At 39.1% G+C, this 144,179-nt stretch overlaps 1 pseudogene; it reads left to right on the plus strand.

The window, feature by feature from the left end:
- The first annotated feature begins 124,049 nt into the window (after positions 1-124,049).
- On the plus strand, positions 124,050-125,760 carry LOC137758837 (ADP-ribosylation factor-like protein 16; annotated as a pseudogene).
- Positions 125,761-144,179: the final 18,419 nt, after the last annotated feature.

The following is a 144,179-nucleotide window of genomic DNA, read 5'->3' on the forward strand; positions in this document are numbered from 1 at the left end:
AATGTAACCACAATACTGTCATCACACTACATTTTTACTTAACCTTAATCTTATTTTTTATTACCTTTCTCCCAGACCTAAATTCTGGTTTTCAATAACACCCACCTAATCACTCAATTTATTTACTTATTATATATATGACATACCTAACAGGCTTAATACTACCATCAACAGTATGGTCGCTGAAAAACAGGTTAAGATTTTTTTCCACACTTTTCTTTGTGCTAAGAGATGTATTTTCAAAATACTGTGTTTTATTTGGAATAGTTCCTATGTCACTTCCACCAACTGGAAAGACAGATTCATTTAGTACATTTTACTTTTGATGTTTAAGGTTTGTTTTTTAAATTTAAATTTTGTTTTTTAATTGTGTAAAATATCTACGTGGTGCTGAAATCAAACCCAGAAAACAGCTGATATCCATGGAAGTTTAACTTCTATTTCTCTCTCTTTCATATTATTCCCTCATAGCTCCATTATTATGATGATTATTGTTTTGTGTTTTAATTAAATAAGCATATCCTGACATAGTTAAATAGTAGCATAGACTTCACACTTTTTTTTCACTTTGCTATTTTTACTTAACAATATATTCTAGAGAATATTCCATAGTAGTATATAGCTATATTAATCATTCTTATTTATTTATTTATTTATTTTTGGCTGTGTTGGGTCTTCGTTCCTGTGCAAGGGCTTTCTCTAGTTGTGGCAAGCAGGGGCCACTCTTCATCATGGTGCGCGGGCCTGTCACTATCGCGGCCTCTCTTGTTCCGGAGCACAGGCTCCAGACGCGCAGGCTCAGTAGGTGTGGCTCACGGGCCCAGTTGCTCCGTGGCATGTGGGATCTTCCCAGACCAGGGCTCGAACCCTTGTCCCCTGCATTGGCAGGCAGATTCTCAACCACTGCGCCACCAGGGAAGCCCTGTAAATACTTTTATTAAGGATACAAACCAATATAGATGACTTTTTAGACAGTTTAATTTTTTAACCTTATTGTATATTATTGGTTCCATTCTTAAAGTTAATTTTGAGGAAGCCTGATACAATTTTAAGTTGCATGGCCTATGGCAGTCATGTTAGGTAAGTAAAGGGATCTTTGCTTGAATTAAAACTTTCTCATCAGATAGATGTGTGTGTGTGGATAGAAAGTGTCAGATTACTTATTAGTAAGGAATGAATCAGCAGTTAAACATTTAAAAAATGCATTCAGTTTTAAAAATGCATTCATTTGACATTTAAACATACCATATATATATATATATATATATATATATATATATATATATGTATATGTATATATATGGTATAACAATTCAACTTTTATCAAACACTAAAAATTTATTAAGTCTGGGACACATAAACATATATCTCCTTTCCAGTGAATTTGTCATCTAAAACTGATCTATTTTATCCAGACTCTGCAAGTAATTATCTCTATAACTTTGAGCAAATGTGCTTCAGTTCCTATCTGTGTAAGATGAGGTGACTGGAATAAAATATTTCTAAAGCCCATTCCAACTCTAATGGGTATTAATCTGCTTCTGTGATAAAGATCTGAGGTGTTTCTTAGAAAACCCTTGAACCAATTTTACCTGATTATTAGTACTTTTAATTTGTGCAAAAATCCATTTCAGCACCTCTTACTTGATAGATAAAAAACTAAATTTCACATTGTTCTATGCCCCTCCTGTGAATGGCCCAAGTGAACATTTATAATAGAGTGGTGTTTACGAGTGCAAGTGAGGGGTGAGGACACGAGGTGAACTCATTTCAGGGGTCTTGATGTCCATATATATAAGTATCCCTGGCAGAAGTTCTTCAGGATGAGCTATGGGGTGCTTCTTTCCTCCCTAGGTGATAAGGAAGAGAGGGAAGAGTGGGAGAGCAGAATCTCCAGATGTTTCCTGCATTGACATTCTTATTGGTAACTTCCTGTGCCCAGTTTGGAGGCAAAAGTTCAGTTAATGCTGACCACCCAGGGTAAAAGGGCCCCCTGAGTTATACTCCCTCATGCCTTTTCCTACATACAAATTATATATTTTTGGTTTGTTTATAAATTTGCTGTTTACCTTTGGGACTAGATTGCAAGCTCCCTAAGGACAGGGATCAGATTTAATAATTTAAACAAATGGATATTTGATAAAATTTTTCTTTTTTTTTTGCTTATCGTAGGTTTATTTATTAATTACTATTTTCCACATACTTTATGAGAATCTACACTCTGTCTCCAATTCTTTTAAATTTATTTTTATGGTATTTTTATTTGAATTTATTAATTATTTACTTTAATAATTATAGTAAATGTAATACATAGTTTAATTGCATTTGATCCTCATTATTTGTGGATTCCATATTTGCGAACTCACCCACGTGCTATGGTTTATTTATAACCCTCAAATCAATACTTAGTGCTTCAGTGGGTCATTCATGGAGGTGCACATGTGCAGAATGGTAGAAAAGTTGTCACTTGATACACACGTTCCCAGCTGAGGTCAAACAAGGTGATGCCTTATTTTTCAGCACTCATGCTATAAACAAGTATCCTTTTTAGGATCTATTTAGGGTCACAGTTTTTGAATTTTTGTTTTTGTGTTTTTTGTTGCTGTTGTTGATAGTTTTGCTGTTTAAAATGGTCCCTGGGTGTGGGACTGAGGTGCTGTCTAGGGCCCCTAAGAAAGGAAGGCTGTGTTGTGCCTTGCACAACAGATACATGCACTAGAAAAGCTTCATTCAGGTAAGAGTATCATGCTTTTGGCTGAGTTCAATGGTAATGAATCAATTTATATTAAATAAGGTGTCTTTAAATAGAAACAAACATAAAATAAGGTTATGTATTGATCTATTGATGAAAATGTGAGTAGCGGGCTTGCAGGAAACCTAACCCTGTATTTCCCCTGTGGGGCAATGATTCCGTATTTGCTAATTCAGTGTTTGTAGAGATTTTATAGAACATAACTCCAGTGAATAAGGAGACTCAACTGTGTTTAAGTTTAGTTTATATTTTAAAACATGAAAGCTAAACTAATGAATATCTATACTTAGCATTACAGTTGATCCTTGAACAACATGGGTTTGAACTGCATGGATATACTTATATGTGGATTGTTTTCAGTAGTAAATACTATAATACTACACAATCCACAGTTGGTTGAATCTATGGATGCAGAGGGTTCGGAGGGCCAACTATAAATTATATGCAAATTTTTGACTGCAGGGAGGGTCAGTGCCCCTTACCCCTGCGTTGTTCAAGGGTGGACTCTAGTTGGTCAATAATAAGTGCCAAATAAACGATTGAATGATGACGATTGTAATCAGAATCATGATCTTGAAAAAAGGACTTTTTCAGGTAGATTAGTGTTTATGGTCAATAGTCACTAATTGGGATGGACTGTGCCACATGGAAAGAACACGTCATAGCTTATCTCTACCATTTACTGACTGAGTTGCCTCCAGTAGATTCTTTAATATCCATGCCTCTGTTTCCCCATCCATAAAATAATGATTATGAGACTTATTTTGCAAGTTCACTATGGAGTTCTAGCCCAAAGCTTTTTGTAAATTAATATGAGAGCACTGCCGAGGCTAGTTATGATTACTGAAGACAAGATCACAGTTCTGGAAGCTGGACCTGCAAACCAGCCTGGGGTCAAGGAGAACTCATTGTGAGATGCTGACTTAATGTCTCTTACCCATCAATATCTATCTTAGAGTTCTACTTTTATAAAATGGTGTTAGACTGGATGAATTCCAAGGTCTTTTCTGGCAATAGCCTTCTAAGGACCTACGATATAATAATAGGCTTGAGCTCTGAAGGGGTTTCAAAGAAGTTGTGAATGGATCATAGATTAATCATACCCAGGACAAGGTCAATGCCATGATCATGGTCCTGGTCCTTGGAATGATCTTGATTTTGCTCAAGCCCTTGTGAAGTGATTGTCTCCGTGGGAAGCACTCTGTTAAACCCCTGTTACCATGACATTCTCTCCTCCAGGAGTTAAAGGTTAATAGCACTGAAACTTGAGGTCTTCCCTGGAAGTATAAAATGATGATCCTAAGAATTAAGGGGTATTTGAGAGCTCTTGATACTGGTTCCCAAGAGGATGACCAAATTAGGAAGTTAAAAATAAAGATAGATTGCAGCTCTTGATTTGTTTGTATAAATAGAGCTCTAGAGATATAGGTCAAAATATTCACATATATCAATGAACTGTCTAAATTGTATAAGGCTTAATTCTAAAGAGAGATGAACTAGTTATGGCATATAGATCAGATCACATGACTCCTGAACTTTCCTTTCTTTAGCAGTGAAATGGAGGTGACAAGAGCCTGCCTTAGCTAACTCATAGTGTTGATCAACAAATAAGACATCTTATAAGTATCCTTTGCTGTAACCTAGTGGAAACTTTGTAAGTATTACATAATGACAATGGCAAATGACTCTATCACGTACAAATCAAGTGCCAACAAAAGACTTTTAAAGTTTCATTTTGGTCCATTGTTTAAGAAATTGACCAAGAAGAACTTGAGAAGCAGCAGTTTTAGAAATTTTAATCGATTGTTTGATAAAAATAAAACCATTCTCCTTTGTTCTAGTAAAGCATCCAGTTCTTTTCAATGACCCAGAAATGATGACTGCAACAGTGAAAATCTGATGTGTATGGATTCTAGTATTGAATATTCACAAACTAAATAACAAAATAAATTATCCAGAGACATATTTAATAACAAAATAAACTATTACCCATGTATACCTATTGTCTGAAATGGACTTTTAGTCCTGAATAATAAACTCACTTCCAAAGCCAAGTGATACAGGGATTTGAGTCTAAATTTGACATCTGCCTCATTAGGGATGGTACTGGCCAAACAGCCAAGATTCTGGGTAGCTATGGGCATATTCATATTAATTAAGATTATTCTGGCAAATCTCTTTACCAGGAAGTAAATAAATAATAACATTACAAAACTATATAGTTAAGAGAAATATTTTGTTTGGTTGCTGAAATGTTCTGGTGCATGCTATTCCTTTCTTTGGATTCAAGGCTGTTCTTTCCACTTGCATAACTGTCATAGTGAGACACAAGGCTCTTTCAGATCTCTGTATGGCTTATTCCTAAAGTCATTTTCTAGTAGCACTGTGATGACTTATCCATATACAATGACCTCGTAAAAGTTATCTAAAGGGAGCTGTAGAACTTTTATTTAAATTGATAAAAACATCAAGAAGTCCAGGTATAACTCAAAGCAACCTTGGTTTTCTGAATGCTGCCAAAACTAACTTTGCTTTCAGGGGTTTTTAAAAAAATAGTGACACTGGCTAAAACTAAAAACAATAAGATGAACAGAAAAATATCTTCAAATACAATTAAAGGAAAATGATCACATTCTGTGACCAATCAGAACTCCCAAATAGTCTGAAATATATTTCTGTATTTAATTTTTAGTGAAAGGGTTGTTTATACGAAGGTATTAATATCAGAGATTTAGTGAAGAAAAATAATGACCTAGAGGATATTTTTGGGCTCTTCTTATACCAAGCCTTATATTTCAAAATCTGGTTCTGCCACGAACTGCATGAGTTTGATAAGTCACTTAGTCCAGTGTCATAATTTCTAAGGTTCTTTCTAGCCCTAAATCTATGATTTTTCAATGAAAATAACATCCATAATTATGATCGATTTCAGTTAGTAGTGAGGTTGGGGGAGAGAAGGAAAGCATTTCTGATAAACTGTAAATAAAAGCTTAAAGCATCCTATTTCCTAACTAGCTAAGTTAATTATGAGATTTTATTAAAGAAGCTAGTTAAAAATAATAAACCTACAATATTTCAATATTTTAGTGACCCTATATAATGGTCCATTGGGTTCAATTTTATGCTGTGTAGCAAAAATGGGCATCTGTTGTAGATAAATAAATACTTTTTCCAGAAAATGCAGGTAATCTCGGCAATGTGGCCAGTGATCCAGAACAGCTGGGTAGACGTGTTTCTTGTGGTTATCTTAGCAGAGGATGTAGATTCTTGCCTAAAGTTTCAGTTTGAATATCAGTCCTGAAGATAGGCAAAGTGAAACAAATGCATGCAAACACAGCCTTGGAATACAACTGCGTGGCGTTATAAATTACAGAAGGATTAAATTCTTGCATAAAGTTGGGAATGGTAGTGTTAAGAAGCAATTCTCTATGGGATCCATTCTATGACAGTCCCTAGATTTTCTTCATTCCATTTGCTCTTAAAACTTAGTGGCTGGCTCAGTGGAGTATCTGTCTGCTGGCACCATTGTCTTGTGTCTTGACAACTGTGATCATCTCAGACTCACCTGGGGCTCTGCAACCCAAACCCAGCTCTACCAGACTCCAAACTGGGGCCATTTTTGCCACTTTGAGATGCACATGAACTCCAACACTCCACTCCAGGTGTGGGTTTTGGCTTCCCCGTCAGAGGAGTTGGATCAGTTAGAGATTGGGTATGAGAAACTTCTGCCAGAAAAATGCTACTCCTTTTCTCTCCCTGTTGGACTCTTGGAAGATACAAGTGCTTCCAGTTGCTATGATACCATTTTACTATCCAAATTCTACGAAGTTCTTGGGACAGGAATAGTATCTAGTCAATTTTCACATTCCTCATCATTTAGTCAGTGCTTTACACGGAGAAGATCCCCAAGAAACGCTTGCTAAATGAACACAACGTAACCTTTTTCTTCTTTCACATTTGGACTCCGACGATGTGACCAGATTAAAACTATTGCGTGTAAAGTGATCGCATATTGCTAATGATTCCGATGGTATCTCAACCTGGTGACATGTGATTCAACAGAATACAATACGGAGAAAAGCAAGTTAGGCTGACAAAGCTAACGTGAGGTATCCATAGTTTCCTGACTCCCAACTAGTACTGTGACAGACCTAATCTTTGAGGGAATTAATGAGACATTTAAAATGACTTTTTAAAGACTTTCTTTTTCTTCCCTTTCCACTTCTCATTCCTTGATAAAGAACATTTACTCTTCCTCCCCCCACCTCTGACTCCAGGATTCCCTGAAATTCCTTTCACTTTTCCGTCTGAAGGGGATTTCTGTCCCGCTCTGTACATGTGCCAGTGTTAGGGTGATGGTTCCCCTCTGCACAAGCCAGCCAGCTCCTTTGAAACGTACAACCACTGCTCCTCCTGGTTATTATGACCCATGCTAGATTTTAATTCTCCTCTCTTCGTTCCTCCAATACTGCTGTCACTGCTTTAGGGGAGCTTCATGGAAGTGCATTCCTCAGCTCCCTGGGCTCTGTGTCGGGACCTCTTCACCTGTGATTCATTTCTCTCTTCCAGCCCAGCAATGTATTCACGTCCCAGATCTTGTGATGACCAATAGCTGTGCCTCCTCTAACGTCTTGATTTCAATTTTCTACCCTCCACCCCCCCCCCCACCCTTAACCAGCATTTCTTGTCTTCCCACCTGACTTATTCAAGCTTGCCACCTGAAGCCTTTCCTCAAGCCCATCAGGCCCTCAATCCACATGCCCACTCTTGACTCCTCCCATGAGCTCATCACTTTCTTTCTCATCCAACTTAGATTTCATAGTCTCTCACATGCTCCTAGCTGCTCTCTGTTATATTTGCCTATAAACTTTCAACCCTGTTCAGATTTAAGGTTTCAACTGCTTCCCTCTTGTAACTGTGTGAATGAGTATGACTAGAGAAAAATCACCCAAACATAATGACCAATTTATGATCACAAATCCCAAAGGAGCCCTGACCTGGCCAGGCAGCCCTACTCTACTGCCCTAATCGGTTCCCAGTGCCCTTCACTCCCACCCCCCCACCCAAAATCTTTGAGATGATTACATCTCTTCTCAGAATTCCCAAACCACTTCCTCTTACTTTTTTTCTTTTTAAGGTAAACCCATCCACAATAGCAGCAGAAAAAACACAAGTTCAGAGTTAAAATTATTCATAATTTCTGGACTGCAACAGCAGAGCATTGTGCCACAGGTGGGCCCCTTCTAGAAGCTCGACCTGTATGACTACAGTGGTTGCCGGCCCATTAGCCACCTGATTGAGAGAGAGGTGCGGGAAGCCTAGCTCCACTGCAGGGGTTGGCGGTACAGATCCCATCTGTTCTTTTGTCTTCCACATGTTGGAACATAGTACAATTTCCTTGGGCCCAGCTAAACATGTTTCTAGGTAGTAGTATCTGGTTGTAACAAAATGAATCACTACAAACAGACAACTGGGAACTTAAGATAATACTGATAATGCAGGCCTGTGAAGGGGGAGGGGCAGAAAATGGCAGAGCTGATACCAAAAACATTTATCAATTAATGAAATTTCATAAGCAGATAATCAAAATTTCGAAAATAATAAAAAGACTATTTAAAATAGAGGTTTATATCTACAATTAAATTATGTTGTTAGCCATGAACTTTAAATGTATTTTGTGCCTTTACAAATGAGATGATACTATACTATGTATATGCCTATATTCGAATTGAATGCTTATTTTCTTATTAATAAGGATATGTGAGCTCTTAATTTCGTTAATATCTGTAACTAGGTACAATTATAAATGAGACAGAGACAGGGTCAGAGCATACCTTAGAGAATTGGAATTCTTACATGTCAACTAATTTAGTCAGCGTCCTCCATAATATAACCTTGTACTTAATACATATTAAGGACTAAAAAGTACTGTGGACACATGTGTGAATGAATTATTCACTTGCTAATAAATTTCCCTTTGAAGCATCTTTACTAAGTAACCAACTCATTTACACTTGAACACCTTAATTAATGGGAAAACTTACCACCTCTGGAGACAGCCTCATTATTAAAATGTTACCACACCGCGCCCTCCCCCTCCCCCCATGTATACACACACACACACACACACACACACACACAGAGAAAGGGAGGAAAAGAATACTCTGAGTGTGCATATAGTGTAAAATACGCACACCCAATTTTTCCCCAAAAGATACTGAAAGATTAGTTCAAATAAATCAGTGTCCTGCCTCTACGGTCTCATTTAATGGAAGCATCATGCTTAAAGCCATGAAAACAGGCAAGAAGGCAAAAATCATAAGCAGAGGGAAAAGATAGAGTTGCACTCTACAAAGATAGATGGATAGGTAGGTAGACAGACCGTGAACAATATGATTATGTGTGGTTTTATTAATTTGCGAATTTTAACGTACGGAGATCTACGTCTTTATGCACTAAGCTATCCTGGTCACCACAGCCGCGCTCCCTAATGATCCTGGCATGTCTTGCCTAGAGCAGATGCTCCTGATGCATCATTTCCAAAGTTCCTGGCATAGGACTGTGAAAGGTCTTCTGGAAGCTGCCTAGCAGGAAGCCCTGGAGCAGCCCACAAGCGTGTTTCCAAGGGGTAGTCAACACACAGAGAGCCCCAGGAACCCACGTGAGAGCCATCTCAGGGCCCAGCGAACATGGTGAGGCCAGCTCCAGCCAGGTGGGCTGGAGAGAGAGCTCCTTCTGAGAATGTTGCTCTAGATCTCAGAATGTCGAGCTTAACAAAAGCAGGTCCTTTCAAAAACCAACCACCGTTCTTTTCAGTCATTAAAGCATTATTTGAAAGCCCATCTTTTTCATGCTGGGATTTATCCTAATTATAAAATAATCCCTGTTCTTGAGATGCCTTCCTCTCCGAATGTCAGTGTCCATGGTGGAGACAATCTAATTATGCTTCTCCGCAGCCCTGGGCTGGGGCATCGTTGCATCACATAGAAGAGGAAACTAACTGAATGGGGCTCCTGTCTCCAAGCGAGGAAGTGGACTTTTGTGTTAGCAGATTCGCTGCTCACCCCATGCAATCCTCCTAAGTACTGGAGCTACTAGTAAACGAATGTCCTTAGGTACCATGCCTTCGTCTCAGGGCACGCTTGTCTATTTAATTTTCACCCACACATAGGTGCCATTGATTTATACTTCTAAAGCTATAGTTTCTCTTCAGGCTAAAATATATATCCCGTGAAATAACTGAGGCCATTTTTTCCTTTGGGAAAAGGCAGTTATTTTTTAATATCAGGAAGGTGTCACTTTAATCATCATGTTTATTTTTGTTTCTTGCTTTTCCCTTATGACAGCAGGCAGAGGATTAAGTTCAGTTATCATAGGGATGCAAATTGAAGCAGCGATTATCCCCAAATTCTTCCATGTCTTTCTATCTTTTCCGGAAGGTGAAATTATTTTCCCACATTGTACACGTTTCCTCCACATTCTTTTTAAAAGAGTTAACATACATGTCCTTGTCGCATCTTCTTTTTTTGGCAGGGGGAGGGGATAATCCAGAAAAACAAACCAATGGGTGACACAGATGCTTAGATTTCCTAACTGGAGGTGGCGCAGAGCTCCTGCTGTGGCCCTGCCTAAAGGAAGTGACGGTCTTCCTTGTAATAAACACGCTTTGTTCATCTTCATCTCCCTCCCCCACCACTGAGAACTGAAATAGCTGGAATTCACTGAGAGGCAACCAGGAAGTTCGCACAAGGCACCTGGCAACCCATCTGAGAGATGTGCTTTTCAAATCTAGAGGTGGCCGAATATAAGAAAAGTAGAATTTGATTCCAGGTGGCAGTTAATTTCAATCATAAGATTCTACCTGGCTACTGTGCAAACTGACTTACATCGAGTAAACAAGTAGCCAATAAGAGAACAAAAATTGCATTTCTAAGCAAAATATATATTCATACCTGAAGAAATGGTTGAGTTGTTTGAATGGTATTTCAGGTCTCACACAAGGCAATATGTGAGACTCAGCCCTGCCCCAAATCTCTATAGGTTGACAGCCAATTTGCCTATCATGTAACCAAGAACCCTGAGCCCTGTTAGCCTGCACTGCCTAGCCTGCACTTGCTGTGGAGGCAGGAGTCGGGAGAGTAACTCAGCAGACAGGGAATCACAATATTTTAAAACCGCCTTACAGCCCATTTCCTAAGGACACTCATCTGGGGCAGCTGGTCTCTGGAAGAGGACATAGACTTTGAAGCAATTTCTGAGTTTCTACCTCAGCTTTACCATTTATTAGCACTGTGACTTTAGGCCAGTTAACTTTGGTCTCAGTTTCTTCATCTATAAAATGGGAGTCATAAAGCTTACCTTAGAGAATTTCAACAATTACATTTTTCTTATGCTGCATATAACATGTCTCCTCTACATTCCTATTTAGTGGAAACAAGTTTAAAGCCACGAGAACAGAGGCAAGAAGGCAAAAAGCACAAGAAGTGGGAAATGATAGAGTTGTGTTCTACCAAAATAAATCCCTATTCAAGGTATCACCCATTTGGGATGTTTAAAAGAGCTGGATTCTGTACAGATAATCTGGCAAGTGAATCTAACCAACCACAAAAAACTGCAGTGTAATTATTTGTTGTGGTTTGATCTCTTGAAGTTGCTAAAACTTAGAGCCAGAATATTTCTTAAAGAACATCTAATTCAAACTCTTTATTTGACAAGTGGAAAAACAAACAAACAAACAAAACAATTATCAGGCAGGAAGGTGTCTTTCACAGGACTTAACAACTCCTAAGTGGTAGCTCCAACCTCAGATCCCAGGTTTCCTGACTTTACATTCACTCGTTCTCCCACCACACCCTGCCTATGACAACACAGAAAGAAAAATGAGTCTACACTCATTAAATATTGTTTTTAGAATTACGGCCTTTTATGTTGCTGGCAGCCAATTTAAGAAAAACATTAAATTTTTTCTAGTCTTTGGCTACATGTATTTATGTAACAATCCCCACGGGTTAGACTGTCTAACTTTCTGCTACTAGATTTTCAAATTCCTGCTAGAGTGTATTTATTGGTTTGTCTATTTGAGGGACTAATCCTTTTTCAGAAGTTTATTTCCCTAAGCCTAAATCATAACCCTCCTCCCCCGAAAATATAAAGAAGAAGGTATAGGGTTTCCTTTTTAAATGTGGTATCTTTGGCAACAGGACTCACGATGTCAGAGAATTCCTTGATAGCTGTTGTGAGCTTCTTAGAGACTGATGGATCAACTTGGGTCTGGGGTAATTCATTCTGAGTAACTATCTTTTATTCCCACTTCAACCTTTTCCTCTTCCTTTTGTCTAGCCCTCCAGCCTCAAAACCAATGGACTTGCCTTTACAACTTGAGTCACATAGCTGTCCTTTACTTTTTATGTGTTTAATTTTTTGACTCAAATGACGAGGTAAAAGCCTTTTAAACAATCATCAAAAAGCTCCAGCCCAGCTTCCTGTGAGCTTCTTTTAATCACACATCTGGACTCGTTACATCTTATCTGCGACAAAAGACGCTGCTCAACATTTCCTCTCCAGCTGAGACTTTGGCCCGAGACCCTCCAAAGAACTAACACTTTGAGTCTGGGCCAAGCTGCAGACTCGGCAGCAGTCAGAGCCCCGGTGAGGAGAGAGAGCTGATGAATGCTGGGGTCACCAGGGCTTTCTCCAGCAGGAAGCCAGAGCTCCTGTGATGACACGCACACAGGATTTATAAAGTGGGAAGGCTGAACCAGAGCTGAGTGAAGGACACAGATTGTGTCACAAGTACTTAAGGGGCTGGGCTCTGCCTCTGGTAGCCTTGGCTGAGGTACAAGTGTGCTTGGAAGTTGTACGCACTTGAGACATGGTAAACTCAAGCCGATGGATGTTTACCAGTTTTACTCCCATGCCTCTCTCTTCATTCATGTTGCCATGCTTTCTTCTCAGGGGGATTTTGACACATGTTGGAAACAAGTGGATAGAGAAAAGGACTCTCAGATTTATTGAATATCCATTGTCTGGACTGCAGAGGTTTGGTATTTCCTTGACCTTGTGCCCAGCCTGTACATTTATCCCTCTGGGACTGGTACCACAGCATGCAGTGTGTGACTGTCATCTAGCGCTGGAGGCCACTTTCTGCATTAAAGGGTCTGGTTCTCTGTGTGCATTGCGTGAACCTAAGGTGGTGATCAGCAATATTTTGCTCTAGTGATAGAAGTATGGCTTGTGTGGTCGCTAAAGCTCATCTGATTTAGTCTGAAATGACTCTAGCAAGATGTACGTGTTTGGTTTGAGAATATGAGACCTATACGGGCGTGAGTCAAAACTTCTCTCTTGCTAGTGTTCCCTCTCTCTCTCTATCTTTGTAAACTATTTTACATAAAGATAGTACAACTACAGAGTGAATGCTCCTGGATATTATTTTTAGAGTATTCTATGCTCCAGAAAATTATACACCTCCAATTAGGAAGTACAAGCTATTACCTGATTTGAAGTATCATTTTTTTTCAATATTTATTAGTAAGCGTACCCAAGGTTATAACAATAAAGCTCTTTTCTCTAAATCAAAGAAACATTCTAAACAACACAAAGATGCCATCTTACAGTCCTTAAATCACAGACAGTAACTTTAATGCACATATATTTACCCATAAAGACTCTTTGACCAGAAGAATGCCTCCCAGACACTGATAAAGCGTATACATTTAAAGGCATCTCCTGCCATTTCTGATGTGACTCCTTTTTTCTGGAGAAGTAGGTAGAGAGAGCAGCCAGAGAGAAAAAGCATTGACTGAAAAGACTATAGTCATGCTGGTAACTTTTTCAGAGAAATCACGAAGAGTTCTGCCTGGTTGAGGTAAAATATCAGAAATGAAAAGGAGGTGAATTGTGAGATCTCAGAGTTGCTAAGAGATTGACAAGTATATTTGGGCAGAGTGGCCATTTTGCTGCTTCTGCCAACACCAGATTTTTTCCTGCCCAGCATCTCTTGATTCTTGCAATTTGCATCTATGTTGTTCCAGGGAAGTTGACTGTACTTCTGCTACAAGGGGGCATCGTCTGATGGACTAAACCTATCAGAGCATTCTGTCCGCCAGCTTGGAGTGATTGAGCCAGTACTGGGCAGGTGACCTTAACTGCCCCAGAACTTTTCCTTGGAGTGCTGAGTCAAGGATGATCTTTTTCCACTGCAGATACAAATGGTAAAGATTTAGCTCAGGGAGCTGTTGGCAGCCATCTCAGGACCATAACGTGAGGTCCTGCCCAAATAAAATAATACAGAAGAACTGCAGCTAAAAAGAGGGGGGAAAAAAACACCCCTGAGTATTTGTTAGGTATTTTAAGCCAAGAAAGTAAGTATCACTTGAAAGTAGCTCTTCCGGGGACTTTTTTGAGACCACAAATCAATGGCTACCCTTCTTGCTTATGCCACTTTTAGCTAGGTTTTCTGATTCCTGCAATCGAAGGCATCCTAATAAACTCTTGAGTAAGTCCGTACGAGAACCCTGAATTCTGTCCCCCATCCCCAGCTCTGACTTCTTCCCTGGTTACTATCTCGACCTCACAGAGACAGCCAGCTACCAGAACCCAGCTGGTTAAGATCCTTTCCAGAGGTCGGTGCTCCGTGGAGGACAGAGTGCCTGGCGGAGACCATCATGGATCTGCTGCCGCAGAAACAGCAGAGATATCAACGTGCTCACGTCCCTGAGGCTGGACAGACTGCTGGGCCCATCTGCAAGGCAGGGACAGCCAGGAGAGAAAATTGAGTGAAACGCTAATGAAGAGCTACAGGAGAACCAGAACACAGAGGACTTGGAAATAACGTGAATTTCAAAAGAGAACAGCGAGTCCCGTTACTCGGCAGGGGGGCGGGGAACCTGCTGGAGACTTTGTGGAGAATAATCAAACTTCCAAGCAAAGAGTGTGTTCGGGCCTTAAGAAAATCACACTTTGCTGCCATGTCTGTTCCCACCGGGGCCTCCATCCTGCCCGCCTCTCACAGGGGTCTAAGGAATGTACAGGAAGTCGATGGAGGGTCACTTGTGCTTCTTCAGTGTCCCTGCGCATGAGAGGGGGAGGAAGAGCCAACCTAACGCACGTGGAGAGCAACCTTAGTCTTCAGGGAGCCCCCTAAGTAGACTTGTGGAAACTTAAGCCCCTAGTGCTTTCCTTCCTGCACTTGGAAGGTCCCCAAGGTGTCTATCTCCCTGTCTCTTTTTCCACCACCATCAAATGAAGGCACACAATTGACTCGATTCTAAGGTACTATTGTCTACATCAGTATATTGTGACTTTCACTTATCAGAATATTCAACAACTTGCCCCAGGGAGATACTTGGCTTTCTTTCTAAAAAATCTTTGTCAGTCTTAGGACATAAGAAAGATAGCAATTTTTAAACTTTCTGAAATGAAGTATTTAGTAACCAGCAAAGAATAGGAATGGGATGTATAATTAAAAGCTAGTGGAGGAGAAAAAAAGAATGACATAGAAAACTTGATCAATTTAGTAAAAGATAGGAAAGGAGAAAAAGGCAAAGAAAATCCACAAAGAAAAAGGCACAAAATAAGATGAAAATAATTAAATCCATTCATATCATAAGCACGAATGAACTAAACTCATCAGTTAAAAGATAATGGTTATAAAAATTAGGTTTTAATAAATTCAGCCATATACCACTTATAAAACACACACTTAAAATATAATGACCAAGAAAGAACAAAAGTAGAGAAATAAAAAACACCCCCAAACATCAGACAATTCTAAGAAATACTAATAATGCTTAGACAGACCTTAAGGAAAAAACATTATCAGGGATAGAAAGGTTTGTTACACGATCATGAAACAAGTTGCCAAGAAAGCATAATATTCTTGAATGTATGTACTTTGAACAACCTATACTTCAGATATATAAAACAAAATTTGTAAAGAAAAATGGACAAATCTCTGTAATAATGGGAGGTTTCAAACATATCTCTTTGAAATGAGAGATTTAACAGGCCAAGAATTATTAAGGTTACCAAAACTTTAAGAAATTCGGCTAACAAACATCGTTTTATGGACATAATGCACCTAACAATTAGAGAATATACAATATTTTCAACATACATTGTATAGCTATGTTCTGAGTGAAGCCTTCCCTATCTTTCTAATAGTTTCCCAATTGTTGATATTCCTCTAAGTTGGTTTACTCTGAAGTAAAAGTGTAGCATGGATGATCATGGAAGCTTCAGAATTTCAATATATCAACTGCTGAGACATGGGGCTCCTTAAAGGGCTGGGATGGAGGAGCCAGTGGTCAGGAAACTAGTCCTGTGAGGTTCTTTTGCACAAGAAGAACATACTTTTACTTAGACTGTGTGTTTCTTTGGCTTAGTGGAGATTATCAGGGTCTAAGTCAACTCCCCTCTGTGACAAAACCATTACTTGGTGTTTCTACTGTTCATTGAGACTCTTGGGACCAACCTATTTATGTTTCTTGCTAAATTCTGAAGATCCCTGATCTGTAGCTGACATCTACAATGCAGTGTCTTCTACTGCAAGGTTACATGAATGGAACCAACAGGTTTCTGCCTACTGGTTCCAAATCTAGCTGCACATTAGAATCATCTGGAAAACTTCTAAAATGTAGATTTCCAGGCCCCACAAATGATGTTCTGAAGCAAAATCTCTTGGTGGTTAGCTATAGAAATCTGATTCTTAAAATCTCCCAAGTTATTCTGATGCAGGTGGTCAGCTGGACAGCATTTGAGAACTGCTTTAGCCAAAAGACCCAGGCTTGAGAATAAAGAAACATTAGTTTTCATCTTAATTCTGTAGCTACTTGATGCCATACAATTTCCTTAACCTCCCAGTGTGTTTCTCAACCTGTGGTGCATTTTCTAAATTTGGAAGTTGTTGTGCAGTTATACTGTGGCTCACCTACCAACCCCATTAAATTTTTTGAAGGATGAATTAAAGTTAGAACAGCCAACCTAAAATCACAAAAATATCAAATATTTTATAAGAAAAATTTCTTTCTCCTAAATCAATTTATTTGTTTTTCATTGATAGAATGATAAAAAGAAGTAAATAAGTGGTCCGTGACTGGTTTTAGGTCAAGGCTTAACCCCAACTTGCCCATGCTAAAGCAGAAATGATATGACTTGTAGAGTAAGATGTTTGCCAAGGAATGGTAAAGAACCTACATAATGACTACATATTTGTATAGTCTGATATCTGAGGTGTATCTCTCTCTATATATAGATAGAGAGAGAGAGAGAGAGTCTGAGATCTGATTTATATATGTGTATATACTATATGAAATACACATACTGTATGAAATGTACATAATTTGAAGAAACTTGGATGGAAGGGGCTGGTTATAATGCGTCTATTCTTCAGTGGAAAAATTCACAGATTTAATCATCTGCATAAAAATTTGGCAACATGATAAAATTAGATGTGTCTTTTATATAAGATGTCACTTGGAATGATTGGTTTTCCTAATCTTAACCTTTCAGGTTGCAACCTCTCATAATTCCTATGAGAGATGATGGCATGATTTCTCACCTGTCAGTATTACCTCACATCCACTTTGCTCCAATTTATGCTCAGGGAAGGACAAGGGAATGCAAGAATGCAATACAGTAAGATGAAGAAAAGCATGGCTACCTGGTGCTAAGGAAGGGAACAAATCAGGAGCTATCAAGGAAGAGGTGGGTCATTCTGAGCTATGACCTTATGCAGGAGAGAGACTAGCATTACAAAGATTGCAATTACTAGAGGGTGAGTTGTCCCGGACAACAAAGGATTACAGGGTTCTGGCTGAGGGTTTATTCACATGCTAGCATGCAGTGACACATTTCAGAATGACACCTTTCAAATAGCAGATCTAGGTAGAAAGTTCCTCACCCCTTTTAGGGTGCAGCATGAGCACAGATGTCAGGCCCAGGCGGAGTTCCGTGCACAAGCTTACAGCTTTGCCGTTTATAAAACTGAGCCATCAGATGCAAATAAGATCTGAATGTTGTTTTTCTTCCAAGTCAAACTCAAGACTTGAGAAATTAATCTGTCGTTTTTGCTTTGAAGCTGAAATCTGTAGATTGCAAAAGTTGAGACGTAGCCTCTCTTCATTTCTTTCTTTATATCCTTATATAACATAGCAAGCTTTCCCGGAAATAGGTGGTGAAATTTTCACATCAAAGGTACAGAGTAAAACTCTTGCAGATTAAAGAAGTTTCTTCCTTTGCAGAGGAATAATGTTGTCAGTTTTCTGTTCTCCAAACAATGATATTTCTGCTGGAGTCCTTGGTGATAAGAAGGGATACAATGAGTAAAGGAAAGTATTCAAATGCAGTACAATGTTCAAGGGAAACATAAGTTCATATTCTACTTTTTCTTTCAATAGTATTCTACAGTTCTTTAGAAAAATTAAGGAAGAAAATGAATATTTATTCAGTCATCGATTTGTTTGACAAACATTCTTAAATAAAAACTGTGTGTTTGGCACAATGTTAAAACCTGAGGATGCAAAAACATGATCAAGTCTCTCCTTTCAAAGAATTCCATTCTAGAGAGAGCTTGACATAATAATAACACTGGTTATTATTAATATTATTATTATTCTCAAATATAATAAATGCTCTAATCTATGTGTTCAGGATTTTAGGGAAAGCAGAAAGGAGAAAGCACTTGCTTGCACTCAATAGATGGGGGTAGGATAAATAGGGACAATTGGAGAAGACATTAGAACAGGAGAAATTACACTGGGTAGAACAGAGGGGCACAAGTTTCTCATGTCAATTAATACACCTGTTATTTTCATTTGGGGAAATTTTTGCTGTCTTCTCTATGGACCTTAAGACAGTAGAGCTAAAAATGATGAACTAAATTTTATCTTCATGGTTGTTATAGGTTAATGATCTGTAGTAGTAGATATCTCATCACAAATCTGAAGGGTAGAATCTTTCATTGGAAAAACACCCTAAAATAGATGACCATGTTTGAAACTTACCCTGTTGGGTGTACTCTAAAGATCAAAGCCTTGGTGGTATGGAACAAAGATATTCTGATAAAATCAATTAATGTTTAAGTCAACTAATCTGGTCGTTATTTTAAACAGTCAATTCCAATTCAATGGAGAGGATCCTTTGACAGGACCAGCCTGGTTTCTTGTCTCTGAATTTGACAGTTTTCCGGCTTTCCCTGTCTCTGACCTATAGCTAGAGGTATTTACAGAGTTCCAGCTTGGAGCTCAGAGACCTAGCTTTGACCGTTAAGCCTGGTTCTGCAAGCTGGGATTCTGACATACTCCTATGACTTTGACACCACCTTGTTTCAGTTCTTATAACAATAGTCTTTTCTTGTTCTTATGTTTAAGTATTAGTTTTGAAACTGTATCCACTGCAGAAATCCCCTCAATACCTGAAGTGTGTTCCTGAAAATTCACTCTTGTCTGGGGTCTTACTCTCTGAAGAAAGGCATCCTCAATAGTGATAGCCTACAACCCTGATTACCACTGGATCCTGGAGTCCTTGTCAACAATCCCTAACTGCATTATGGAAAATTCCTCTGCTCTTGTTTACAAATCTTTGATACAGATGGTGGTTCTGGACCACGACCTGTCAAGAGTAGTGTTTTAGATATTGTGGCTCTAGATGTCATGCTTTGCCTACCAGACTGCTATTCCTTGTAGCAGTAGAATCAAGATTTTTTTTTGGTAAACTTCTACCCTTCATTGGTTTGTTTTGCTATTTTTAAGAACATGAGCTTAGCCTAGCAAAGGAGAGCAAACATGCATTATTAACATCTTCCATACCAAGATTCTGAAACAGCTATACTTTACCTCCTTGCATTGGCCATTCCTCAACTTCTGCCCTTCCAGCTGGATGAACTTCTGGATTGATTCTCTCAGCTCTCCACCCAGGTGATAATTGGACTTCAGCTATTATTCCATTTATTTTTAAGATGGGATATCTATGGGATATGTTGGATCTCCAGCAACTGGAAATTGCCCTTTTTCCTAGTCCTGTCCGGATACAACCAGACCACCTGGCTCTGAAGGCTTTCTGGCTCAGTGGCAATGCAGGTGATGGGATGACTAGTTTTAGGCCCTGGACGTCCTGTCTCATCACAACTGACCTTGTATACCTTGTTACCGTTTTATCACCAATCCACAATCTCGTTTCTGGCAAACAGTAAGGATTTAATAAAGATTTGTAAATAAATTAATAAATCAACAAAGTCCATTGCAAGTAAAAATAACAGGTCTGCTTAGGTCTTAAGATACATCTTCTCCCTCTACAGCCACCTTTTAAATTTTCCTTTTAATTCATGTCCTGGCTGGATTTTATAGAATTTATTTAAATATTAGTGTGGTACTCCTTCAAAGAGAGCCTGGAAAGACTCACAGTTAAACAATTTGAAGAGATTAAATAATTATTTATCAGTTTTGCCATGCTTAGACCAGTCATCTCCATGATTTTCTAAATTCTCCTTTATTTGAATGCTTGCTAAAATGTGAATTCACGCAACCTGTCTGAATGTTGTCCACTGATGAAATATGATACGCATCTGCTCCCGTGAACAAGCATTATGTTCTAAGACATTTGGGTGTTCTAAAAGCACAAGGACACAGTGTTTGCTTGATGTATGACGTTTTATAAAATTGAGTATAACACTTAGCACAGTTGAATCTCCTGACTCCTATCTTACTCTATAAACTTTTTCTTAAAGACTACTTTTTCAGAGCAGTTTTAGGTTCACAGCAAAATTGAGAGGACGGTACAGATGTTTCTCATATACGTCCTCGCCCCACACATGCATAACCTCCCCCGTTATCAGCATCCCCCAACAGAGTGGTACATTTGTTGCAAGTGATGAAACTACATTGACACATCATAATCACCCAAAGTCCATAATTTACCTTAGGGTTCACTCTTGGTGTTGTGCATTCTGTGGGTGTAGACAAATATATAATGACATGTATCCATCATTATAGTATGATACAGAGTATTTTCACTGCCCTAAAAATCCTCTGTGCTGTACCCTAAAAATCCTCTCCTGACCCCCAAACCCTGTTAGCCAGTGATCTTTTTACTGTCTCCACAGTTTGCCTCTTCAGAATGTCATATAGTTGGAATCACAGAGTACGTAGCTTTTTAGATTGGCTTCTTTCACTTAGTAACATACATTTCAGGTTTCTCTGTGTCTTTTCACGGCTTGACAGTTCATTTATTTTTAGTACTGAATAACATTCCATTATCTGGATGTACCACAGTTTATCCATTTATTTACTGACGGTCATCTTGGTTGCTTCCGAGTTTTGGGAATTATAAATAAAACTTCTATAAACATCTGTGTACTAGTTTTTGTGTGGGCAGAAGTTTTCAGCTCCTTTGGGTAAATACCAAAGAGCACAATTGCTGGATCATATGATATGTTTAGTTTTATAAAAGTTGTTAAATTTCCAAAGCGGCTAGACCGTTTTTTCCAAGGTGGCTATGCTATTTTTTCATTCCCACGAGAAATAAATGAGCCCCTGTTGCTCCACAGCCTCACCAGCATTTAGTGTAGTCAGTGTTTCAGAGTTTGGCCATTCTGGTAGGTGTATAATGGTATTTCATTGCAGTTGGTTTCAACTGGCATTTTTCTAGTGACAAGATGGATGTGAAGCATCTTTCCAAATGCATTTTTGTCATCTATATATCTTCTTGGGTGAGGTGTCTGTTAAAATCTTTGGCCCATTTTTTTAATTGGGTTGTTTTCTTAGTGTGGAGTTTTAAGAGTTCTCTGTATAGTTTGACTAACAGTCCTTTATCACTTGTGTCTTTTCTCTCTGTGTGTGGCTTGTCTTATTCTCTTGACATTGCCTTTGGCAGAGCAGTTTTAATTTTAATGAGGTCCAGCTTATCAATTATTTATATCATGTATTGTGCCTTTGGTGTTCTACGTAAAAAGTCAGTGTCATACCCAAGGTCATCTAGGTTTTCTCCTATGTTATCTTCTAAAATTTTATAGTTTTGTGTTTACATTTAGTTCTGTGGTTCATTTCGAGTTAATTTTTGTAAAAAAAAATAATGTCTGTGTCTAGATTCATTCTTTTGCTTGTGGCTGTCCAGTTGTTTGGACACTATTTGTTGAAATGCTGTAAACTTTTAGGGACATGACATTACCCAGAGCTGCTAACACAATCTTTTATGCAGCATAAAGAGTTGTTATTCATTATTTTCCTAATTCATTCTTTTGATAACCATTTCTAAGAAGACCTATAATACTGAATAATCTCCAAACTTTCAGCAATTTGATTGCATTTGTGCTATGTTGGGATAGTTGTAGTAGAAGCTCCTATCTTCAAACCAATTAGGACTTCTTAGTAAATTGAAAATGTCAGATAAGGTAGAAAGTTTTTAAATGATGAATTCATTTTATTCATCTTATTTTTAATTCAAATATATAAAACAGAACACCACTAAGCATACTTTATGCTTCATACTTTATGCTTCAAAGTAGGTATTAGAGCATTATCAATATACAAACGTATAGAGCTACTTACATGACTTTCGAGTTCTGCTTCTGGGCACTACAGAATAACTGGTATAGGACTTGCCCTCCCACTATAAACAACTATATAACTGGGTTCAATATATGAGCTAACTGTTTTTAGGCATTGGACAATATATGGGACATGTCTGTGATCCCTGAGAAAGGGAAAACAAACATGGTGATTCCTACGTTTATTCCAGTTGTCTGCCTTTCCAACCATAGGGCTGGGAGATGAAGACCAAGCAGACACAGAGGCCACACTGACCAGAGGCAGGTACTGGAGAGAGCGGTGGCCGAAGTGGCAGGAAATTGAGGGACAGGGTGCCTGAGACGGGGAGGCTGTGCAGAGGGGAACCGGACATGAGGAGGTTGTATGGAACGAGCACCCTGAAGTCTGCCTGGGTGGTCCCAACAGGTCTGTGACGGCTACATTTTCTGTCAACTTGTCTAGGCTATTCTGCCCGGTTGTTTGGTCAAACAGTAGTCTAGATTTTGCCATGAAGACATTTTGTAGTTGTGATTAACATCTACAATCAATTGACTTAAGACTGTACTCCATAGTCTCTGCATTTCATATGTGCAGCGAAAGAATAGAACACCAGATGTTGATGGATGTTGAATCTACTAAATTTGTTTGCCGTCAGGTGACTGAGGTGAGATTACAGATTGTCATCTTCACTACCATTGTAACAATGATTCTGTGGGTAGGAAGTACCTCCGAGACATTCTGGTTCAGGATTGTTGTTAAGTGTGTAAGATGTTGCCCACTTGACATCAGAGAAAAGTGAGATCCATGGAAGATTTGAGTTATGGGTGCCAGGCCTAAAGCTTTTAGTGATACTTAATGGAACTCTGCTTTCCTTTCAGTTTGCTGTGCTCTATACTGTATATCGATTTTAAAGTTGCAGCTCGGGGTAGGCAGGGATGAGTCTTTACTCATCACTACTTGCCATGCTAGTCAGTGTCATTTGAGATCCACCAGATGGCAGAGAGCACAGGGAAACGTGATGTGAAGCTGTCAGTCTATTTCCCATTTTAATTAGCTTCTTATATGACTACAGTCTCACTTCTGGCTGTCACATTGTGTTGAAAAGATTTTAAAAGAAAAACTTCTCACTCGTGGACCTCAGACTTGAGGAGGTGAAGGAATATGGAGCTAGAAACTATCCCAACTCATTAAGTTTAACCCCTGGCTAATACTTAAAATACTGCATTTCATTTTGGAGTTGGAAAGGCATAAAAAATGTTCTCATCACAACTGTTTATATAGGAAGAAGGAAAAGAAGGCAAATGTCTGGGTTACTGAATAATTAGGATAATAAACAACCTTGGTAAAATGCCAGTGAGGTTATTAGACATGCCTCCTTAAAATACACTGGCAACTCCGCTTGGATCATATTCTTCTCTCTCCATACACCTCAAACTATCATTGAGCTGTGGCACCAGGCATCGCTGAAAGGTGATATCATATTAACCCACAGGTACCTGAGTTATGGTTTCCCTGAAATAGCTCGGAAATAAACAGTACTCTGCAAGTGCCTGTCATTTATTATTATTTAATAAAATCTGTCAGGACAAATGCATTTAATGGGGAGCTATTTCACAGGCTAAGTCAGAAAGGTATGACTGATTTTGTCAATGCAAGTTTCACTATTTGTGTGTGTGTGTTCTTTCCACTCTGCGGTTGCACATACCTTCTATTATGAATTGTTGGGATTCACAATTGGTGGAAATTTTTCTCAAGAGCACAATGTTATTTCAGCATTATTCTCTCTTTGCAAGCAAAGCCCACCACAAAGAATTCTTCATTCTACTCCTGAGGCTAGGCTGCTTCTATTTGGGAAAATGCTGGCCATTTCTGTTCTTGCAGCTGCAGGAAACGAGCATCCCTGCTTTTACCTTACTTTGCCTTCTCTTTCCAAGTTGGTGGCTCACATGGCACAAACAGCAAATCTCCTATGCAGCCTCCCTCAGGAAAACAAACAAACAAACAAACAAACAGAAAGCAAAAAAAAACTTTGGAAAAATTTCCAGAGAAATTTTGTTATCGATGGTTTTTGCCTGAGCAAAACACTCACCTTGCCCACTGACTCAAAACTTACTGCAAAATTTCTTAAACTCTTCTAAATTCACCAGAAGCAATGGGGCAGAGCAAGTCATTCCTGAGTGTTCCATCGCTGGGAAAGGAAACTGTGGAGAAAGCAGAAGGAAAAGAGAAGCAGAATTGTGCTGTAAAATTTGACTTGATGGTCCATTCTTTCCATTCCACCGTTCATCTGGAGCCAGTTCCAAGTCCAGCTCCTGCAGGAAATCCTTTTTTTACTGCCTCTGCCCCTCTGAGCTTACCCTCTCTCCTTCCTGGGATTCAGCCCTCACTGCCTGCTCCAGCCCCCTGCTTTTAGGCATCTCTGCCTGCTGCCTATTTGGTAGTAGTTCTACATGTATAAGAACCCCAAGCCCAGAGCCCCTGACACAGCAAGGGGGCTCAGTACAATGAGGGTTGTGCCCTTCCCCTTCCCCTTCCCCTCTGCCCTGTCTCTTCTCCTAGAAATAAACTCCACGACAAGAAGGAGCTTATCATACTCCAGTGGCTCCACTGGCCTGGCCCAATTCCTTCAGTATCTTGGTCACAGCCAGTACTCAGTGCAGACTCATACTTTGGGGGAAAGAATCATAAGCAGCATTTATTAAAGATGCAGATTCTTGGGTCCCACCCCAGACTTATGAGTAGGAATTTCTGGGAGTGAGACCAGAATAGACTTGTGAACAAACATCTCCTGGTGATGCTTAGTTATATATATTTTGAGAAGCACAATTTTGGAGAATCACATTCCCTTCTAGGGGTGGCATTCAGGGCTGGACTTCAGATTTAGAGCTAAGCCAGAATCAGAGAGTTGACAAGGGAGATGATTTTTTCCCTCTTATTCTCAACTCCTGCCTTCCAAAGTATGCAGTCAGTCTCTACAAATTCTTAACAAGTCCTTCATTTCCACAAAGAGAGATTCTTCTGGTGTATGATCTGACCCAAGCAGTTATTAGAGGAATCTGGGTAACAGAGCAGTAATACATAGCATACTTGGATTATCAGTTTTCAAGGAAAATAAATTCAAATATGCTTGACACTGAATTAACAAGAATCTTCCTCTGATGCCCAGTTTCTTAGCAGAAAGTCAACCAAGCAAAGTGCCTGACTCTTAGGAGATATTTAATGTGTTGAGTGAATGAATATACACATGAAAGAATCCTTTATTCTCTCAAGAACAATATTATGATTTTGAATTGTCATCGCTCTCTAAATATATAGGATTATTAGTGAATTAAAGTGTTATTTGACAACATAGAGAATAAACTAGGTTTTACTGTAATGGCTTACTATTCAATAGGAACTGTTTTCAGTTCTTTCACTTATTTTCTGTGACAGCAATTTATGTAAACTACTCTCTTATGCTTCATATAGTCACCTGTAAGAACTTAAGAGTCTATGGTAATGAAACGTCTATGGTAATAAAATGAATTAGGCTTATCGGTGATACATACACATAATACATGCATATTTATATATACATATATTCATACATATATAAATATACATAGGAGGGAATGTTTGTGTTAATATTTATTATAGAATATTATCTTTATGACTTTTCTGAAAATGAAGAAAAAATGTAAGTTTCTTGAAAGACTGTTTTGAAAGTCCTGTGTAATCTGCTATACATCAGCTTTCCTTTGAGTGTTTTCTCCATCCTCATTCTCTCTTGTTTTGGCAATGATCATCTCCACGTGTTCTCTTCTGGCATTATAGGTCGAAAGAGTATAGCTGATTAAGATCACTCATAAAAAAGTCTTTGATTCCTGGAACTACATGCGTTTTTGACTAGCGGACAACTAGTGCAGGTTGCCCCTTTCTTTCTAAAGTAACTCCATATTTAGTCCTTAGACATTTGGAGTTACATAAAATTAATTTGCATTGCTAATTAATTGTAATAATAAATTGCTGATTATCAAAATTCAAAGAATAATGTTTCCTGCTAATGAAAATCTGAGAAGGCTTTATGTAAAAACTGACAAGCTGATTCTAAAGTATATATGAAAATGCAGAAGACATAGGCCAGCTAAGGCAAACTTGAAGAAGAATGAAATTGGAGGAGTTACGCTACCTGATTTTAAGATTTACTGTAATCTGAAGTAGTTAAGAATGATCTTATATTGCCATAAGGAGAGATAAATTGATCAAAGGCACAAGATAGAGGATACAGCATGTACAATGACTTGATTTTCAGGAAAGGAGCCAATGTAATTCAATGAGGATAGGAAAGTCTTTTCAATAAATGGTGTTGGAGCAACTATCTGTATTAAAAAGTGAATTTTGGCACCTCTTTCACAGCATATACAAAACTTATTTTAAGGTGGATCATAGGCCTTAATTTAAAAGCTAAAACAAGCAAGCTTCTAATTATGCTATCTAATACTGCAGCCACTGATCACATGTAGTTACTGAACACTGCAAATGTGGCTAGTCCAAATTAAGATGTATTATAAGTATAAAATATACATAGATTTCAAAGACTTACTACAAACCAAGAATATAAACTAGCTCATTAAGAATGTTTATATTGATTAGATTCTTAAATAATATTTTGAAATGTTGGTTTAAACAAAATAAGTATTCAAATTAATTCATCTGTTTCTTTTTACTTTGGTTTAATGTGACTACTAGGAAATTTAAAATCAAATAGTGGCTCATGTTTGTGATTCACTTTATAGTTCTATTGAACAGTACTGCTCTAGAGGAAAACATAGGAAAATATCTTCAAGTCCTTAAGGAAGGCAAAGATTCCTTAAACAGGACATACACACACACCTACACAAAATACTAACCACATAGGAAAAAAAAAAATATCTTGGGGGGAATTCCCTGGCGGTCCAGTGGTTAGGACTCCACGCTTTCACTGCCGAGGGCCCGGGTTCAGTCCCTGGTCGGGGAAATGAGATCCCTAAGGCCGCAGGGCGTGGCCAAAAAAAAAATCCAAACAAACAAAAAAACTTCAACTTCATCAAAATTAAAACTTCTGCTCATTAGATGACATCATTAAAAAAGTAAAAGGTCAAGCCACAGACTGGAAGAAAGTATTTCAATATGAATACCTAATGAGGAACTTGTATACAGAATCAATTGAAAACTCCTATAAATCAGTAAGGAAAAGACAAGCAACCATAAGGGAAAAAAGAATGAGAAAAAGACTTGAACAGGTATTTCACAAAAGAAGATATCTGAATGGTCAATAAGCATATGAAAAAGTGCTTTTATATTGCTGTTTATCAGGAAAATGTAAATTAAAATCCTAGTACGTTCCTGCAAATACAGTCAACTGTTTTTGACTCAGAGGCACAAAAGCAATTCAATAAAGGAAAGATAGTATTCAGCAAATGGTGCTGAAACCATTAGATGTTGTGGTAGGTTGAGTTTGTTGATCTTCAGAAAGGTCCATATTTTAATTCCCAGAACCTGTGAATAGGTTAGGCTACATTACAAAGGGCAATTAAGGTTACAGATGGAATTAAGTTTGTTAATCAGCTGGCATGGTTAGCAAAGGGGAGGATCCTGGATTCTCCAGGTGGGCCCCATGTAATCACAAGGGTCCTTAAAAGTAGAAGAGGGAGGCAAGAGCAGGAGAACCAGAGAGAAGCAGCCTGAGGAGCACTCAGTTTGACTAGTATTTTGTTTTGTTTTTTTAAATTTTCTTTCCTTATTTATTTTTTATATCTTTATTGGAGTATAATTGCTTTACAACGTTGTGTTAGTTTCTCTTGTACAACAAAGTGAGTCAGCTATACGTATACATATATCCCCATATCCCCTCCTTCTTGAGCCTCCCTCCCACCCTCCCTAGCCCACCCCTCTAGGTGGGTCACAAAGCACCAAGCTGATCTCCCTGTGCTATGCGGTTGCTTCCCACTAGCTATCTATTTTACATTTGGTAGTGTATATATGTCCATGCCACTCTCTCACTTCATCCCAGCTTACCCTTCCCCCTCCCTGTGTCCTCAAGTCCATTCTTTATGTCTGCGTCTTTATTCCTGTCCTGCCCCTAGGTTCTTCAGAACCTTTTTTTTTCTGATTCCATATATATGTGTTAGCATGTGGTATTTGTTTTTCACTTTCTGACTTACTTCACTCTGTATGACAGTCTCTAGGTCCATCCACCTCACTACAAATAACTCAATTTCATTTCCTTTTATGGCTGAGTAATATTCCATTGTATATATGTGCCACATCTTCTTTATCCATTCATCTGTTGATGGACATTTAGGTTGCTTCCATGTCCTGGCTATTGTAAATACTGCTGCAAAGAACGTTTTGGTATATGTATCTTTTTGAATTATGGTTTTCTCAGGGTATATGCCCAGTAGTGGGATTGCTGGGTCATATGGTAGTTCTATTTTTAGTTTGTTAAGGCACTTCCAACTGCTCTCCATAGTGGCTGTATCAATTTACACTCCCATCAACAGTGCAAGAGGGTTTCCTTTTCTCCACACCGACTCCAGAATTTATTGTTTGTAGATTTTTTGGTGATGGCCATTCTGACTGGTGTGAGGTGATACCTCATTGTAGTTTTGATTTGCATTTCTCTAATGATTAGTGATGTTGAGCATCTTTTCATGTGTTTGTTGGCAATCGGTATGTCTTCTTTAGAGAAATGTCTATTTAGGTCTTCCATCCATTTTTGGATTGGGTTGTTTGTTTTTTTGATACTGAGCTGCATGAGCTGCTTGTATATTTTGGAGATTAATCCTTTGTCAATTGCTTTGTTTGAAAATATTTTGTCCCATTCTGAGGGTTGTCTTTTCGTCTTGTTTATGGTTTCCTTTGCTGTACAGAAGCTTTTAAGTTTCATTAGGTCCCATTTGTTTATTTTTTATTTTATTTCCATTACTCTAGGAGGTGGGTCAAAAAGGATCTTGCTGTGATTTATGTCAAAGAGTGTTCTGCCTATGTTTTCCTCTAAGAGTTTTATACTGTCTGGCCTTATAGTCAGGTCTTTAATCCATTTTGAGTTTATTTTTGTGTATGGTGTTAGGAAGTGTTCTGATTTCATACTTTTACATGTAACTGTCCAGTTTTCCCCACTCCACTTATTGAAGAGGGTGTCTCTTCTCCATTGTATATTCCTGCCTCCTTTGTCAAAGATAAGGTGACCATATGTGTGTGGGTTTACCTCTGGACTTTCTGTCCTGTTCCATTGATCTATATTTCTGTTTTTATGCCAGTACCATACTGTCTTGATTACTGTAGCTTTGTAGTATAGTCTGAAGTCAGGGAGTCTGATTCCTCCAGCTCTGTTTTTCTTTCTCAAGATTGCTTTGGCTATTCAGGGTCTTTTGTGTTTCCATACAAATTGTAAAATTTTGGGTTCTAGTCCTGTGAAAAATGCCATTGGTAATTTGATGGGGATTGCATTGAATCTGTAGATTGCTTTGGGTAGTATAGTCATTTTCACAATGTTGATTCTTCTAATCCAAGAACATGGTATATCTTTCCATCTGTTTGTATCACCTTTAATTTCTTTCATCAGTGTCTTATAGTTTTCTGCATACAGGTCTTTTGTCTCCTTAGGTAGGTTTATGCCTAAGTATTTTATTCTTTTTGTTGCAATGGTAAATGGGAGTGTTTCCTTGATTTCTCTTTCTGATTTTTCATTTTTAGTGTATAGGAATGCAAGAGATTTCTATGCATTAATTTTGTATGCTGCTACTTTACCAAATTCATTGATGAGCTCTAGCAGTTTTCTAGTGGCATCTTCAGGATTTCCTATGTGCAGTGTCACGTCATCTGCAAAGAGTGACAGTTCTACTTCTTTCCCGATTTGTATTGCTTTTATTTCTTTTTCTTCTCATTGCTGTGGCTAAAACTTCCAAAACTATGTTGAATAATAGTGGTGAGAGTGAGCAACCTTGTCTTCTTCCTGATTTTAGAGGAAGTGCTTTCAGTTTTTCACCATCGAGAATGACATTGGCTGTGGTTTGTCATATATGGCTTTTATTATGTTGAGGTAGGTTCCCTCTATGCCCACTCTCTGGAGAGTTTTTATCATAAATTGGTGTTGAATTTTGTCAAAAGCTTTTTCTGCATCTATTGAGATTACCATATGGTTTTTATCCTTCAGTTTGTTAATATGGTGTCTCACATTGGTTGATTTGCATATATTGAAGAATCCTGGCATTCCTGGGATAAACCCCACTTGATCATGGTGTATGATACTTTTAATTTGCTGTTGGATTCTGTTTGCTAGTATTTTGTTGAGGATTTTTGCATCTATGTTCATCAGTGATATTGACCTGTAATTTTCTTTTTTTGTGACATCTTTGTCTGGTTTTAGTATCAGGGTGATGGTGGCCTCATAGAGTGAGTTTGGGAGTGTTCCTCCCTCTGCAATATTTTGGAAGAGTTTGAGAAGGATAGGTGTTAGTTCCTCTCTAAATGTTTGATAGAATTCGCCTGTGAAGCCATCTGGCCCTGGGCTTTTGTTTGTTGGAAGGTTTTTAATCCCAGTTCCAGTTTCAGTGCTTGTGATTGGTCTGTTCATGTTTTCTATTTCTTCCTGGTTCAGTCTTGCAAGGTTGTGCTTTTCTACGATATACAATGGAGATTTTGTCCTTTTTTTCCAGGTTTTCCATTTTATTGGCATATAGTTGCTTGTAGTACTCTCTCATGATCTTTCGTATTTCTGCAGTGTCAGTTGTTACTTCTCCTTTTTCATTTCTAATTCTGTTGAGTTGAGTCTTCTCCCTTTTTTTCCTGATGAGTCTGGCTAATAGTTTATCAATTTTGTTTATCTTCTCAAAGAACCAGCTTTTAGTTTTACTGATCTTTGCTACTGTTTCCTTCATTTCTTTTTCATTTATTTCTGATCTGATCTTTATGGTTTCTTTCCTTCTGCTAACTTTGGGGGTGTTTTGTTCTTCTTTCTTTAATTGCTTTAGGTGTAAGGTTGGGTTGTTTATTTGAGATTTTTCTTGTTTCTTGAGGTAGGATTGTATTGCTATAAACTTTACTCTTAGAACTGCTTTTGCAGCATCCCATAGGTTTTGGGGCATCGTGTTTTCATTGTCATTTGTTTCTAGGTACTTTTTGATTTCCTCTGATTTCTTCAGTGATCTCTTGGTTGTTTAGTAGTGTATTGTTGAGCCTCCATGTGTTTGTATTTGTTACAGTTTTTTTCTTGTAATTGATATCTAGTCTCATAGCATTGTGGTCAGAAATGATGCCTGATATGATTTTAATTTTCTTAAATTTACTGAGGCTTGATTTGTGACCCAAGATGTGATCTATCCTGGAGAATGTTCCATGTGCACTTGAGAAGAAAGTGTATTCTGCCACTTTCCGGTGGAATGTTCTATAAATATCAATTAAATCTATCCAGTCTATTTTGTCATTTAAAGCTTGTGTTTCCTTATTTATTTTCTCTTTGGGTGATCTGTCCATTGGTGTATGTGGGGTGTTAAAATCCCCTACTCTTATTGTGTTGCTGTTGATTTCCCCTTTTATGGCTGTTAGCATTTGCCTTATGTATTGAGGTGCTCCTATGTTCCATGCATAGCTATTTACAATTGTTATACCTTATTCTTGGATTGATCCCTTGATCATTATATAGTGGCCTTCTTTGTCTCTTATAATAGTCTTTATTTTAAAGTCTGACTGGCTTTGAAGATGAAAGAATGAGATCACAACCACAGGAATGTGGGCAGCCTCTAGTAGCCAGAAAAGGTAAGAAAATAGATTCTACCCAAGGCCTCCAGAAGAAACACAGCCCTGCTGACACTTGATTTTTCATCCAGTAAAACCCAACTCAGACTTCTGACCTCCAGGACTATACGTTTGTGTTGTTTTAAGCCACTAAGTTCATGGTATTGTTACAAGAGCAATAGGAAACTAATGTAGATGTCCACGTGCAAAATATTTAACCTAGGCTGAAATCCTAGTCCTCAAGAAAATAAGGACATACATTCTCACAAAGACACAATTTTCATAGCAGTTTTATTCACAAAACTGAAATAACACAAATGTCTATCACAGGAAAATGGAGAAACAAATTGTGGTAGAATTCTACAATGAATTATAAGACAGCAATAAAAGAATGAAATTCAGATGCATGAAACAACATGGATTAATCTTAAAAATGAGATTGAGCAAAAGAAGCAGACCTAAAAAAGCTTGCATACTATAGGGTTTTATTTATGCACATTTTGGGAACAGGCAAAACCAATCTAGGCTAATAGAAGTTAGTATAGTAGTTAATGCAGAAATAGGGAGATATTAATGGGAATAGCAAAAGGACAACTTTGGTGATGGTAGAAATACTTTATATCTTGATCTGGATACTGGCCATAGATGTGTACACATATATAAAAGAGACTTACACTTTAGATGTGTACATTTTACTATGTGTAAATTTCACCTTATCATAAAAAGCTCATTGAATTTCAAAAATGCAGTATTTTTATTTTTTTAATTGAAGTATAGTTGATTTACAATGTGTTAGTTTCAGGTATACAGCAAAGTGATTCAGTTATACATATATATATACACACACACATATATGTATATAAAAGAATCTGAAAAGGAATATATATACTTCTTCAGATTCTTTTCCCTTCTAGGTTATTAAAAAATATTGAGTAGAGTTCCCTGTGCTCTACAGTAGGTCCTTGTTGGTTATCTATTTTATATACAGTAGTGTGTATATGTTAGACCCAAACTCCTGATTTATCCCTCCTCCACCCCTTATTTTTTAGATGGAACTTTTTTCATCTTGTCTGGTGGAGGCAGGGAGGAAGATTACAGATTCCCTGGGGAAAGTTCAGTCAGTTAGATGTTGATGTGGCCAAAGGAAGGAAAAACTAAAGTGGTGAAAGTGGTTTCGGGGAAGGTCTAAAGGAGGGCCCAGCAAGACCTGCCAACCCAACCCTGCTTTTCCTCACCTGCTCCCCAAGTCAGGATGAGAACTTGGACTATAGTCCAAAGACTCTCATTTCCATTACCAGCTGGGTCTTTTGGACCCATGCCCTTCAAACTGCTGCTCACAAACTTTCTCAGTTGCAAGATTACATTTTTACTGTCTATTGATATCAAAGCATACTCAAGGCTGCAAACCCATCAAAAAAGTCTCTAAAGGATGACTTTGGATTTTAATAAACATTTATTTTTCAGTCCTTGCTCAAGCATATCCGTGACTCATGATAGAAAACTGGCTCCTTTAGGTACTAACTAATCTCCACCCCCATATGAATAGTAAAGCAAAGAATAGATAATTACATCTTTAGAATCTTCCTTCAATTGCCAGAAATCAGAAAATGCATAGCAGCAGCTGTATATAATGGAAACACCTGAGGCACAATCTCCTTGCCTTTGTTATTATTGTCTTTTTTTTTTTTTTAAATTCAACATAGCTTAATTCTGTTCAGCAAAATTGAAAACGATTTTTTGAGATTAAAAAAAATCCTGTTTATATATTCTAACAAATGAAGGCAGCTTGAGCTCTTAATGTTGAAAATTGCTTAACTATTTGAAAATAGATTACTATTTTCCCAGTATTTACACTTCTGTGTGGTTAGTAATATTCCTTAGACTGGTGGGTGCTCTTAGCTCCTACTCAGCCTAGTTAAACCCAAGCAGGTAAACTGAGCATGACCACCATCCCAGGTGACCACATCAAAAACCCAAGAATCACTTTGGTTCCTTCTTTCCTTTATCCCTCACATCCAACTAAACATCAAGTCTAATCATGCCAATTTGTTTTCACTCTAGTTTCATTTTGTTTTAGAACATGGATATCTTAAGACCTATTGATTTTTAACACTGCACTCTGAGGGTAATCCTGTTTTCTTGATTTCTAATTTTTACCCCCTCTACCTACCTGAACTGTTGATTTTTAATAATGCACTTTCTTATCAAGATCAGGCAAGAACATGTCTGGCATATTTGAGGAGCAATAAGCCAGCTCATGGTACTGAATCTCAGTGGGTGAGGAGGACATGGGCAGCTCATGAGCTCAGGGAGGAAGCCAGGGTTTTGATAAGGTAGAGCATTGCAGGCTGTGGTAAAAAAAAGTCTTTTGTTTTCCCTAGGAGTGATGGGAAAGTACAAGAGTTTAGTTTTAAGCAGATAAGTGAAATGATTTGAGTTGAATTTTAAAGAATCACTTTGCTATGTGAAAAATAAACCATGGTGAGAAAGAGGAAGCCCTGGCAGATAAGATTGTTCTGTTCCAGGGAGAGATGATGGTGGCCCAGCCTCTGTTGACCGTGGTGAGGGTGTAAGACATTGTTAGTTTCAGGATGTTTGGGGTGGTGGTGTGGATAGGTAGAGTCGATTAGAGGTGCTCAAGGCCACCAGATTTTTTTTTATCTGAGCTGTTGACTAAATATACCATTTCTGAGATAGAGATCACTGAGAGAGATACAGGTCAAGGTTTCTGTTTTGGATATTTAACTCTGATGTGCCCAATAAGTATCCTAGTGGAGATGTCAAATAAACAGTTATATAGAGGTCTTGAGTTTAAGGAAGAGATTGGTGCTGAAGGCATACATTTGAAAGTTATCAATATATAGTTGTTGATGGGACTGGATGATACCATCAGCAAGTGAGTATAGGCAGAGGAGAGAGGAAGTCCAAGACTAAGCTTGGGGAACTCCAAGTTTTGGAGCTCAGGAAGCAGAAGGGGAGTCAGGAAAAGAGACTGAGGGGTTGCAGGTAAGTCAGGAGAGTGTGGTGTGCTGGAACCAAGTTGCAGAAAATGCTTACCGAAGGAGGGAGTGATCAACTAGTTAGTTCCACTGCTGCTGAAAATTCTATTAAGATGGAGATGGAGATTGATCATTGGATTGAGCAATATGAAGACCATTGGTGGCCTTGAAAAGAGCAGTGGGTAACTGGATTGTGTGCTATCATTTGTGGAATGCTCGCCACCACTTTCAGCATGCCTGACTCTATGTTCAGAAGCCGCAGAATCAAATTATGCCAGTAATTTGGTCAGGTTGGCATACATAGAGGAAGCTGCAGCAAAGTACTGGATTGGCAATCAGGATACCTGAGTTCTAGTTCAACCTCTTCCCATTGATAAGCCGTGGGGCAGAGGCAAGGCATTCTGCCTCTCAAGGCCTCTGTTTCCTCACAAGTAAAATGAGGGGGCTGGAAAAGAGAGCATTTAAATGTGCTGTGCTAAGTCAAAAAGCAGGTGTGCTTTACATTTTAAAAAAGAAGCTTAGTAACAAAAAACAAGTGTCCACTTGATTTATATTCAGTGGGGAGATGCATTTGAGAAGGGACCTCCAGTGTCCTCTCACCTGCGGTGATGACCCCCCCCCCCCCACTCATCTGCTCGAGTTTGTGATGCTCAGAGAATCCACTCCCCAGCTCCCCTCCCTCTCTCCTTCCTCACACATACACACACATCATCCTTGTCACCGCTATACACAGGTCTCACCCGAAGAACTGAAAACTGAAAACATGGTTGAAGTAGAAATGTCACAGTGAAGGTTAGAAACCAGAAAGATCTCCAGTGTTATTGGGTTTTTAAAAAATTTTTATTGGAGTATAGCTGATTTACAATGTTGTGTTAGTTTCAGGTGTACAGCAAAGTGAAACAGTTATACATGTACATACATCCACTCTTTTTTAGATTCTTCTCCCATATAGGTTATTATAGACTACTGAGTTAGAGCTCCCTGTGCTCTACAGGCGCTTATTAGTTATCTATTTTATATATATAGTAGTCTGTATATATTTAACAGCACACACGAAAGCTGTGCACGTAACTCCTTTCCCTGCATGCAAACACCATCAGAAGATATGAACATGAAATGATTGCTCAATTATTTTTGGTCTGCCATGAGGGGGGAATTAAAAGAATCCAGAAATCTCATTTATAAGTTACATCAAATAAGCATAATGTTCTTTTCTGGAACTTCAAGGAGACCCAATTTGATGACTTAGCTATTAATTTCCATTAAATTAAATGGAAAGTGGATAAATGAGTTGGTTGTGGTTAAACCACAGAAGGAGCCTGCTTTTTTGGTGAACTGATCACTCCTGACTCCAACTGTGGATGAGCTGCTGGAGAGCATCTTCCCCTCCTTGCTGGGGAAGGAAAAGTGTGGTGTGAAGGTCATTCATTTGACTGGCTACCTTCTGTGTGCCAATTCTGTGTTAGGTGGCTTAAGCCGGTGAACTCATTTGATCCTGACTGCTTTCTGAGGTCTTATTCCCATTTTTATAGATGAAGAACAGAGTGAGAGAGATACCTTAGCTATAGTTTTTCGGAGATTTTGTTGCTAAGGGTAGTTTTACTTGATCGTACCTCAACCCATCTACTTCACAACTAACTCAAGGATTTCTCTTTTAGGAAAGTTGTACCTGTCCTCTCTCAGGCTCTTACAACAGTGTGCTGAAAAACCCTTCATTTATTCATCTTTGCATCTATTCATTTATCCATTTCCTCATTCACTCATTCAGTAAGTACTTGCTATGGGCCACAATGCTCTATTTTCTCTCCCATTAAAATTTCTTTTTTTTTTAATTCCACTACAATCTCAAGGAAAAGAATATTAACTTTTCCAACTATTCTTGTCAAAAGGTAGTTTAATTCTGCAAATGGGATTGAGGCCTGAATGCCTTTTTAAAAAGGGAAGCAAGCATTAACATATAGAAGGATAAGGTGTGGCTTCTGTCCTTGGGGAAAAAAAAAAGCATCCTTCTATACATACTACTGTCTTCGCTGTCCTTAAGTCTTGTTTGGGGTGATTATTATTTATTTTAGAATAATATACCTTTTCATAGAATTGTATAAAACATCATACTAAATATTCTAATATATACCAGATGCCTCCTTGGATGAGTGACCTTAAAAACAATACATATTGCATCCATGCTATTAGAATGTGTTTGATGAATTTGGGTTTATACCTTTCAAGCTGGGAGCAATGGCACAGTTGGTCCGTGCTACGTCACCAGGAGTTTGCTAGTTTCTTGAGCATTGGATTATAAGAATCAAGCCCACTTCAATGGATGTTGTCTTAATTACATTCAGCAATTTAGGGCATGATCCAGGTAGGTTTGTAGTCATTGTTTCAAAAGTGTCAGTGAACTGATGCTTTTTCACCCTTGAAATTAATAGCATACTTTTGCTTCAGGAAAGTGTGAGCCAGAGGAAAGTTAAGTGATTACCTCTGAAAGTGTTCACTTGGGGAAGTGGGTGGGTGCAGTGGTATGGGCTGCTGACTGCAGACAGGAAATAGTGGTGGGGATTGTTTGGATTCCAAGGTGCCAAATCATTTGCCACAGGATTACCAAATGTCTCCACTGGGTCCTGCATCTTTACTGAGAGGCCTATGCTGGGACATTCCTTTAAAGCAAACATATTCTGTGTTTTCATTGAACCAAAAAATAAAACCAAGCATGAGCAGAATATTTCTAGAAATGCTCTAAGACAAGCTTAATTTAGATGAGGCAAGAAATAGTGATTCAAAGTATGGCTTAGTTGCCTCTGAGTCCATCATTTCACAAGGATAGAGGGAGGGAGACAGAGCACAGATAGATGCCATTCTGTCCCTGGAAGAGGAGTTACCTTCTATCCTCAAGATGCAATCTACATCCAGACCATCTTGGGAGTTCCTATGACATTTCCCCAGAATTCAGATTGCTCTTTACTGCACTAAAGTAGCAGCCCCATCAAAAACAAAAGTCAGCTCCCCTATTTCCTACAATACACAAACATCGTTTCAATGACTTCGTTTCTCATGCAGTTGTGTTGACTGTAATCACTGTTCTCACAAGCATCTGTTTGTGAGTTTTTCTTTTATGGCACTTTCATCATAAAGCTTTCTTTATCATCCTGTTGCTACTACTTGGGAATAATGAATTCTTTTGGTTGTAAAACCGACTTTGTGTTTCTTAAGCTTTTTGGAATACTTATACGACATCTAACATTGGGAAATCAACTTTTATGTAATTTTTGACAGGCTGAATAAACTCTATCCCTCTGTTTGTCCATTTATAAAAGAGAATTTTTGGTGAAAGAGCACATGAAAGAAAGGGATCACAGGAAACTTCCTTTGCCTTTTTTTCCCCCAGGCATTTGGAGAACTGAATTCTCTATATTAGACAAATCTAACTTCTCCTTCCTTAAATATCTCTCCTGTAGCAAATGAGAGGTAGCATGGTGCAGAGGATAAGTGCAGAGCCTTGACCCAGATTGCTGGGATTTAACTCCAGTCCCACTTTTTGCTGGCTGCATGACCTTGGACATGTCAATTAACCTCTCCATGCTTCAGTTTATTCATCAGAAATAGAGGATAATAATAGTAACTTCATAGGATTGTTGCAAAGATTATATAAATTAATACATGTAAAGCACTTAGAACAGTGCCTGGCACAGAACAAGCACTCTTAAGCATATTAGCCGTTATGTCCATCATAACTTCCCAACCTCCATTCCGACCAGGTCATCTCTCCAAGCCTTCCACCTGCTGAGTCATTAGCACCATTGCTCAAATCATCTCTCCATCATTTGACTTCATTACAACTTTGTTATTATCACTCTGTCTTCTCTTCAACTTCAAAGCTCTTCAGAATCTAGGTGGACTCTACATAAGAGATGTATTCCTTTGAAAAGAGGCAAAGCATGTTCATGAATCACTACATTATTTTAATGAAATAACCATAGAAGACTGAACCAAGAAGAGATTTGAGTAGAGATATAAGTGCAGTGTGGCATATTCTACCTTTGAATTCACATCCACTTACTTTCAAAAGATTAATATTCACTTGCCTATTCATTCTTCAAACTTCTTATGGGCATCTGATGTGTAAGTAGTGGGCTAATTTTAAATATTATTAAGAAATATGAGACAGTGTCCTATAAGTCATCTATCAATTGGTGGCCGAGGGGGCAAAAGACCAGAAGATGATGAATCAGTTTAAGAAATGAGTAAAATGTTGGATAACATTTGCCTTTGGCTCTCCAATCCTAGGACTTACTCTGCTTTGCCTAAATTAAAAACAAAAAATACACTCTGGTTTTTTGTTGTTTTGTTTTGTTGGTTACATTAGAGTTGCTAAATCCATTTTACATTGATTAATGCACTGAGAATAAGTAGCGCTTAGACTTTTTGCAAAGTTAAAGTTAATTTATCTCCAGACTGGTTCAAGAAGTCACTTTCTAAAACTTAGCTCTGAGGTCTATTTGAGTTTTCAGACTTAATTTTAGAAAGATTGCCACAGTTCAACAAAATCACGGGGTTCATTAAAACATAATTTTCATATTAAAAACAAATACCACAATGTAACGATGGGCTGGAAAATAGGACCTCTTGAGGTCCTCAAATGGAATGCTGGAAGGATGCACTGTGGCAACTCTCAAAATCCACTTGAAGTTTTTGACTTTGAACTTCAAATTAAACTAGAATCTTTGGAGATTTGAATTGTTTTTATTCTTGGTAAAATTCTCCACCCTTATTCAAAGGAAAAAAGAAACCTTAATGTCCTCCATAAAAGCTTAAAAGAATCTGGAACTTCTAATAGCTCATATTAAACATCGCAACAAATAAAATGTAAGTGAATAAGAAACAGATGTGTTACCCTCCTCTTGAAATATTAATATTTATGAATTTTAAAATTAGGAAAGTTGGGAGAGAAAAGAGCTGGTGAGAGATAAATTGATCATGACTGGGCTATATTATCTTGATATCAAAATATTCTTCTCCAGTTGAACATAAAAGAACAATTTCTAATGAATTCTGAAGTTTGAATTTGCTCCAGGATCCCTAGTGTTACAACACTTAACTTAGTTATAAAAGCTTTTGTAATGTTTTCTAAGGATGTATTCCTAGAACAATAATTTTCTTGTTTTTTTCTAATTAACTGCACATTCAGCATTGTTTGCCTTTAATCAACCTAATTGTTGATACAGAATTACCTGACTATACATGGGGACACAGCTCCACGGGACTATGCATGCATAATTTTCAGCCACTGGATCCATAAGATGAAGGAAAGATATTATGATATTTTTATTTTTCCCCTGCTTTGCCAATTTTTTTTTTTTAATGCTGTGAGTATTTTATGAAAAGTTGAGCTCAGAATCTAGTTTTGTATTTCCAAGGCCACAGATGAAAAGAAGGAGCACTCAGTGTCTATCCCATTGCTCACTGAGAGGTTACGTAGAGAACAGGGAGAGTTGATCTACTTTTCAGGTCTATTGTGCTTGCTCAGATTCAGATGAGTATAGAAAACAAATTACACTATTATGTTTGTGGTTTCTATGCTCTTATGCTGGATGAGATTAATTGCTACTTTGTCGTGAAGTTGTAGATCAACCATAAATATACAAGAAGTCAGAAGTATAGACACCCTGGTGGTGTAGACACTAAGCAAGGTCAACAGGCCCAAGAAGAACTTAGTTCTCATCAGGGTCTTCAACTCAGTTTCCCTGGCCTTTACCCTCATGCAGTCTCCCCTTCTCAGAAATTCAGGTTTGAATTAGAGCCTTTGTGTGATAACACACACGGTCTGAATCAGTCTGGACTAAAGGAGAATGTGAAGGGTAGCAGAATATGCACCCCCAAAATATGATTGTAGAAGTTCAAGATATGCCCTCCCTAAAATATGCCACTTTGGTATGTTGATCATTTTGAGCCATGAGAAAAACACCAAATGCAGGAACAGGCTTTCTCTGAACTCCCTTAACTGCCTAAAGACAGATCCTCCAAAAAAACCTGAACTGTCATAAATCTCCTCCCTGGGAGTTTCGTCAACCAGGGAAGATTGACTCTTGTCCCAGGAGAGGAGGCTAGAAGTGGACATCTACCCTGGTAAACTTTGTCACAAACTATCGCATCTCCCATCTTCTCTTCTAAGGGCCCATTCATCTTTTCTGAAAATCATTTACTCCCCTCTAAGAGGCCTACATCCTCCCTCCCTTTGCCCTATTAAGATGGTATTTATGTCTGAATTCTGAGCCACCTTGGGGAGTTACTCATTTTCCCCTGGGCATCTCCCATGTATACATGAGGTATATGTGTTAATATACTTCTGTTTTTCTCTTGTTAATCTGTCTTTTATTACAGGGCTCTCAGCTAAGAATTCAGAATGGTAGAGGGACAATTATTTTTCCTCCCTTATTAATGTATGGGTAATCATGCCTGGAGGAGTGTGGACCACACGGCTTAACATTCCATTACTGAGGCGCCAACCTAGAGAATAACTCTCCATGTTCTCACTGCAGGCCTGTCCTCTCCCTTTTAAATTCATTTTAAGGCCCATTATGTTTATGGACATGTGGTCTCTGAGCCTCCTCTCACTGCAAATAATTACCTCTGTGAGGACTCCTCTACTGTCTGGTTCTTCCATTCTTTCCAAACCTTATATCCTTATGCCCCAAGTATCTGGATTTTGAAGTCTTCCCCTGAATTCATTGTCCCATGATACCACCCAAACTTCATTATCCCATTGTCCAATCATAAAGTTATCCACTGGAATAAAACTATTTACAGTATCAACTGAAGCATTCCCGTCTTTTTTGCCCACCTTTCACTTAGCTTTGTTTTGATATATACTTTGCCTGCTACTGAAAAAGTAAAATATAGATATCTTACCTTCTAGATTGTTTTGTAAATTCAATCTATTATACTTAATCAAATTCTTCTGACTTAATATGTCTGTCACTTATAATCCTTCTCTTCATCTCTGCCATATTTCACCTGGCCTTAACTTTTTAATCTTATCAGTAGATAGGGACTCTGTGGGGTTCTGAGTAACATTATTCAGTGATACTTGGGCTACAAAATTTTATACTGGCCAAAGTGCCGGGGAAAAGGGAGGAATCTTTTTGTCCTTTTGAGATGTTGGCCCCTTCCTTTTACATGGTGTGCGGTTAGGCATATGTGTGTATTCACTGGGCATGTACTACGGACTGGTTAGGCATATGTGTGTATTCACTAGGCATGTACTATGGACTGTCACGTAGCCCTCCAAGCACTTCCAATCCAATTAGATTCTCAACCATTTCTTCCCCTGCCCTTTCCTTTTGGAAGATGGCACATTCTTCCTAGGCTTCTCAATTCCTGCTTGTTAATGCATGTTTGTATGTGTAGCAAAATTCTTTGAGATTTGTTTTTATTATACTATTTATCCGGTAGCAAGATTATGACAAGAAGACCTGTAAACAGCTCAGCGTCCAACCACTGGAGCCTTCTCATACCTGCCAAGAGGAACCAGATTGACTTAGATCCATTGGCAACATTGCCATCCCTTTCTACCATCTTTATCTCTACATCAACTAATTGTGCAACACATTTATATAGATTTTTAGGTCCTTTAAAAATGTGATAAAGCTCCCAAGACCCTATCCTTAGAAAATTTACAGGTGCACAAATAGATATCACTTTGCATATAATTTCTAGGGGATTGCTAGCCTGAGAGGGTGGGGGTAATGGATGCCTGGTGAATAATTTTTCCTATATAAAGTAAGCACATTTTGAGAGGCATGGATTCTACCGTCATCACCTCTAGCAACACAGGGACCTAGCAGAAGGAGTGATGATGTGTGGTAAGGGTGGAGAGGTGTAAGAAGGGAACTTCAGATAGAAATTCTCAACCTGTTCTTCTGCCTTCCCCCCACCACCAGCAGGGTCAGATGTTAAATTCACAGCCAAAGCTCCTGCTGGCATTTGGTTTCCTGGTAAAGCTCAAAGGATGCACTTGGCATTTGCTGAGCATGAACAGCATACCAGCCTCTGCTGGCCAGATCAATAGATCCATAACCGTGTGAGAAATGTGAATGCATTTCTGTAGAGGGTGCAGCTGTGGGCCTGGAAAATGTCCAGGGTCAACAATAAGAAAGGAAAAGAAAAAGTGGTTAAAGAAGGAGGAGTCTGGCTTGATCTTCATCCATGTTTATCAAATACATTCCTTTCACTTTCAGGGAAAATTCTGGCCTGCAATTCTTTATTGATGAATCATTCTGACTGTAGGAGTTGATGTAATAGATAATGACTCTTTCCTAGGAAGTCCCCCAGAGATGTATTCTGAGTATATTCTTTAATTCTCTTAAAGAAATGCCAGTCTCTGCAATGGAAGCGGCCTTCCTTTTGGTTTAATTTCTGGAGAGATCAGTTATTGTAGGGCAAAAACATTTGTTTTTTATTGATATATTCAACAAACATATTGACTATTTACTATAAATCAGGCCCTGAAGAATGCAACACAGCCCCTGCTCTATGGGAACTTGCAGTCTTGTGGGAGAGACACATATCACCTCTTGTCCTAGTAACTCTGAAATAAACTACCCATTCCACCAAGATAGTGTGTCTGAAACCCAAGAGCCTAATCATCTCTCTCGTCACAACTACTAATAAATTCTTACTAAAGCCACCATAACATATGCTTCTGCTTCCAGTATTTTTATATGCTATTTGAAACAACTTTTCCTTTAACTCAGAAAATTCCAAGGGTTTTAACAGTGTAAAGAGTGTTTGCAATCTAAACTGTAAGATCTAGGTTACCCTGAGTGTATTGTATAAATAATGATCCCAGAGATATCTATGCATTTGAGTCACATCTCAAAGAATTGCCTACCTTCTACGCAAACAGTCTCCCATGCTGAACAGCCTGGGCCTTCTTTACTAACTCCTGTCTGGACAGGAGGCAGCATGGAAGGTCTTTTGTGGACCTGGATCTTAAATGTCATTAGTCATTAGAGAAATGCAAATTGAAACCGCCATGAGATATCACCACATACCTTTCAGAAGGCTAAAACATAACATAGTGACAAAATTAATGCTGACAATGGTGTGGAGAAACTGGATCACTCATACATTTTCAGTGGGAATGTTAAGCCACTCTGGAAAAAAGAATGGTAGTTTCTTAAAAATCCAAACAGGCACTTACTATAGGACCTAGCATTCCTGAGCATTTATCTCAGAGAAATGATGATATATGCTCACACAACAACCTATACACAAATGCTCTTAGCAGCAAATGTCTATTTGTAATAGCCGAAACCTGGTAACAGCCCATAGGCCCTTCAGTGGGTGAATGGTCAATCTGAGGTCTGTCCATACCCTGGAATACTACTCAGCAATAAAAAGAAACAAACTATTGATCAGTGCAACAACCTTGATCAAATTCCATGATCAATCTCTTTATGCTAAGTTAAACAAAACCAAAAAACAATCCCGAAATACCTATATTGTATGATTCCATTTATAGAATAATCTTGAAAGATGAAATTATAGAAATGGAGAACAATTAGTGGTTGCTAGAGTTTAAGGAGGGGTGAGGGTGTAGGTATTAAATGGCACCTTGTGGTGATGGAAATGCTCTGTATCTTGACTCTAATAGTGTCAGCATCCAGATGGTGATATTGTAGTATAGTTTTATAAGGTTTACCACTGGGGGAAACTGGGTAAAGGATACACGCAGTCTCTCTGAATGATTTCTTACAAGTGTATGTGAATCTATAGTTATCTCAAAATTAAAAGATTAATTTAAAAACTTGTGGCTTCCAGTTCTACATATGGAAATGGTATAGGGCGTTTCGTCTATGAATTTGGATCTAACTTATGAAAAGTCAAGAGTTTAAAATATAACTATTGATTAAAAAATAACTTCTATATGTGGTAATTTATACTAATTAGTCCCTATTTACAAATACCTATCATAGAATTATTCATTCCACACCAAAGACGGATCAGGACTGACCTCATCCTTCCTCCTCCTATAAAGTGAAAATTCCTTTTTCCTTGTGGGATGGGGACAGTCCCAAGCACCAGTGACAATCAGCCTTTCTCCCACAAGTCTTCTTTAAACACTTGGCTGTGCTGTCATTTTGTCCTTGAAAAGAATGTCCTCTCCAGGCAGAGAAATTGCCAAAAGTTATCTTTCTGGGCAAACCATTTTGACAAAAGACTTCCCTTCCTTCAGACTGACCGCAGTCCTGAGCTAAGATATTGGTTCTGGCAAGCAGATTTCAGCACCCATTTGTCTCCCTTGGCAGTCGTCCTAGTATGGGTCAATCTGCACAATCCTACGTGGCAGCGCTGAATCCTACCCCCAGGCCCAAAACCTTTATCCTGCTACCGTCAGAGGGAGGAAGACCACCTGGACCCTCCTGGGGAAACAGGCCTCTTAGGCTCTCTTTCCTGTGGCAGTGTTTCCCACCTGAGTGTCAGCTTCCTCCGTTTCCTGGGTTTCCATGGTGAAGGTTAGGAAAAAGGTGAGAGAGGAAAACTAGCATTTATTGAACCCCTTCTATCTATGTACCTGTAGTTTTTCACGACTTGACAAACATTATGTTGCGTTTTATGACTTTTCTTAACAGATGAGACCACTGAGGCTCAGAGAAGTGAAGTTCATTTGTTAAGGCCACCAACTAAAGAGAGCTTAGCCTTGACCTTGATGGGGTGAGGGCCAAAGAGTGTAAGACTACAATAATCAACTGGAAGGCCCTGCTGGAGGGAGGAAACTTGGGGTCGGCAGGAAATAGGGTGATTCAATCCCTGACTCCTTGGTTACAGTATGGTCTCAAGCCTAAGCCAACAGATTCTGAGAACTTGAAAAAGGAACCTTGAAAGTCAAAGAAAGAAATGATAGGGTAGACCTGAAGAAAACACCTAATATAGTTGATGGACAAGAGATTAATGTTTGTGGTTGAGACATTTTTATCAGAGAAAGAATACTTCTGAGTTGGAGGCAAAATCAGGTACAATAAGGACATAAAACCTCAGCCTCTAGAGTCCTTGGAAGTGGCCAGTGTCCCAAACAGAATCTTTCCCATACTCTAAAACATTAACTCAACCATTGTGTCACCGATTTTATTTTTTAAAAATTTAGATTACCAGTGTTTCAGAGATTTTAGATTCTGGAGACGTTTAAGTATTTATTATATTTAAAAGAAATATTTATTCTCCAGCATTACTATCCTTCATTCATAATTACTTACATCATGAGTTAAATGGGCTTTGGTGGATGCCTGGGAATCTAGCCAGCATTTGTGAGATTGCTTCTAAGATAACATGCATTCCCAGTTCCCAATACCCTAGTTACAATAAAACTCTGTGAACACAATAAGTATTGTCAACTTGACTATTCAATGAACAATAGGGGAAAATACTAATAATTCAGTTTATTCTTCAAGTCTTAATTCTCCTTTCCTGAATTACAATTTTTCTCTTTTCAATTTGATGTACACCCCTTAGGTTTTGTGTTGTGTTCTAGTGCCTCGTGAAACTAGAAAGTATGAATATGAAATCTTTGGTTCAAATGGTGGGTGAAAAACTTTAGTTGCAAATGCGCCTGTTGTTTGAACGGCCTTGGGAAAGTTTTCTGCCCTCTCTGGAGTAGTCTGCCTTGCACAGGCTCTTGCAGAAGCAGACTTTTAGCTTGTAGAAAGTCATTCATGTTTTGGAGTGATCCATCCATCTGTGGCTAACCAGCAAAAGCGTTTTCAAAGTTTGCATTTGGATGACTGCTTTGAATGAGTTGAAAGGTAAGGGCAGGCCTAATGTCTTAGCTGTCAATTGCTTGATGGCCGAGCTCAGGGCACTCAGAAGTTTAAGTCCCTTTCTCTCCAACACCTTGACTGGGGCAAGCATGTCACCTGGCATAGGGACAGCTGCCCCCTCACAGTCTGTCTAGGAGCAGACATCAAAGTGCACATTCTAATGTGGAACTGAACCTACAAGTGAGTTAAGTTGCATTTGTTGACAATGTTCAAGAGTCAGGGGAGTTAGACTAATAGAGAACAAACATTCAAGAAGCACACATTGAGGACCTACTCTCGTTGTAATGGCTCAGTACACCACTTTGAATAGCACTTTACAGTTTACAATGTCTTCTAATTATACAGTAGCTCACCACACACTTACAACAACCCTATTAGTTATGCCTGAGGGTAATGGGAATTCCCATTTTACAAAGAATTTTTATGGCTGATTAAAGCCTTTGTATGACTGATTAAAAGTTTGTGTTATCTTAAAGTGAAGCTGTTGTCCTGTTAGAAGAGAAAAAGAATGTGTCATACCACAAGAATAGTACCTGGGCCGTAGTAAACCGTCAGGTCTCAAGGTTATAAGGATTCATGAGAACCCATCATGTCGAATGATTAGATCATCAATTTGCAAATCCAAGACTGGATTTTCCTGGTCCAAAACCCATCCAATTAAACTGGATAGCCTTGAACAAGTCACTTGAACTTGTTGGAGCTTCAGTTTTTCATCTCTAAAATGATAATAATGAAAACCACTAATTCCATATAGCTGTATAAGTTATTGCTTATTCATATTTTGTTCAACAGATATCTTTGGAAAATCTATTATGTTCCGGATACTGTTTTCAGCGCTGAAGATTCAGTAGTGAACAACGTGCCAAAGACCCTGTGCTGGAGCGTATTATATTCTTGGGAAAGAGAATCAGTTAATAAGTTAATATTTATAAAGTGGTGATAAACAAATATGAAGAAAAATAAGGTAGGGAAAGGGGATAGAGAAGGCAGTGTGGAATGGGGTATATAAATAATAGGGTGGCCAGGAAGCCCTCACTGACAAGGTAATATTTTTGCTGAATCCTGACAAAAATATAGATGCAAGCCAAGTGTATATCTTGGGGAATAGCATGGCACACAGAGGAAGTGGCAAGTGCAAAGGCACTGAGGAGGCTAGTGTGGCAAAAGAAAGTTAGCGGGGAAGCCAGTAGTAGGAGATGGTAACAGCCCAGACCATTAGGGCCTTACAGACTGTTATGAGGATTTTGGACTTTATTCTGAGTGAGACAAAAAGCCATTGGAGGGTTTTGAGTTGAAGAGTGAAGTGTACTATGCTTTAAGGATTATTCTAGCTCACTGCTATATTACTATACTATAGAAATATGATGAGTTACTTATGTAACTTTAGAGGTTTTACTAGTCACACTAAGAAGTAACAATTGCAGGTAAAATTATTTGAATAATTAACCCAGTATATCAAAATATTATACTTTCAATGTGTAATAAGTATGAACTATCATCAGTGAGCTATTTTGCATTCTTTTTTCATACCAAGTCTTAGGAATCAGGCATGTATTTTCATGCATATCACAATTTGGACTACACACATTTCAAATGCTCAATAGCTATATATGGCTAGTGGCTACCTTATTGGATACCACAGCTCTAGTTGCTGTGTTAAGAATTTACAGTAGTAGCCTCATACATTGCTGATGGGAATGTAAAATGGTGCAGTCACTTTAGAAAGTTGTTCAACAGTTCATTAAAAGGTTAAACATAGAGTTACCATATGACCCAGAAATTCCACTCCTAGGTATACACCTAAGAGAAGTGAAAACATATTTCCATGCAAAAACTTGTATGTGAATGTTTCTAGCAGTGCTATTCACAATAGCTGAAAAGTGGAAACAGCCAAATGCCCATCAATCAAAGAATGGGTAAGTAAAATATGGTATATCCATACAATGGACTATTAGCCAGAAAAAGGAATGAAGGATTGATTCCTGCTACAACCTGGATGAATGTTGAAAATTTTTGGTAAGTGAAAGAAGCCAGACATACAAGGCAGATATGGTATGAATCCATTTATATGAAATGAACAAAGAAGGCAAACTCACAGGGACAGAAAGTAGATTAGTGGTTGTTGTGGGCTGGTGGTTGGGTGGAGTATGGGAAGTGACAGGTAGGAGGTTTCTTTTTGGAGTGATGAAAATGTTCTGGAATCAGATAGTGGTTATTCTTGCAAAACTTTGAGAATATGCTCAAAGCCACTGAATTGCACACTTTAAAAGGATGAATTGTATGATATGTGAATTATATCACAATTGAAAAATAGATGTTAAGGTAAGGGGGCAGGGGTGAAGCGTGGAGGTCAGTTAGGGACTATTGCAACAGTGCTGGGAAGAAATAAAGATGGCTTGGACCAGAGTGGCAGCAGCACAGGTTGTGAGACACAGCAGGATTCTGAGCATATTTTGAAAAGTAGAGCCAGGTAGTTTTCTGATGGACTTTGGTCTGAGTGTCTGGAAAGATGGAATTTCGATTACCAATATGGGGAATGATTTTGGAGAAAAAAAATATGGTGGTTAGAAACAGAAGTTTGCTTTTGGACATAAGTTTGAGATGCTCATTAGACATTCAGACAGGGAGATCCAGTAAGTAGCTGGCTGTACAAATGAGGAATCGGGGGAGATGAGTACTGGAAAAAGACATGTGGGCATCAACACTATATGAATGGTAAGTAAGGCCATGAGACTGGATGAAATCACCTAGCAGAAAAGAAGTGTGAAGCCTGAGTCCTGATTTACTCCCATATTTGGTGGTCAGGAAAATGAGGAAGAAACAGTGAAAGTGACAGAGAAACAGTGACCAATCAGGTACAAGAAAAGTCAAGAATGAATGATATCCTGAAAGCCACATAAGGAAAGTGTTTCAAGGACTGAATGGTCCACAGTGTCACATGCTGTTGATAGGTCAAGTAAGATGAGGACTGAGAAATGACCACTGGATCCATCAACATGGAGGTCATTGGTAGCCTTGGTGTGGTCAGGGTGAAAGCAGACTGTATTGGGTCAAGAGAGAATGGATTATTGCAAATGGAAATAGATTAAAGGGCAATAGGGTCACATTATTGTTTTAAGGTGGAAGTAATGAGTCTATTTTTATGCTGATGTAGACAATCCAGAGGAATATTCCTGGAGTGTAATTGAAGCAATAGGTATGAAAATACTTCAAGTACTTAGAAAAAATATTTTAAAATAAAAACAAATGTATATTATGTCCTTTGGAAGGATCTCCTCTTGATTCTGTTTTAGAGGAGATCGTCGTAGAATGGGCAGATTCACTTGGGTCGCTCATGTACTATTTTTTTTTCCTCTAAACTTTATAAACTCACTGGGAGTGTGCTCAAAGCAAAGTAATAAGATACAATTTAGCCCTCTAAGAAAGCAAGTGCATAGCACCATATTGCGTGAGGTCGAGAAAGGAAACCAAGAGGCGGTAGATGCCCCACACAGAAAATGGAAGCAGTGCAGAGTTCATTTGGTATGCCGGTTCTCAAGATACAGATCAAAGGGCTTTCTGCCAGTGAACTCAGCTGCAACCTGAGGGCAACTCCAAGGTTGTACAGGAGATATTTTTCTCAGGGCCTAAACATCAGGCTATTCCTGAAGATGCTGGAAACTGTTTATGCATCAGACATTTCCCGAATGATTACAAAATTGCACGCCCTTTCCAAGACTCACAATAAATCGATGGCTTAGGTCAGGAAATGGCTGTAAAGTCTCTTGGGTCATTTCTTTCCATTTTTTTCTCTCACTCTGTTTGTGCAGTTGGATTGAGTCAGTCTTTGATTTCAGATGAAGGAACTGCACTGTTGAGCTCAAATAACAGTCAGCTTCTTCCATGAAAAGCCCTGAGAATCTTCAAGGTCTCTCTGAGACTTTCCAGCGATCCCCATACCTCTGTCACTATTTCCCAAGGGACTTCAATTCTGTAGGCTCAATCACCACCTTCTGTGATGAAATAGAGTTCATGCTCTGGAAGGAATGGCTTCCTGTAGGAGGGGGCACTGATCCTCGCTGTCCTCCTTTTGTCTTTAAATATCCATTTTCCCCTTAGAGATGTGGCTTTTAGGGGGAGTGGTAATTGATTCTTCTTTAGCAACCTGTTCTAGCTATGGATATCATTTTCCTTAACATTCCTTAGTAGAGCCATGACTAGGTTGAATGTCCAAACACACTCTACTAAATACCAGGGCATAACCGAAAGGAAGTGAACTGAAATAAACCAAAGCATAGTAACCCAAAGAATTTGTGTTAGGAAACAGGGTTTTTAAAACTTTCAACCTGAGGTTCACTAAGTGATTGATGCCTCCCTATTTAACCCCCAGGCTGATCACAAGTAAACAAGGATGTCTTTAACATTTTGCTACATATAAAGATTTTGAAATCCAGACCTATGAGATCAAGATCTGGAAAGCTGCAGGAGTTACCCCCCTCCACCTGCCTAAGAGCTACTCTTTGGGTACCACATATGTACCACCGCCAGGACCGGGTTATTTTCATTTTGTCTACACCTGGGAAAAAAGGAATTTATAAATAAGATAAACCTCCAGGTGCCTATTCGAAATTCTCATGCCAGCTCTGTGAAAATCAAAACTTTCTTCTCCAATTACCACCTTGCCACCACTGCCCACACCTCCCGCAAAAAAATTAGAACAAGTGGGGCAGTGAAAGGTCTCAAAGAGTCATCACTGTCCAGGTGGCTTGTGGATTCCTATTTGCCCACCATCCATGCCCTGGTAGTTACCTCATATTCAGAAAGAGGTGCCTCTCTTCTTTCCCTGGGGAATGGAGTGGGAGATTTGGGTGGCAGCCATAATGGATAAGAGGGAAAGTAGCTTGGAATTGGACTTGTGACTTTTGTCTGCAAACACTGCAAAAGAATAATGACCCTATTCTGCATTACTAAATTAATTTTTTCTCTGACCCTAGCACAAGTTGTAACCCCTCCCTGAGTGCAGACAACCATGCCTTGAGGCTTCAGGGTATCTGCAGATATTTTGGGAAAGAGATGGAAACAGTGACCTGGTGGTACTCTTTGGGTTCCAGCAGATGTAGCAGTACCCAGAGGGGACCTGTAATATCCAGAAGACATGGTGATTTGCAAGGAGATAGCTACAGCAGAAGAAAGACATGTTTGTTTATATACCTAGCAGAACCAAAAGTCAACTAGACTTATTCATGAGCCCATATGGACCATCCCTGGGAGTCCCAGAACTACTCTGAGAAAAATGTTTATAGGAAGATAGAGATAAACAGCATGCAAAGAGAGAAACCAGAAAAACACTGATCATGCTCAGAAATCTCTCTTAGCCTACAATTGATTTGAGGAAGCAGAGAGACCAATTAGGAGGTTGATGTAGTAATCAATGCGAGCGATTAGGTCAGCCTCAATTAGGGAAATTATAGAGGGATTCAGTTAATGGAATATTTTTAAACAATACTATTGTGTTAAAATTGCCAGAAATTGGTGATTGAAGAAGTTGGTCCTTTCACGTCTCAAGTCTTGGTTAGGTTTCTGGGACCTACTACTCTTCCTGCTTTGTCTAATGGGACACCCTATTCCTTGAATTAGTTGCTCAAATTGTGTCACATGTAATATCATCATCACAGTCACTTGAGGTGCTTGTTAAAAAATGTAGAGTCATGAGGTGCACACCAGAAATTCTAAATTAGAATCTCTGACTTGGGGCCTGAAAACCTAGGTTTTAAGGAAATACCTAGGTGATATGCATGCAAACTATAAGATGACTTCTGCCGAAGGCTCGTCTTATTTATCATATTTGGTTGTACAGGTTTGACCCTGAGGAAATCACCTTATTTTCATAATCTAGGGTCACTTTTAAAGTGGCATCTATCTACTGAGTGTAGTAATAAGTTAGCTCAAGTTAAAATGTAAGAGGCGTTATAAAATCTAGCAACTCAATTCAAGCAATGGACAAAATTAATCCAAATTCTTTAAGTAATTTTTAAAAAATCATTTTATAGTAAAATGAAATAGAATATTATAATGCTTTACTGAATTTTGAAAATAAAGCCCAAAGAAAAGAGAAATAAAAATAAAGATTGGACTATATCTATAGCATCAACAATAGGAGATAAAAAGTCATCTAGGGGTTTTGGTGGGTTTAACATCTGGTTCGTGTCATAGCATGCTTGATTTGATTATCTCTGATATTTAATACTGCTGCAAAAACATGAAGGATCGAAAAATGATCATCTCTGAGGCCCCGCAAAGACAAAGAGAGAGAAAGCTTTATTCAAGGAAAGGGGATCAAGGGAAAAGAGACAGTCTTCTTCATGGTATGTCTAGGGCTATTTAAATGTCCTGAGACAAATGACAAAATGATCAAAAGTGATTTTTCTGAGTCATAGGCTTTAATTTACTTAGTCCCTAAAATCCTACCTTGGAAGATGATTGTGGGAACGGAGCATGACCATCTTGAGAAACCAGCAAATATCAAGAGGTATTTATTAACTTGACTAAGAAAGAGTTGAGTATTTGATTAACCTTAGCCTGGAATGACTTGAAAGGTGGGCAGCTCTATGCCATTTCCCTGGAGAGCAGTGCAGGGGGAGAAGCCTTTATGTTATAGCAGAGCCTTGCGCTAGCTCAGCAGAAAGGCTTCCAGTCTGAATGGGTAGTGAGAGGTTGCTAGGAAGGAAACATTTCTCTGTTATCTCTCTAGAGATCTTTAGAAATGGATCTGAAGCCCTGTAGGAATGAACGAGTCATTGTTTACTTTTGTGTTTTTCTCTCCTGCCTCATTCCCAGATGGTAGAGGTAGGAATGTCTTACATCTCCCTCAGAGTCCAGTTGCTTCTTTATTCTCTTCAATCTTCCAGACTGGTATGAGATTTCTCCTTGAGCAAGCCAGAGCACTGTCACCACCTAGTGTGTTTCCACCAATTGTGGTAGATTCGTTATTTTAAAATAAACTAGCATAGAAAAATAGACTCAAGTTTATTGGAAAGTAGGAGAATTTTATTTTTTTAACTCCTATCTTAAGGAAAAACCCAAACAAACTTTTTGGCCAACCCAATATAACGTGTCAGGTACTCATGGGAGCTCTGAGTTGTTAAGATAGACTAAAGTCTGATAAACTCTGGTGCGAAATATATCTAGAACATTTTTTTAAAGCATAGCAGAATAAAGGCTGAGTGGCTGCCTGTATTCTCTCTTATATATCAGTATCTCAACTTTGCATTACAACCTAAATTACTTGGGTCTTGGAGTATCTTAGCAGGTTCTCAAGGGATTCTTAGAAAATATTTATGCTGCAGTCTGCTGCACAAATTCGGACAGGGGTGGGGGAAGTTTCTGTGATGAGGTGGGATGGTTAAGATCTAGAATAGTTCCTTGACTCCAAAATAGGTAATAGCATCTTCAGTCACTGTGAAATCTCCTTTTCCCAGGTGGACAAATCAACCACCAGATCTGCAAGTTGGATGCCGCCCAGCAGCCCCCCTACCCTCCACTTTCTCTTTAGATGACCAAGAGTCTCAAGTGGATTGGGGACCCAGTATTGGAGAATGCAAAGGAAAACAGTGTAAAATTTACCAAGTAATTTCTACACTGTCACTTTCACTGCTGCACAAGAGCCTCTCTAGAATTTTTAAATCAATTCCACCTATTTTAGTTCACTTTAGAGCTGAAGATTGCTAATTCTTTGAGTTATAGGACTATATCAGGAGTCACTGCACCAGACCTTAGACCAGGTGCCTGGGGACACAAACAGAGGAGCTAATTGCTCTCTTCAGGATACCAGGGAGCACCAAGGCCCCACCTCATTCAAATGTCTCTCCAACTTCTCTGGCCTACGTTAGCATCTTCAGATGAACCCCAAGACTGCTCCCAAATTTCAGGATATGTTTATGACTGTGGAATGTTACAGAAAGCCAAATGGTAGCGTGGTTCTTATAGATTATATAAAGTAAGGAGATCCTTAGTTTAGCTTTGGAAATAAACACCAAGCCCAGAAGAAGTCAGAGTTGGCTTAATAAAAACAAGGACCTTAGCAATTTCATCATTTTCATTTTTATCACTTTCTGCTTTGTTGGGGCAAGAAACTCTAGCTGGTCCATTTTGATTATTGATCTATCAGTTTAATCCAATCCTAGGTCCATTTAGTCAAATAATCAGTTGATATTGATTTAAATGAAATGACAGGTGGTTTTGAGGATTCAGGATATTGCCTCTGAGGTTATTTCCTCTGCATGTGTGTAATGTATGTGTGTCTGTTCTATACCCACCAGTGTGGCCCAGGGCAGAGACAGAGACTGTAAGAGAAAGAATATGGCTCTGTGTAAATATAGGCAGGGCCAATGCAAACACAGCAAGTCAATTACAATCCTATGTGACCTAAATCCTTTTTTGTAAAAGTTCAAAGATCAGTAGAATTATTTTCAAATGAAAATATTGACTCTTATTTAAACAACCATATAGATACTTTTAATTTCCTGCCCGTATTCCTAAGACTATCTATTCAAAACAATATTAAAAGCATTGCTTTGAATTATATCATGCTTTCAAACATTTCTTGTGTTTGGCAGGTAAGAGTAGATTCAGCTATATCTGTAACGAGGACATATTAGCATCCCTGCCTTCATCAGAAACTGTGTAAAAAATAAGTTGTCAACATTTTGTAGTGTTTAGGACATTATAGTGCTTAGTTAGTGGTTTAACTTCAAATAAATTTAAAAGCAATACATAGTGGATGTCTTTGCAAAGAGGGATGGAAATGCAGCCAGAGAGAGGCAGAGGGAAGCAAGTAGCATAGTAATGTCTTATTCCTTGTCTGAATGTTGGATACACGGTAATTCATTATATTACCTTAAATCACACTGTATATCTGAAATAGTTAATGGCACTTCTTTAAGTACTTCACAGCCTGTAAAGGCTTCATGCCCTTCTGCACAGACAAGAAAGAGTCTGAAATATATTTGTACCCATTTTTAAAGTGATTGTTTATCAGATCCTTAGTTTCCTCTCCCTGTCTGCTCTTTCCCAAAAGGAGACCTACCTACATTTTGAGAGTTGCTATACATTACTGAGCCCTGGAGAGCAGGACTGAAATAGTTTATTTTGGTTTTTCTTTTCTTTTTTTCCACTTAAAAGGTTTTTTTTTTTTTTTTTAACTTATAGCTTCCATGGAAATACTCTCAGAGTATTTATTTCAGAAAATTTTCATGGATTTTATAAAATTGCAGTAGGCCATTCAGAATAAAAGGGAAGCCAATATTAAAAAACCTCACGTTTTTAATGTGACACTGAAGATGCTCTGTGATCTCTCAGTTGCCACAGCAAACCCTCTTTACCTATATCCACATGGCAACACACTGCATTCACACCTACGAATCAGCAAATTCCTAATGCTCTCCTCATCATCTTCCTTCCTGCTACCACCTCAGACCTTCTCATCCAACTGCCGAATATTAGATTTTTTTTCTCACCTTCCCCACACATCTTACAAAACATTGATTGCCAACCAGTCATCACTACACTTGGCCCACCTTCTCTCACTGACATCCGTGAGGATTAATTAAGCCTGAGGAGTGTCAGGGAAGTGGGAGGGAAAGGTATTCGGATAATACTTTAATTTGCATTCCTTTTTAATAGAGGAAAGTTTGCCAAGCGTTTAGCCCATTACACATATCAATTTGCTCTTTATATAGGTGTCCCGAGAGCAAGATGGTATCCGCTCAGAGGTCGGTCCTTTCATTTCAGGAGTAACCTCCACTTCTGAAGTCATAGGCCCCAAGAACAATGACCAAGGTCACCGTCCACAGCCTGGCTGTGCTTTTGTTTGAGAAGAGATAGCCCTTCAATGCTGAGAAACCCAGCTTCCAGGAACTCCAGGCCTCAGCCCAGGCACTGTCTTTCACGTAGCCCTGCAGAGAACAATTGTGTGAAGCACAGTGACCTCAGAAGCCCAAAGCCTTGCAGTCTATTTATGAATGCCGTGTGCTCTGAAAACGGGCTCAGGATGAGGAAGCCCTATCAGAGCTCGATTTAGCTCCCACTCTGCCTGTGTGAGCATCCTATGAGAAAACGAGTATAAATATAGCAACAACCTATGCAAAGGTAGAAGACCAGTTGCATTTGTACTTCTGAGAGCAAAAACGAGAGCTCTCCAGAGAAGTTTTAGCCAGACGAGTAGAATTCTGTGGGCATTTGTCACTGAGTTAGATTGTCAAGTTGTCTTTTATGACCTCTTACATGAGGAAGGTGAAAATCTAGCCAATGAATTCTCAGTGTATGTAAGTAAACACATCACATTGAATATGAGGATAAATAATATCATTCGTCTTTGAAATACGTTGGTCTCGTATTTCCAGAGTAATCTAAATAGATTAAAATGACCTCTTTCCTAGCAGTTCATCCATTTTGGTTTAAGGCATCTTATCATCTTGTTTGTGGGAATTAGGCCTAGTCTGAAAATGCCCTCAGCAGGCTTTGTGTAACTGACCTGCTGTGACATATCCATGTTAGTAATAATAACAGAGGAGGGTCATCCCTCCATCTTGCCCATGTCAGTCACCAGCCAGAAAGAGAATAAGGGCCCCTTGCATAATGCAGCAGCTAACGCAGAAGGGTGCAGGACCCCAGGTTCCCTGGCTTGAAACCTGCTGCAGTTTTTTTTCCTTCTTCATGGACTATGTATTTCCCTTTACAAAGGGTTCCATGCTGCTTAAGATTTAGAGTTCCTTTCATGAAGTGTCACATGCTTAGGTTGAGGCAGATGCTAATTTAATTAAAATGTCATAAAACACATGTATCAGCCACTTTAACTGGCCTTTCAGTGGGGGAGACCATGGCATTTAGTAGCAGTTGCAGGTCGTGGTAACAGGCAAGGTGAAGGTGGGGAGAAGGCTGGGAGTGTAAAACACTGCAACTCTACTGAGAAGTGACACAGCAGCGTGAAGCGGGAGCCCCAAAGGAAGTCACCATGTTGAACTGATAATTCTTTTGGTTCAAATCAAATAAATAAATAATCAATAAAAGACCCAAAACTTTAAGCACAGAAATTGTTTGTTGTAATCTGTAATGACCAAACTGGCAGTCCCTAAAGAACAGAAAACAAAATCATGAATATGCATATCAGGGGTATCTCAGTCTAGCCATTGGTATAATCACTCAAACATATGTTAATTTTAAGAATTACATATGTATGTATTTTGAAATATCTGTATACGTATATCATATATATGTTTAAATATATATATTTCAGTTTGAAAATGTGAGTCACATGCTAGCTATTGAAGGACATTTGCAAAGATAGTACAAATAATCTTGATGCAATTCTCTGGAAAGATTTTAAGACTTGCTTTGAACTCTTCTGTGTTCAAATAAAACAAAACTCTATTCCATCTTCATGTCCTCTGGAAAGGGTATAGGATAAGCTTTACAGATATCATATATATATATATATATATATATATAATTTTTTTTTTAATGTATTTTCCACCCAGTACTAGTAGGAGGATCAGCTGTTTACCCTTTGTAACTATGGGCTGGTGACGGTTTCTCTCCAGAGTCATAAGTTTATACACAATGAGAATAAATAGACCTTGCCCTTTTCCTTCTCAGTCTTTACCTACAGATATGGAGTCCATATCCCAGACAATGGAACCATGTGTGAAACAATATAGTTCATAATACAACAATAGCTCTTTAAAAACAAAGCTTTGCAAGTGGCATGGAGGAAATGACATCACTTTTAGACTGAACAAGGGTCTTAATGTTTCATAGGTCATAGGAATATAAGTTGCTTACCTTGATAGAATACATATTATCATAAAGTAATCTTTAGGGTAGGGCTAGGGTAAGGCTAACTTAAGAAGGGATGACGAAAGAACAACCTTTTAATCTTTTTTTTAAATTCTGCATAATTATTCTGATGATTTTAAAAGTGATTGATGACAGTGGCTCACTGATTATCTGAGAATTGTACTCGTCTATAACTTTAAGGAATTAGAAATGCATGATTTTTTTTAAAAGTCAAGGTGAGATTTCAGAACTGTTAAACTGAAAATGATAAAAAGCACTTTCACCAAATTATATTTTACCTAGGGGAATATATTTCAAGTCATATACAAGATTCTGACTGATAAGTTGATGGATATGTCTGAACTCCACAAAGGAACACAAATTCAAGGGGAAAAATGTGTTCTGAGGAGGAAAGAGCTTTATTTAAAAGGCAATGAAATAGATGTTCAAAAACTGTGTGTTCCTGGGGACTAGGAAAGGACAAATTCTCTAACTAGGGCCAAGGATTGGTGTGGAACATGCAGGGAGAGTGAGGTGCAAGCACAGAGGGAGGTTTGCAGACTTGTATATAAGGAGAGTGTCCATCTGCAGCCTGAAGAAAGGCGAGCAGTCACTTTGTGGTCTGACATGTAAGAATAGTATTCTATTCTGCAGCTGTCTCTGTATTACTTAGTATTTTGATACCACAGCTCATGTCTGTAAACAGAAAATGAAATGTCAAATTCACCAGTCTAAGTTCCATCAAGAGATTCATTATAAAGCTCCCAACTCCAGCAGCTTAATTATGAGCTCGATCTTGACAGCAAATGTCAGGATGTGACAATATTGGCTGAATCTGATGCATGATAACTGAACACAGTTTAGAAAGTCTAATACAACAGCCTTGACCACCAGACCTAGCGAGTCTAAAGGCAGTTGTGACATAAAGCTTATTTCAAACCAATGAATAGGGTCGTACACTTAAGTATAATCAGGATCCTATATCAATCTTTTATCACTGCGTATGTTCGGCTAAGCCTATTATCAGCTGTCTGAAACGTCTCAAGAATGGGAGCTGTGTGTATTTCATAATTTTTGTTCCAGAATACACTTCAGACCTTATTTAGAGAAGATGGGTTTTCATGTACACATGGGTACATACACATGATCTTCCTGGGTAACGGAGGGGTATAGCATTGTTCATCTTTGGGTTTCTGTTATTGCGCCTAGCACAATGACCTGCCTTCAATAAATATTTATTAAATGAATGAAATATAACACTTCCCTTATACATTACCCCATTAACATCATTAGAAGTGATTTTTATTTTAATGTCAAGGAGCTAGACGTCTATTTCCAGTTATAATTTTTCATACCACATAGTGGAGAGCACTGAACTCAGATTCAGATAGATTTGGGTTCAGTTTCTGGTCCTCTTTATTAGCTAGACAATCTCCAGGAAGGTTAATGATAATTTTAGAGACTCTACTTCCTCGACTGGAAGGCAGGGAAGAAAAACTGACCCGGCTTATTTCATAAGACTCTTATGAGGATTGATTGAGATACACGCACGCGCAGTGTAAAATATACAACCCGTATCAGGGTGCATCTTAATAACATTTAGCAGTTACGTCACCCTTCCAGCCTGCTATCTATCCTTATCATTTTTCTCACATTTTATTTACAAGACCTTTTCCTTTTTCAGCCAGGAACAAACAGAGACTATTCAACAGGGCTTTCACAGAAGGAATATTACAGCTTTTGAAAGTCATTTCTCATTATATTGAAAGCTTTAATTTTGAAGAGAAATTCACGTTTGCCAACCAAGGAAACATGTAGTCTATTATGTGCAAACAATATGAAAATGATTGTTTGCAAGTCTTTTTGGACTTAATTCTAAGGATTGCCAAGAAAATGGAAAAAAGACAATGAAATCTATGAGTGGCTCCAAGCTTGTGCTTTTACCTCAACCCACCTGCTCTGCAAGCACCGAAGTTTGAAGTTGGTTTCTAAATTAAGAACACAGTTTCCTAGAGGTTCTATATTTGGGAGAAGGAGATTTCCCTTGTCTTGAAATACACCCTTTCCGGTGCACTCTGCAGAAACCCAGATAGGAGTTTTCCTAAAACCAAGTAAACAACCTCAATTCCTTTGCTGTTATCTTAAATTTGAACTGAGATCAGGAGCTTTGGAAAAAGCATTGGTAATTTGACATGAGCAGGGAAGTCTTCCAATGCTGTATTTGGAAAATAACGCCCCACTTCTCCTCTGCTTTCCTCACCTTGTGCTTTCCTCACCTTTTACTTTCCTTAATGACCTCACACACTATGTTATAAAGGTGTTTTTTTTTTTGTTTTTTTTTTTTTTGTTTTTTTTCTGTCTCCCTGCTATAAACTCAGTGTGAAGAGAGTCCTTATGTTTTTATCTTTAGGTCTCCTGGCCTTAGCATGGGTTTGACACAAGGTATGTGATGAATAAGTATCTGGTTGAAGGGATGAATAAGTAAATTGGATGTGTGTATATGTGAATTTATATTCAAACACAGAGTGAAATGAATTTACCAGAAGATCAGATCATACCTATTTACCCAAGCTGTTGAATAACAGAATGTTGGAAACATGTTATAGTGATTAAGAGCACAGGTTTGGAGTAAGATAGAATTAGGTGCCAAGCCAGTTCTGCCCCTTTACCTGGCTATGTGACTTGAGCAAGTTATTCACCCCTCTGTAATAATTACAATGATTACATCTCTTAGAGCCTCATTCTCCTTATCTGTAAAGCATGGGATGGGTATAAAGATTGAAAGAGGTAAAGCATACAAAGTATTTAGCAGGGGTCTGGCAATGCAACAAGTCCTCGATAAATTGTAACTCTTTTCATTAGAGTGGTAGTTGTGGTAGAGACATAAAGAATGTTTTAATAATTTTTTTTAAAAAAAGACTTTTAGCCACTAGAAGCACTATACTTTTTTGTTTTAGGTAGTGTCTTCCTTCATACAACTTTTCATTCAATCCTATCAAAGCTAAGTTTTCTTTCTGGCAAATTGTTCCATTTCCAGTTTATCCTAATGGATGAATTCTTTTTTTCTCTTTATGATAAATTAAGTAGGGGCAGCTGATAGCCATAGATCACTCTAACTTCCTTTGGAAATTACTTCATTGATTTCTGAAATGACAAAGGACCTGTAATGTACCTATAAATATGCTCATTAAGTCACCAATTGCTCATGGCAGCACAGGAAATCTCAATAAACTGTCCAGGCATCTTCCTCTCCCAAATACACATTTTCCCGAGAGCATTCAGCCTGGACCCATTATCATAAGTACAGCTGGAGCTGGAGTCATGAATCAGAGAACAACTTTCCAGTTCCTCTTCCTCTGCGAGTTCCTTTAGTGGGCAGGCTTTCAGGCTGACGTGATAGGTTAGAAATAAGAGCATTTGCATAAAATGAAATAATTTGTCACTAATCCACTTTTCTGTTACATGATCAGAGAGAGTCTGGACTCTAAAAGGAGTGTCTCTTGAACCACAGAGGGCTCTGGTGAGAAGGTGGTACCTAAAGATTCAGAGAATTAAAGAATTTCTTAGCTTCAGGTAGGTACTTCATTTGAAGGCATTTCACTATGGTTCATGTACTCTGCTACTTGGGGGTCTGCTCATAAGGTCTTCACAGTGAAGAAAACAACCAGGATATGGGGATGACAGTGGTGGCTCCACTGCATGTCAATTAGCTCCCAGATGCCTGCACAATAGCCAAGAGAGTTTTAACATCCCTCCCTGGAGCAGTGCCATCTTCAGATCATTGTATCAAAAGTCTGGTGGATATACCCTTTGTGAAATCATACTTAGTGAAAATTTAAACTCAATCAAGCCCTGATCTAGTTGGGGGGAGCTTAATGGTGAAATTCATTCATTTTCCCCTCTTCTATTGTCTATGTTTCCTTCTCACCCCATACTGGCTATACTTCCCTTTTGGATTTTATTAATGTTTCTGAGACTGTTTCAATTTGTTTCTCCTCAAATCCTCCAAGACCTCCATTTTCACAGGTTAGGTGTTTAAATAACATATTTAATGTTATGCGGAAGAACACACAAACCCAGCAGCATCGGAGCAGACTCTAGCCTCCATGGCCTGAAAAACAAATGCATTCATGCCTTCTGTTCCTTTGGAACCATCCAGCACACCTGGCTGGCGGCCACAGATCACGCTTTCACCAGAATGAATGTCACAAGAAAACACAGTTCATATGCCAATGGCAGGTAATTCGATCCAAGTACAGAATAATCTCCTTCTGATGCCTTATATTTACTTTTTATGTGCTCTGTTTGAACTTCCAATCGTCCAACAGAAGCAGTAATTACTACCCACCATCATTGTTTTCTTTGCAGTTTGGGAAGGCACCAGTACTCAAGGATTGCCTGAGGGGTGCATATTAAAGTCCTGTTTTCACTTTCTTAAATGGGGACCCATTATCTCTCCATTGTTCTTGGCTTTTGTGAAAGGAAAAGAGGCAAAAGCAACCTAACCCTGTTCAGACCAGCGGCACAGAGGGAAGAAAAAGAAAATCTCCTGAGTAGGGCTTGTTCAAGTCTCTTTAACGGCACACTAATTATATATGACCCTGACGGCAGCTTTGGTGTCACTTTCTTTAGAAATATTATCAAGCGTTTATCCCTGGGGTTTACGTTGTTTCTTGTGGCGAGAACCCACCACGTGTCTGCAGTGACTCGAAGGCTGCTCCCCTTGAACCTGCCCTAAGCTGAGCCAGAGTTTGTCATTAACTGCAGGCAGTTACTGAGCCATTAGAACGAATCAGAACCTTAAGTGGAGGGGTTTTCATCCTCCTCATTGCTGCTTTTCTCCCTGAAGTCCTGTGTTCTTCTATTTGATGCTTCTGTCAGTTCTCCTGCATTAGGATTAGGTCTAAAGCTTCTTTATTGATCAGTTACTATAAAATTTCCTTCATGGCAGGCTATGTATATGTATTTTTATGACAAGAAAATTTGGTGAAGACAACCTACTTTTTCAAATAGGAGGAAAACAAATCTCTCCTAGTTTTGCCTTCTGCCATCAAAAACATCCACCTGTCTGGGTAGCTTCCTACATCTTTCCTGCTGCAATTTAAAAGCAGGACCAGAGTTTGTAGTGAGACTGCTTAATTGTTATAGTATCCTTAGTTAGCTCTTGATGGTAAGGAATAACATATACTTTCATATTTCAAAAACAATTTCAGAAAGTAGCATTTTTCTTGAGAGCTGAACAATAAAATGTTTTATACTGACAAATTTTGGATAGAAAGTTTTCTAAAGTATATTGTGCAGCTGACTTCCTTCTTGAACAAACTAGTCTGTGCATATTTTCAACTTTTTAATGACTTAAGTAATCATCATAGACTTTGATTATACTCCTCTGCCATAGACATACTGAGGCCTTGGGAACTCTGGAGCTGTTTGTGGTTATTTGCTCTTATATCAGTGGTCCCATACTGCTAGACTTTTACAATCTTTTGTCTGGCTTTTGTAAACTGTCTTCTTTATTGCTTTTATTCTTTGCTCCCACCTCTTGATGTGCTCTGCGGATCTCTAAGAGCCCCCAACTAACAAAATATATGAACTCTGGTGCGTGAACATTAAGGCACATATTCTGACTACCTTGTGCCTGGAGAACATTAGATTCAGTTGTTCCACATACCATTATGATATATGTTACTCTGGCATTGAAAGATATCTTTCAAACGAATTAGTCAAAATGGTGGGACATCAAGTTTTGGTTTATAATGTGACTTCAAATGAGTAAAGCATAAAATGCAGAAAAGCAAACAAATGGGTATTGCCTGTAATGATAAACCCAGACGGGTTAGAATTAAAATTTTATCTTTTCTTAAACTTTATATAAGAACGAAGGTCAGGATTATTATGTTAAAAATGCAGATTCCTGGATACTCTCCAAGTCTTCTGGGTCAGAATTTCCAAAGGTAGAGTTCTAGATTTTTAAATAAGCGACCATGGTAACTCTGACACACAAAAAATTAATTTGGGACCATGCGCTGCATAATATTGATGACAGTTTACCATCACAATAATTATTAATGTGCATTGAAGCATAGAGATACTGGTTACAAGAAAATTCCAACTGATAAATAATCAAATTTCTTATCATCAAGCTTCCATTTAGAAAAGTTCTGGGAAATAGAAAATCTGTCTCAGGGTCAAAATATTTTTAGTAGGTATTTTTACTCTCAAGGCTCCAAATGGGCTGCAGAGTGAACCTCTTAAAAACACATGCAAAAAATATTATATACTGTATGCACTTTTCAAGGAAGAAAGTTGATAACCAAGTTTTTGTTTAGAGTTGAGAAAACGAAGGCAAAGAGAGATTAAGGAACTTGCCTTTAGTTGTTAAGGAATGAGTCGTTATTGTCCTGAGTAGTTAAGAAACTTCTTAGCTGGATAGAACTAGGATCCCAAAGATAGGTGTGTCTGATTCCAAAACTGTGCTGTTTTCCACTCAAGCATAGGGCCTCTTAAGTTGCTTTAAGTGCTTCCTTTCATTATTCTTGGAGAACCTGCCTGATTTTGCCATGAGGCTGTGCTTCCCATGGCCCTGATCATTCTTTACTAGCTTTGTTCACTGTCTGACAGGTCAACCCTGTCTGAATCGTTTAATCACAATGTAATCAAGCTCTTTCTTACCGTTGCTCTGGTTCTCTATCCTATTTGATCTCATTTTGTTTCCTGTTATTGCTAACTCAGTTTCTCCAAGAGAGTTTCTCCAAGATTATCAGATAACAACCACAGCAGACATATTAAGTGTGTTGGGGGCAGCCCACTTCTCCATCAGTCCATGCTCTTTTCTTTCAGCTTATCTGGAATAGCATCTGAAGCAGCTAAGAAACTTAAACTGCCATCTGAGTAAAGCCAACTTGATTTCTGCCTAGCAACAGGAAGCAGGCTCTCTTGCCAAGGGCAATGTTTGTTTATCTATCTCACTCAAGTGCCTACTCATTTAAGAGACAAACGTCTTGGTTGAGTCACTATTATTTTTTATCATAATTGTTTCTCTTGTATTATTCATCAAAGATGGGTCCTTTTTAACAAGTGGGCTTTTTTTTTCTCTCCACATAACTCGGTATTATTCTCAATCTTTAGCAAGTGTTAGAGCTCTCCAACTACCTCAAGCCTAAGAACAGCCAAGGGGAGAAAGAAGAAATGAGAGATGTTACTAGAGGATCCTGCAGTGGTAGGGAAGAGACAGACATCTGGAAACCTTGTGAGACCGCCAGCTCCCACTTTTGTTCAGTGCAATAAATATTTTTTTTAGGCATCTGCTGTGTGCCATGTGCATGGCTAGGAGCTAGGGATACAGAGGTGATTAGGAAATAATGTATGTCTTCACAAAGCTCAGTGTTGAATTAAGGAGACAGAGGCACATAGATGTCACGGTGGTTGCAGTTGTACATGCGTTAGGGACACTCCTGGTAATGAAGAGTAGAGACAGCTGGTATCTTGGAAGATGAAAGAAGCAACTGCTCCTTTTGGCCAACCTTGGGTTTTCTTCTCACTCATCACCATCCAGAGTTAGGTACATTTAACAGTCTGCTCTAGGAAAAAAAAAAAAAAAATTCACATGGGATGGTTAAATTTCCAAAGGGCTTGAGGCCTTTAACCATCTAGAGTTGCTCCTCAAGAGGCTGAGAGTGCATCAATCTATCATTGAAATCGGCTAGCAACATGCTATCCAGACTAGAGGAATTAGAAATTAATCTCTTCCAGAAATCTCATGATTTGAAACTCTGTCCATGGTTGAAATCAGAACTGACTCCAGAGATTAATATTCCTGGGAATATACATGATACAATAAAAAGAAAGAGCACAGATCTCTGGCCAGACTGAAAATTTTCCCTGAAATACGTTGTTGGATTAGCTGGCTCCTTGCTGTTCAGATTTTCTTCCCAAAATATATTGGAATCATTGCTTCAAATGTTTTATATTCAGATTTGGCCAGAGTTATATTATTAAACTAGTTGGATTAACTTTAACCAATTTAAATGCAATTGAACAAGTAAATAAAATGAATCATATACAAGTTAGTTAACATTGCATTTAAAATGAAATGATATGAAATAAAATACATTTTTTTAAACATCTTTATTGGAGTATAATTGCTTTACAGTGGTGTGTTAGTTTCTGCTTTATAACAAAGTGAATCAGTTATACATATACATATGTTCCCATATCTCTTCCCTCTTGCATCTCCCTCCCTCCCTTCCACCCTCCCTATCCCACACCTCTAGGTGGTCACAAAGCACCAAGCTGATCTCCCTGTGCTATGCGGTTGCTTCCCACTAGCTATCTATTTTACGTTTGGTAGTGTATATATGTCCATGCCACTCTCTCACTTTGTCACAGCTTACCCTTCCCCCTCCCCATATCCTCAAGTCCATTCTCTAGTAGGTCTGTGTCTTTATTCCCATCTTACCACTAGGTTCTTCATGACCTTTTTTTTTTTCCTTAGATTCCATATATATGTGTTAGTATACTGTATTTGTTTTTCTCTTTCTGACTTACTTCACTCTGTATGACTGACTCTAACTCCATCCACCTCACTACAAATAACTCCATTTCGTTTCTTTTTATGGCTGAGTAATATTCCATTGTATATATGTGCCACATCTTCTTTATCCATTCATCTGATGATGGACACTTAGGTTGCTTCCATGTCCTGGCTATTGTAAATAGAGCTGCAATGAACATTTTGGTACATGACTCTTTTTGAATTATGGTTTTCCCAGGGTATATGCCCAGTAGTGGGATTGCTGGGTCATATGGTAGTTCTATTTGTAGTTTTTTAAGGAACCTCCATACTGTTCTCCATAGTGGCTGTATCAATTTACATTCCCACCAACAGTGCGAGAGTGTTCCCTTTTCTCCACACTCTCTCCAGCATTTATTGTAAAATACATTTTTTGAATAATGCTTTTGCAAAGCCTACTACAAAAGAGTTTAATAAACTCTATACCTTCCTTTTTGAGAGGATCTCAAAATAAAACATGTTTAAAACCCCCAAATTTATATTTCATGTTATAAGTATCAGCCTTCCTTTCTTTATTGATTCATTTTGAATTCATATAAAAAATAACTACCAGGTAATGGGTTCAATTCTGTGTGCTAGAATATAGATGTGAATAGCGTGGGCCACCTACCTTCTATGAACTCAGTGGTAATAGGGAAGGTAGACTTGCAAACAAACACGTACAAGGTACTGCAATCATTGCTGTAAAAGTGTAATGTATGGAGTATTTCAGGAGTTCAGAATAGGAAGCGACTTCTCAGAAGGAGATATGGGCAGAGATGACAATGGACTAGGGCTTTGAGTGTTAAGTAGAAAGGAATTTGATATGATGGGTCCACATTATCTATCAAGGAAAAGAGAATAAAAAATGTTATAACTTTAAACATTTGAAAATAATTTTTGTATAGTATGATTAACTAGCATGTTCCGCTTCATCAGATTGGAATACAAAATAAAGAGACATTTATTTTGAAGTTTAAACAGTTATGATTCTGGTTCCTCTACTTTGTCAAAATGGCAGCAGTCTTGCAGAATTTCTCTTCTGGAGCAACGTCTGGCAATCCCCGAGGAATTCTCACAGTAAATATCAACTGATATTTACTGAGCTCTTATTCACTACGTGCCAGGCATGGTTCCAGGAACTGGGGGTAGAGATGATGACCTGCTTTCACAGAGCTTGCTTTCCAGTTAGGAGAAATAGCCAATAACCCAACAAACCAACAGACTGACCAATAAACAAACATCAAATAAATAAATGACAAGGAAAATGAAAGCACTAAGCCAGAATTTTGTTCAGGTGATGTGATGAGCAGTGACAAGGTAGTCAGGGCAGGGCTTTCTGAGGACAGAGGGTATTTGAGCTGAAGTCTGAGTGATCAGAAAGAAAGCCCTGTTGGCTGGAGTGCATGAGTGAGGCTGAAAGAGAGGGAGAGAGCAGGGACGGGTCCTGTGGCACCTGGTGGCAATTTGAGTTTTAGTGCTCTCTTGATGGGAAATCACTGGAGCTCTGTAAGTAGGGAAGTGGCATGATTTTATTAATAGCTTTAAGGATTCATCTATATGTAGAATGGATTGCAGCTGCAAGATTGGAAGTAGGGTGAGCAGTTAAGAGCTATGATACTGATCCAGGTGAGACTCAAAGGGGACTTGGAAAGGGTGGACCCATGAAGATGTGTTGGGGTAATGGTATTGATTAGACCTGGATAAAGTATAGGAGGGGGACTGAAAATGACTTGTAGATTATCCCATCAATCCCATGCCACTATTATGACTCTAGAACTCTGTGGTCCCAGAGATTTCCAGATCACCTTAGCAGTAAGGCAAATGGCTTTTCCTGGATACATCCTCTCTCAGTACCAACTTGCTCCTAGAACAGCAGCTATTTTCACCTTTAACAATCCAAATGCCCAGCTATGCTGTTGAACGTATTTTTACTGAAAGTTTGGAATTTCAACACTGTTAATGTCAGGCTCGGAGTTTCTGTCCGAAGACCAGGTGGTAGGTATAGCTTTCTCTCCTGGACCAAAAGGAAATCTTTGTTCTCATAATATAGAGTCTAGAAACCCCACACTCCCACACAATCCCCCTCTTCTGCCCATCGTAGGTGACATTTCCTCTGCCCTTAGCCCTGGATGATTAATAGGGATAAATCATTTCCTTGCATGAGAATCTTATATGTCCATCTGCAATATACAGTTAGACCTTCTCTACCCAGAAGAAGCAACTATAATAGTGGACCCAAAACCTTGATGATTTATCTTAACTTTGTGTAGGGAACTGACATTCTAATTTTACATACATATTTTCGGAAAACTTGTATCTAATAATAAACTCCAATTTTCATTACAAAATGAAACATTTAATATATTATTCTGCAACATCTGTATATAGGTTTATGGTTACTTTGTTAGAGTCTCAAAGAACAATGGGTAGGAATTTGCTTTATTTTACACTTTTGACTAAATCAAGTTTTTATTTAATGGGTTTCTCAATGAATGTTTGGCTTGTTTTAGAACAGAGATTCTTCTCTAAAAATAATTGGTTTTCAATCCAGAAACCAATTGTAACAGCACTTTTATTTGGCAATTTTCCATAAATAAAACAATAAAGAAATTAAAAATTACTCTTCGATTGCTCCTCCGTTTATGATCATTACCTGTGTGTATTGGCTGTTTCACCATTTAAAAAAGTTTTCAAAGGAATCTTATAACAACATTCAGCCAGACAATATTCTTCACATGTACATTCCGTGTATCACTTTTACCTCAGGTATGTTTCCATCAATGGCTCCATGAGCTACCTCACGACTTAATCGAAGTCTTTATCCAATTTCAAAGTTTGAGATCATGTGGAAACCCAGGTAACGTATCCCCGGAGGGTTTTCTGGATTTCTGTGTCATCCATTTATACTTCTTTCTGATTCTCAGGCACATTTATTTCCTCTGACCTATGCTTCCTCTTGCTTTACTGGCAGTTAAAGCAAGATGCTGTTTCCTACCTGAGAAGCCAGCAAGGAAACTCACCTATTTATTCTTTCTTTTTTTTTTTCTTTCTTTATTTTAAAATTTTTATTTTATATTGGAGCATAGTTGATTAACAATGTTTTGTTAGTTTCAAATGTACAGCAAAGTGACTCAGTTATACGTATACATGTATCTATTCTTTTTCATATTCTTTTCTCATTTAGGTTATTACAGAATATTGAACAGCGTTCCCTGTGCTATACAGTAGGTCCTTGTTGTTACTTATTTTAAATATATCAGTATGTACATGTCAATCCCAGACTCCCAATCTACAGTACCAGTTCATCTAGATTCTGGCTTTGAATCCTGACTCAAACTATCTGACCTTACCTTTTTCTTTTCAGTATAAGTGTTCCATTATCCCTCCCATCCTTCCCAACACTAGGGACTCATTTAAACATCTGATTTCTAGCAGAAGATAACTTACTTTCCTCAAAGCCCAGAGCTTCATTTGTACAACAAAGATTGATAGAATTGTTTCTCTAGCTTGGTTGAAAATTTTTTTCTCTAGCGAGTTGATTTGATGTTTACTACAGCTCTCTGCTACCCCAGTAGTCCTATTTTATATATGAATCATATGTAAAGACACCCAAGATAGGGACTCTACCCACATTTTCCAAGATGATTTTTTAAAATCTCCCTCATCTTTCAGCACAGAATACCACATGCAAGAGGACCTCTATTTTGCCCCCTATTTAAAACAGAGAAAAATCTAATTTATTCTATTGAAACTAATTTCCTCTGTTAATTTTTGATGATACATGTTTATTTAAATTTAAAAATGGGAAGAGAGAATATAATATTCTGGGAAATTTTTATTTTTTTGGTTATACTTGATTTTTTTTAATTTAAAAAATATTTTATTGGAGTATAGTTTGATTTACAATGTTGTGTTAGTTTCAGGTGTACAGCAAAGTGAATCAGTTATACATATACATATTTCCACTCTTTTTTTTAGATTCTTTTCCCATATAGGCCATTACAGAGTACTGAGTAGAGTTCCCTGTGCTATACAGTAGTTTCTTATTAGTTATCTATTTTATATACAGTAATGTGTATATATCAGTCCCAATCTCCCAATTTATCCCTCCCCACCTTATCCCCTGGTAACCATAAGTTTGTTTTCTACATCTGTGACTGTACTTCTGTTTCGTAAATAAGTTCATTTGTACTCTTTTTTTAGATTCCACATATAAGTGATATCATGATATTTGTCTTTCTCCGTTTGACTTACTTCACTCAGTATGACAACCTCCAGGTCCATCCATGTTGCTGCAAATGGCATTATTTTGTCTTTTTTATGGCTAAGTAATATTTCATTGTATATATGTACCACATCTTCTTTATCCATTCTTCTGTTGATGGACATTTAGGTTGTTTCCATGTCTTGGCTATTGTAAATAGTTCTGCCTAGCCACCATATTCGGGGAAAATTTTAAATCCCACCATTTTCTCCCAAGCACTTTCCCATCTTTCTCTGGTATTATTCATCCTTTTACCTTCAGTGTCTAAATTGATGTTATACAGATGCCATATTTCTGTCAGAGCAAACTTTCCTCGGGGAGAATCCTTACCATCCAACTTCATGGGTCTCTGTAATAAAGTGAGTAGCCAGGTGAAGAGCTGAAAGAATCATAACACACCTGTAGCACTGGGTCAACAAAACGAGAAGCTGTGTCCATTGTGGCCCAGCCAGCTCTGGCTTACACACTTTTCCTCTGTCCAAATGGATGAGATGAGGCAGTTGTGACTGCAAAGCCAGGAAGTTGTAGGATAAAAAGCACTCATGCGTATGCTTTACTCTCATAGGCCGACAACTCCACATATTCACTCCAACACCTGGATAAGAACAGAAATCTTGGAATATTTTCCATTTCCAAGAGAAGATTCTAGGGTCATTCAGCTAATCAAAGCCATACTTCGATGTCAGGTACAAAGGGGTGATGCCTCTAGCTTTTTTCTAGTCTGCCAGAGTTCTGAATATGGAAAGTCCAGTGATGCCAATCTATGGGCTCAATAATCTGAGGGGGGGTTGGGGGACTTAGAATTAGCAAATCATTTTTAAATGTTTCATTGCCTTCCTTTTCCCAGGCAAAATAGAATTACAAATGCAGACACAAATCTTTCCACATCATCAAATCTAACTCGTAAGTAGAAATTCTCTGGTATTCTAACCCTAAAGATTTTAGATTCTAAAGACACTCGGATAGCTCTAAAGTTTCAGTAACATAGTCCATGGCAATCTATAATCAAGTCAGTTGAAGTTATATTTAACTGCACTAATACTGTCACCCTCAAAATTCATAATGAGTTTTCCATAGACTTCTGTGCAGACATAATCCTTTAAACTATTCTGCATATTACACAGGATAATACCATGATTAAATGATGTAAAAAGGAATTTGAATTTTGGTGCCTGATATAGTCACCTCTTCTTTATGACAGCTAATTTTTAATTTGCATGTAGAAAAATCAGGCTACCTGGAACTTTCCAGGTTCCCTAGAAATAGCTAAGTGCGAAGTGTATTCATCAGCTCTAAATTGGCTTTCCCTTGGACTCTCCCTCCCCAACTCAAAAATAAAAATCCTAAGGAACAAATTCTGATGCCAGTGTTTTTCTAGTTTTATAACGCATTTAGTAGCATACCAAAATGGATTGAAGACTTCATTGGGAGTCATTATCAAAGATGACGGGAAGGATAAATCAGATTTCGAAGGAGTGATGCTTGCTTTATTTTGTAAAGCTCAGGTCCGTAATCCATGGTATTCCAATTAAGCTACGCAATCAATGCGGTCCAGAAAAATTTTCCCCAGACTTGATATGAAAACTGAAATCTAGCTGAGGTCCTCTCCCCTAGAGAAGGTGTTCCATGACAAAGGGTTGAACAGAAGGAGGAGCTGGATATGGAGGGAATGGGCGCGGTTAGCATCATTTGGAATCTAGGGGATTTGGTCCTCTCTGGGTCTGTCACGTGTGATGGTAGGATACAGGCTGGGCCAAGGCTGTGGGGCCTTGCTTGGAAGAAGTGAGAATATTCATAGATGGATTGCTATGGATTACTACTGCGGTCCACCCAGACTCTCAAAAATACATCCGTGACAAAGAAGTCTAATTTTCTCCCAATTCAGAGGAGCAGAGAAATGTTGGAGAAAGAGATGATTAATATACATGCCTTCCACTAAAATTCTTCCAAGTCCAGGAGGCTCTCTGTGTGTGGTCTTGCAGAAAAAAGGCAGTGTGGTTGAATTTAAAAGTCAAAAAGGTTAATGGTGGTCAGATCAACAGTCTGGGGGACAAAAAACAACACATACAATTGGATGGGATTCAAGCAGATCTCAATATTCTCACCACAGACGGTGAAAAATAAAGGGAACATGAAAAAACAGGAATTTGGATTCAGTTCAGATGACCTCAAAGGTTAAACGCCTGGATAGTGTTAACTCTCTAACTTAAAGATACTTTCTCATAAAACTTCAGGAGCTTTTTTCCCTTTAACATTAGCAGAAATACCATATTTCCTGACTTGTCTCTCTAACTCCTTTAGGCCTGCATCTAGAAGATAAGACAGGTCATCTCTTCAGCTCTGTAGGCCTTTGATCAAGGTCCACAGTTCAAAAACGGCCTTTGTTCTGCTTGTCTCTTAGGGCCTGTTAGTGCCTTGGCCAGTGGCTTGGTGGCTTGAATATGGCTTCTCCTGCCCTTTCTGTCTTTAATGCCATCCCAGGCTGGGCAAGGCATGTACTAATAGAGCTGCTGGGTTTCACTGCAGGAAGTGGGTACCTTTTCGGGGAGAGTGAGGTGAGGCCCGTGTCTAATTTGTTTACTAGGTTGTAAACAGCTTTGGGATATTTCAGGATGAAAGGCTGCATTTAAAGGTAAGATGTTATTATAAAGAGTGGTAATAATAGTAATAACAGTCATTAGTGTTCTAATAAAATACGAACAAAGGAAATAAGAACATGTATCTTTAATAATCTGATGCTAACACAACAAACCAAACAAAATAAATAAGTGAAACCAGCTTTTTGCGTCTTCGGAATTGACGATGACTTGCCCAGTGAATATATGTACATCTTTGCAGGATGATATGTGAAAGCTATCATGTGTGATAAGGAATTAAAAAAATAATCAAATGGTTCCTATATTCCTTCAGTACATTTGAATCTAACTCCAGCATTTACTAGAAGAAAATAGCAACTTGGCTGGGTACACTGTGTAAACCTACGTGCTGTCAATTGCCAAGAAAAAATAAAGTACTTCCTCCCTTCTAGCCAGTTCTTCCTCTCCTTATGGGAAAAAAAAAAAAGGGTCGGGAGCGGTTCTATGAGCACATGGATTGTAGCTGATCACCTTCTCTTGCAGGTACTTCTAATTAATGTGGTTTTAGGAAGTTCAAATTTTCTGTGGTTAGACAGGGAACTAGCAAAGGGTTCCTAAATCTAGAGGTATGTGCATAAGGCAATGTAGGGTATCCAGGTAGATAGAAACTGCCCCATGGAAATATTCTCAAATGATGATAAAGATAAGCTAATAATAACAATTTGTGCTTACCATAAATTAAGGGGCGTTTCCAACCCTCAAGTTTCCTTCGGCTGACAAATAGGTATTTGAGTGTGTGAGCAAGTGTGTGTGTGTGTGCGTGTGTGTGTGTGTTTTCTCTCATCTATGTTGACCAGATACTCCGACGAACATTACCAACAGGAAATGCAGGGCATGGGTGTCTGGAGGTGGTTTGCTGGCATTAGACGGAGCAAACCTTTGAAAAGCAGGAACCTCTTCCTGGACATAGGGGGATGGGAAATGCCCTGCTTCTTAGTTAGTCTGTTTGTGAAGGGCTGTCTTTGAAACGTCTAAGGGTTGAGATTTTCTCCTGGGAGAAAGAAGTAGGATTTAGACAAAGCAAGGCTTGATTCATGGTATAATCTTGCTCCAGAAAGGAATTAGAAATTAATTTCTTCTCATAGATGAATGGTTTGGCTCACAACTAGATGTATATATAAGGTGATGATGTGGATTTGCTGTGTCTATTGTAATGGGATTTTCCCTCTGCTTTAGATAGATGCCTTTATATGTTAAGGAACTACTTACCAAGAGAATAGAGATCAGTATATCAATGATGCTTATAAGTTCATATATTCATTATTCACACAATAAGCATGTCTTGAATGCTTAATATAAGGCAGTCATGTTACTTCAAAATGATATAGGTGTGCATAAATCTTAGCCATTTCCTATGTGAAATATGCTAAGATTATCATACTGGTAACTGTGACACATGAAGGAGCTAGATTCTAGGAAGAAAGTAGACAATTTGTGGCTAATATGTCTGAGTGATGTCTACGTTACTGTCACTGTGTTGTGTCCCTTTCTATACATTATCTTGTTAATCCTCATTTAATAGTAGACCATTATCATTTTATTTTAGAAATGTGGAAATAAGTCTTAGGTTGTTATCACTTTGCTGGGGCTGCCATAACAAAGTCCGCAGACTGGGTGCCTTACACAATAGAAATGTATTTTCTCCCAGTTCTGGAGTTCCCCGTTACAGAAAAGTGCCCAGTTTGTCAAGGGGTGAGAACTGTTTCCCTGTACCTTGGGGGTCTTAGCTATGAAAAGTGGACACCCACAGAAAGTTCTCCACTCACACTTCTCTCATCTGGCTCTGGGGACCTTCCTGTAAGTAAAACTGGCCAGACCGCGTGCTGGTCGATCAGGGTGTGCCCGGTCATGTTCGAATTCTCAAAGGGAATACGGCACAATCTGTGAGCCTTTTGATCACCAGAAAATGACTAACTTCACTCGAAGTGTTTAATGAATGGAGGGAGGTGCCTACTTACTTTCTTGTATGTTCTACTGTGGCAGATGAGTTTAATCACTTCATGCAGTAGGAGGCTTTGAGCGGGGATTGCACTCAGGTAAAAGTTGGAGGGAAAAATATACAGACAGGTGTGCGTGTTAGAACTGTGGCTGCAGGCCTCCCGGGGGCCCCGCGTGTGTTCACATGGTACCGTTCAGTCTCAGGAGCACCGTTGTGCGAGTGATCTCACCTGTGCACAGCGATAAGCGCTGGGCCTAGGCAGGGTGGGTGCTCTGTGCCGTTATCGCTACTCCTGCTTCGCATAGGAGGAACCGAGGCTCAGCTGGAGAGAGTGACCTTCCAAATCCTACAGCAGTAGGTGCCGAAGCAGATTGAAACCCAGGCCTTCTGGTTCCTACTCTTCACTCCAGCCCTTCCCAGCTTCTTCTACTCCAATGCGTCACCCTCTGCTTTGCAAAGACAAGTTTCCTGTCGTAACCGTGCTAAGCAGCATGGGAACGTGACCTACCTGGAAGGAGGTCTTCTCTCCGCCTCAGGACCACTGATCTCTAACCTGCCAGGGGGCTGACACCTTCCCTTGTCAGGTCTCAGTGTCAAGATTACTTTCTTAGAGAGTGTGTCAGGGACCCTCCTCTCAAAAGGAGATTCCCACTCCCACCCAGTCATGTTTTATCACATCGTCCTGTTTGTTTCCTTTATGGTACTTGATATATTTTTGTAATTACCTTGTTGTGTGTTTGTTTACCTGTTTGTGATCTCTCTCCTCCATGACACAGCAGCTTCATCCGGAGAGGGAGCTGGGGAACCCTGCTGGCCGCTTGCGCTCAGCGCGCACGGCAGGTGTTCAAGACCGACACCAGCCAGGGAAGCAGGACAAGCGCTACTATACAGAGTCATCCTAAGGCTCACAAAGTGGGAAGGAGGCATCCTTCACATCTGGATGAATCTCTTACTCTCTATTTGATCTTGAGAGACTCATTTTAACCTCTGCTATGGGCTGATTATGTCCTCCCAACCCCCAAATTCATATGTTGAAGTCCTTACACCCAGCACCTCAGAATGTGATTATATTTGGACACAGGGTCTTTAAAGAGGTAATTAAGTTAAAATGAGGTCGTTAGGGTAGCCCTAATCCAATGTAAGCAGTGTCCTAATGAGAAGAGGAAATTTGGACACAGACACGTACGGAGGGAAGACAGTGTGAAGATACAACCAGAAGAGGGCCCATCTAAAAGCCCAAGAGAGTTCTCAGAAGACACTAACTCTGCCAATACTTTGATCTCAGACTTCTAGCCTCCAGAACTGTGAGAAAATACATTTCTGTTGCTTAAGCTACACAGTCTGTGGACTTTGTTATGGCAGCCCTACTAAATTGATACCACCTCTCTAAGACTTATTTCTTCATTTCCAAAAAAAAAAAAAAAAATGGTCACTACTATTAAATGAGGCTTAATGAGATAATGTATAGAAAGGGACATAACAGTGACTGTAACGTAGACATCACTCAGAAATGCTAGCCGCAAATTGTCTACTTTCTTCCTAGAATCCAACTCCCTCATATGTCATAGTTATTAGTATGATAAACTTAGCAGATTTCACATAGGAAATGGTTAGAATTATGCACGCCTATATCATTGTGCAGTAACACAATGACTGCTTTATATTAAGTATTCAAGAAATGTCTGTCTCTCTGAGGGGAGAGTGTGAGGTCATAGGCTCTTTCCAGCCTCCCCGCCTTTGTGCAGGCTGTTCCTTGTGCTTGGCATGCTCTTTCCCCAGATCTTTGCATGACTGGTTCCTTCTCATCATTCTCTTCCCACCTCAAATATCACTCATTAGAGAAGCCTTCTCTGACCACCCGGTTTACCTCCCCCGACCCAAATCACTTTCTACCATTCCCACTTCCTCTATTGTATTTACAGCACTTATCACTCTGGATGTATTGCAAATATTTATTCCTTTATTGTCTTTTTTACCCCATGAGACACCACACTCCATGAGAGCTGGGACCCTAATGTATTCATAACTCTCTCCCAGTGCTTGGGTCAAAAGAGTTGGTCATTAAATAGCCAACAAATCAAAAAAGAGATGACTGGATGGGGGAGACTTCTTCCCATAAAGCTGAGTCCTGGGGAAGGGGTTGATTCTGTGAACTGTACAGTATGACTTAAATCATATTCTGGCCTTGGCCTCCAGGGACTTGGTTTCCTAGAGAGAAGAATTACTGAGATGCTATAGGAGAATAATAGATACAAGAGGAAAAGCAGGTAGACATGGATTCCCAACCCAGCTTTGCAACTAATTGGGACGCTCCACTGGGGAAGGCACTCAAGCTCTCCAAGCCTCACTCTCAACAAAAAAGACTGGAAATAATGCTGCCACTCTGCAGGACTGTTGGAAAGATTCATAGAAGTAATGTTTTCAAAGCACACAGCAAATAGAAGCTCAATAAATGGTGTCAATTATTTTTAAGAGAGAAACTAAAAGGGCAAGCCACTCCTCCCTGTGTTTTGACCTAATAGAAGGAGTTTAAGGGAAGTGTAAAAACTTAAGAGCCATGCTGACAGTTTAATGTAAAGAGCTAGTGAGTCTTACCCCATCTGGAAAATGTGGACTAGATTTCTGATGCCCTGAACCCAGAGGGTCCTTCTCTTTTTTTCCCATTATATAAGACTATTTTATTTTTATTTTGAAGAACATGCTAAATTATGTACAGTTGTATTAGTACACACAGACAGTTAAGCCTATGAGGACAGAAACAATTTGTTGAAATATTTTTAAAAATTATTATTTTAATTGCATATAGTTGATTTACAATATTAGTTTCAGGTGTAAAACCTAGTGAGTTGATATTTTTATAGATTGTACTCTATTTAAAGTTATATCCTGAGGGTCCTTCTTGATTTTCTATTGACCTCCCTTAGGCCACAGTGAATCCTACATCTGAAAGCCACAGGGATTCTTTTATCTGCAGAATCATCTTTACACTGATGAAAATTTCCCAGTTTTAAGAAGCAAGTTATTGAGATAGTTTGATATTTAATTACTCAATATTAATATCATAGGAAGAGGGCTTTAAAAGAGCCCCAAGGCACATTTCAGTGGCATCAGTCACTGTCAGTGCCAAGCTGCTGTGGCATTTCTCATCTGTAACATGAGGGAGGGAGAGAACTCACAGTGCATCTCATGCTGGTTTATGCTGATTTCAGCAGGCTTACCCAGAGGGGAGCACCTGCATGAAGGATGCGTTCAGGATGTGTGCAAGTGTTCCTCAGCCTCTATTCTTATGACATGTTTGCCGAGTGATGATAAGTCATCATTTTCCCATGAGCGGCCGCCTAGTCCTTTCTCAGAATTCTGAATCATGCCAGGCTTGGGGCCATTTTCCCAGCAGGTACAGTCACCTGAGAAAGATAAAGGACCACGGGCATCCTCTCCCCATAGCCTCTTCCTTTCCTAGATAATCCCAAGGAAAAACACCAGGAGCCAAGTTTATAAGCGTAAATACCAAAGTGGACCAGGATATTCATTAAGGCTCAGCACATACCAGGGGAATGATTAATGCAATTCTTGAATTTAGTTCCTGCAACTAAATTGCAGCCTTTGCCCTGCCTTGTCTGAACAGTGAAGTCCGATTGTCCATTTCTCCACAGAGGTCACTGGACTGTTCTGAAGAACTGTGGGCTCCCCATCTTCAGGAACTTTCCAGACAGCCTCTTTCTTACCCTCTCTCCTCCTTCCCCAAGTAGCAATTCTGTAGATTCTGATGAATGATGCTTTTCTTTTCTGTAAATCACTTGAGTAAGAACGGAAAAGAAAAGTTGATTTTCCATCTCTCTCTGGAAGTAAAGAGATTTGAGACAAAAATATCTGGGTCTTGTATCCAACATCCCACGCCTCCACCATTCTGCCCGTGGATTACTTCCAAGCAAATGCACTCCTTGCCTTCCATCTTGCATCTAGTCTTTTGAAAGCAAATTTTATAATGCCACTTTCTTAAACCTCTCACTCACTACCCATCATCCCCCAAAGGTCAAATGTCATCACTTGGCTAACAGATGTCTTCCTAGTCTAGGCCCTCCCCATCCTGTAGAGCCTACTTCGCCTCCTTACAGCCCAACCACAGAACCGGCCGTGTGTTCTGTTTCTGGCCCTTGTATGTGCTGCTACTAATACCTGCTGCAGTGATTCTCAACCCTGGAGAGTCTTTTGAGATACCATGTCCCAGACAAACTGCTTGGAAATCTCTGGGGATGGACTGGGAAATCTTCTCAAGTGACTTTAAAGTACAGCCAGTGTTGAAAGCCATCAGGCCAGATGTTCAGCTCTGGCTGCATGTTGAAGTCACATGGGGGCACTTTTAAAGTCCCAGGGCTCAGCCCACACTCAGGCCCATTACATCAGAATCTCCAAGCATGGGCCTCAGGCATCACTAGTTTTTTCGGAAATCTCCCAAGTGCTTACAATTTTGAGAAGCGCTGTCCTCAAGGGTGCTTTCCTATAATCCCTGGGTAACTTTTACTCATTCCGTAGGTCTCAGTGTGGATGGAACTTTCTAAGAAGCCTTCCCGGAGCCAGGCGCTCACATATGCCCTCGTGCAGTGAGGACTCAGCACGACTCCCCGTCAGGCCATGAGCCTCTCGAGGGCGAGGACGGTGTTGGAGCTCTCGGCGTCCAGGGCAGAGCCTGTCATCCTAAGTGTGCCGCCACCAACAGCGCTTCCTCTGTGCTGGGAGCACCAAAGGGTTTCTGTCCTCATGGAGTTCCCGGTGCTCTCCCCAAATTCTCCATTCGCCCGTCCTTTCAAGAGACAAAATGTGGCAGCAAACTACCCCTCTGCCCCAGCAGCATGGTACAGACACCCAGGAGCTAGAGCACAGCCCTGCTCAGCTCCTAGTTTTACGGGGACATCCGCCAACAGAAGGAACTCCTATGAGGAATATTTCCAATCCTGAGAACTGTGTCCTTATGCTGTTAGGTCTCCAAATTAAAAAAATAAAAACTGAGGACACTAGTAAGGAGAATGCCCAAAGGCTAATTTTCAGAGGAGATTCTGGACATACTTGTTTCAATTTAAATCATTACTATGAACAGAGGCAGGCTTCATCTGGAAGGTTCTAAATGCAACCTGTGAACAGCTGACTGAAGGAGACACAGTGGGAGTCATGGATGATGTTGTCTATCAACATGGAAGGATGACCATGGCAAGAGGACACTGAGTAAAAGAGTCTCAGAGGAACTGTTTATATGTCATTACTTTTCATCTCTCCAACAAAATACTTCTTTCCAGGCATTACAGGATCGTGCAGGGGGTTGGATTCAAGTCCTAGGTTTCCCACCAGCTGTGTGAACTTGGGCAAGTTACTTACCCTCTCTGAACTTCAGTCTCCTGGACTGTTAAATGTGGACAATTAGGTCATCCATTTCAGAGGGTTGTTGTGATGATTAAATGAGACCATACAAGTAAAGTTCCTTAGCATAGTGTCTGGCCTACAGTGATTGAACTGTAAATAGTTGCTATTGTTATTACGTTCTCTAGCCAAAAGTGGGAAGCCCAGGCAAGAATTGCTCCGGAAGGTAAGTGAGCTAAGACAGAGGCTGGGGACGTCATCGGAGACAGCATCCTCTTAGTCTTAGAGCTGCATGTTCAGACAGAGGGATTGTAGGGAACCACAGGTTGCACAAGATCCATTTCTGTTCCCCATTGGAATTCAGCTCTAGGTTTTTATCAACACCCCTTTCAAGAACTTTGCACGACTACCCAACCATATTTTCCCTTCTTGCATGCTTCATTGCCTTGCCTTTCCTTTTCTCCTTATATCTGAACAGGTACGAAGACCGAAACTCTGAAGGTGTCTTATTGGATCCAAGGACTTTCAGGTTTCTTCAAGTTCTTATTAATGGCGCATTGCTCTGGTACAGTCACCATCATTGGTGGTTGCTGGGGATTTTCTTATTTCCGTTCTGTGAAACTATTGTGACTTAATTGTCATGAAACCTTTTTGTATAAAGTTTCCCTTTAAGGAGTTTCCATTTGTTTAGGCATTCTTTCTTACGGGGGCCTTTTTAGTTAATGCTTTCTTCTCCACACATGTCAGGGACCTAAGGAAGTGAGTAAGAGAATGGGCTCCACATCAGACCAACCTTGGCTCTCGTCTCCAACACTTACTCATTCTCCAACCTTGACCTCTACGATCCCCAGGACCATTCACAGCCTTTTCCTGGCTCCACATAAGTCCCTGTATAAGGGGCTTAGGGTGAAATCTTTCATATGTTCTCAACCCTCTCCCTATTTTTCCAGCTACAAAACTTTGTCAAAAACGCAGTGTTTCAGGAGTGCTATCAAAATATTGTTTATATGTGTTAGCATACTGTATTTGTTTTTCTCTTTCTGACTTACTTCACTCTGTATGACAGACTCTAACTCCATCCACCTCACTACAAATAATTTCATTTCTTTTTATGGCTGAGTAATATTCCATTGTATATATGTGCCACATCTTCTTTATCCATTCACATATATATGGAATCTAAGAAAAAAAAAAAAAAGTCATGAAGAACCTAGTGGCAAGAAGGGAATAAAGACACAGACCTACTAGAGAATGGACTTGAGGATATGGGGAGGGGGAAGGGTAAGATGTGACAAAGTGAGAGAGTGGCATGGACTTATATACACTACCGAACGTAAAATAGATAGCCAGTGGGGAGCAACCGCATAGCACAGGGAGATCAGCTCCGTGCTTTGTGACCACCTAGAGGGGTGGGAGGGAGGGAGATGCAAGAGGGAAGAGATATGGGAACATATGTATATGTATAACTGATTCACTTTGTTATAAAGCAGAAACTAACACACCATTGTAAAGCAATTATACTCCAATAAAGATGTTAAAAAAATATATTGTTTATAAGCATGTATGTGAAAATTATCAAAGTAGAAAGTTATATTATGAGTCAGAACATGTGGATTCATCTGTATATGTTCAATTCTGTAAACCATGGAAGATGGTAGTTTGACAAAATGTTAAGCATAGATTGGGGACTGAGATTGTGCTTTTTGAGAAAATAATCCTCTGCAATACTCAGTAAAAACCATCTGTCAAGACATCATTCATGAAGGAATAAAATCATCAAATAAATCACCACAGAAAGGAACAGCCTCCGGGACCACCTCTACTTCAGGATCCCATCTGGCACATTCCTACTTTCAGCTTATCTGACTGGAAGACCCTTGGAACTGATTTGAACTATCAGATCAGCTCCAAGGGGCTCGGCCCAAACATCGAAAATAAGGGCCCATGTTCTCTTCATTTTCATCTTTCATTTGTATATTTTTAGTTGTAGTTTTTTGCATAAAAGGTAAAGCAGAGAGGATAGAATGAATACACAGTATTTTAAAAATTGCTTCCCTTCCCTTCCTCCTTTTACTCTTGGTCCATTATTGATCTTTATCTTACCTGGACATCTGCCCTTTACAAAGAGAATACTAAGAACCTTAATTTGGCCATTTATATTTAAATTTAACAGAGGGCTAGACTTTTCTAAGACTCAGTTTTCTAATCTATAAAATGGGGATAATAACACCTGGATTGTGGGGACTGAATATGACAGGGTACTTTCAAGGTCCTAGCCCAGTGCCTGGTATGTGGTCAGTGCTCACAAATGTTACCTGTGACCCTGGTTGCTGTCAGCCTCAGACCACAAGTGCTAACCCCACAAACACACAGCACATTTAATTTCTCTTTCAGGTGTGGCAATGCTACTGCGGTTGTTCCATCTTCAGGTTTCTGGGATTTTTTTCCCCATTCATCCATCTACTCATAGATTTATTCACAGCATGTTAGGTACTAGGGAAACTCACTACAGCGAATTCTTCTTGTTCTCTCAGGACTTTGATTTACGCACTTAAGATTCATAGAAGAACCTCACTCTTGACCCCAGTGTTCTTTTGGTTTCTATCCTTCCTTGAATTGTACGATCCGTTTAAGAAGGTCTATTTGCCACGGTTACATCTGTTTTACTCTTATGTAGTTCTCGGTGACACCACGTTAGTCACTCTAGGTAAACAGTTCTCCATATAGGTCACCATGGAATAGGTTATCTGTTTGGTATCAGAGAACAAAGTACCATTCCTAGGATGGATTTCAAAGGTAGCTGAGATCCTTTCATCCTAGGCCTTGGGCATCACAGCTTAAGGTTTACCCACCTTATTGATCTTAATTTCCCTGTTTCCCTGCCTTTAACCCAGACAGGTTTTTAAAAGAGTGAGGCTTCTCTCAGCAGAAGCTTTATCTTCCTCTTCCAGCTTCTCTCCCTCCTTCTCTCCATGACTTTGACTTCTCCTGTGGTTACACCTTTTTGCCCACATCATCCACTGTATCAGGTATGTGCAAACAATAGAACTTTCTGTGATGATGGAAATACACACACACGTATACCTGCATATATTTTAATATATAACCACATGTCACTATTGATCACTTGAAATGTAGCTAGTAAAACCAAAGAAATATGTTTTTATTTTTAGTTAATCCCAATTTAAATAACCACATGTGGCTAGTGGCTACAGTCTTTAACAGCACAGCTCTATTTATGAAGTTTTTGCAGGCTACGTCTAGAAACTAGTAAGGAACTCTCATAGGTCCATGTGACCTAGGTGCCTGCAGTCAGACTGAGACCCCCTCCCCTATCATTTTGCCCCTTGGAGGAGAGGGTTGAAGGTAAAAAATAGCAAACTTTTCCTCTTAGCTGTCCCTCTTTTTATTTCCTTATTAGGTGGATTAACAGCTCTTACTTAATGCATTCTTCTTGGCACCTAGATGCATGTATCACCTAAGCTATTCACAGCAGCCCTAAAAGACAGTTATTATCCACATTTTATAGACAAGGCTCAGAAGAGTAAATATTGCAGAGTTAATAAGCCACAGACTTGGGATTTAAACCGAGGTCTACAATAAAGAAATCCTGTCTTCTCACTGTCTCCCCTCTCCAGCCTATGACACATCCATCTTTGGGATTATTTGTCACCATGGCACATTCAGAACACTGCCTGCTACCAAGCAATCCTGACTTCTTGGTCTGATTATCTATGATTCCTTTCACAGCTTTCCTCTGCTCCACATTTTTAATTCCTAGACTTATTCTTTCTCTTATATTTTTCCCATAAAAGGCCACCTTCTATTCCGTTCTCCTGGTTTCACTGTCCCGCACCCCTATCCAGCTGGCATCATATGTGTTAAGCTATTCTGGGTCATACAGCGTTTCCTTACTATGTTTCCTATATGATTAAGCAGTGCACAGCTGAGCTTTCAGTGCAGCTCCACAGGTTCCTGTCTTCGTTTCCTAAGTCCATATTTATACTTGAACACCGACAAGTCCAACTATTTTATATAGTCTCTTCCTAATACTCGCCAGTACCCCATTAAGGAGATCAGATGCCTTTTAAAGGGCTGAGTCTTTTTTTTTTTTTTTTTTTTTTGCTATCAACTTGCAAGACGCTTATAAAAAAAAATCCAATGGATATTCATGTTCAACTCACCCTCACAATTCATCAATGTGTTATTCTTTCCCATTTTGCTAGTGAAGAAACAGAGGCTCAGAATGATCTATTCAATTTGTAGCAAACATATCAGGAAATCAGAAGGGAGTCCAAAAATAGAAGCTAGTTCAATGTACAGCCTAAAATTAAGGCACGATACCCAAAACATTGGAGAGTCACCCCTTCCTAACAAAATCAAGGGAATTTATTTCCAAGCGGTTCTTGGGAATGAAAATAGGCAGAACTGGAAATACTATTTCAGACCACACACTCAGCCTGCTTCTTACAATAACCTGGCACTGGAAATTTCTCAAGACTAAAGTAGCTCTTCTCTTTAAGTACACAGTCTGCTGAGGACAATGAGTTGGGGGTAGAAACAGCAGTGAACTCTTTTTTTCCTAAGTGTGGCTGGATTTCTGAAAATACTCTGACAGCAGCATAAAAACAGTATCTCCATGCGTGGATCAATCTAGGGTTCTAGCAACACGAGCAGTCTATAATGGCGGGTAAATGTGTTTAATAAATGGGATTGGGAAAGGTTTGATTTAAGCCAGTTCACTTATTCTAGAGGTCTTTGTGGGCAGTTATTTCCAGACAGCTTATCCTTCGTAAAGTCTGAGTTATCTTCCTAAGTCAAAGAGTACTTTAGAGTACGGGAAGTCAACAACATTATCTTCTAAGGTTTCTTCATTGTTTGCGTGAAGCAAACTTCCATTATACTACATACTTTAAATGGAACTTCCTTTTAAATCCTCATTGGATTTTTTATTACCCTATTGCAAGGTCAACAGCAGCTATCCCAGCATGGGAAAACATGGTCCACTTTTGAAAAGCAACAAGAGCAATGTTATATAAATGTAGATCCAAGAATTTTTCTCAGCATAACTCATCACTGCTCATGAAGAAAACTTAGAAGGATATGGAAGGGCATTGGTATGTCCAGCATCAGAATCCAGGTCAGCTAGTCTGAAAGGAGAATGGAGAGAGGCTCAGTGGGTCAGTAACTGGAACAAAATATGAAGGCTTTTAAAAATAATGTTAATAAAGGTATAAACAAATAGCAGTAAGCTACTGTATTGGTTTCCTAGGGCTGCCCTAACAAATTATCACAAACTGGTTTCTTAAAATAACAGAAATGTATTCTCTTAATAGTTCTGGCGACTATAAGTCTGAAATCAAGGTGTCAGCAGCACTGAGTCCTTCTGGAAGTTCTAGGGGAGAATCTATTCTACGGCTCTGTCCTAGCATCTGGTGGTTGCCAGCAAGAGGAGACATTCCTTGGTGTATCTCTGCCTCAATACAGTCCTTAAATGGCATGCCAGTTCCCAGTGACTGTCATCACATGGCCTTCTTTCCTGTCTGTCTCTGTTTTCACATGGCTTTCTTTTAAGGACCTGTCGTTCAGATTTAGACCCCTCCCTAAGCCGTCATGACTTCATCTTAATTTAACTAATTACAGCTGAAGAGATGCTTATTCCAAACAAGATCACATTCTGAAATCCAAGTAGACATGAATTTTGGAGGACACTATTCTATCAGTACAACCACTATAGGAATTATCAGTATCCCCTGACCTCAGATCTCTATAGAGAGACTCATGGCACGGTGGAGGTACTTGAATTGGGAATCTGGAGCCTGCTTATGCTACAAGCTTGCTCTGGTGTTGGACTTGACTGCACCTTTGTCATTCACATGTGAATGAAGGGGTTAGAAGAGTTCAGAAGCCCTTATCCTGGGAACCTTGAATGAGCTTCAAGGCCTCCATTAATCTGCTAAAATTGTATGTACATCATTGCATCTGTTGTGCTTACACTTTCTTTAAAATAGAATTTCCCTGTATTTCCTGAGGTTCCCCAAGGGATCTTAGACCCGAAAGGCTGAGAACAATTGTATCAAATCATCTATAAAGTCCACCAGAACATTCTGATTTCTGGGCATATTTTTGATCTGTTGTTGTGGTTCCTCAGTTGTATGATACATTCAGAGTTTCTGGATGTGTGTTAAAAGTGCAGCCTTTACTATAATTTTATTTTGAAATGTTTCTGGTTCATTCATTTCTAATCTGCCTCGTTCCACGTAACCCACAGGTGGATCATTTTCTCATCTTTTATGCAATAGAAAATGTAAGTGAAACTCAGAACTGGGAGAAAACAGGCTAATGTCAGCATGGGGGGTGGTGGGGGGGAGAAACACAGCTGAACGGGTTTACAACTAGACATGCAGCGTTTGGTATCAAAGAATTTACAACGAAGCTGGTGAAAGGAAGCAAGTAGGGGAGGGGGTAAGGCTGGAGGTTACGTTGTGGGAATTGGAGCTTTATAGTACAGTAGAACCCACTTTCCCCTCAGAGTCTGGAGTGTCACTCGTCCCACATTTTACTGTCTCCCTAGTAAATAACAGCTTCCTAGTTATTAACGATAATTCCTGTTAATGGCACCTCTCGTCACACAGTCTGTGCTGTGTTAAAAGAACACACGCCCTCTGTTTTCCCCCGCACACTTTATGCACATCCACGTACAACACAGCTATTCAGGAACCATAGATAATATGTTCATAGATCACCTGGCCTCCTTTTAGTTTCCCCTCCTTTTTTTTTTCTTTTTCTCATCTGCCTGATTTTCATTTCTTCATCTTTTCGGAGCTTTCCCACAAATGGATGAGTGAGAGGAGGGAAACGGATTCTAGTCTACTGACTGTATTGCTACTTTTCTGTTATTTGAAAAAAGTGTGGCCTGGAGGAGCGATTTTAGTTATATGTGCCTTTTCTTGTCCTGTTACCACAGAAAATCAAATTAATCTTTTAACTTGCTACAATATAGAATTGAAAATTCACCTTTACTCTGGAAGGCTGGGTTTAAAATCACAAAAAGTTAAAAAAAAATAGACTTTATTTTTCTTCATGGTAGTTTGTGATTGATTTTCTTAATTTAAGCTTCATTTCCATTTCTATGAATATAGTAGAAAATATGAAATATACACCAAGTAATAAAACAATCCTTTACTTGTTGTTTTACTCTAATCTAGTCTAGGGATGTTCCAGAGGCTCTTATGTGCTTGAGCAAAGAGTCAGTTTCTCTCATGTATTCTCGAATTGACACTGCTGAGTGTTCTTCTGAGAGAAACACTCTCAAAGGAAGCCCCAGAGAAAGGCATTCAGAAGTGAGTGTGAAGTCTCTTGTCAAGAGTACACTTCCTGCACATCCTTGTGAAAAAAGAGTAAACCACAGTATAGCCTGAGACCCTCAGGGAATGTTGAGTTCATAATTATTCTTTAAAGGTCAGTGAAGAGAAGGAAAAGCACTGAGGAAGTTTTGAAATGGAATTCTCGAGTACAACGGCCAAGAAATGAATCCCAGGCAGGCAAAATTTGAAATCTAAGAAAACAGGCTTGATCTTTTAAGCTTGAAATAGAAGGTAATGGGGTAGGATGGGGAAAAAGGAAAAAGCAATCCCTGAAGAGTTGCTGAAAACCCAGAGGGCACAGAGGGAGACTGCCAAGGTCCACATGGTCATCACCAGTCTTGTACTGCCTTTTACAGACTTAGAGCCACTCGATGTCCATTGAAAGCTCAAAACAAAATTGATTTAGCCATTTTGGATTTGTCATTTTTTTTTCTTATTGTCAGTCTGTCACTTTCTACATAGCTGAAAAATAGTCAACCAAGCAATTTGCTTTGTATTAGGATAGCGTCTAGATGTAAAAAGAATGTTTTAAAATTTAAATATATATGTATGTGTATACGTATATACATATATGTGTATATATGTATTAATACATATATACACATATATGTATATACATTATAATGTATATACATTAATATGCATATGAATATATGTATATATATATATGCATGTATATGTATATACATTTTATTTTCCCCAAGTGGGGGAATGGAGAGCATATTACCTAGATGAGAGCTTGAAACTGTAATTAGTCAAATCCATTTTACCTGCCTTCACTAATCAAGGTCATTTTAAGACTTGCATGTCCTCCAAGAGGCACGGAGCCTAGACAAGATGTTTGCCCGTTATTTTCTAGGAACTTGGAGTCAGCTGTGTCTAGTTTGAGCTGAGCTGGTTAAGACTGAATAGGACCACCGACCCTCCAACTGGGCATGTTTGCGTGTCAGCTCCGTGACCTTTTGAACGTGTAGGGGCTTGTGGGTTAGTTACACCTGGGCAGAAGGAAGATTATCACACCTTTCCCCAGTCACCTTTCCCCATGCCCTCCACGCCTCAGAGTGCCCTGCTGCTTTATTCCTTAGTCCATAAATACCCGCAGCCCTCTGGCCTCCAGGGAAGCGGACTTGAGATTTGTTCTCCTGCCTCCTTGCTTGGCTGCCTTGAGAATAAACCCTCTCTTTTCTCTTTGCTGCAAACCTTGGCCTCTCAGCATTTTGGCTGCTGCCTTTCGGCAAAATGAACCTGACTGGGGAACAGGCTTTCTAAAACGGCATCTTAACCAAGTAAACTAAAATGTTTGGTTCACAGTTTTCAATAGATTTTATTGATACTTTTTGTAATACCATATTCAAGTAAGGGCAGCTCAATCGAAGTCATTTATAATTAAGTCCTACCCTCTACTATCTTTCTTCTGTTTGTTAGTTTAGCTTTGTTTTCTATTTCTAAAATGTTGGAATTCAGGGGCAGTCACAACGCAGAGCTTGAGGCTCAGGAATTCATCTTATGTAGCTAATTTCAAGGATCTTTACTAAGTTCAGTGATCTCTCTAATAAGTTCTAATTTTCCTCCTCTGCTTTCCCTTCCTTTCTCCAAATACTTCAATAAGAGATGGAGCCCATTTTGCAAAATTCACAATAATATCGTCAAAAGGCTGGGAGGGTTTTTCCTGCCAACTTGAATCTGCAAGGGGCAGTGCAGTTCAAGTGTAAAAATGTGAACGTGGTGTCAATAGCTCAAGGAATGCATAGTAGCCAAAGTAAACTTCAACTAAGTTCATATCAGAAAGTATTTCCTAAAGTGGAAAATTTCCCCCAAGAAGCAAAAAAAAGCCATTTACAGAACATTATGAAAGAAAACCAAAATATTGATTATAGGAGAATCCTATCTTACCCTCACGGAGAATTGGCAATACAGATACCTTTAATAACCCTAGCTTGTTATAAGAACAAGCTAATTAAATATTAATTTAGTTATTCTAAATGACCTCATGTAGTGCTTAAAATAGAATTAATTTAAAAAATAAGCGTTTTCTCAATTGTAATAGGAACATACATATTGATAATTACCTTAAATGTAAATGGATTAAATGCTCCAACCAAAAGACATAGACTGGCTGAATGGATACAAAAACAAGACCCATATACATGCTGTCTACAAGAGACCCACTTCAGACCTAGGGACATACAGACTGAAAATGAGGGGATGGAAAAAGATATTCCCTGCAAATGGAATTCACAAGGAAGTTGGAGTAGCAATTCTCATATCAGACAAAATAGACTTTAAATAAAGACTATTACAAGAGACAAAGAAGGACACTACTTAATGATCAAGGGAGTAATCCAAGAAGAAGATATAACAATTGTAAATATTTATGCACCCAACATAGGTGCACCTCAATACATAAGGCAAATGCTAACAGCCATAAAAGGGGAAATCGACAGTAACACAATCATAGTAGCGGACTTAAACACCCCACTTTTACCAATGATCAGATCATCCAAAATGAAATTAAATAAGGAAACACAAGCTTTGAATGATACATTAAACAAGATGGACTTAATTGATATTTATAGGACATTCCATCCAAAAAGAACAGAATACACTTTCTTCTCAAGGGCTCATGGAACATTCTCCAGGAGAGATCATATCTTGGGTCACAAATCAAGCCTTGGTAAATTTAAGAAAATTGAAATCATAACAAGTATCTTTTCTGACCACAAGGCTATGAGACTAGATATCAATTACAGGAAAAAATCTGTAAACAATACAAACACATGGAGGCTAAATAATACGCTACTAAATAACCGAGAGATCACTGAAGAAGTCAAAGAGGAAATCAAAAAATACCTAGAAAACAAATGACAATTAAAACATTATGCCCCAAAACCTATGGGATGCAGCAAAAGCAATTCTAAGAGGGAAGTTTATAGCAATACAATCCTACCTCAAGAAATAAGAAACATCTCAAATAAACAACCTAACCTTACACCTAAAGCAATTAAAGAAAGAAGAACAAAAAAACCCCAAAGTTAGCAGAAGGAAAGAAATCATAAAGATCAGATCAGAAATAAATGAAAAAGAAATGAAGGAAATGATAGCAAAGATCAATAAAACTAAAAGCTGATTCTTTGAGAAGATAAACAAAATTGATAAACCATTAGCCAGACTCATTGAGAAAAAAAGGGAGAAGACTCAAATCAATAGAATTAGAAATAAAAAAGGAGAAGTAACTACTGACACAGCAGAAATACAAAGGATCATGAGAGATTACTACAAGCAACTCTATGCCAATAAAATGGACAACCTGGAAGAAATGGACAAATTCTTAGAAAAGCACAACCTTCTGAGACTGAACCAGGAAGAAATAGAAAATATAAACAGACCAATCAGAAGCACTGAAAGTGAAACTGTGATTGAAAATCTTCCAACAAACAAAAGCCCAGGGCCAGATGTCTTCACAGGTGAATTCTATCAAACATTTAGAGAAGATCTAACACCTATCCTTCTCAAACTCTTCCAAAATATAGCAGAGGGAGGAATGCTCCCAAACTCATTCTACAAGGCCACCATCACCCTGATACCAAAAACAAACAAAGATGTCACACACACACACACACAAAACTACAGACCAATATCACTGATGAACATAGATGTGAAAATCCTCAACAAAATACTAACAAACAGAATCCAACAGCAAATTAAAAGAATCATACACCATGATCTAGTGGGGTTTAACCCAGGAACGCAAGGATTCTTCAAAATACACAAATCAATCAATGTGATAAACCATATTAACAAATTGCAGGGTAAATACCACGTGATCATTTCAACAGATGCAGAAAAAGCTTTTGACAAAATTCAACACCCATTTATGATAAAAACCCTACAGAAAGTAGACATAGAGGGAACTTACCTCAACATAATAATGGCCATATATGACAAACCCACAGGCAACATGTTTCTCAATTGTGAAAAACTGAAACCATTTCCACTAAGATCAGGAATAAGACAAGGTTGCCCACTCTCACCACTATTATTCAACATAGTTTTGGAAGTTTCAGCCACAGCAGTCAGAGAAGAAAAAGAAATAAAAGGAATCCAAATCAGAAAAGAAGAAGTAAAACAGTCACTGTTTGCAGATGACATGATCCTATACATAGAGAATCCTAAAGATGCTACGAGAAAACTACTAGAGCTAATCAATGAATTTGGTAAAGTATCAGGATACAAAATTAATGCACAGAAATCTCTTGCATTCCTATACACTAATGATGAAAAATCTAAAAGAGAAATTAAGGAAACACTCCCATTTACCACTGCCACAAAAAGAATAAAATACCTAGGAATAAACCTACCTAAGGAGACAAAATACCTGTATGCAGAAAACTGTAAGACACTGATGAAAGAAATTAAAGATGATTCAAACAGATGGAGAGATATACCATATTCTTGGATTGGAGGAATCAACATTGTGAAAATGGCTATACTACCCAAAGCAATCTACAGATTCAATGCAATCCCTATCAAACTACCAATGACATTTTTCACAGAACTAGAACAAAAAATTTCACAATTTGTATGCAAACACAAAAGACCCTGAATAGCCAAAGCAATCTTGAGAAAGAAAAATGGAGCTGGAGGAGTCAGGCTCCCTGACTTCAGACTATACTACAAAGCTACAGTAATCAGGACAGTATGGTACTGGAACAAAAACAGAAATACAGATGAATGGAACAGGATAGAAAGCCCAGAGATAAACCCACACACCCATGGGCACCTTAACTTTGATAAAGGAGGCAGGAATATACAATGGAGAAAAGACAGCCTCTTCAGTAAGTGGTGCTGGGAAAACTGGACAGCTACAAGTAAAAGAATGAAATTAGTACACTTCCTAACACCATATACAAAAATAAACTCCAAATGGATTAAACACCTAAATGTAAGGCCAGACACTATAAAACTCTTAAGGTAAACATAGGAAGAACACTCTATGACATAAATCACAGCAGTATCCTTTTTGACCCACCTCTTAGAGAAATGGAAATAAAAACAAAAATAAACAAATGGGACCTAATGAAACGTAAAAGCTTTGCACAGCAAAGAAAGCCATAAACAAGACAAAAAGACAACCCTCAGAATGGGAGAAAAATTTGCAAACGAAGTAACTGACAAAGGATTAATCTCCCAAATATACAAGCAGCTCATGCAGCTCAATATCAAAAAAACAAACAACCCAATCCAAAAATGGGCAGAAGACCTAAATAGACATTTCTCCAAAGAAGATACACAGTTTGCCAACAAACACATGAAAGGATGTTCAACATCACTAATCATTAAAGAAATGCAAATCAAAATTACAATGAGGTATCACCTCACACCAGTCAGAATGACAATCACCAAGAAATCTACAAACAATAAATGCTGGAGAGGGTGTGGAGAAAGCGAACCCTCTTGCACTGTTGGTGGGAATGTAATTTGATACAGCCACTATGGAGAACAGGATGGAGGTTCCTTAAAAAACTAAAAATAGAACTACCATACACCCCAGCAAACCCACTACTGGGCATATACCCTGATAAAATCATAATTCAAAAAGAGTCATGTACCACAATGTTCATTGCAGCACTATTTACAACAGCCAGGACATGGAAGCAACCTAAGTGCCCATTGACAGATGAATGGATAAAGATGTGGCACATATGTACAATGGAATATTACTCAGCCATAAAAAGAAACGAAATTGAGTTATCTGTAGTGAGGTGGATGGACCTAGAGTCTGTCATACAGAGTGAAGTAAGTCAGAAAGAGAAAAACAAATACCGTATGCTAACACATATATATGGAATCTAAAAAAACACAAACAAAAAAATGGTTCTGAAGAACCTAGAGGCAGGACAGGAATAGGGATGCAGACGTAGAAAATGGACTTGAGGACACGGGAAGGGGGAAGGGTAAGCTGGGATGAAGTGAGAGAGTGGCATGGACATGTATATGCTACCAAATGTAAAATAGATAGCTAGTGGGAAGCAGCCGCATAGCACAGGGAGATCAGCTCCGTGCTTTGTGACCACCTAGAGGGGTGGGATAGGGAGGGTGGGAGGCAGATGCAAGAGGGAGGGGATATGGGGATATATGTACGTATAGCTGATTCACTCTGTTATACAGCAGAAACTAACACACCATTGTAAAGCAGTTATACTCCAATAAAGATGTTAAAAAAAAAAAAAGAAATAAAAAAGAGTTCCCAACCTGAACAAAAAATAAAATAATAAGAGTTTTCTCCTGTTTATGCTGCAGGATTGTACCACGGCTCTCCTTCCTCCTACAAGTGTGGAGGGTCTGAGGCATAACACTAAGTTAGTTTAGCTACTCCCAGTGAAACTTCTTCCATTTCTTCCTCTTAAAATTTTACTACCATAAGAATGGACTTGGACATTCGCTATCAAGTGTCCCTCAAGATAACGTGGCAGTTAGTAAACAATGGCTTAAATAACTCAACGTTGGGTGACACAAAACCGTGACAAAACTCTTCCTAATACATGTAACTACGTTAATCAAAACTTATCTAGAGACTCAGAATTCTGAAGCTCACTAAGACTTGAAACGGACTTAAAATGCTTAGAAATACTCTACATCAGTACTTCTCCATCTCAGCCCTACAGAAAACGTAAAGTTGATCGTCCTTTGTTGGGGTGAGGGGGGGTGCTGTCCTGAGCACTGCAGGATGTTTAGCAGCATCCCTGGCCTCTAGGCACCGGATGTCATAGCATCTCGCCTGCCAGGTTGAGAACCAACATCTCCAGACATTGCCAGATGCCCCTTAGGGGACAAATTCACCCCTAGTTGAGAACCATTGCTTTAAATCATGGCCAAAAGACAAAATAATTCAGCTCTGCAATCTCATTTTTCTTTTCCTCTTAAATTAGTTCACAATAGCTTCTGAAGACCCCGTATTTTAACTTTTATCTCTGGAAATGTTACAAATCTTTGACAACTTTGTTTTTACTGTCTTTCTTTCCATGGGGGATGAATCCTGTAGATTCCCACCTCCCTGCCTGGTCCATTGCCCAACCCAGGCTGCTCAGCCCTACTCTCTAAAGGGAGAAAAGCCCTCTCCCCTTCAAAATAGGGCTCCTTCATTTCGTACTCCCCTCCGTCTTGTCACTGTGACACACGGGCTGCTTTCAGGGTGGGAGGTCTCCTAGTAGCACAGACTTTATCCAAAGCTAGGATTTTTGTGTCCTGCAGCTTGGAAGAGATTTAAAGACTCCCACTGTGTGGGCCACCTGAACGCAAACAAGACAATGAGACTCATTGTTTACTGAGAAAGGGGAAACATTTTTTTATTTTCCACACACAAATTTGGGCAGGACCCTAGTTCTGAGCATTCCTAGGTTAAGCAAGTCAACTTTACTACAAAATATTTCAGGAACAAATTTTAAAGTTTATTTTTTTCCCCCTGAAAAGGCTTTTCACCATTCCCCAACTTATTAGAAGCCTGCTGGGAGTGTTTTTTCAATGTCTTTGAATAAATAATAGGCAAAGAAAAGTGAACTAGGTCTCCTTCTTGTTTATCTTGCCATTTCTCTCTTAGGTTTACATCTAAAGCTGTGAGGTACAAAAACTAAATCATTATCTGCATTATTAAACATGAGTAAAATGCATATCGTCTGCTCCATACTACTGCTTTGGACTCTGTATAGCGTATCTAACGCTAGTGTAGAGCATGGATTCTGACAAAGCACCACAAATTAAAAAGTTTATAATAATAACATAGACACCATTTGTTGTTTATTTACTCTGTGCCAAAGTTTGTGCTAAAGTTATTTAATTTTTTTACATTTAATCACACACTTCTCATTGCAACTATCAATTAGGTCCTGTCATTCCATTGTTGAGACAAGGAAACTGAGGCTTAGAGAAGATAAGATCATATATTTTAAGTGACAGAGTAGAAACTCAGACTCGATTGTGACTATATTCGCAGTCTTTATTCATAGGTAGATTGATAGATCGATCGATCACCATGTTACAGGATGTCTACTCTCCCAGGAATTCCCTGCAGAGACCTTGACGTGAAAATTGGCTCCCAAAGGCAGTTTACAAAGACAGGACCCTCATTCTCTATTTGAGGAGATACTTCTCACAGTGTGATCCAACGAATACCTGCTGAATACCTTGCACTGTTGAAGAAGCATACTCATGAGTCCTATCCCAGACCTAATAATTCAGAAGCTCTGATGAGTGGGAAGCAAGTCCAGGTATCTGCATTTAAAAAACAAAACCAAAAAACTCAAATTGTTCTTATGCTCTGGAAAGTTTCTAATCATGGACCTATGCTGTCAGAAGAGATTTACTCTCAGGGCTGGGTGTCTCTGGTTTTCTCCTCCAGACCCTCTCTGTCCTGGGAGGGAGGATGCATGTATGGATTCCTTTAGCAGGTTCCGTTGCCCTCGGGCTTCCTGGTGATTTCAGGCATTGGGGCCTGGGGACATTAACAAGAGATCAAGGGAGGGAGAAATGTGAGGATAAGGTCTTTAGCCCTCAGGCTCCCTTCCTGTTCAATCATTGCAGATTGGCTACCTCATGCTCTCAAAGGCCAGAGCACCTCTCAGGCAGCCGTCTCCACACAAGGAAATGTCCAGATTCCAGGAACCCCACCCTCCTTTTGTCTATTTAGGCTCTGGGTGATAAATGCTCCTTTCTGGTGCTCCCTCCAGGGTTTCACACTATCTTCCATTGGTTTCATGAAAGTCTGTCCACATCTCTGAACCTTCCCCCATTTGAGAGTGGTTCCTGGCAAAATCTTGATCAATACCCTGACAAACATGACCCAAATGGCTATAGTTTATCTTACTTCTTCTGGGTTATTCTTTCTACATTGCACCTATTAGAGACTTGATACCCCTCAGTTGCCTCATCTGCCATGGGACTAGTATACTCTTCCAGCTGTTGTAAGGATTAAATGAGATGATTATATAAAGTGGTTAACATGTGCCTTCTACAGACTTTCCAGTTATTGTTAATCCCTGTCACCTATTGACAGCACACTGCCTCTAGCTCATCATTAACGTAACTTGATTGACCTCCAAGGCGATGCTTACGCTCTTCAAGCCTCCTTATTCCTTGCCGCCCTCCCTTCCCCAGCCATCCGCCAACTCTTCCCATCTGAGGACCCTTTGTTTGCTCTGACTTTACTGGTTTGCTCAATGTTACTGGGACTTACAGTGTTCACTGTAAGAGCGACCCTGTCAACTCTCACAGTCTCCAAGCCACGTCCTTTCTGTGTGTCTGGGCAACACACCTTTCCACTAACTCCAGATTGACTCTTATTTCCTCTACTGCACCAATTATTAGGCATTTCCAAATTTAGCCCTTAGAACTTTCCTGAACTAACCTTCAGTTTCATGGGGACCTGTCGTTTTTCAGCTCCCATAGATTTTCCTGTAATCCGATCATTTTTCAACCCCAATCATGCTTCTAAATAATAATGTCTCACTATCTGGAGCTTTGAAACTCCTAGAGTATTAACCCTGCATCTATCCTCAGGTCATCACACCTGTCCAAATACTCAGGTGCAGGTGATGGGCCCTTCTCAGCCTAGAAGCAGAAAAAAAAATTGTTCTCTAACCTAGAAAAACATTTAGGGAGATTGAATAATGTATCTGTTCACTTGAGCACCAAACAAGTGCCAGGTACTCCGCTAGGCACAGAAGGTTGTTGTTTCTGCCCACAGCACATGCAAGAATGCAAGCAAGGGGTGAGCCAGTCTCCTTATCCAGTCATCCTTCGTAAGTCCTTACAAATTAACCTGTGAATTTTCAAGGAAGGCAATTGGACTAGTGGAGAATCACTGAGCCTAGATCCTACAATTGAATCACTATACGAGTTACTCTACAAGCTTCTATCCAATGAACTATAAAGATTTACAGTGGGTTACAATACCAGTAAAGTACCTGCCGAACCCATTCTAGTCCAGCCTGGGTCCCACGTTTTAGTCGGAGTATGCTATTTGCATTGGAATATCTGCTTCCTGACTGATTCTGATTTCCGTGGTCTCAGACTTTGATTATGCCCTTGTTTAAACACAGTCTGGAAGTATCTGAGTATCGATCAACTGGTAGTGCCACCAGGGTTCCTGCAGGCTTTTCTGTAAATGTTGACTCTTGCTGTCTAGACTCCTGTGTGCTCTGGGGCTTTAATTATGTGCTCTATGACTCTTTATTTTCTCTGGACATCAGTGTCATTCCACAGTCACTGCTTCAATGTGCTCTTTGTTCTGGCCTTGTCTCTGGAAAGAGTTTAAGTTTTTTTCTGGAGAGTCTCTTATGATTAGGGATGACTGACACTCCATTTGTGAGCTTTAGGAGTCTTCTAGAACATACCAGGCAAAAATAGCTTAATTCCCTTCAAGCCCTGTACCCTAGGGGCTACCCACCCATGCTATTTACACGTAGAAAAGAATAATCTTGTCTAAAATGTCCAAAGTTACAGCTGTGTTAAATTGTTAGAACTCCTTATTTTACATGTGAATTTTCATTTGAAGAGACTGAAGTCTGAAAGCTTAAGACGTTTTTCCAAGGATCCAAACACCTTTCACATTTTGTCTCTGGAATGTATTCTGTGGTTATTTAGGAGCGGAATGGGATAAATATTTATCTTAATTGTCTTTATTTAGCCTCTTTTTCAAAATATATCTCCCAGGTGTGCAAGAAGGTAAAATGGTTGCAAACCAAAATTCCTCTGAGACAATGAGGGAAATAAACCTAGGATTTAAAAAATATATTAATAATCCACATCAATTCACAAGCTAGATAAACTGTGTGGGAAACTCATTACTGGAAATATTTAGCAGGGTCAGAGGATAAAAGAAACAATACACCCAGCTAAGACATATTCACTTTGGCTCTAGGAATCTAGGTTTGTAGACTTTTAAGCAAACCCAACTCAAATCAAGCTCCTGATATCTGCATAAACTCAATATCCGTGTAGACGTTAAAAAGCTGTATAAAAAAAACTAGTAGTTTATGAAGTAAATATCTTAAATTTATTTCCCAGTGGTTATTCCAAGCTGCAGATTTTAGTTATACTTTGAGGAAGGTGGGGTACCCCCTCACTCCTAAGGAGAAGCAGAAGGAAAAAGATTGTTTTTTAAACTATAGGATGAAAACATCCTGGAAACCATCTATTTCTCTATTTCCAGAAGATACTATCTTTCACCTTAGATGGGGAGCTAAACATTATCACCAAGGCTACATCATCTTTAAATACCTGAAGGCAATCTGTGTCTGTCTGTTCTGATTGCACCTGATGCCAAACCCAGGTTAAATAACAACCATAAAGAGCTTGGACATTATGCCCCAAGTTGAATTTTTCACCTGTACACCCTAGTGGAAACCTACTGAGTTGTCTTCTCAGATTACAATGTCCCCTCCCCTGGGAGCCCCCTTGCTGTTCCACAGAGGTAAGATTTCAGTTGCCATCTTCCCTACCATGTAACCCTATTTCTTGGCCACAAGTAATCGTTCCAAGAGTGGACACTGGATTCAAACTGGGCAAGTCAGAGTCCCTTCAAAAGTAATTTGACATTCATACCCAGAGAAATATTCATCTGTGTATATCTGTAACATGTCAATTTGGGGACCATGTTTTCTGCCACCTCTACTAAGGAAGCAAAATATCTAGACTCTTGTAACCTCCTAAGTGGTCCTCCAGAAAACAAGGTCACAATGTGGTCCCATCCATGATGCTGCTCACCTACACCCAAATGTAGTATCTTCCTATAAAAATAAATATGATCATGTCACTCTACTGCTGAAAATCTTGAACAGCCATCATACAATATGGCTCACATGTCTTCATAATCTCATCTCCACATATTGTTCATGTCCTATATCCCAACAACCCTCTTCTCCCCCCACCCATTAGATCCTCTCTATGACCCACAGACAATTTCACAGTCTAGTCATGTTCGTAGAACATCTCCTACTCTTCAGACGCACTGTTACCTAACTGCCTGACTTTATGTACCCTCTCTTCCCTCTGCCTGATATATCCTTTCCCCTGTTCTCATTTTGGCAAATTGTTTTTCATCCTTCATGTCCCAACTCAAATAGCATCTCTCCAGAAGTCTTCCACATTTCTTGTTCACTTCCCCAAAGTGATTCATCTCCTCTGGAAACCCTCTACCAAATCCTCATGGATGAACTAGAGTTTCCTTTCTTTCTCTAACTGTAGTTTACATCTGCCTTTCATATAATTATTACTATAAAACTGTAACTTTCTAAGTAACATGCCTGTCTTCCCTTCAAGAATCACATGCCCTAGTTAGCCATCCCCCAACAATGCTGAGGGTTATGGGACATCCTCTGTGTACAGGGACCCAACCCATGCTACAGCCAAATGTCCCTTCTCAAGCTGATTCTGGGAAACAAATAGATTGAGAGTTCCTGGAAGGTAATGATATCTTAAATCCCAAAGCCAGGGCAAAGCCGAGTGCCTCAGACATGGTGGGCACTTAATGTATATTGAGCCTGTGTATGAATGTTTTGTGTTTCTAGAGTATAAGACAGGGAGCAAGAAGTAAAAGTAATAGGGAAGATGTTCAAAAGATTCCTATAAAAAGGAACTTGAGATGGTTTACTTGTCAGCAAAAGGCATTCAGCCCTCAAATAAGGGGCTGCACTGCTTAACCTGTGAGCTCCTTGAATTCAAGGACTGCATCTACTCCTCTTTATATTTGCACAGAAATTCCCACCTTATCACATATACTGTGGGCATCCAAAAAATGTTCATGATATTTTATGATTTGGGGTATCATAATCAAGAGTATGTGAAAATAAAATTTTGAGTCAAATATATAATCTTAGAATATTTCTACAAATTAAAATGTTAGATTGAAAATGTTCTTCAATTCAGAGATGACTATTTTTCCTTAATATTAACTGTTTCCAAACTTTATTTCATCACAATTTTATGCACAAAGTAGCCATTTAAACTATCTCATTTAGCCTTTTTTTTCTTTATAGTTTGATTGACCTCGCGGAAATAGATGCACATGTAAGGAAATGAAGTATCGGCAGAGAGGAGTTAAATGAAAACATTGTATCTTTCTAGTTATTAGAAATATTCAAAGGGTATTAGAAGTGGGAGAGTCTATGCTGGTGATGAGGGAAGAATGACCTTCCATGCAAGTGTGACTGGCAGGTTTGAGAAGTCAGACCAGCTTCAGAAATGGTCTGTCTAGAGTATTCTGGATGAAAGCAATAGTGGAAAAAGACAATTTGTTCATGTAGTTTTACATGGCCATAAGATCACCTCCAGGTAAATTGTGACTCTTCAGGTGCTCCGTTGTACAGAAGCTATGTACTGTTTGGAAAAGGCAAGTGAGACAGAGTTAGGGAATGAGGGTGTAACCCTAGTTTTGTAACTGTCAAGTAGCTTGTCCCTACAGAAGTCGGCATCCTGTTTATCCCCAGCAAGTTTTTGCTTCATATGTCTATCACCTAATTCCTCGTTGGTTAATTTATTTAAAAAGCATAATTCTTCATCAGGCTACTACCTAGCCCTCAATAAAACAAATGCTTGCATTGAAATAAGTCCTCACGTTTCAATTTTTAAAAAGTTTGAAAACAGAACCAGCCGTTGCTTTTTAGCAGCAATTTTTAAAACAAATTGCAACAAAGCAGAAAATGAAAACGAGTGACTTGACTTCAGACTTCAAAAAAGTCACCCTTACATATGAGTAGTCATACGACCAGATAGTCTACTTGTGGTTTGTTCAGTCTACCACAAAGAGTTGAGAAATAGCCTAATTTGCTAAGGAATTTTTTAGTTTTATCCCATCTCAATTCATCTTATCTTTATTAGGAATTTGTGCAGCACCTTTGAACTAAACACACTGAAGAGGACCTCATGAAAAAATGTAAAACGTCTTTTGTCTTCTTGTTTCTTTTTTTCCCCCAAGTATGAATAAATCTCTAGCAAGTGCATCTGTGTATTTCTGTTCACACTGCATATGTTTAATGCATAATGTGCAATTAGCATTTCTTTAGCATACTATACTTAGTGATCCAAAGAATTAAGACTCATTAGAAATTTTCCTTCCAAAATATCAGTCTTTTGGGTCATCAGGGCCACTGCTGTGCCATTTCAGTCATATTAAGTTAAAATACAGAAGTCTGAAGAGGTAATATTTGTACTCTGTAATTATGTGAGGGCTTGCCATCAATCTTGCACTGTTCAAAAGTAAAACATATGTGAAGCATATAATCTACTGTCTAAAGTGTGAAACTCAAAACATAGGCCAGATATCCTTTGTTTAAAATTTTTATTTTCTCTCCCTTTTTCCTAGGTCTTACTATAAAAAAAGAAAATCCACTTAAAGTTTTAAGTGAAACAGTGCACCAAGGATATTTCCACTTAACTATTGATTGAAAAGCATAAAAAAGGAGATACTGTATCAAAAGGAATATATCATCTTTCTTGCACGAATGACCCCTGTAATGGTCTCGGTAATAGTCCTGAAGTTTGCTGTCTCAGCTTCCAGGAATTTGATTGGATTTCACCAGTTAATTAACCTCATGTGCTTCCAGGAATCTAATGAAGTCCACCTTCTGGTTACATATGTATAAACACATCGTCCCACAGGCTTCCCAGATTATGGCTGATCAAATGGCTCATTAACGAATACCACTTGAAATACCTACACATCACAGAAGCTTCTTAATAGTGATGAGCCATTAATACCCAATAAATAAGTCATTAATAGTGAATCTAAATAGCAACTCCCCTCCTGATGGCGTTGTAAGCTTTTTTGTCAATGCTTTGGAATATTAAAGTGTTCTCCTACATGCTCCGTACACCTTATAATTAAGACCTAAGGCTAATGAACTTAACTCTTAGGCTTTTGGACAAATATACATTATGCTGCATTAGTTATCTATTGCTGTGTAACAAATTACTCAAGTTAGCAGCTTAAAACAATAAGCACTTATTAACTCACCGTTTCTGTCAGGAATTAGGAAGCAGCCTACTTAGGTAATTCTGGCTCAGAACCTCTTGTGAGTCTGCAGTCCAGATGTCAGTCAGAGCTTCAGTTGTTTGAAGGTTTGCCTTGGGCTGCAGAATCAATTTCCAAGATGGCTCACTGCGATGGTTGTTGGCTGGAGGCCTCCATTTCTAGGCACATAGATATCTGCACAGGGCATAGGGCATAGGCATAGGGCACTGGGTTGCTGAGTGTTCTCAGGGCGTGACAGTTACCTTCTTCCAAGGTAAGAGGCTCAGAGGAGAGAGCAAGGAGAAAAATCACAACGCCTCTTATGACCTTGTCTTGGAAGCCATTTACTGTCACTGCCACCATAGTTTAGAGTCATTAAGTACAGTCTACACTCAAGGGAAGGTGAATTAGATCCCACGTTTTTAAGGGAGACATATCAAAGAATTTGTGGGAGTATTTTAAAACCACCACACATGTAAATTGATTTTTCACAAAAAATGTTAGGTGTACATGGTGGCCAGCAACAGACATATTAAAAGAAATGGAGAATTGAATGAATGAAGTGCATGGTATGTGAACTGTATCTCAATAAGGCTGTTAATTTTTGTTTGTTTTAATAAAGAGAAATGGGGAAGGCACGTCATTCGGAGGAGAAAGAACTAAGATCTTTGGAGCTTGTTATATACCCAGTATTTTACTCAGGATAGATCATTTAAGCCTTATAACAAGCTGAAGAAACAGTGATATGCTGGGGCTGGTACTCCCTGGCTTGTGAGTGGCAATTGTAAGCATCTCTATCCAGTTGCATGTTCAATGACACCATGCTGGAAGCTCGAAATCAACCATGGTGGGACTATTTACACCATGGAAATTGCTAAATTCTACAAATCCTCCTTCTCCTAGAGAGCTGGTTGTCTAAATACTTATGAGCACATCGCTGAGTATGACTGGCCCTAATTTACAGGTAAGGAAAATTAAAGAGAGGTTTTTAAACTTGTTTTTATTTTTATTTTTTTTGTTTTTGCTTTCCCCAAGGGCCATAAGGGTAGTAAAAGAAAAACCCAGAATTTAAACCAGTGTTGAATGAATATAAATTAGCTTTATTTCTAGTATGTATGATACCTCTATAAAAAGATTAATTGCTATACATTGCCCAGACCATTTTCCTTGCCTCCATCATAGTATCAGTGTATTTGTAATGATAAGGAAGTCTATGACTAATTAGCTGACCAGTTATGATAAGGAAATAATTCTACTTAATTTTGAGAGTTGCAAAGAAAAACTAGTGAAAGTCAAAAATGAAAAGAGGTGACTGCTGCAGTTTAAGTAGGAAAAAAATGGGGAGAGAAATGGAGGGGAACCCTACTTTCTATTTAATAGGAAATTGCTAGAAAATGGATATATGAGGTATCTCTGCATTATCCAACCACAAATGTGAGAATATTTCGTCAGTACAGAAAACATTAGACCTTATTTCTCTAATTTGGCAATTGTCCCTCAAATCAGTATTCATTACCTCTAGCCTCAGCTAAACACCCTTGAAAAAGTATTCTTTATTTACTCAAGTTTGCCCTATTTTACATATTTAAAACATCCATATTCCATACACACATGCAGTTATGCAGAATTTTCTCTGTTCAGACAAACACTAATGCACACAATCACCAAAACGGAAGCTTGGAATGTATGGAGAATGGAGAAGGATGAAATTAATTCAGTGGAGCAAATGTTTTTTAGCAATAGCGTTAATAGCTCAAAAGTGATCACATTTATAGATATTAAGTAAAACACTGTGCCGGAGACTATGGACATGTGGATTAAGACACACATGAAATCTCACCACCTTGCTGGAGATGAGAACATGACAGCTAGGTTGCCATGGAGACAGAGCAGAGACACCAGCTACTAACTCTGAATACCAATTAACAGCTAGCACTTCTTTATGTTACTAAAATTGGTTGTCAGGGCAACTCACAGGATTGGTTCAGGTTATCAAATTAATTACAAACTGAATCCAGAAAGTCAGATTCTTTAGTTAAGATACATAAAATGCTAAAGAAATTATTTATGGAGATTTATGCTACTCTCAGCATAGTATCTGTTGTCTCTTATTCTTTGTAATTCCCTCTTCCTCGTTTTCTTTAAAATATTCCTAAGGCAGAGATTGGGATATATGTGTTAATATTCTCATTTACCTGTCCAGCAAAAAAAAAAAAAAAAGCAAACCTTAAAACCATCATCTAATAAGTTATTTCAGTATAAACAAAACAGACAACCTAGGTTATATCTATACAAAATGTTTGATGCCTGGGTAGCTATAGTTTATAAAGCAACTACTATCTACTTATGTAACAGATGCTTCATATATGGTATTTAATCTGCAAAAGAATTCTGGACATAACAATAACCACATTTTGCTGAGAGCCAAGTGCTAAAGTGAATTGTTTGCCACAGGTGGGATTCACCCTGAAGCCTCATTGTCTTCCAGAGTCTGTGGTGTAAGAAACAGCCCAGCCCAGTGGATAAGAGCCAGCTTGTCTTATGCAAACCCAGCATCTGCCATTGGTAACTAGGTAACCTTGAACAAGATGTCTACCTTCTCTAGTTCAGAGTTCTCATTTACCAAGAGTTTTTACTGAGATCTGACCACTTCTCACCACCTCCACAACAGCCACTCTGCTTCAAACCACGAGCCTCTTTGCCCTGGATGATTACAACAGCTTCCCAACTTATCCCAGCACCCGGTGCGATCCTAATAAAACCTAAGTCTGTTTGTGGTATTTCTCCCGTGACTCCAAGCTCTTAAGACTGTAGTTATATTAAAGATATTCCCTGTAAGGGACTTGACACAGTCCCAAATGTGGAATAAGCATTCATTCATTGGACAGATATTTATTATGTACCTACTATACGCCCGGTGCTGGGCAGACGGGAGTGAACAATACCGAGAAATAAATATCCCTGTGGAGGTTCCCTGAAAATACAAAATATGATAGATCGTGGTAAGTATTCCGAGAAAAACGTAAAGCACAGAAGGTAGATAGGAAAAGGGAGTCTAAAGGGTCCTATAGGATGGCTGGAGAAGGCCTCATGTAAGGTGACATTTGGGGAAAGACCTGATGAGTGAGAGAGTTGAGCCATGTAAATGTGTAGGTAGAGGGCACCCCAGGTGGCAAGCTCAGCAAGGGCCGAGTCCCACCTCAGGGGGGCAGGTGCTTGGCTTTTGCGAGGAAGGAGCACCTGTGGAGAGGCAGGTCGGAGGCACTGTGGAGGGAGGTGCACATCACTTAGGGCCTCGGCTCTTACTTTCAGTGAGATGAGGAGTCACCGGAAATGACCATGAGCTGATTGTTAGGCTCATTCCGGCTGCTGGCGACAAGTTGAGAATCCTTCGTCATAATCCAGGGCAGATGGGCTGGTGGTTTGGTGGCCGCAGCGAAGGTGTTGAAGTGATAGATGCTCAGTAAATGGCGGCTATTATGACATTCTCTGACATTGTCTCTGTACTTGAAGCTGGATTAATCGGTTACACAAGCTATCAGTTTGTTCCCTGTTCATGACCGGTCAATTCATGCTAAGCAATCATGCCTACTTGTATGGTAGTCTAATTTATAATATTCTGACTTCCAATAAATGATTTCCTGGTTATGTTCTTCTTTTAACGCTTTGCTACTATTTACCCACAATGCTGTGAAATATTAAGAAATACGAAAATTTTATGGTAGTTGCCACAGGCAGGAGGTAAAGGTGGGGGAAATCCAGTGAAGGCAGTCAAAAGGTACAAATTTCCAATTATAAGATAAGTTCTGGGGAGGTAATGTACGTGCTGATGATGTAGCATGGTGACTATGTTTAACAATACCGTACTGTATATTTAAAAGCTGCTAAGAGTAGATCTTAAAATTTCTCATCACAAGGAAAAATTATAGCCACATGAGGTGATGGATGTTGACTAAATTTACTGGGGTAATCATTTTGCAATATATACATACCAAATCATTATGTAGTACACCTTAAACTAATACAATGTTATGTCAATTACATTTCTATAAAACTGGGGGGAAAATGAGCAGGTAAATTTTTAAAATAAAACAAATAGAACTTTTAGAATTAAAAAATAGAATTGTTAAAAACACTCAGTGAAGTGTTTATAAAACATATAAAAATAAAAATAAATAAAATTATTTTAATGAAAAAGAATCTATAAATATCTGATAGAAAGCCATAAAGCAAAATCATTTTCCTAATAAATGATTATCTTTTCTACAATGCCTTGTGCCTAAAAGCCACAAAATACTCAAGTAATATCTGAAATTTTTATTGAAGCAAGTCCATTAAATAACACAAAATGTATCACTTTGGCTAATTCTTGTACAAGACGGAATGCATTTATGCCATTGTCCTTTCAATAAAGCTCAGTGTGTGCATGTGATTGTGATGTTATTCTTGAAGACTTCTTTGTTTCTCAAAGCTTTGCTTCCAGTAAACTACATTTCCTCATGAGAGGGAATAAGAAGACTGTTCTCTGTTCCTTGATGAGAAGAATTAAAGATTTGTCAAATGTGACAGCCTTGAGCCTTCAACTGAGAGCTCCTGCTATTTCCTGAACCTTAACTCTTCCTGGAGCCTCAGAACGAATCATATTCCATTTACACGTGGTTTAAAAGCATACAAAATGTAACATGCACCAAACTCACAGTTCAAACTTTATACGTTGAGGTTTTGTTTACATAGGCGATAATGAGCAAGTAAGGAGTAAGAACTTTTGTCCTAATAATAATATTGTTAATAATAATAGCAGTTAACGGCACTATGCCACTTACTTTGTGCTAGGCACTCTTCTCAGCACTTTAAGTCTTTTAACTCATGTATAATGATCACAGTAATCGTGCGAGCTAGGTACTATTAGCATCATCCCCATTTTACAGCTGAGTAAACTGAGGCACAGAGAGATTTAGTAACTTACTCAAGGCAATTCAATTAATAAGTGGAAGAACTGAGACTCAACCCAGCCCGTCCAACTTCGGAGTCTATGCTCTGAGCCCCTGCACTCCACTCAGCATGCAGAACAGGTTAACACTGGAAATGTTATCCCACGTTGTTTTCCTTGGACTTTCTCCTTTCCATTCATAACCTTTCCCTCACCTTCCCCACCTGCAGTTCAAGTTGGAAATGACTTTGGCTTTCCAAAAAGCTAAGCTTTTCTGGATACCTATAAAGTTTTGCAAAGAGTAATATTTTCTTGAAAATATAAAAAGGATTGTGAAACGGGGTGCGAAATCTCTTGATCCAAAGAAATGAGGCTAGTTTCCTCCTCAAATTAAAAGGTGGTTCTTCTCCTCAGGGTCATGGAAAAAGTAGGAAGTTTGAGGTGAGGGGCTGCTTGGGATCCCCCTTAACACTACTGGAAACAGAAGACCCCTAATATAAAACGGCTGTCCGTGGTGTCCGGGTTGGTGCTAGAGTAGGAATGAAGGTGAGGAAATCCATGAAAAGAACTTTTGGTCTAAAACTCCTGTCAGTCCAGTGGGATTATGGCTAAAAGTAGAAATTGAAATGTGAAATGTTCTTATAAATAAAAGCTTGTGGCCCAAGATCCATGCATATGAATCTGCAGTGTAGATTAGATGTCTATCCTAAACTCAGAAGAGGACAATACTATTAAAATGAGTGGTAATTAAGAACCCTAACATAATCCTTTCCCACAGCCTATATAACATTTCATTGCCCTTTTTAGAACATTTTATTCTACCACCATAATAATATAAAATTGAGAAATCAGATCAACTTAGTCTGGTATTGTATGACTAGCACATACCTCGTTTTGTGTACGAAGAGACTTGAACCTGAAGTGCTTTGTAAGTTAATCTTGTAATTGAAGTAAACTACAAATAGAAATAAGCAAATAATGTGAAAGCTTTCTCCTTTGCTGTTAAACAATAGTTTTATCTCCAAATCATAAAAATTGGCTGGATGAGTGTTGTTTTGGGGCATACACTCTGTTCTGAAGTTGGCAGAGAAGCATATAAAATGCATAGACAGTGCAAACATGGCAAACAAAAATCTGTTACGTACTTCAAAATAATCAGTGGACATGTTACAGGTCTCAGTCACCTAAGTTTTTAGAAGTTAAACAGAAAAGTCCTTAATAGGAGAGAAATGAGTAGGAAAATAATTCTTTTATCAGAAGATTCCAGAAATACACCAATGATCAGACAGTTCTGAAAATAAACATGCAGTACTACTGAGGCCAGCAAGATTCCTCGTCAGCAGTCATCAGCTCTGACGTGCTCCTTGTGAGATTAAAATTGTCTGAAAGCAAGCTTCCCAACTATCCTATTCTCCTTACATATCAGCACGATCTGGCATGCCGAGAGGGGTAGAGAGTCCTAGTTCAGAAAACATTTAATAAATCAATTCTATCGTGCTCTCTATTGATTACCCTCTCAAATGTGAATATCACAGTAAATATTACGCAGCCTGTGATTGATTCAAATGGAATTCAGGATCTTACTGTGGATTCACCATAATAAACACCTACCATAATCATATCAAAGTAGCAATAAGAAGTGTTTAACAGAGTGCTGGAAAAGAGAGAATTTACAGGGCATGGCTTTACTCTAGTACCTGAATACGTTAGACTTCTTGACTGGAAGGACAAAATACAAAGTGCACAGACTCTGGTCCCAGACACTCTGGGTTCCTATCTCAGCTGTGCCGCTTACTAGTTAGTGAGCCCAGGCGTTCCCCGACACTCAGTGCCTCCGAGGCCGCGTCAGAGCAAATGGGGGTACTACTGGTACCCACCCCACAGGGCTGCCTGAGAATTAAATGAATTACTATATGGCAAGTGTTTAGAATAGGGAGGAGCACATAACAACAAATGGTATGCAAGCATTAACTATGATTATTGGCAATGAGAAACTGACAATGTGGTCTAGACTCTCCTTTATTAAAAACCGTATTATAAATAATCCTCCTTTATATATTTGAAAAAAATGTATGTATAGCTAATTGAGTTCTTAGTATGTAACAGACTCTGTTATAAGCAGTGCAGATATTTTAAGTCATTTAATATACAAGGGAGATTTCTAAGGAAATATTATTTGAACTCCGGTAGAAATAAAAGATGTTTCTCCAAATTTTTTATTTAAAAAATTCCTTATTTTAGCACTTATAGAGATAATCACCTCCTGAGAGATGTGTAAAAGTTCCATTAATCATGGTTGGGATAAAAAACAACCTTTATGAAGCTCGGAGATGATATGTAGCATACAATTTGAAATTCCTACTGTTCAAGACCAAAGCTAGCATAGTCTCCTTAACTACTAGAAAGGCTATTTTAAATGCAGGCCAGACAGGATCCAAGCTAATTTAGGGTCAAATTAAGCCACATATACTCCAAATCCAAAAGGCGTGCCTATTACCCCTCTCTCTTTTACATACAAGAATATCTCAATCTGTTCTTGTATCAGCATAATTAGCAACTTATGTCACCGTGGCTCTTAGATAAATACTAATTAAAGAACATTTTTGTGCCAGTAAACACTTGCCTCTCAAACCAGCACTTTGAAATGTGTTATCACCTGGTTCTATAAAAAGCAAGCTTGGCGGGGGTGGGGGGGGGCGGCTCCCAAGACACGCTGGTGTAAATACTTGCCCCTGCCCCAGTGGGTGCTTCTTTGCATACAAACCCCTTTGTAAATATAGCTCACAATTGTTGATATGAGGCACAGGGAAATGAGTTTCTGCGAAGAAAACAGAACTGTTTGCTTATCCCCACAGATCCGGCAATTCTGTGCACACAGTGACAGCTGGCCATTCCAGAATGGACAAAAACATTTCCCCCGGGGCATGTTCTCTTCACTGGCCTATGTTGAACAGAGGCCAAGTTCATTTATAGCTATTTCAAGGACAGACTTAAGATTATTTCAAGTGTTCTAACAATATTTACTTTTCTAAGGAGGCTCTGCAAGATATCCCATCTTGGTTGGCTCAAATAATTACACCTACGACATCTCTACAGGCTGGCAAACGTTCATAATTATAAAACACACACTCTTGCTATCCAGAAGCCTTAACAAAACAACTCAAAAACAATGTACGTTTTCTTCATTTCCTTCGATATAAACTTCCTCAGAGCACTCTCGGGTTTCTTGATAGCAGAAGGAGGTTAAGTAAATGTTGAAAACAAACCACGAGACTTGCCAGGCTGGATTTTTGAATGCCCTCCAAATTCCAGCACGGCCACTTCTTTCTGATGTGCCCTTTTTAATCCTAGGATATTAAAGCAGTTCGTAAACATTAACTCACAGATCCTCTTAAAAATCTTTCTGGGTGGTAGATGTCTGAGCTCACAAGCAGGACAGTGTGTTGACAGGCCATCCCTTTGCAGATCATGGCTAATTCCTGACCATCTCCCAGTCGGATGGGGCAGGTGCATTTCCACTTTTCACAGGGGACTGTCTCTGCTGTGAAGTTACAGCTCAAGTGTCCAGGACAGGGCCTGCTGCATCGTCGATACTCAGTGTACCTTTGTTGAATGAATGAAACTCTGCACGTTGTTATTATTTTTTTTTAATTTTTTATTTATTATTTATTTATTATGTTTATTTTTGGCTGTGTTGGGTCTTCGTTTCTGTGTGAGGGCTTTCTCCAGTTGCGGCGAGTGGGGGCCACTCTTCATCGCGGTGCGCGGGCCTCTCACTATCGTGGCCTCTCTTGTTGCGGAGCACAGGCTCCAGACGCGCAGGCTCAGTAGTTGTGGCTCATGGGCCCACTTGCTCCGTGGCATGTGGGATCTTCCCAGAGCAGGGCTCGAACCCGTGTCCCCTGCATTGGCAGGCAGATTCTCAATCCCTGCGCCACCACGGAAGCCCCTCTGCACATTATTAAAGCGATTTTTTCTCCTGTTACTTTGGTGTCATTTAAAGTCTAAATCAAGAAGAGAAGGGTCCAAATTAACCAGGAAAAATCTATTTTTTAAACTCTTAAGGTGAAGTGCTTACATCTGTGGAATAAGAATTTGAATCCTATTTCTTTAAAATCAGTTGAACAATTTCCTCCACTGTCAGCTTTAATGATATAATTGACAAATAAACTTGTAAGATATTTAAAGTGTACAGTATGATTTTATATACATATACATTGTGAAAGGGTTCCCCCATCTAGTTAATTAACACATCCATCACCTCACATATTTACCTTTTGTATGTGTGTGTGTGTGAGAGAGAGAGAGAGAGAGCATTTAAGTTCTACTCTTTTAGCAAATTTCAATTATATAATACAGTATTATCAATGATACTCTCCATAGTATACATTAGACGCTCAGACCTTATTCATTTTATAACTGAAAGTTTGTGCCCTTTACAAACCTCTCCCTATTTTCACCACCCCCAGCCCCTGGCAACCACTTTTCCACTCTATTTATGTAAGTTGACTTTTTTTTTTTAATTCCACATATAAGTGATACCATGCAGTATTTTATCATTCTCTGTCTGGCTTATTACACTCAACATAATGTCCTCCAGTTTCATCCAAGTTGTTGCAAATGACAGGATTTCCTTTTCTAAGGCTGAATAATGTGCCATTATATATATACACCACCTCTTCTTTATCCACTCATCCATTGACACTTAGGCTGTTTCTATGTCTTGACTATTGTGAATATTGCTGCTATGGACCTGGGAATACAGATATCTCAGTTGAACAATTTCTAACCAGTGTCTTCTTTATCCCCTGAATGTTCCCTTATTACAATTTCCTCAACATTTTCTCAGAAATAATAAACACTGGATGTAAAGCTAAGAGTTCAAAACGTGTCCCATAAAACTAGTGTGAAGCGTTTTTGAATCCTTCAACCTTGTAAATTACCGTGAGACAAATTAATTAAAAGAACCAAACTGGTCATCACAATCTTAAAATTCTTCCTTGCATTAGTGTGGCATTTCTTCTGAGCCCCCTAGGTTTCAGTGCTAGCAACAATTTCTTGCTATACTGTTTTCAGCTTTATGGTAAAAGGGATAAGAAAGAATGTGTGGGATTTTGTGGAGAAGGTGTATTTCATACCTCCATTTTTAAAAATCATTTCTTCATATTAAGGACTTAATGTTCTCTATAAAGGGCCAAATAGTAAATACTTCAGACCGTTGTGGGTCATACAGTCTTTCTCACAGCTCTGCCACTGTAGCAACAAAGCAGCCACACAGACAATATTGAACACATAGGCATGGCTGTGTTCTAATAAAACTTTATTTACAAAGGTAGGCCACAGGTTAGATCTGGACCTCTCGGCAGTAGTTTGCCAACACTTTTTTACATCATGCTTCTTGAACTTGGTGATACTAAAAGAATATAATTCATCAGGAAAACTGAGTTAAAAAATCTTTACTGGATGTTCTGCATTTTATTAGACTAATGAGAGAATGTTCAGCCATACAATGCGAGTCTAGAGATTGTATCCTAATGCTCTATAAGTAATGTGCATCATAGCTTCTCCTTTCTCGAAATATATTTTTAAAATTCTATAACCTACACGGATTTCTTTTAAAAAGGCAGAAGGTAGGCGCATAGTAAAGACACTTCCAATCCCCCCCAAATCCTCATTCAAATGGGAAAATCTCAGGTGATTTGGTACTTGGCAGTCACCCTAGCTCCCAATGACAGTCGTCAATGCTCGGCTTCCCTCTCCCTTCCAACCCTGCACCTTCATCCCCACCAACTCCACAACCTTGGCTCCTAAGACCTTGCCCAAAGGGAGGAATGCAAGGATGGATCATGGGCCAAAGCTGGCCTCCCATGTGCGGGTTGCCGGGGAAGCTTCTGAGCAGGTGCGTCAAGAAAAGAAATAGCTGCCTGGGCATCTCCTGCTCATCCCGACTTTCTGTATGTAGTTGAAACCACCTCTTGAAAATACTATGTAATTGGTTTCTTCTTTGCTCATGAAACATTTGCTTTGCCTGAAGGATCTGATGGTTTTCCACACTTGTGAACACTTAACATGGTTTTCCACACTTGCAAACACTTAACGTGGTTTTGAGATTTTGGTTATTGTTGTTGGCAACACCAAAACATACCTAAGTGATTCCACCAAAGACAGGCAAGAATAAAGTTCTCGTCATCAGCCCTGATAAATACTACCCATAACTGCAGTTTCTAACAATTACCCTTCTAGCCCATTTATCAACTACAATTTAATATTGTTAACATTTCCACAAAACTTAATGTTGGTAGGACTTCACCTCTTAGTGTTAGGGCAAATATTCTCAAATCATTAATATACCTTTTTTTAGTATATGAGGCAATGGTGAGATACCCCATGCCCAATAACTTAAAGATAGAGAAAATAATATAGTCATTTTAGAGTTAAATTAGCAAAACACTAACAAAAATCACATTCTGTGACAATTAACTAAGAACTTTTCTGTAAGCCTGTGTCTCCCTATCCAGGACTCTTGTCAGAATGGGGGTAACTCAGGGAGCCAGGCTATGTAAGATAAGACTGCATTTTAGTACGCAGCAACTTAATCAACTGCACTGTACTTATTTGAGTGAAGGCTATCCAGTTTACTGTTTGCCAATTTGTAAATATTTCTTTGTGTTCATTTGTTGGCAATAGGGTGGATGACCTTTCTCCCCACCAAATTCTAACACCAACAGTGGCAGGGATAAGTGGAAAGCCTGCCCGTGCCCTCAGAGAGCAGGGCTGCCCCCAGATACACATTCAAGGTGGCATTTGCTTTTTTGGATGCATTGAGGTCCAGGGTCTGGCTCTCAAAATTACAGGCTGATGTTTTGTCACACAGATTGTGTGGATATTGGGAATTCACGATAACCACACTCAGAGAGACTGCTGGATTAACTCAATAAAAGTGCTGAAATGTTTGGAGTGGCAGGTCAGTACTCTTTCCTGGAAGACAAACTACTTGGGAAGTCACATTTTCATAAAGTTTGGTGAACCAAAACCAGAACAAAGGGAATTCATTATCGAGCAGGAGTGTTTCGTAGTGTTGGGGTATCATAATTTACGTCTCTATAAATGTTCATATCTGTTGGAAATGTAGACCCCTTCCAGGATGAACAGGTACTACTCACCTAAATCGTGCTTGAATGGGTACAGTTTATATTTTCAATCTGTGGGTTAGTGGTTCCCAAGCCTGAATGAGCAGCAGAATGTCTTACTGAGCTTTGAAAAGTTAAATTCTTTAATCTCCCATGTCCTTTCTACCCCAAGATCAAATGAATTATAACGGGGGTGACCCAGAATTCTTGTTTAGGGGATTCTGATACAGATAGCCTTAACATTTGGTAACCTAGGTTCTCTGATTCAGACAGACTTGAATCAAAATTCTGGATCTGTCACTTAGAAAAAGCAACTTGGGGGAGTGAAATAATCTCTCGGAGCCTTTTGTTTCTTCATCTGTAAAATGGGTATGATAATGCCTGCCTAACCAGGATGTTGGAAGAATTAAATGAGAATTTTAAACCCAAGGCTGGCTAAACATTCAGGAAGCTAAAGAGCTGTTTGCTGTCTTCCCCCAAATGGGGTTTGACACAATTGGTTAGGTTGTTGCTTATTAAATTACATTCCTGTTGTGGCCCGGGATCCCTGAGCCCTGAGCAATTTCCTACTCATTCTGACTGGAGTCTAAGTTATACAGATACATGATTGCAGACAAATTCTTGGGTTGGTTCTCAGAAGTGGTTGTGTGGGCTTTACTAGTTTAATATCCCAAAGGCAGTCTTCTTTCCCCTATTCCCAAGTTCTTGGGGGTAGGTGTCCCCTAAATGCTCCCAAAATATAGATTAAAAACATCTTTTTGTCTATTTTTATCCCAAAACACTCAAAGCTCTATCAGTGGGGTGAGTATTTCAAAAGAAAACAAGTCTCATCAGAGTCATATTTTGAGAAAATGTTAATGTGCAACTTGTGATGATTGTTAGAAACGTTAGTTTCAAATAATGGGCAAAAGGTATATATGACCATTTTGTATTGTTCTTTTGATGCATGTACAGAACAGAAGTTGGTGGGAGAAAACAGGATAAATGGTGTCTGAAAGAAACATACAGGGCAATGCCCTTCCTCATGCCAGATAACTCCCACTAATAGCCTAAAAGTGTAAGAGCAACTCTCTTAAGTAGCCTCATTTACTAAAGGAGAGTCCCTTCAATCCTGAAGGGACTCTAATTCACTGAATGACAACATGGGTACAACCCATGCTTCCTCAGGTTTCACAAGCCCGGGGGTTGTAAATGCTATGACCCTAAAAGAAAGAAACTCCACCTCAGCGGATGGTCCCATCCACTCCCATGGGATTCCACGTCCATTCCCCACCTCCTCAGGACCCAGGCTTAAGTCCATGGTACCAGAGACAAGTGCTGCCCTCTTCTCAGTAGCTACACAACATTGTAAATCAACTATAATATAAAATAAAAATTAAATTTAAAAGAAAGGATAAAATAATGTTTTGCAGTGATTTCGGAGGGTATGGAATTAGTCAGGACTGTGAACCTGACATGGTATAATTGTGTTTCACATCCTGAAGGCAACAGAAATGGCAGTTATAAATGTGGGAACAGTGAGGCTTCTATCATTTTTAGCTCTTAGGGGGGCCTGATGGATGAAAGGGTACTGGAGGTCTTGGGCCAAAATTGGCAGAGAATCAGAAAATATTTTAACACTTACCTTCCCATTAGGGTATGTACTATATATTGTTATCAATATTTGATTTAGCTACACGCAACAAAATTCCATTGTTTGTATTTATGACATAGATGATGATTTATTACTTTCATATACATCCTGTCATTTGATCCATGCAAGACAAGTAGCACTTTTTTCATTTGTTGGATGAGGAAGTTAAAGCCCAGCGTAGTCTGTGTTAGAAGATGATGCTGCAGCAGGGACACAGAAGTCACGAATTCCTGATCCTCAAGATGTGCCTGTCACCTGGGAACCACCCGGACCTTGAGAGGGAACAGAGGGACCTACACACCCCCTCCGTGTAAGAAGTCTCTTCTCTGCTCCCCTCCCCAAGACACACACTTTATAGTAACGCAGTCCCAGAGAGTAAACATTTGAAAGAAATTCTCATTCATATCACCTGAAATATAAACAAAATCAGATTAGTTTACTTTTCTGAACCCATATATGCGAGTACTCTTAAATCATACAAATACAAATATCTCATATTGAATAGTCTTATTAAAATTCAGTTACTATATACATCAATCCTTTTTTTCCCTACACCTCTTTATCTACCTCCCCAGGGCTATTCCACGTCTGCTAAATAGGTACAATCCCACAGGAAAGTGACACCACAGAAAGGGCAGAGTCTTTTCCCAGTACCCTTGGGACAGCTGCCAATAAGAGCTGCAGCTTAGGGAAGACCCCAGGGAAAATAGATACAGTGACAGACTGGCTGACTGTGACCCAAGAGGTTTGCTTTCAGCTTAACAAGTTCTCAAGGAATTCTAGAGGTCAAATCTCTGCACCTCTATGTGACCCAACATCATGACATTAACAAAATAAGTATAAATTTAAACAAAAAATCATCCAAGCCATTTGGCCTTCTATCTCCATCCCACTAACAAGTCCCACTTAACTTGTACAAAGACACAATTATTACTCATGAAACATTGTTTTTGTCTAAATTCTTTAAGGTGAATAAAGCAAAGCTTGTAACGTATGTCAAACCTATTTCTGTGAACTGCTGTACAGAGTTTATTTTTTTTTTATTGACTCAACTTCTTTAGAAAGTAAAATGAAATACAAACCAATGCTCTCATAAGTACACAAACCCATGAGATCATGCTTCCACTCCTTACTGTGGTTAGATGGGGGAAGGGAGATAAGAGGACAGAAAAAGAGCAGGCAAGAGAGAACAAGGAAACAGTGAGCAAGAGTAAAGTCGCTGATAAGAGTGCAAACGTGAGGTCACATCCTGCCCTTCACGTAAGCTTCAAATTTTTCATTAAGTTATCAGATTAATTAGTTAGTCCCTCCCTAAATTCTAAGATAATCGCCTATATTATATAATGAGAAAAGTCTACTGAAGTGAAATTATTCTTTGGGTATAAGAGCTTAGGGAGGACCCCATGCTTCGAAGGGCCTGCACTTGGTTTAATGCTCTACTGTTTTGATATTTCCGTTCTTAAGAATTTGTGAACGAGGGGCCCTGTATTTTCATTTTACACTGGGTCCCACAAACTGTATAGCTGCTCCTGGACATCATGTAAAGCTACAGCCTTGCTACCTCCATTTAAAAAAAAGTGTATGTGTGTGCCATCCTTGAAAAGAAATAGTGTTAGAGTATTTTCCAAAAGGAAGTATTCTTATATTTAGAACCTATAATCTTCTGAATTTACCAGCTTCTATGTTTGATGTACTGTATTTTATATTATTTTTAATCAAAATTTTCTCTTCACCCAGTTTTAGAGGGTGAAGAGAAAATGCATGGGAAAAAAAACATGTAAATGAAAACTATTTTTCATTATGAATAACTGTGAAGATTACAAGAATGGCAGTTATAAATATGCAAACACAGGTGCAGCTAGCATTTACACTTTTGGGGGCAGTCTGGGGAGGAATGGGTACTGAGAGGTCCTGGGTCGAAGGGAGCCTGGCGTTGAAAAATAACTTAAGGAAATTCCCTACATTTATCAAATCAATTAAGGTTTGACTTCAACGTCTTTCCCCAAACCAACTTTCTCACTCCCAATTCCCATATTTATTTCTAGATCTTTCATAATTGGAGATTGTGCGTGTAATGTCAGCTACTCACTGTAAGAATTGTTCCTTGTGCAAGCTTCTTCATCCTCTTGCTTGGTTGGTGCTAGCTGGGAGATGCAAGCAGCTGTGTAGTCAAGATGTTGCCATCTTCTCAGAGACTACTTTTATTATTCCAAGCATTTTTTTGGCTCCAAATGTTATGGGTTGACCATCCTGAAAATGATATGTTGGAGTCATAATGCCCAGAACATTAGGATGTGGCCTTATTGGGAGACAGTCTTTACACAGGTAATCAAATTAAAATGAGGTCATTAGGATGGGCCCTAATCCCATGACTGGTGTCTTTATAAAAAGGGGAAACTTGGACACAAAGACAGACATGCATAGAGGGACAAATGCCGTGAAAAGACACGGAGAGAAGACCATCTACAACCCTAAGAGAGGCCTAGAACAGATCTGTCCCTCAGAGCCCTCCAGAAAGAAGCAACCCTGACAACACCTTGATTTTGGACCATCTCCAGAAATGTGAGACAATACCGTTCTGTTCTTTAAGCCACCTAGTTTTGGCACTTTGAACAGCAGCCCTGACAAACTAAACATCAAGTATCTCAAATCTTAAAGGGCATACTTTGTGTTATCCTAGGATGCTGGTTCTCGGTTGAGGCATCTCAGCATACTGGTGCGTGACAGTGGTTTGTTAGGTTTATTATATATTGTTATTCTAATTAATAATAGTTGAAGTGATAAAATATTTTTAAAAATTTTCTTCTCTTATGTGTAAGAATTGGTTAAAATTCTCCCTGTAATAAAATCCAGGAGGACTCTTACCCATTTAAATTCTGATATGCTTCCTGGAATGCCATAGAAATAGATGGAAATATAATTAACATGCTTGCAATTGCAAACCACCTTGGGTATGCTCAGTGAAGTGTTTAGCACGTGTGACTGTCATCTGCCCTGCAAATATACAGAAAAAAAAAATGCCACTGCTCTCCATAAGACCAACTTTCAAACTCTTAGTCACAATCTACCCATTTTGAAAGAAGTTGCCTCACCTGGGATTCCATTTCCTGAATGACTGGTGTATTGTTTTTAGGACATTATTTCTCCCTCCTACATTATCATTATGGAATTTGCACCAACACAAAGTGTATCTACATGATGTTACTAGGCTATGGTAATCAGAAAGGGAGAAATTTATCCTAACCAATACTGCATAACTATGTTGGATGCATTTTACTAAATTAACAAACTTGTTCAGAAAAAAAAAAAACTCAGAGTCAGATACCAGCCATCATTGTTGGTAAAATTCAATAAATTTTCATCAAAACAACTTAAACATAACTTTATATTTTCTGGGTCAATGCTGAGTCATTAATTATTATTTTATATGTGTTTTCCAGTCAGTTTAGATTGATCATAACTAGATATTTAGGAGCTTATGTGATTTTTTTTTAAAGTACTTACCAGTGGGATTAATTTAAATGTCAAAAAAGTAAAGTAAGTAAAATCATTGTAATGAGGATTCCCCTCCAAATGATAATCGCTAATGGAATTTCATTATTCTCCTCTAGTGTTGAAGATACTCCTGAGGGTTACTTTAAATAGTCATTTCTCAACCTTTTTGACTTAAGAATCACATTCATGGCAACATCTAATGTTCTGAACCCTCTTAGCATTTTTTAGTCTTTTCATCATTTTTGCAGGTATTGAATAAGGAATGGTTTTAAGAAAAATCTTTTACTTAATATATATGATTAAAAATATAAGATCTTTTACTTTAGATATAGATAGAAGTATAACTGAAAAAATAAATTTCACTTTACTGTAATTTTTAGTAATATGCATATTCTATGAAAGCAAATTGCTATCAACAAAACAAAGATCACCTACTGAATGGGAGAAGATATTTGCAAACAATATATCTGATAAGTGGCTAATATACAAAATATACAAAGAACTCATACAACTCAACATCAAAAAACAAAAACAACTCTATTAGAAAATGGGCAGAGAATCTGAATAGACATTTTTCCAAAGAAGACATACAGATAGCCAACAGGCACATGAAAAGATACTCAACATCACTAATAATCAGGGAAATGCAAATCAAAGCCACAATGAGATATCACCTCATACCTGTCAGAATGGCTATCATCAAAAAGACAACAAGTAACAAGTGTTGAAGAGGATGTGAAGAAAAGGGAACCGAACCCTCATGTACTGTTGGTGGGAATGTAAATTAGTGCAGCCACTATACAAAACAGTATGGAAATTCCTCAAAAAATTAAAAATAGAATTACCATATGATCCAACATTTCCACTCCTGGGTATTTATCTGAAGAAAACAAAAACACTAATTAGAAAGGATATATGCACCCCTATGTTCACTGCAGCATTATTTACAATAGCCAAGATATGGAAGCAACCAAAGTGCACATCAATAGACGAATGGATAAAGAAGATGTCGTATATGTGTACACTGGAATATTATTCAGCCATAAAAAGAATGAAATATTGCCATTTGCAACAACATGGATGGACCTAGAGGGAATTATGCTGAATGAAATAAATCAGAGAAAGACAAACACTGTAGGCTTTCACTTGTGTGAAATCTACAAAACAAAACAAATGAACATAAATAAAACAGAAATAGATAACAGGTGGTTGCCAGAGGAGAGGGGATTAGGGGGAGGAAAGCAATAGGTAAGGGAGACTGAGGATTATTTTCCAGTTGCAAAATAAATGAATCATGGGGATGAAATATACAGTATGGGGAATATAGTCAACAACTAAGTAATGTTTTTGTATGGTAAAATTCATAACCAGAATTATCGTGGTGATCATTTTGAAATCTACAGAAAAAAATCACTACGTTGTATAACAGGAATTAACATAGTGTTGTAGGGTCAATTATACTCCAAAACCGAAAAACAAATAAACTCATAGGAAAAGAGATCGGATATGTGATTACTAGAGGTAGGGCAGGGGACACTGGAGGAAGGCAGTCAAAGGTACCACAAACTTCCAGTTGTAAGTAAATCCTAGGGTGTAACGTACAACGTGATAAATATAGTGAGCACTGATGTATGTTATGTTTGAAAGTTGTTAGGAGAGTAAATTCCAAGAGTTCTCATCACACACAATTATTTTTCTATTTCTTCAACTTTGTATCTATGTGAGATGATCGATGTCCACTAAACTTATTGTGATGATCATTTCATGATTTATGTAAGTCAAATTATGCTGTAAACCTGAAACTTACACAGTGCTGTATGTCAATTATATCTCCATAAAACTGGAAGAAAAAAAGCAAATTGCAACTTTTCACACTGACCATGTGAAGGCACACAATTTAATTTACTTGAAATAAATTATTTCATAAAAAATACTTTTCGGACAAACTTTCAAATGACAGATGATGTTGGTTTAGTGACAATACATACGAAAATGTAGGTTGAAATTTAACATGTTTTAGCAATCAAAAATAGACCAAATTTGCTTTCATAACTGTTACGAAATCAACTGAGAATTTTTTTTTTTTAATTTTGGAAGTTTATATTTATGCTTTGTATTTAAAATACCATATGAGAGAGAAGGTTTTAAAGTGCTATGGTGAGCATTTCTTTACATATAGCCCATTTTGATGTGGCTAGTCTTTATTCCCAATAAATGAAAATCTAAATTGGATATAACAATAATATATTTTGCTTTAAAAATGTCTTTTGGAAGTTGTAGAGCCATCTTCATATTCTACAAAAGGTTTATTCTAACTTACAGATAAGGCAAAGATCACTGATGCAAATGTATAGAATTGGTATTACCTTTATGTCTGTCCTTAACTTTTATGTTCCAAGATCAAAGTTCTTGAGCTTTTTGTCTTTCAGCAATGGTCAGTTGTAAGTCTAAACTAAACAATTAGTGTCAATGAATAAAGGGCACTGAAAGCTGTACAATTGTAAATGGAAGCAGAGGTGTTTAGCTGAGTCCTGGTTATACACATCAGAGCTCTCCTGATACCTTATCCCAGCTGTTTAGGAGGCTCCTGGAGGTTCTCCTGCTGTCATGTTGCAAAGGGAAAAAATACTAAAATATTATTTAAGATTGGATTAAGATGGCTGTCTGGGTGTAGATGCATCTATTCCCTTCCCTCCTCAAATACCTTGGAATGAAGAACAAAAAATCTATATATTTAAAAGGAAAACTCATTAACTGAACTGTTAGAAAATAATCTTCCTAGCATACTAGGTAGTCTTAAGAAGTTTCTGAAATAGAGAAATCAAACAGGATTGGAATGACAGAGACACAAGACTGGAGGGCATCATAGCCCAATACACTGCAAGGGTTGATTGGCCAGTGGCTTTGGGAATGCTCAGAATTGAAAATCCAGTCAATAAAGAGAGCAGGAGGGTTCCCAGGGGTGATGGAAAGGATCATCATTTGTGTTAGTCTTTGTAGGAGCAGTAGAGTTTTCCCCTGGGCTAAAACAATGAGAATGAGCAGAGGACACAGGAGAGTTGGTGCTCTAGGTAGCCAGTGATCCCAGGAAGAAATGAAGCCGCAACACCCAGAGGAAGGGTCCTCAGAATATCCCAGCAAGACATGCTATGCGGCCATAATCACCACCAGCGTCAGTGTTATAAGCAGCGGGCGTTCACCAGTAGATGAACCAGCTCTCAGGTACCCACATGAAACGGGAGGCCGAATCTTATCATCCTTAAAGCAGGAGGTAATGTGTGCTAGTATCTAACATTGGTAGACCAAGAAACAAAGCCAAAAGCCTATTACTTAAAGTTATAGTGGAAAGTACCAGAAAAACTAAGAACCCAAACATTGAAAAGGGACATGACAGTGGTTCTGGACTGGGAGCTGGTGAGGCAAGAGGCTGTTTTTCATTCTGTAAAGTTTAATCTTTGTTTCTGTTTTTCTTCCTGTTTTACAAAATACATTATTGTAAACTAATGAATTATTAACAATGTAATTCTAAGAATATTCATTTTCTTTGATTGGTGTGACATTTTAAAACCAACCATCATGCATGTATAAAATGAAAGAAATTCAATAAAGATATTTCCATTAAAATAGCAGCAGAACTTCAAAATACCTTGGAGAGGATATTATAAAAAAATAAGCAGGCTCGGTGCCACGGGCCTGGGGGAGACGCTGTTGGTGAAACGCTTGCAGACGATCCTTCCGCGCCCGGGGAAGGGGGGATGGGGATGGGGGGCGCTGGTGGTGAGCAGGGCGGGGGGCGCCCGGGGCGGGGTCCGCCAGTGCTCCCTCCTTGGCCCCGCTCCGAGACCTTTGTTGTTGTTTTTTAACACCTTTATTGGAGTATAATTGCTTTACAATGGTGTGTTAGCTTCTGCTGTATAACAAAGTGAAACAGCTATACATTTCCATATATCCCCATATCTCCTCCCTCTTGCGTCTCCCTCCCACCCTCCCTACCCCACCCCTCTAGGTGGTCACAAAGCACCGAGCTGATCTCCCTGTGCTATGCGGCTGCTTCCCACTAGCTATATATTTTACATTAGGTAGTGTGTATATGTCCATGCCACTCTCTCACTTCGTCCCAGCTTAACCTTCCCCCTCCCCGTGTCCTCAAGTCCATTCTCTACGTCTGCGTCTTTATTCCTGTCCTGCCCCTAGGTTCATCAGAACCATTTTTTTTCTTTTTTTAGATTCCATATATATGTGTTAGCATATGGTATTTGTTTTTCTCTTTCTGACTTACTTCACTCTGTATGACAGACTCTAGGTCCATCCACCTCACTACGGAGACCTTGACTGCCTTGCACAGCTGAGCTCCCGGGATGGGAAGGGCGACCTGGGTGATCCTCCCCCGACGCGGCCCACGGTGGGTACCAACTTAACGGACATTGTGGCTCAGAGAAAGATCACCATCCGGGAGCTGGGGGGTGGAGCATGGGCCCCATCTGGTCCAGTTACTATGGAAACTGTCATTCTCTCCTGTTCATGGCGGACGCCTCTAACCCCACCCAGATCTCTGCATCCTGTGCGCAGCTCCTGGGTCTCCTTTCCGCAGAACAACTTGAAGAGGCATCGGTTCTGATTCTCTTCAATAAAATTGACCTGCCCTGTAACATGACGATAGAAGAGATGAAGTCGTTAATCAGGCTCCCGGACCTCATTGCTTTTGCCAAGCGGAATATCACCACGTAGAAATCAGTGCCCGGAAAGGCACTGGCTTGTCAGAAGTGCTGCGCTGGCTCCAGGACACCCACAGAACTGATGGTTGACTGCAGGGCAGAGAAGCGTGGCTGGCCCGCTCTGTGGCAAGAAGGCAGAAGCAGCACTGCTTGGCCTCTGGCTATCTGTTGCTTTTATAAGGGCAGAATAAGCCCTAGAAGATGGGGTTCTGTGCTGAGTTGCAGTGATGGGTAAACTGAGGCACCCAAGTTATAGAAAATCCTGACATCTGCCCTCTGGCTCCAGAGCTGGGAGAGGAGGACAGGCCTGCCGGTTGGCCTGTGTCCTACACCATCCTGGGATGGTTCTAGGGGATTTGTTCCCCTCCCCCCAGGAGAGCTGCTCTCTCAACTCTGACACAAGCTCCAACCTGTCGAGTTTCCGATACCGTGACAGTATAAGGAAGCTTGTGGGAAAACACCTATTGCTTGGTGCATTTGTGTCCTAGGGCCTCTGTAACAAATCGCCACAAATGGTGGCTTGCAGCAGCATAAACTGACGTTCACGGAGCTGGAAGCCAGAAGTGTGGAGTCTCTGAGGGAGAATCCGTTCCCTGCTTCTAGTGGCTGCTGGTGCCGCTCGGTGTCGTTGGCTTGTGGCTCGCAGGACTTGAATCTCTGACTCTGTCTTCACGTGGTCTTCTCTCCTCTTTTTATAAGGAGGATGTAGGGCCCACCCTAAATCCAGGGTGATCTCATCTCAAGATCCACAGTTACATGTGCAAAGATCTTTTTTCCAAAGAAGGTCAACTTTGCATGTTCCGGGGGTTACAACTTGGACATATCTTTCGGGGCCACTATTAAACCTACTGCAGTCTGGTAAGAAAAAAATAAAATAAAATAAGCACACCAACTCAATGAAATCTATAATACTTAAGAGCATAAAAATTAGGCTTGAATGTATTGGGGAAAATCCACATTACTCGATGAGAATAAGCAATCATAAAATATCAGTTTTGCCACGAGTAATCTAAAAAATTAATTAAAACTCCATGGGAGTTTTTAGAAAATAAACCTTGAAGGTGCTTCTTGATTTCATCTGATAGAGGTATACAAGAATATGTGTTTCCCCTAAAAAGTAGCAACGAAGGGGACTTGCCCTACAGAGGGAAAACATACGATAAAATTATAATAACTATGAGTCGTAGGTAAGGGCACATAAATAGGTAAGTAGGCCAACAGAACAAAATAAAGTCCAATAACAGGCCCAAATATGATTATTACTTCAATGATCAAAGTGGCCTTTCTCATCATTGGAGAAAAGACAGACCATTCTATAACTTATGTTGGAACAATTGGCTATCGATTGTTCAAAAAGAAAGTTCTCCCTCACACCATATATAAAAATATATCACGTATGGATTAAAACCTACTTTTACAAATAAAATTATAAAAGTTTTAGAAGACAATATAAGAGACTTTAGTTTTCTCTGGGTGGGAAAAGCCTTACCTAAATCCCAGGAATCAAAAAGGAAAACACGAAGCTGTGAACTCACACGTATGTTCAGGAAAGGGAGTAAGTTTGAGGTAGGAGGTGAGGAATATATACTGCATATTTTTGTATTATTTGAATCTTGTACAATCATGTTAACTTAATATATTATCTCTGTTTTTTACTTTAAAAATAAAGAATCAGTAATATCTCATAACTAGCAGCTTCTCACAATTTCTTGTGTATGCCAATCTCAGTCTACCTTCAGAAGCCCTGACTGGAAACCACTGAGTTATGCCACCTAAACCCCCTCTACCAATGGCATTAGCCCTGCTCCCTGGAGGAAGGTGCAGGCAGGTGAAGAAATGACCAGAAGCTGCTTACATTTAGCTTCATCTTGAATTTGTTTCTTACTCACATGATAGATCACATCATTAGGGATCTGATTACCCAAAAAGATAGTTTTGCAAGGAACTTACCTGGTTACTAGCATTATTGTTACATAGAATTTGCAAGTTGATAAATTTCTTTTTGGCTCCTTTTAACTCCTTTGTTTTCTTGAAACTTTTCCCTACCTCCTATAAAGTTATCTTTTTACAATTTCTAGGCTCTCAATGCCCCTATATAACATTTTCACTCCTCACAGATGAACCCAACCCAATTTTGCCTTCCCTAAAGGTTTCAACTTTCCCATTTTCTTAGTTCTGTTTTCACAATTATATTAAAATCTTTTGTAAAAGAAGTAATGACCAATAAGGTACAAAAACTGACACATGTCTCTCACTGATACTTACATTAAAAAACGGAATCTGTTACCCCTAATAAAACCTATAATTAATGGGCTATATGGAAAAATCTTGTCAAGGCAGTATTTCTCTCATTTCCTTCCCCCTTTTTCTTATAACAATATTTAAACAACATTAAAAAAAAAAAAAAAAAAGGTCAGCACCTTTCCAACGTGCATCTGAAAGACTTTTAACTCTTACTTAGATTGAGCCTTGATTGTGTGTTTAAATACTGTTACGATGACTTGAACAGAGGAAGAATGAGATTCAACTGAGCTGCGCGTACTTTTTCTTTTGTGCTTTATGAACACCCAGGTGTTCGAGAAACTGATTATTAATGAGTTTCATCATCTGTTCTAGCAATTCTTCAGAAATCCAAGATTGTTGACAAATCTATAACTTTCAAAGTTGGCTTTTCTCTGATTTAAAATGCCTTAATCTGATATTTTACATTTAAAAATGGCTGTTGTTTTTTGAAACTCTAAGATAAAACTGTGCCTTTTTGAGTAGTCCTATTCTATTCTTGGTCCCTGGTAGGAAGAGTTGCATCTCTAACAGCTTTCCTTTTATGGGCTCCTAAAGTAATTCTGAAATGGGCAAGTTTTCTGCATTTCATTGGTTATTAACTGCATCTAACCAATTGCAGGAGATCGACATTCTCAGATCTCAGCCCCTCAACACAGCTTTTGCCGTATTTTGCCATGAGTTCTGAAGGCAGCTAACAACAATGCGTGTAAAATTCTTAGCTCACTGTCTGAAACATAATAGCTGCTAAAATATTATTGATTCTTACTGCTCCTTTGCATGGCATAATCACCACCAAAGCAGCACTTATAATAATAGTAAACATATACTGAATGTTTATAAATGACACAGTACGGTGTTAAGCACCTTCCAGGGGATTAGCTAATGAGATAGATATAACCTTATTATCCTCCTTTTACAGATGAGAAAACTAAGGCTTTGAGAGTTTATTCAAGTTTAATGAGTGGAAGAACTGGGATGGAAGCCAGTCGCCTCCATAGCCGGGGCTCCTCAGCGAGGAATAAGATCAAGGATCCCTTTACTAGCCTAAAGTCATTATGGTGCAGAAGATGCATAGAAAGCATCAAAAAATGAGCTATTAGGGAACTAATTTCTCCATAGAGCATGACATTCTATATTTGCCGTCTAGTTTTTGCTACTACCATTCACCATAATGGTGCCTCTAACTGCAGTGCATCTCCTTTTCTGTGGCCAGTCTTTGAATTACGAATTTTCTGAGTTTTCAATAGAGTAAGAATTCAGCTTTGTGAGACATGGGGAATTAAATAAATGAAAGAGGATTTACTGAGGTCAGTTGCAATAGATTGCTCTTCAGTGTTCTTCAGAATCACCAGTCCTGCTTAGAATCAAATGCAGCCCATGGACTTCCATTGCTTCCCAGAGTTAGCGTCTTATCACTCTGCTGAATTCCTTTCAATTTCTACACTTGAAGTCATTGGTCTCACTTAGCTCCTCAACTTGATTTCCTCCTGCTGTTGAAGGCTGCTGAATGGCTGTCTGGAAAGCCATTATCAGCAACTGTCTCTCCCCTGCCAAGGAAAGGCTTTAACAGTGAAAAGCTGCACACTGCTTCAGATTGCATGCATGTGTGATTTTCATAAATTGAATTGAAATGATTCAGAAAGAAAAAATGATTGAGAGGTGGTGCAATGGTGACACAATATCCCTGTGAGGACTATGAAGTGATATCCCAAGCATGCTGTTCATTCTTGTTTCTACAACTACAGGATAATATTTATCTGGCTTTTACATAGTGTATCAAGTGACAGGAGAAAGCCTAAGTAAGATGCTGAGAACGCCTCTGCTGTATGTATTAAGCTGCAACACTTTTTCTCTGGCATTTATTTACTAAATCACAGATGCTCAAAAGAAAAAGGACCTTGAGGTGTCTATTTGCCTTTTCGTCTTAAGCACTGATCTCTTAAAATAATTCTGCAACCTCTCTCATTTACCTATGTCAGTATTTACTACAGGGCTTATTGTCATTTTTCATTAAGAAATATGAGGTACGTTTTCAAACATAAATACTTTAAATAGTCAGTACTGCACTTCCCTTCTACTGACAGCCCCAACCAATAAAGGACCAGAATCTCACGACTGTCTGGTTCTCCTGTTACTGAGAGCTCATCAGAAAATGATAGCATCTGGTAATTGTCTTTGAGTAGAAATTTAATTAATAGAGTATCTACAGTTGACACCAAATGGAAAATAACTTTGAGGAAAAGTATGAAGTAGGGGGAACACATGATTTCTTCTTTCTTGAGCAAATAAATCCTGTTCTTCATTTAAAAAAAAAATAGGAGTTGTTCTACCTCCTGTGAGGATCATTCCAATTTTAAGGTTATTAATGTCCATCACTGGCAGATAGTACTATTTTCTATTAAACTAATGGTCATTGTCTACTTGGAGACTCCTCTTGAAATTATTCCTTAACGCCTACTTCATGAAAGGTAGATCTAAAGAAGGCTTTTTACTCAGACATAGAGAATGGACTTGAGGACACGGGGAGGGGGAAGGGTAAACTGGGATGAAGTGAGAGAGTGGCATGGACATATATACACTGCCAAATGTAAAACAGATAGCTAGTGGGAAGCAGCTGCATAGCACAGGGAGATCAGCTCGGTGCTTTGTGACCACCTAGAGGGGTGGGCTAGGGAGGGGGGGAGGGAGACGCAAGAGGGAGGAGATGTGGGGATATATGTATAGCTGATTCACTTTGTTATAAAGCAGATACTAACACATTATTGCAAAGCAATTATACTCCAATAAAGATGTTTAAAGAAATTTTTTTTAAATAAAGAAGGCTTTTTTGTTGTTTTGGGGGCAGACCACCAGGTTTCATGTCTTACTGAATTGAATGTATTGTTTGTGACAACAGATGTAAAGCTAATTAAGCTGTGCTTGACATGGTCCTAGCTTCTTCATCTGCATCATAAAAAGGCTAACCTAGCAGCTGTCTTAATCTATGAAGTCAAAAAAGGATCAAAGCAGAGACACAATTTCCTCTGAACTTGAAATGAAAATGAGTGTGTTTCCGGTGTCTATCAATCTGCCTAAAACCAAGTAAATCATTTCAGAAGAAGCTTTCAGCACTCTATCAAGGTGATGGGGGTAGTGGGGTGGTAAAGTAGAAACACGTTTACAACTTTATTTCTATTGACTAGATAAATAACCTCCATTATTCAAAATGATAAAACCAACCAGAAACAGAAGTTAAGATGTTCATGTATCAATCCACTAGTAGGACTTTAACTCCATCAGAGGAATAGAAGAAAATAAACAAAAATGGGAGGTTAATGTCTCAATGTTATTTAGTTATTTAGATTCGCCTAGTGTTAGGTCACTTATTCCCAGATACGCATGACTAGCTTGTTGCATATCTATTTAGTTTGAATGCAAAATATGCATGAATACACGAAATAGTATTTATGAGCCAAGTAATGTGCAGCATGCTTTACATATACAGTCTCCTTTAATTTGCCCAACAAAATTGTGATGCAATTCTTATTATCACTATTTTAAAGATGAGAAAACTGAGCATTGATAGAATTGAAAAATAACTTCCCAACCATCCAAAACTAGTAAGTAGTGAGTCCAGGATTCAAGTCCTCATCTATTTAATCTAAAGCCCATATTTTAAATCATTTACAATCATTACCCTAAAGTTCTCTATGTGATAATATAATCTTGGATAAGATGAGAAAAAAAATAGGTTTTAAGACTGTGTGCTCTGAATTTTCTGACACAATATGGTTATGATTTTCTCCATTTGACAAAAAAAGAAGCATTAGCCTAATTATGCTTAGGCCTCAGATAATGAGCATATCTTGATTTAAAATCTACAATATGAACAACTCATGGCAGATATCTCAATCTGACCAGAGAAATATCCTTTCTTATTTTTTTTAGTTGGAGGATACTTGATTTACAATGCTGTGTTACTTTCTGCAGTACAGCAAAGTGAGTCAGTTATATATATATATGTAAAAATTATCGTGTGATATCGCTTATATCGGGAGTGCTCTCTTATTTCTTTTAGTAGTCAGTCTCTGTGAATGTGGATTTAAGACATTGAAGCTTTACAATTTTATAAGGTAAAAAAGAAAGAATCCCTACTTTTTTGATAGCAGCTTGGATGAAAAAGCCTAATGAGAGGCTCTAATGTAAGTGTTCTGTAACTTTTTGTGCAATGAATTGCACTATATAGTCTGAGGAAGCCTATGGACCTCTTCTCAGAAGGATGTTTTTAAATGCATAAAATAATCTACATAGGATTACAAAGGAAGCCAACTGTATAGAAATTTAGTTATCAAGAATTTTTAAAAACAATACAGTAATGTATGAATTTCTTTATTATACATTAAGTAACAAGACCTAGTGGCATGTCTAATAACTACTGCACATTTGAAGCAGGGGTGGATGCAAAAAACTATTGGAAGATCTGTCACTACTGTAATGTTCTATTCCTTTAAGTATTATCTGTACATTTTGATATGAATACTTGACTTAGTCTCAAATTAATCAACACTTCTACCCTCCTCTCAAATAATGTAAGAGTTTTTAGAAAGCTTTAACCACTTATCTTCTGAATTACATGATATTGTTGTCCACTACTTCCATATCACTTTCTAGTTATACCTCCAAAGTTAGTTGTTACTATTTTTGTGGTTTTAAACAATTAATGATTATTTTGATTTTTCCACATGTTGACCATTTAAAAAAATTACCATTATTATTTGCACTTCATTATTTGCTTCTGTGCTCAATTTCCTTCATTCAAAAGTATATCTATTAGTAATTCTCATTAAACTTTACAGGGTCTGTGAATGGTAAACACCACCAGTATCTGCCAAAAATGTTTGCTTCACCCTGAATGCTGAAAGGTATTTTAACTGCATATAGAATTCTAGATTGAGAGTTATTTTCTTTATAATAAATTAAAGATAGTATTCCCTTTGTCTGGTTTTTATTATACAGATAAAGCAAGAATAGGATGGTTTGAAACAAAAAACTTCTTGGTATGAGAAAGAGCTCTTAGAAATTTAAATATGGTAGCTGAAATTTAAACATGCAATGAAGATTTGTACTATCTGCATCAATAAGCTTTCCCTGATGTATTAATTTTCTACCACTGCTGTAACAAATTATCAAAACTTGGTGGCTTAAAACAACACAAATTTATTATTTTAAAGTTCTGGAGGCCAGCTGTCCAACAGGGTCTCATTAGGCTAAAATCACAATGTTGTCAGCCTTCTTTCTGGAGACTCTAGGAGAGGATCAGTTTTCTTGCCTTTTCTAGCTTCTAAAATCCTTCTAGAATCCATTCCCATCACTTGGCTCATGGGTCCCTTCCTCCATCTTTAAAGTCAGCCATGGTGAGTTGAGTCTTTCTCACATTACAACACTCTGACCTCCTCTTCTGCCTCCCTCTTTCATACGTAAGGACTTTTGTAATTACATCGGGCCAACCTAGATAATCCACGATAATCTCCCTAGTTTAAAGTCAGTGGATTAGCAAACTTAATCCCGTCTGTAACCTTCAATTTTAAAGTGTACTGCTTGCAATATCGGAGGGTATTACCTCTGGAAATATAATAGAATCAAACAATTAGGAGAGGCCACTAGGAAATTAAGTATGGATGCCTCTCCAATGGCACATATTCTTGGGAGCTATCTGGATTGCCTTAATCACACGACAAAGTCATATATTGAAATTGGAAGCCTTGACTGGAATACCACAACATGTCATGCTGACCACTTTGAAAGTCTTTATTAGCTATAGTTGTTTTGCTCAGTTGTAGTGTCAACTCTTTTAACCTCTCCCATCTGAATTCTACATATCTTTTCAGGCTCAACTTTGGTCCATCTTTACCATAAAACATTTTTGATTGCTTCAACCCCAATGGGCTCTCCCTTTTCCAAATTCCTATCAGACTGTAGTCCATATTTTATTATCTTGCTTCTAATTACTCTATTGTTTACTGTTGTTTCGTCTTCATTGTCATCATCTTTGCTCCCATGTAGTGAGCCCCCACTACGGAATCAGGCTCTGCTCTAAATGCATTTTGAGCACTACTTCAATTCTCATAACTACCCTTCAAGGTAGTTATTATTATCCTCAGTTTGTGGTGGAGAAAATAGAGACTCAGGAGATAACATCTGGCACCCAGGTTCAGACAACCTGAAAGTGGGGGAACAGGAATTTAAACCCAACCTGCCTGACATGAATCTGGTGCTTCTGACCCTTTTCCTATACTGCTCCAGACAATGTTTGTTTTGTTCTTAGACTATAAGCTCCTCCATGGTAGGGACTCTATTTTTCTGAAACTCCCACAGCATCTAGCACAGACTTAAGCCTAAAGCAGGAGTCCAATGCAAGCATGGAATGGCAGCTTTGGCAAAAACATGGACTTGAAGCAGAATAGTGCCATAAGCAATGCAAATAGCCCCAGCTTTGGTTTATTGCATGAGTGAAGTGATTATACAAGAAGTCGAAGAACCTATTTCAACAGCTTTTATTTTGTGCCTTTGAAGGATGCCCAGTAGGTTAGGAAAATTTGGGGAATTCCCTTTAGTGGTTTTGCAAGGATGACTATGGTAACCTCAGTCAAGAGTCACCTAGCTAAACCTATGGAACCAGAAGAACACCAATGCCTGTAACCACAGGATTTACACAGTTTCAATATCCAACCAGTTGTTGCTAAAATAATTTCAGATAATTCCTCTCAAAGGAGTGCTCTGTGGTTATGTCCAAGTCTCAGTGGGCCTGCTCCCTGCTGCCCTCAGCCAACCCTTCGGGGAAACTGAAGTGCTAGTTCACAGATCCCATCCTGGTATGAAATTCCAGAGCACTTACACTTGTGTTTAATGATAATAATTAAGGATTAAAAAGGGCTCTTCAGTGCACACAGATAATGCATTTTTTAGCCATGCAGAAACATATCATTTCTTAGATCAGAGCATCTTCTAGTATAAAGTGTCCCAAACCTGTGCCTTGCCCAGAGGGGCACAGATGCACCCAAACATATTTTTCAGACATTCATGCACTTTATGTTCATGTGGTTGCAAAAGAACAGACAAAGGCCCTCCTGGAATCTGTGGAAATTGCAAAGATGAGCTCATTCGTAGGCTGCCCCTCAGATACTACTGCTGTAGGTGAATTGGCCAAGCTCAGACTTGGACAAGCAGATAATGTGAAGGAAAGAGGGAAGGTGCCATTGCTGAAAAGCAGGCCCTTGGGCCAAGATAGGGCTTGTAGAAACCCCCAGGCGATGCGGGAAGCCTGTGGGAATACTTCCTGGCCCTGCGTGTACCTCCTGCTTTGTTTCTGAAGAGGGTGTTTGGCACAGGGTAGGTGCTTGTGGGTTGGATGAAGCTGCTTCTCAGCTCACTGGCACAGGGTCCTCCCATAAAATGGGCATATAACTGGGGCTAGAAATATGCAGGATTATAGTTGGTGATGCTTTTGGAGTTTTTCTTATTAAACCCTAGTCTACCCAGCCCACTTTGTTCTTCTACTCTTTCCATCCAGCTCTGTGGGTCTGGATGCGGTTTTTACATGTGGCAGAATCCCCGACTCTGGCCTCCAGTCTGCTCTCTCCCAGAGTCCTGCCAGGGTGAGACTTAGCACATTTTCCTGTGTCCCATCCCCTCCACACCGTGCCCTGGCTACACCGCCAGTCTGACACCAGAGCTTCCCAACCCCTATGCCTCTGCACACCCTGCAAAGGAGTGAAGGGTGGTCTGAAACGGTCGGGGCGTCAGTTTGGGGGACAGGCAGGGCCTGGGGCATAGAAGCCACCCCCTCCTATGTCCTTACCCCATACAGCTTCTAGGAACAGCAGCTTTCTCTGTTGGCCCCAGCGAGTCACATAACTAGTGTCATTTTCTGTGAGTGTCCTGAGAAGATTCAGAGGCACTGTTAATTGCTGCCAATATAATCAATGAATGCAAATGCCTATCTGCAGCAGTTTTAAATTTTTGGTGTGCATCAAATTTACTAAGCTTTTTAAGATTATGATGCCAATTCCCTATCACCTGAAATTCTAATTCAGTCAGCATGGGGATAGAATCTGCATTTTCATTAACCCCCCCTGAGCTATCTTTCTGAACCTTGTAGTTGTCGAGATAGAGGAGGCATTTTTAGCAAATAATCCCCAAACCTGGCAGGTTTGTTTCTTGCTCATGATACATGTGTTTCTAACACAGACTGGCATGTGTGTATAGGATGGAGGTGGGGGAAATCACAGATAGGGAAACTGAGGCCCACAGAAGTGAACTGACTTTCTCAAAATCACAGAGAAAGTTGGAAGGATCGAGTCCTTGTTCTATAGCTGGCACTTCCCCCACTATTCCACACTATATTCCTTCTTCAAGCTTTAACATGAGTTAAGAGAGGACTACTCCCTCAACAGAACCCTGACATATTAGAAAAATGGGCGGGAGGAGGGCAGCGGACTCAGGACTGGGAAGGGAGTTGAAGACGAGGCCGCCAATGTCACGGAAAAGTGCCAGGTGGGGATTATATTACCTTTCAATAGTGTATTAAAGAGTTATTAAATTGGGGAATTAGGAATCTTAACTTAGTATAAAATCATAACTTTTAAATTTGATAGAGATATTAGAGGTTATCAAATATAATCTCCAGATGAGGAGAATGAGTCCCCTGAATGAATCCTAATCATGACCAAAACCCGACTCGATCAAGGTCAGTGGGCCTTCTGCCACTTTGCCTTCCCGAGTCCTTGATATGTTTTCCTGGCATGGCTTATAGGATCCCAGTTAAGGAAACTCATAACCTTTCACTTTTGAGAAAACAGGACTTTTCTGTGCAGCAAACTCATCCACTCAGCCCACAGTGCTCTCCACACCCTCACAGGCGCTTCTTCCAGTGCTCTCAGAGCTTCTGAAAAGGGGCCAAGAGACACTTTGCATCTGTTACATACCAACAGCTAACAGAACTCCTGGCAACTAGTAGGTTCCGAATAAATGGTTGATGATGGATGGCCTAATAGAGAATCTGCCTTTCCATGAACTCCATGGACTATTTTCCTGCATATTGCATTATTCAGGATGTTAGTCTTATGTGGCAAACAGCCCTAAAGTCTTTGATCTTTTTTCCATGTATCAGCAGTAACATTCTGAGGGTTTTTTTTTTTTTTTTTTTTTAATTTATCTTGAACAACTGTCTAAATTCTAATATGATACAATCTCTTTCGGGACACAGACTGTGTTATTTACCTCTTCAAACCTAGAACAGAGTCTGGTACCTAGTGTATCCCAATTGAATGGATGGAGGATGAAGGACTGTCTTCCCCTCTCCACCTTCCGTACCCTCCTCCCTCCTTTATCCCCACATGCTTACAGGAGTCCTCAGTAGTTTGTCAGAAATCTTGCAGGTGTCACGGAGCTGAGCAGTCCAGCGGTATTTGTGTGCATGTGTGTGCATGTGTGTGTGTGCATATATATATATATATATATATATAAATAATATACGGGGGCACTGCTTCACATGAGAAATCTGACAAAGCACATGGAATCTGTGTCAGAGCAGCTCGTGCTAGCAATGTGTATCCTTAGAATTCTGTCCTTACCAAAAGGTGACAGAGCCCATATCAAGCTTTGCCGTGGTTCTTGGATCCTATGTCCACCCCCTTTCTGCTCTCCCCCCCGCCCCCTCCAGCTTCCTCCTCCTCCTAAGTCACTCCCAGTGTATACATGCGTCATTAGCAACCTCTCACTGTGGCAGGAACGTCGCTTTCATCTATGAATAGATTTTAACAGCCTCCTTCAAGCTTCCTCTCAGGGCTGCACTGACTCAGCCATGCCGGGGACAGGGAGTGCTTTGACTGACAGCAAGCCTTACCATTCTAAGGTGTGATGATGGGAATGCAAGGAGAGAGGGGCAAGAAGACCCAGCTTGAAGGAAGCCTTCCTAAATTAATACATCCACCATGGAAGAGCCAAAAAGAAAGATGCTGAACAGCTGGACAACTATTGTGGGTTGTTGTGGATAAAGGGATCATTCAGGATATGACATTAGTGATTTCAAAAATAAGACCTCTTTCAGATTTGGGCTTTGATCCAAAGATTAAGAAGAAATTGCTTCCCCTGAGAAAGGCTATTTAGAGAGTCAATCTGCAAGTAGCCAAGCTGGGGAAAAAGAGGATTTCCAGAAGGCAAATTCAGGTCATGAGTGATGGGTGCCGTGCCTTGCAGGCTGAGTCACAGCTACTGCCTTTAATCAGTGACCAGACACAGTTACCACAGCAGCCAGCTGCAAAACGCACCTCTGCGGACTTTCAGAGATCCAAGTGACCACTTCTGGCTCGGGCTGCTTGACGCACCCAGAACGTGTGGGAACAAACCAAGTTAGAGCCTTAGGTAGGATGGAACCAGCCAAAGAGGTTTTTCCAGGAAGAAGTAACCTCATGGCTATTTATTAATAGGACAAAGGATTCACCTGATAGAAATGTTTGGTGTCCGCTTAATTGTTCTCAGGCAGTTATTACTGCAATTGGCAACCTGCAACGTTGCAAAACCTCATCTAGACCAGTATTAAAAAGAACCTGTTTGTGATTGTTTTTTTGTTGCAGAGAGTAGATAAACAGTTCCACCCAAAGTCTCACTCAAGTGTTTACTCCGTCCCCCTCTCTTTGCCTCTCTTTCTGTGTGGCTTCTCAGGAGGGTGAGCGTGAGGTGGGGTTTGAGGACCAAAGGGACGCACCGAGATGCAAGTACATGCAGTGCTCCCTTCATGCCACTCGTCCTTAGCTGCAACAGGCAGCACCTGTGTTAGTGAGCCGGGCCGGTGTTCCCAGAAGCAATGACTATGAAGGTTCTGGTTTTTATTTTCGTCAACTGGAGACTCTGCCCAGGAACAAAGTAGAATGACGGGGGCAGCTTCAGAGTCAGGTGGGGTTCAGAAACACGATGATTAGGATGATACCCATGCCCCAAAATACCACTTCCCACTGGAAACTCCACACTCAGACCTCCGTTTCTCTGACTCAGATTCTATGAACTCGCACTGCTGGGGTTTCTCCTCCCACTGACAGTGATTCTTCTTCATCTCCTCTCTCTTTATCCACAGCCAGGCATAGTCTCCATCCCCCTTTCCTCCTGGAGTCAGTGTTAAGCGGAGAGTTAAATTTACCTTCTTAAGCACATGCTGAATGTTTTCTTCTCTGAAAGGTCATAGCATTTTACATCTATTCCATTCATCTGTGCACTTAACTGTGTGAATCCTTGGGTTATTACTTGACAGTTTGATGGGTGTACATGATCTTCCCAATTATATTTTAAGTACTTGGGAACAGTGACATAATCATGAGTCTCTGCCATTAACAACAGATTCTAACACATAAGAGGCCTTTAAGAAATACCTGTAGTTTGAAGATTTTTTTTGGAATTAATAAAATTTGTTTTTGAGCAGTTCTAGGTTTATAAAAAACTGGAAGCTACAGAGTTCCTCCTGCCAGCCACAACCTCCCCCCTCCCCAGTCTCCCCTACTATTGGTATCTTATATTAGCATGGTATATTTGTTGCAATTGACAAGACAATATTGATACTTAAATTATTAATTTAAGTCCATAGTTCACCTTAGGATTCACTCTTCTGGTTGTACATTTCATATGCTTTGACAATATATAATGTCACGGAATCATACAGAATAGTTTCACTGCCTTAAAAATCTCTAGTGGGCTTCCCTGGTGGCGCAGTGGTTGAGAATCTGCCTGCCAATGCAGGGGACACGGGTTCGAGCCCTGGTCCGGGAAGTTCCCACATGCCGCGGAGCAACTGGGCCCGTGAGCCACAACTACTGAGCCTGCGCGTCTGGAGCCTGTGCTCCGCAACAAGAGAGGCCGCGACAGTGAGAGGCCCGCGCACCGCGATGAAGAGTGGTCCCCACTTGCCGCAACTAGAGAAAGCCCTTGCACAGAAACGAAGACCCAACACAGCCAAAAATAAACAATTAATTAATTAATTAATTTTAAAAAATAAAGGAATTCCTTAAAAAAAAAAAATCTCTAGTGCTTCCCCTGCTTCATTCCCCCTCCCCCATTCCCCACTCCCCACATGCCAAAGGCAGACGGCCACTAGTCATTTTCTTGTCTCTATAGTTTTACTTTTTTCCAGAATGTCATATAGTTGGAATCATAAAATATGTAGCCTTTTCAGACTATCTTTCACTTAACATTGTGCATTTAAGCTTCCTTCACGTCTTTTCGTTGCTTGAGAGCTCATTTCTTTTTAACGCTGAATAACATTCCATTGCCTGGATGTACCACAGCTTATCTATTCACCTACTGAAAGGCATCTTCATTGCTTCCACATTTGGGCAACTATGAAGAAAGCTGCTATAGGCATCTATGCACAGGTTTTCGTGTGGACCTAAGTTTTCAACTTATTTGGGTGAATACCAAGAAGTACAAATGTTGACTCATATGGTATGAATATGTTCCATTCTGTAAGAAACTGCCGAACTGTCTTCAAAGTGGCTGTACCATTTGCATTCCTACCAGCGATGAATGAAAATTCTTGTTGCTCAGATGATCTTCTGAGACTGGCTTTCGGTAAGTGGAAAATATAAAAGAAACATTTATGGGGTGGAATGAATTCAGAGTCACCTATCCCTACTCATGGACTGTCCTGCAGCGAACAGTGAGGGGTAGTGGAGAGCGAGTAGAGATAGAAACATGCACACCCGGGTGATAGCTTCACCCTGCTACTTATTAGCTATACGGTCAAAGCAAATTACTTAACCTGAGCTTCCTTTCCTCTTATTTAACAACTGGGACAATAGTACCAACTTCCTCAGACTCTAGTAAACATAGTACACAAGATAACGCATGCAAAGACTCTAGCATAACCCTGCGTACGTAACAGGCACTCCATAAGACTGTTTCCCAACTGTAAGGAGTTAGCAAATTTTCAGTAGAATTTTTGTAAATGTGATGATAATCAGTATCCACTCCCTCTACTTCAAGTTCCTTTAGGATAATTGTAAAGTCCTAATTGTGAAATCTTGTGTTAGTAATTGAGACAAGAAAATAACCTCAGGATTCTTAATGGGGGTGGAATGTCCCTGTTGCTATTTTCACCCGGAAAAAATACTGAGGGACTAGAAATTTCACTTTGAGCTTTTGAAGCAGGGAGACCTCTGACTCTGGAACACAGGGCTGCACACTTCTGAGGGTTTGCCTCACCTCGGCCACATCTCTGCAAGTGAGGTCACCACGGGAGCCAGGCAGGGCAAGTGGCTCCTCTTGCTTCCCTCTCACGTAAGCCTCGCTGACCATGGGCCTTTCGTCTGAGAAAAATGGTCAGCAGCAGCGTGCAAACATGGGCTTAATCACAGCGTTTAGAGAGGTCAGAAACTGCAATTGCCCTGAGATATTTTCACTCATCTTTCTGTACTTGCCATGGGAAATATCACCGACCATTCAGACCATCATGAAATGCCTGTGTGGTGGGTCATAATTTCATATCTTCCATTGCTTTTGCTGTGTATACGTGAGCAAGTATGGGTGTGTATGTGTGCTGCCTGCAGCCTAATTTCTTATAAACTATTTAAAGTATATTTTAGATCCTGCTTCTCTGGCCCTAAGCTAATAGTCATCTTTGGTTTGTATGTTGAGTGTAATTCAAAGTATAAAAACACCCTTTGGCCCTTAGCTCCTTGTGCCATGGTACTATCTTCATCTGCTGATTTCCAATTTGGGAAGAGCTCAGAGACACTGATTCTAACAGTGGTGTTGTATTGTGCAGGTGGGCCAGATTCCTGTTTTGGACATGGCTGTAGATATGACCAGTCTGACAGTCATTGCTTAGTCACTACCGGATGCAGAGCACTGTGCTGGGTGGGAAGTGGTGAGTGAGGGCCAGAAATTCAGACTCAAAAACTAGAGAGTTACCATTTCTTTACTTTCAGGTGTCTATTCCTATGAACAAATTATGGTTTAGTGACTGGAGGAAAAACTTATTGATTGGCCTCTATTACCACATAGTTACTGACCTATTCAACCCTGGCTCTCCCTCTGTCCACACAGAGGTCTAGCATTGTGATGGTCAGGGACCCCTGTGCAGGTGAGCTGTGGAGGGGAGAAGTTGCTTCAGTAATACCTTCATTTGGAGAAGAGCATGAGATTTTACATTAAACAAATTCTACACTGAGTCTACAAAAGCCAGTAAGTAGAAATTATACTTTAGGCTATACAGTGTGGAAAGAAGATGGGTCACATTTCAGCAGCAGTTTGGAAGAATTCTATTACTATGTTACTTACTGGAAGAATGATATTTTGGAGTAAAAAACCCAACATAGTTACAAGACTAAAGTTTTTTTTTTTTGATCTGAGAACAGATGGCTTTGTGTTGTCTAAAAGAAACAGAACTAGGAGTTGGATCATGGTTTAAACGTTTATATTTCCACAAAGTAATAAGTAAACTAAGTTGATCAAGTGGTATGGTTCCCACTCATGCTCCATATTTCCAGTGGCAGGCAGATTATAGTAACTAGATGCAGTATTTCATTTTCTGGAATAATATAATATTAGCTATGTTAATAGTATTACTTTAACAATATTAATCTTAAAAAGGTTGGTGCTTTTCTCCTAGGATCCATGACTGAAGTTAAATAATTTAGGCATCACTAGCCCAACTGTTAAGATTTCTCTGGGTGAAAGTAATGAAGAAAGTAGACATAATGCATGTATTCACCTGATTGTGTTTTCATTTTTTAAAACACAAAATTGTAATGTTCTTTTCGGGGCTAATATCTGGCCTGTGCTTACCCATGTGGCTATACTGCTTGTTAAAATACTGAAATATTTCCATAGAAGTTGGTAAAGAGTTACTGCTTCAAGCTCCCCTAACACCCTCCTAGAACCTGAGTTGACTCAGAGCCTCTCCTGGCCCTTTCCCCCCTGAATTAGTCATTATAGTAGATTGTTTGCAAAAATGGTCACCCTAACTTTCTTCCCTACATCTACACCTCTTTGCAATATGACTTGTGGTCCTTCTCATCAAGAGGTAGAGTCTCCTTTTTTTCGCTTCCTGAATTTGGGCTGACCTTGGTACATGATTTCACCAATAGAATGCAGTAAAAATTATGTTATACAAATTATAAACCTAGGCCTAAACAAGTCTTATGCACATCTGTTCTCTCTCCCAGAAACATGCTCTGGAGTCATAAGGACAAGTCCAAGACACACTGGTGGAGGATGAGAAACCAAGTGGATTTGAGATGAACTATCTCAGTTCAGGCCATCTCAGATTAGCCTGACTGGCAACTGACCAAAGACGTAGGTGCCAGCCCAGCTAACAGCAGAAGAACCATCCAGCTGAGCCTAGCCCAAATTGCTGACCCTAAGATTTATGAGCTAAATAGACAGTTATTAAGCTACTTGGTTTTGAGATAGTTTCTTATGCAGAAACATTTGTTGCACATTTATAAGGTTATATATAATTTATAATATTACACAGAAATAGGTAAATAATATACCAATAATCCAGGATCTAGGGGGGTAACAACTAGAACAGCAGGGGTCCTCCAAAAATCTGCTCTCATGCCAAGGCCAGTTTCTACTTTGATTGATCCCCATGGTGCAGCAATAATTTTATTAGGAGTGCGTGAGCTTTTACATTTTAAAAATTCTATATTGAGTCTATGAAGGCTAGTAAGTAGAAATTACACTTTAAGCTGTAGAGTATGGAAAGAAGATTTGTCACATTTCACCAGGAGTCTGAAAGGATCCTATTACTAGAGTATTGTATACCTAGCTGTCATCATTAATTTGTTAGTTGCAATTAGAAACTCTTTGTTACTTTAGAGAAATTTTTTAAGGTATGTTATTCATTAAATTTTATTTTTTGTAATCACTGTTTTTCTTACCAAGGTTAATAAGAAAAAAAGTTTTCAAGTCAAGTTAAATATTTCTTTCTAGGTAAAACTGAGTAAAAAGACAAACAATCTAATTTTTAAAGCGAATAAAAACCAAATGAGCCGAAAACTTATGTCCACAAAAAAACCTGCACGTGGATGCTTATAGCAGCTTTATTCATAATTTCCAAAATGTGGAAGCAACCAAGGTGTTCTTCAATAGAACATCTTCAAGATGTTCTTCAAACTATACCAGACTGTGGTCTATCCATATAATGGAATGTTACCCAGTGCTAAGAAGAAACGAGCTGTCAAGCCATGAAAAGA

The sequence above is a fragment of the Eschrichtius robustus genome, chromosome 2, assembly GCF_028021215.1.
Source record: "Eschrichtius robustus isolate mEscRob2 chromosome 2, mEscRob2.pri, whole genome shotgun sequence".
Lineage (NCBI taxonomy): Eukaryota > Metazoa > Chordata > Mammalia > Artiodactyla > Eschrichtiidae > Eschrichtius > Eschrichtius robustus.